The sequence below is a fragment of the Nuphar pumila genome, chromosome 5, assembly GCF_984573655.1.
Source record: "Nuphar pumila chromosome 5, dmNupPumi1.hap1.1, whole genome shotgun sequence".
Classification (NCBI taxonomy): Eukaryota; Viridiplantae; Streptophyta; class Magnoliopsida; order Nymphaeales; family Nymphaeaceae; genus Nuphar; species Nuphar pumila.
The window spans coordinates 63,481,174-63,622,166 of NC_143253.1; the positions used below are offsets into that span (position 1 = coordinate 63,481,174).

At 37.1% G+C, this 140,993-nt stretch overlaps 1 protein-coding gene and 1 non-coding gene across 3 annotated transcripts; one reads left to right on the top strand and one right to left on the bottom strand.

Annotated features, from left to right (window-relative positions):
• Window positions 1-44,796: 44,796 nt before the first annotated feature.
• Window positions 44,797-110,657, top strand: LOC149837706 (ATP synthase subunit gamma, mitochondrial-like). Of its 2 annotated transcripts, none has more exons than XM_090006186.1 (9): window positions 44,797-45,005; window positions 85,947-85,990; window positions 86,095-86,247; window positions 87,423-87,536; window positions 107,818-107,945; window positions 108,552-108,674; window positions 108,751-108,870; window positions 109,938-110,059; window positions 110,237-110,657. In XM_090006186.1, exons 1-9 carry the CDS (start codon window positions 44,911-44,913, stop codon window positions 110,304-110,306), a joined length of 969 nt encoding a protein of 322 aa, XP_089862312.1. In that variant the 5' UTR covers window positions 44,797-44,910; the 3' UTR covers window positions 110,307-110,657. The 2 variants fall into 2 exon arrangements, with proteins under 2 accessions (XP_089862312.1, XP_089862311.1); XM_090006185.1 differs by having other exon boundaries at window positions 44,817-45,005; window positions 85,938-85,990.
• Window positions 110,658-134,478: 23,821 nt separating this feature from the next.
• Window positions 134,479-134,552, bottom strand: TRNAN-GUU (transfer RNA asparagine (anticodon GUU)). The gene has a single exon. It is a non-coding gene; the product is annotated as a tRNA-Asn (tRNA).
• Between the last annotated feature and the right edge of the window lie 6,441 nt (window positions 134,553-140,993).

Genomic DNA, 140,993 nt, shown 5'->3' on the forward strand with positions numbered 1-140,993 from the left:
AAAAAATCTAAGAAATTCATTGGAAAATGACTTTTGAAATGGAAAATGAATTCTCAAGAAAACTGGAAATATGAGAAAATGAATTTCTGAAAACTTGGGATTTTGAAATTTGAGAATTTGAAAACATAGGAAAATCTTGATTTGAACTTGGGAAATGCTTTGAAATGTCATTTGAAAACTTGGAAATTCTTGAGAAAATTGAATTTTCTGAAATTGAAATTGGAAAATGAGTTTGAAAATAAAGCAATTTGAATGATATGAATGAATGAATATGAATTTGAAAAGGGAATTTCATTGAGGAATTGGGAAATCCTTTTGAAACTTTGAGAAATGCAGTGCATTTTTGAAGTTAGCCTAAGAGTGTAGGCTGAATGTGGCTGATATAAAGATCATAAATCTTGGTTTTCTTCGTATTCTGGCTATGGCCATAAATACGAATCCCACCGAGTTTATAAACTCCATAAAAGCTTGTGCATGTGCCATTCGTGTAAACCATAGTGAATTTGAAATAACTATGTATGAATCATACATCACATATTGAAATTTGCAGAAATTAAACTATATGCAATGCAGTCCTATTCTAAGCAGAAAATGTAACTCTTATTCCAAATATTACATTGATTTTTACATTGAATTGAATAAAATAAATAAATAAAATGACTAAGTCTTCTTCTTGAATATTCCTGCAAAACTGGAAAACAAGGTTAGCACAAAAATATAGGTTTTTTCTGAATTTATCCAAAAATATAGGAAATTATTAGATATTATTCAGATATAAACCCAAAGTCATACCCCTTTTGATATAAACATAATAAATAATGAATAAATTTTGAAAACAAACTTGAAAATTTGAAATTGTGGTCAAAATGACTAAAATACCCCTGATGACCTTGAAATCAGGGTTTTCTGAAAGAATCTTTGTAAATTTTGAAAATCAAATGAAATAAATCAAACATAATATGATGAAATATGATGATATGCATGAAATTTTGGAGAATTAGAAGTTAAAATTTCGTAATTTAGGTCAAAATGACCAAAATACCCCCGATAACAAGACTATGGCCTTGAGACCAGGGTTTTCGGAAATAAATTTTGCAAAATTGAAAAATATGAAATGCAAAGGAGATTGAAATTAACCCTAATATGATTCTGCATGCTTATGTACATGATAAAAACCCTAAAATGGCGAAAATATCATAAAATATCGAATTTAACCTGATTTTCGCTTGATTTTCGCTTCTAAATTTAAAGATAAACTAACACATGGAGCAAATGAACTTGGAATTAAACCAAATTTGGCATGGACACCTAAAATAACCCTTAAAACAGAATGGAGCTCGAAAATCTATTTTTTTGTATTTTTAAATATAAAATTCAAATAAAAACCCTAAATTTTATGATTTTTGCCTAAAATATTGATTCTAAAGGGGATTTAGGATATCAAATTTCCATAAAAATTTCTTAAATTTTATGGGGGGATAGAGGACAGTAGGGAAAGGATTTTTACCTTTTACACTTTCTGGTTTTGACCTATGGTCGGAGCTGTACCACTCCGGCAAGTCGGATCGGAATCCGGCGACTCTAGTAAATGAAGGAAACAGACAGGTTTTTGTAGAAAATATGAGAAAATTGGCAGACAGATGGAAAAATGGCTGAAATCGTGGGAAACTGTCCCTGACAAACATAGGAAGATTTGACATTTTGACACCATTGGAATTCAGGTTACGGTTTGGAAAAGGTCACACTGTTATCAGAGACCTAAATCTCTGAAATTTCTGGACATTGGAATCTGTTAGACAGAAAGAGAAAATTCGGGAAAAATAATGAAACAGATCCAACAATCCCAAACTTTTGGGAAATGATAGGAAAATATGTTGGGAACAACTTTTATGTTGAAAGTGTTTGCAGAAAGGTTACAGATTGGATGGATTTGGTGCATTAGGGTCTGTCTATACCCTGACGAAAGAAAATCGAGATTTTCCCAGAGGTCTGAGAAATCCGATTTTTGACAGAAGTCAAAACTACTTGAAAAAACCTCAAAATTTCCAGATCATTAGTAGATTTAACCATGAATCCACTGTGATTTTTGGAGAGCAATCCAAATCTCCCACAAGGGTGGTGTTGGAGGTTCTTTTCTGCTAAAGCAGAAATTGAAAGTTCTGGAAATGGGAAATCCCAGTTTGGGATTTGATTTATTTGCTGGGGTTCAGAAACCCAAATGAACTCAAATTTTGGGCAGAACATTAATAACATATAATAAAATTTAGCATGAATTTATCAGAATTTATTATAAAGCAAATTTACATAAAATAATAAATAGACTTCCTATGCAAATCAAAACTGGTAGACTTTCAAGCAAAAACTAAAGAAGCTAGTAAATCAGTCTACAAACTAAAAAAAAACTAATTAAACATAAGAAGAATGCTTGAAGTAAATAAATAAAAAGAAAATACAGGGGAGTATGAATCATCTTGATATTGGCTCTCACAATGATAGATCCAATCCATCGAATGGATGGATCTATCATTCTCTTAGCCCACGCATGTAATAAACATGCATCTTCTTATTTCATTCTATTTAACTTTTTTTTTTTCCAAACAACAAAAAGAAGACCAAGTGAAACGAGAAGCCTTGCCTTGGATCAGTTGCTTTGGTATGACTGAAGCAAAGAGGCGAAGGAGTTGGCAGCAATGGATAAGGAGGTGTTGTGGCTTGGAGGATGCTGCCGCTAGAATGGTGCTGCGGCTGAAGGTGAATATGAGATGTTGGATCCGGAGCCGTGGTGTGGCTGTAGCCACAAAGGGGAAGCAAGGAGGGGCGGCAGCAGCTTGCTTCTTTGTTGGAGTAATGGCGCCGGCTGGATGGATGCTGAAGCAACGATACCACCTTGGTACAGCTTGGAGTTATGCTTGAAGGAGCTTTGGAGGAGATGGCAGCAACTGTGGCTGCTGTGCTTTTGCTGGAGGAGAGAGATGAAGGCTGGTTGTGTAATGAAGTGAACCGGCTGGTAGGTTGCAGCCAAGGGGAAAGCTGTTGTGGTAGGGCTGGAGCAGCAATGGGGAGAGCTAAAGGGAGAGAGAGAGAGAGAGAGATGTTCCATGGGGAGAGATAGCAGCCGTAACTCTCTTTTTCTTTTTTTTTGGTTTTCTTAACTTAGGGAAGATTATATCTTTCCCTAAGTTCTTAGCTTTAATTAGGGAAGGAAAGGGAAACAGCCTTTACGTGAATGGCTGGGCAAGAGGGAGGAAGGAAGGGAGAAAGGGAAGAAGGAAAGAAAGGGAAGAAAGAAGAAAAAGAAAAGGAAGAAAAAGAAAAAGAAAAGGAGGGAAAAAGGAAAAGGGAAAGAAAAACATGGGGAAAAAAATGGAAAGTGGGGCTGGAGGTTTGGGTGACCACCTTGTGGGTCCCACCTCTCTAAAATAAAATAAATAAATATCAATAAAAATGAAAAAAAATAAATAAAAAGAAACATTTTTTTTCTTTTTAATAAAATAGAAAAGTAAATGAATGGGCCATCTCAGAGAGGGTCCAAATACCACTTTTGAAATTCATTTTGACGATTTGAGGGGTAAAATAGTCTTTTCAAAAAAAATTTCAAACGAAACGAGCTATTTTTGGCAGTTTTTGAAACGAGCTCGGATTTTGAAGTTCAATAGCCCGTTGCGAAGCAAATCCAATGTAGAATTTAAAAATATAATTTTGAAAGAAATCCAGATTGTTTTTCTCGAGAAAATGCTTCCAAATCTATTTTTAGACAAAACGAGCTATTTTTGGTAGTTTTTGAAATAAGCTCGAATTTTGAAGTTCAATACCCCATTGCGAAGCAAATCCAGTGTAGAATTCAAAAAATTGTGTTTGAAATAAATCCAGATTGTTTTTCTCAAAAAAATATTTTTAAAACGAAACAAGCTATTTTTGGCAGTTTTTGAAACAAGCTCAGATTTTGAAGTTCAATAGCTCATTGCAAAGCTAATCCAGTGTAAAAATTAAAAATTTGATTTTGAAATAAATCCAGATTATTTTTCTTGAGAAAATATTTCCAAATTTAGACTCTCGGGGTGAAAATGTCAATTTTGGAAACCCGAGGTTTGAAATTGATTTCTGAAAACTTTTAAAACTCAATCTGGATTGAATTTTATAAAATTGGAGTTCTGGACTTCGAAAATGAAATGAAATGTGATGAAATGTTATGAAATGATGAGAAATGATATGAAATGATGAGAAATGACATGAAATGCTATGCGAAATGCTAACCCTGAATGAAGAATTTTGGATTTTAAACCCTGATTGGCAGCTGTACCAGTTTCAAAAAGCATAAAAACTAATAAAATTTGCGAAATGGTGGAAGAAATGGTTTTCGGGACTCTACTGGGTTAGAGTGACACTGAAAATTGAGGTTCGAGCTGGATTGAACTGAGATAAACTAGATTGAGCTGGGTTCTAGAGTTTCAGAACTCAAATGAACTGACCAGACACTGACTCAATTGACCTTTCCGACTGAATTTTCAAAAAAAGCTGCCATTTTTAAAGAAATGATACGGAATGGTCACTGGAGCGAAGTGAATTACGAACCTGAACTGGCTTTGAGCTAAAACAAAGGTCAGTAATACTGAGATGAACTAAAATCAAGTCTCAAACACTAGCTCAACTGACTGAACTCGGCTCAATTTCAGCTGAAAGAGCGAAAATGGACTAAAATGGGTTCCTGAACACTTAGAAATGGGTTTGAACTGAAACAGAAGCACTCGAACTCGTGTTGAGCTCAAGTTAGACTCTGGGGAATATGACTAACTATGAATGACTGACTCAGAGACAATTGGCTTGGATTTGAGCGAGAAATGAGCTCATTTCTGAAGAAATGATCCCATTTTGGCAGGAATTGTCAGAAATGAAAATGGTCTTCTCACTGTAAGCTCAGATGTGCTTGGAATGACTGATATTCTAAATGTTTTGAATTGACCAGTGAGCTTTTTTGACTCTGACTGACTGAGGTTCGGGATGACCTAGGGGTAAAATGGTAATTTTCCTAATAAAAGTTGGTAAAATGGTGATTTTCTGAAACTAACTCGAGGTTTGACTCCTACACTGACCTAACAGGGTTGGCACTGCACGAGGAGGGTTGTTTGAGAATGGATGAGGAAAATTTGGGGTGTTTACAGCAATGCAAGGATGTATGCTCTTTTTTTTTAAAAATAATTTGGAAATCCCCAAAGTGTTTCTGAGATGAATTTGATAATAGAGTGGAAAATGGTTTCTAACTTAGAACTTTGAGATAAATCTTGGAAAAGATTTTTTGAAGTTCTAAGTCTTTGGAAAATTTAGAGTTTGGGAGAATAAATCTTTGATTTTGAAAAGGATGATTTGAAGTTGAGATAAAAGGAAAATAAAGGAAGTTTCAAAGTCAGAAATGGACTTTGAAGTTTGAATTTCGAACCTGGATTTAGGAGAGGAAATGGATATTTGAAATGGAATTGAACTCCAGATTCGAAGTTTTGAAATCAGAATGGGACTGTTATCATCGCAAAATTTTACTTTTGCAAATCAAACTGACCTTTGAAAAAGATTTTGAAAATAACTCGCCTCCGTTTTTAAAATGCGGGAAAATTCCATAGAATGAGACTCGCCTGTCGGTACGAGATTCAACCGTTCCTGCCACCTTTAACAGGGGTAATTGAACCAAGGATCAATCTTATGCTCTACTCTATTCAACTTGTCTAAATCATATTCTAATTTCTAAATGCACATAGAATCAGGCATGTGCTATGAATTTTCAGAAAAATGCACATTTGAAAACATGATGTTTGCTTTGAATGATTGAAATATAAAATGTAAATCTTGGAAAATCGTGAATTGGGATTTCAAATATACTTCTAAAAGAAATAAAATCGATTTTGAGGAATCCTTGACATTTGGTGAAAATCGATTCTGAGAAACTTGGTTTTTCTGAATTCAAACTTTGAAATTGAAATTCTAACTTAGGGAATTTGAATTTGGAATTTGGGAAATACTTGAAATATCCTTTGAAATTCAATGTCTTTGGGAAAATCAATTTTGCTATAAGACTTAGGAGATTTTGAGGAATTCAATTTTCTTGACTTGGATTTTGAATTGGAGTTGACAAATGCATGAAATGAATGAATATGGATTTGAGGAATTGAGAAATACTTTTTGTATTTTTGAGAAATGCAGTGCATTTTTTTGAAGTTAGCCTAAGAGTGTAGGCTGAATGTGGCTAATGTGAAGATCATAAATCTAAGTATCATTCATATTCTGACTATGGCCATAAATACAAATTCCACCAAGTTTATAAACTTCATAAAAGCTAGTGTATGTGTCATTCGTGTAGACCATGGTGAATTTGTAAAAATATGCATGAATCATCATCCATCACACATTAAAATTATAAAAATAAACTATATGCAATGCAACCTAAGCTAAGCAGGAAATGTAAATTCTTATTCCAAAGTTTAATTACAAATTACATCACTATTGAAATGAAAATAAAGTCTTCAATGTACCTGCAAAACTAGAAAACTTGGTTAATGAAAATATGTTGGCTTTTCTAGATTTATCCAGTAATATCTAGAAATTGCTGGATTTTGCTAGATATAAGCCTTTTTGCCATGATTCCCTTAAATCAAAATGATAAAGTATGAAGTAAAATTGAATAAATAAGGAATATAAAATATGAAATTTTGAAATTGGGGTCCAAATGACCAAAATACCCCTAATAACAAGACTATGGCCTTGAAATTAGGGTTTTTTAAAAAGATATTTTGATAAAATGCAAGTTTTGAAATTTGAATGGAATAAACTCAAACCAAATATGCTATGACATGATTAAAAATATGAAAAAATTAGGGTTAGGGATTTCGAAATTTAGGTCAAATGACCAAATTACCCCCGATAGCAAGACTATGGCCTTGAAATCAGGGTTTTTAGAAAGAGATTTTGGTAAAAACTTAGGTTTTATGCACTAAATGAAATCAAATGATTACAAAATTAAACCTAAAGCATTCTAATATGATTATGAACATAATAAAACCCTAAAAATATATGCTTATGCACGAAAATCCAATAATATTACAAAAACTGTGATTTTAGCAGTGTTTTGGATCTTTCAGGAACCCGGTTTTGCAATTTGCTTAATTCAGCCATCAAATGGATTCTAAAATCCATAAAAATCGGTACCTGCACTTGTTATAACCCTAATGACGAATTGGAATTATAAAAATAATTTTTTGACATTGCATTAATCCGAAAATTGCATTAAACCCTAAAAATATGCTATTTTTGACCTAATTCACCAACCAGTTTCAATCCAAGACCTGAATCAGGGGTAAAATCTCTATGGAAATTTATGAGATTTTACAGAGACTAACTAGGAAGAAAAACAGACATTTCCCAATTTACAGATCGGAAAAATCATCTCCGGTTAGGGAGAAACTCTTCCGGCAATCTGAGCTAACATATTTCACTTTTAACAGGGATTAAAACGGCTACTTCAGATTGAAAATACAGGAATAAATAGAAAACCTAAACAAAAATCTCTGCAATTTTAGTGGTGAATAGTAGACAGAAAAATAACAATACTCACTTCTTACAGATCTAAAATTGGATCTGTGGTTTGGGATTTATGACTAACACAAGTCTGATTAGGGTTTTGGTAAACCCTAATGAGTTTTAAATTTAAAAACAGATTCTCTGAAAGGGGAAAAATATTAAACAATGATCAAAAAATCCGAAAATTTCACAGAAGACAGATCTACTCAATGTGAATCCATATCACTTTACAGATCTAAAATCGGATATAAGATGAGAGAAATATCATCACAACAAGTTACCTTCGTGATTTTAACCACGATTTTAAAGCTTTAAAAACCCGATTTGATGTCTGATTTTTTTTTACAGGGTTCCCGAGATCCAAAACCTCTGATTTTTCTACAGTAACTCAATAACTCATGCATGCATCACATATAAAAAAATCAGAAATAAACAATGAGAACTTCAATCCGAAATAACATCATCTTTACTGTTCTAAACCTAAAACACACAGAAATTTAAGAAACTTGAAAAACCATGCATTAACTAATGTAAATAAATAAAATAAACCATAAAACAGTAAATAAAACTTATTTCTATGCTATAGAACGTAAAACAAACATGAATAAACCATGAAAATAAAATAAAAACAGGGAATCAATGGCTGGAATTTGATATCACCTTTAAAACATAGATTTAACCCATTAAAAAGGGTAAATCATATATTTTATTGGTTAATAATGCAAAGAATCATGTTAAAATCAATTCTGATGGATTAAAATCTCTGTAAATTATCCACTGAGTGGGCCCACATCGAATTTTGAACATTTTTGAAATAAACACTGAAAATGGCTTTGAAAAGGGGTTAAAATCAGTATTTGAAATTCAAGATCTTTGAAAATAGGGTCTCAAGCGAACTGGAACTCCGGGTTAGAGTCCTGAACTCTTAGGACTCTGAGATTTTAGATTTTAAAAGTCAAATGAAAGGATTTTCAAAAGATTTTATCAAGAAATGATGAAATAAGTCAGAAAACACAGTCAGGGTTAGACTCCCAACTCGACCGAACTCTAAAATAGAGTCCTGAACTAACTGGACTCTGTGAAATGACCTAAATTTCGAAAACAAACGAAAAAGATTGAGAATGGAAGTAAAACAGACTTAAAAACCAGACTTCTGACCGGATTAGGACTCTGAGACAAAGTCCTGATCGGACTGAAACTTTCAAAAATTTGAGAAATTTGATGAATAGAGGCATTCAGAAGCGACACCATCTAAATGGGTCTCATCTGTGAATTGAAATCGATTAAAGTTTGAATTTGAAAGGAATCCAGATTGTTTTCTGAGAAAATATTTCGAAATACAAAGTCCTGGGGTTGGAAAATGACAGAGTATTGAATAAAAACCCAGGTTTTGAAATTGATTTTGAAATAAAGCTTTAAAATTCAAATCTGGATTGAATGTTTTGAAATAGGAGTGCTGGATCTCGAAGATGAGCTGTAATGACATGCAATGCTATGCAGAATACATGCAATGACATGCAATGACATGCAATGATCTGTAATGACTTATGAAATGGACAAACACTGGATGAGGGTGAAAATTTGGGGTGTTTACAGGGACTTTGTGAAATCCAAATAAAATTGGGTTTAAGAGATCAAGATGGAATATGAGAAACGGAATTGGTTTTTGGAATTTTGGGAATCAAAATAAACTTGGATTTTGAAATCTGGAATGGAATTTGGATCTAAGGTCTGAGATCCAAGATGGAGTTGGATCCGAAATCTGGAATCCTAAATGGGATTTGGATCTGAAGTCTGAGATCCATAATGAAGTTGAATTCTGGACCCTAAATGGAATTGGATCCAAGATCTGGAATCCGAGATGGAATTTGGAACTGAAGTTTGAGATCCAAGATGGAATTGGATCTGAAATCTGGAATCCTAAATGGAATTTGGATCTGAAGTCTGAGATCCAAGATGGAGTTGAATTCTAGAGATCTAGAACCTTAAATGGAAATTGGATCTAAAATCTGAGATCCATGGTGAAGTCGAATTCTGGACCCTAAATGGAATTGGATCCAAGATCTGGAATCCTAAATAGGATTGGATCTGAAATCTTGATCCTAAATGGAATTGGATCCAAAGTCTGGGATCCAAGATGGAATTGGATTCTAACTTTGGATTTGGTTTTTGAAAGTCCAAATGGGACTTTTAAATATGGGTCTGGGTTTTGAAAAACCCAGATTGAATTAAAATTTAGGAAGAGTCAAATTTTGAGATTCAGAATTAATCTCAAAACCTTGATTTTGAATTGAGAAGCATTTTGAAAAGAATAATTTTGAATTTGAAGTTTGAATTTAGGAGATGAATCATAAATTTCAAAGTTAATTTGAACCTTGAATTTTGATTTGAATTTGGAAATAGAATTTTGAATATATAAAAAATGAATTTTGAAATTTCAAAGTCAAATTGGACTTTGAAATTGAAATTTGAATCTTTGAAACAAGATAGAAGAATGAATAGAAATTGAAGCTTTGATGTTCAAGATCACTTGGATTTTGAAAAAGAAATTTGAAAATATGATGTCATTCTATCCTAAATGATGAATGAATTTAAAGAATTTTGAAATTGGATTTGAAAATCATATTTTATTCTTTAAATGAATATAAATAAGATTGAGGATATAATACACTCCTGACTATGGTCATTGAATGTATTATATAATAACCATATTTGAATTCAGGTGAAGAATAAAATATATTTTGGTGCTTTTATAGAGTTTAAAATGAAATTAACTCTCAATATATCTTGACTATGGCCATTGATATATATTTTGAGTGAATTTTAAGTTAAACTCTGATAAAAGAAGAAAATATTTAAAAATATGATGATTTTGAAAAAGATCCAGTGTGGATCCAGGGTTATTCCATAAAAGATGAAAATCATAAGTTTTGTTCACATCCTGACTATGGCCATTGATGCAAATCATCAACTTAGAATTTAATCACCTTTTATTAGAATGGTGCACGTGTCATTCGTGTTTCTATTGGTGGACTTTTGAGATAAAAGAGAAAAATAGTATGAAACAGGTAATTCATGATATTTACATGCTCATGCATTCTAATCTAATACAGAAAATATAAATTTCTCATTAATCTCTAACTTATTACAGTCTTAAATTAACATAAAAATCTCTAATCTAAGAAAGTAATACAAGTTTTTTATGATTTCTCTGCAAAGAAACGAGTTAGCACAAAGTAAAATGTAAAATATAGAAGAAATACTTCATTGAAAGCAAAATTGCATGTGATTGTACCTATTCTAATGCAAGATGTTATACTCATGTTGAACGAGAAAGGTATATACAATGGATGGACTCAAGAACCACAATGGTCCAAGATAAGCCATCCTAAAAGGCAATAACCATAGTAACTCATGATGAACTACTATGGGAATGAAAGGCTACAATGCTTCATTGTGAGCTATTGTACTTATGGCTATAGTAGTTCCTTGGTGAACTACTATAGAAATGACGGACCATAGTGGTTCTTCGTGAGCCACTGTGAATGGTTACAACCATAGTAGTTCCTTGATGAACTTACTATAGGAAAGACAGATCACAGTGGTTCCTTGTGAACCACTGTGAAAAATCACAACTATAACAGTTCTTTGACGAACTACTATAGGAAAGAAAGGCCACAGTGATTCCACTGTGAAGAATCACAGCTATAGTAGTTCTTTGATGAACTACTATAGAAAGGAAAAGTCACAGTGGCTCCTTGTGAACCACTGTGCAGGATTCACTACCCTGTGATGAGATGATCAGCACTTGTTGTGATGGGGTGTTTGGTAAAGAAAGGCACGTAGTATTGCTGATAGAACAGGCAATTAAAGATAGTTTGAATCACCAGTGAACTAACGTTGCATACCATATCTAAACTAGTGTGAGATACAAGTGGCTAACATATAATACCTGTAAGTATGCAGAACAGGTATGGTAGGTAAATTGATAAATATGCAAGAAGTGAAATACAGCGGTGGATAATGTGATATGTTGTTGTAAAGGGGAGCACAACACAGATGAGGCTGCAGCAGATGGTGCCGCTGTAGGTGGGCAACGGGGAAGTATTTACAGCAATCAAAAACTTCAACAAAAGCATCCCAACAAAGTAATAAATAAATAAAAAAAAAAGAACTTGATAATACTAGTGAAGGCAACAAACTAGGCAATAAGAGTGAACAATATAATACCAAAGATGTAGAGAGCTGCTGGTTCTAGGTAATGAAAATTTTGTTTGCAATGCAGCAATATGAAGCACCACCTGCTAAAGAAAATAAAATAGAGGAGAGAGGAGTTTTAGTCAAGTGATAACCATGAAATGAGAGAGGTATCGAGCTGGACCATACCACCCATAAGTCTATTTAACCCTTACGCATTTAGGCCACCAATATCGTTTATTGGCAGTCAGATTTCCACCTGAGGCCAATGTAAGCACATTCAATCTGCTACCAGAGTTCACATTCCTAGCACCAACCATGTTTCCCTTGGAACCTATAAGCCGAGGATCAATGTTGCCTCAAAGTAGGGGAAATTACTAGTTCAGGAGAAGCATCTTGGTTGCCTGCGTGCACATATGTACAATTATGTACACGCAACCTCTCCATCCTCATTTACTTGAGGTTTTTGCTTAATAAAATGACAAACCAAACACTCATACGCATATGTAAATTGCATTGGTCCCACCTTTGAAAGCCAGATAGACTCTCCCATGTGCCCCTTTTGCTAATGAGATTATAGTGTATAGCAGTTGTGAAGGTAGAGTAGCACAAGATGGGTACATTGGTGATTGGGGAACATGAGCAATACACAGGGTGGTGCTCTGAATGTAGGTATAAATGGAGAACTAGATGAAATGATTAAGGTCGTAGCAGTGGATGTGCATACACAGTGGTGGAATAGGCTAATTCGCACCTTGCCACAACCTTGGGTATTTGTTTTGCCTTGACAGTGGTGGCTTGATTTCATATCAAATTGATCACTCGCAGCAAATCCACTCAATATCATACTCATCTTTGAGCATAGCTGCTGTTATGACAGGTGATATATGAAGCCTCAGTTTGAAATCCAAAGTCATCCCAGGGTGAAATCCCTTTAAACTTTAATGAAATTGATAAACCCGGATGATTGATTATCAGGGTATAAACACTTCTGAACCCCTGCCCATCTAAAATCTCTCGACACACCCCATTAGCCATTTTCTGCAATTGTTGTCTCGCTATCTTTCAAAACTATCATGAAACATCACCAGCGTGGCCACAGATTCTAATCAATTAGAACTTGAAGATTGTTTAGCTTACAAGAAACAAAAATTGGAAAAAGTTACAGCATGTAAATTCCCCACATTAGCCAGCTCTAGTAAACAAGACACTTCATGCAAAAATTACACAGAAATCAGGATTCCGGGGAATTTAGAAGAGGATGACATGAAGATTTATGATAACATAAAAGAATTAAATCTGCAAATGAATAAAGATAATAATTGCAGAAAAAAATAAAATAATAATAAGAAATAAAAAAAATAAAAAAAATAAAAGGAGAAAGAAAAATGATGAACAATACAGAGAATACAGAAGATAAAGTACTGATTGAAATTCTTTCTTCATGATGTAAACCTACCACCATATCGAAATATACGGCTTCAAAATAATACTATAATAGTATCAAATCAGTTCTTCACGTTGGTTTACACAGTGAAACAGGCACCCGGTGCCACAGGTGTATCGCTTGACCATATACAGCAACGCAGACCCACTTCCACCATTCAGCTGCATAAAGAAATGGCTTTTGTCTGGTATATAACAGATCAGATAGGTGGAAACGTGAACCCAAGAGGAAGCCAGATTGTCACGGGTTCCCTTTTCATAGCATATTCAAATCACATTATGGGTTTTCAACGTGAGTCTGTTCTAGAGCAACTGGCGTGAGAAGGAAGGATCGATGGAATGAAACTAAGATGGGGATTGAAAATGTAATGAGAGTGCATTGTGAATGTGAAGAAATATCTGCCATTAGCAATCAAATGTGATGTTGTGAAATGCAGTTTAAAAGGAATGAACAAAACGAAGCCAAAAGGAAAATCAAATGTAATTGAATGTAAGTTGGGAATTCAAATGCAGTTTGAAGATTGGGATGGAAATAAGAAATAGAAATATAAATGCAAGGTCAAGACTAAAAGACAATCAAGATGAGGAACAAGAAATCAAATGTAAATGGATAATTAAAATGAAAACAGGAAGTTGAAAATCAAAAGACAGTCAATATACAAAAACAAACTATGATTAAGATGGAAAGAAAAAAGACACGAACCAGAATTAGAAAAATTTGTAAAATAAGAAAGAAAATATTGGAACACGATTTGTTCCATTTGATTTTGCACGTAGGTGGTCCTACATTGCTGTGAGCAAAGCGGTACCACGAGAAGTGCTCTAAACAGGGAAAAAACAAGAAGATATCAAAAATTAGAAAGAAAAGGGGCTCACCGTGGCCAACTGGGAGAGGGAATCTTCTTCTGCTTTCCTGATGAACCTCTTCACTGGTTATGTGATTTGATGGAGGATCTGTTACAGAGGGATATGGCTGGTCTTTCGATGCCCTCGGCCGCAGAATTACTAGAGCTCTGAAGGAAGGAGGCGAGGAACGCCTTCTCTGGGTATTGCTGCTGCAAGACAAAGTTCCTCGACAGAGCTTTTGTTACAAGATCGATTTTTCTTTTGTTGATTGAGTGATGATATCTCCTTTGAAGGTTGGAAATGAGTCTGGTTCGTAGCTTAACTGTCGAGATGGCTAATGTCCTTCAGCTAATTGGGGGAAAGCCAACGAAATAAGGGGAAGAGGAAAATACAGAAGAAGAGGCGATGAAGACTCAGAATGGTGGAGAGGTGAAAACGATCGTGAGAGAAAGGGAAGAAGAAGAAGAAAATTGAGGGAAGGAAAAAGAGGCGATGAAGCAATGAAGGGGTGATAACGGATGGGTGAATCGATGGTCTACGGTTGCTTATGTAGGGAAGAGAGGAAGGGTCTAGAAGGTGAAAATGGGGATTAAGGGTGGAGAAGGAGATTGTTGGCGATGGGCTATAGAAGTATGCGAGAGGGGAATGAGGGAGAGGGGCGTTGTCCTGGTCATCCGACCTCTTGCAAAGGGTTCTCAAAGAGAAACCCTAAAAAAGTTGCAACGGGGCCCTTCATGTTTTTAAATTTTTTCAAAAGGGGCTCCTTTACAGGATTTTCTAAAAAGGATATTTTCAAGAGGAGGTTTTCAAAAATCGATTTTTGTTTCTTTTCTATCATGTATATTATTATTTTATTAATTTTTTTTCTTTTTCTTTGTATTTTCCATTTTTTGGTATTTTTGAAATAAAACTATGAAAACTAAAAAAATAAGGGATTTTAAAAACCATTTCATAATTTTTTTGAGAAATATTCATAAAAGAAGGGTTTTCTGCGAATTCAGGGTTATTTAAAAAAAATCTTTAGAAAATGGGTTAGAAATGAAAATTGGGTCTCGTTTCCAACAAATCTGAGAAATGAATGGAAATTTTATCAAAAATTGACCTGATTATTCAAAAGATGGACTCAAGGGCAAAAAGCAAAATTTTTAGAATTTTTTGGAAAATTTGGGGTGTTCACACCCTCTACATCTTCATTTTCACCATTTCGGAGCACCACCTCCTGTGGTTCCCTGCAGACTGCAACAAAGTGGCGGTAGACAGCACCACCGAGGGTTCCTTTGGCGCAAATCTGAGGCGATTTCCGCTCCCCACTACCCCTCCACTCGTCGGACGGCCTCAAGGGGTTCGTCTTCTTTCTTTTCTCCAATTCTTCTAGCTAAAACCCCATCGCATGTTGCATTGTTTTTGTTGTCTGCATTTTCTGTTTCTCTGTTTTTTTTTTCAGCCTTAGCATGATTGATGAGTGCTTAAACCAGCACTGTAGTGTAGGTTTAGGTAGTTTGATTAATCTTGTTTTCAAGTTTTACATATCGGAAAAGCTAGCCCAACGTTAGTGTTGAAACTGGCTAGATTCAATCTAGCCGGCTGAAGCATTTTGGGTTAAAAAGTAATTCGATTATTTGTTGTTAACAGCAGAGTTAGATAGTTTAAATTTGGTAGAATAATAGTGATGTGTTTAAATGTTGCTTTAATTTTCTGTAGATGTATTCAAACAACATGAATCGGGTAGACTTCCTCTACCCAATTTGGTTTTTTTGATGCATATGCGTGTTGAGATTAATAGCAGGGCGTTTTGAGTAAGCCACTGCTACAGCAAGTAGGTTAGTATGTTTTAATTAGCTAATTTGTACTGTGTTGATTAGTTGGATGTATTAAGTTAGGGTAATTTGTTAAATTGGGTTTACTTTGTAATAGATTTGAGTGTTAGTCTATAAAGAAGGTAGTTGTTTAGATTTCGGTTTTAGCAAAATTTCTATAAGTATGACTGCTGATTAGTGAACTAAGTTAGTCCCTAGTAGCATTATTCTGTTTCATAATAGTTTAGTCCAACATTTGGTATTAAGTAGGACCATTTCAATTCTAGTTAATTTTCCTATTACCTAGTAGATTGGCTTTGATTAATGACTGGCGTGTTTATGTTTTTAGTATTTAGTTAGATGCTACATAGCTAACTTCATGTATGCTGCATAGTGTTGATGCCTTAGGTTAGGATATATATTATTTGTTGTTTCTTGTCTTGTTTTAGCATTTGAGGATTTGATCAATCCAAAGGACTTGTCTATGCGGTTTAAACAGATTCCAGTTTATAGATAATTGGTCAGTTGATTGATTAATAGATTGTGCTATTTTATCTGTTAAGTCATTACTTGGTTCAGTATTAGATTAGGTCTAATTGCTGAGTTTAGGTTACATGCTATAGTAGTAGATGCGTTAGCTCTAATCAGAAGTATTATATGTTAGTCAATGTTAGTTTTGCATAGTTGATAAGAGTGTTCAATTCCTGTAGACTTGTGTTCACAGTATGTGTTAGGATTTAAGTAGTTAGTATAGAGTAGATTAATTAATTTAGATAACTTAGGTTAGTAAGTATTAGTGTATTTAGCATTTAAGGTATTCAAATCCCTCACATTGACTAGAATTACTCTAGTCGATTGAGGGTATTTTCCAAAACCTTAGCATGGTTGTTAGAATTATGTTTTCACTCTGTTTTTAATTCTAATAGTTAGAATTAGGCTGTGAATGACTGTTATTACATGTTTTCTGAGAAATAAGTGCAGAAATTGAATCATTCAAGTGAATAGTGTACTGAAGTAGAAACCTCATTTTTGCTCTGATTTACACTCATTATACCCTGTGACAATTTTCTGAGTTCTTCCGATATTATTGTTCTACACTATTCATTAGTGTGTTAACTATGTGCAAACCAAAAATCAACTCGTTCAGAGTTGATTTGGTTTGTCGTTTAAGCGTTCTGCAAAACTAGGTTTTTCGCGATTTTAGATTTCGGGTCAAATGGTTTTAGAATCTTTATCGAACTTGAAACGCTTATATCCGGAGTTCCTGGATGAGTTTTTCAATTTCGTAAAGTCTGACAGACTTTTGAGTCTGTTAGAAAGAGAACAAAAGAGAAATATTTAGAATCGGACTTAGTATGCCCCTTCATACTTCCTGTTTGTGAAAACCTCTTTGAATCTGATTTTGCACTGTTTAGGGACAAAACAGTCATTTGCTTACTTAGTTGATTTTTGGTAGTTTTTAGTATTTTCTAGAATGTAGTCAGTGAATTAACAGTAGTTAGACTAGTTAGAGTGTATTTACTTAGTTAGTTTAGTTAGAAATTATAGTTTTAGTTTTCGTTGTTTTTAATTATAGTTTAATACAGTGATTAGTTCAGAAATAGTGTAGAGGTAACTTAGAATTAATGATTGACTCCATGCTGACTCTTTATTTTCATTGTTGTAGGTTGATAAGTTAGAAACAGGTCTACAGATGTATTTACAATGCGAAGTGCAGATGCACGTATGGTGAAAAGACAAAATTACCCCTGGCAATCTGGAGAAGACTTAGCAATCTATTTCAGTTCATTTTCATTTTCATTTTTAGATTGTTATTTAATTAGGATTGTAATATTAACATAGTTGCAAACAGTTGTGATATTAATAAATTGAAGTTTTAGATTTTAATATGAATGTATCTTGTTCCCTGTGGATTCGACCCGTACTCGCCACATTCATGGAAAGTCGGTTTATTATTACTTGATGGGTGATTTTCCAAAATGTTTTCAACGATAAAATAATGTTTTAAAATAAGCACTTACAAATACACATCACCCGCCAACCCGACCCATCAACCCGCCAACCTGACCCGTCAACCTGCGAACCCATTTACCCGACCCAACCCATTTATTAAATGGGTTGGCGGGTCGTGTCGGGTTACCCGTTTATTAAATGGGTCGGGTTCATGTTTGCCACAGCCGACCCGTTTAATAAACGAGTTGAATTCGGGTTGAGGTATGTTGACCCGCCAACCCGTCGGGTCGACCCGCCAACCCGACACGATTGCCACCCATAGTTAGTACGAGGTTCAACCGTTCCTGGCACTTTTACCAGGGGTAATTGAACCAAGGATCAATCTAGTGCTTTGGTTTGCTCAACTTGTCTAAATCATGTTCTATTCCTAAATGCATAAAGAATCAAGCATGTGCTATGAATTGCAGATTTGAAAACATGATGTATGCTTCAGAGATTTGGATTACTTGGAAAATTCTTTTAAAGGATGTCACTTGGAAAATCATGAGCCTTGTTGAAAGAATGTTTCTGAAGAAAAAGAATACTGATTTCTGAAGAAATCTTAAAGTTTTGAGGAAAATTGATTTCTGATAAATCTTAAATAAAGTTGAAAAAAAAACTTGATTTCTCTGAATTAGAACTTGGAAATTGAGAATATAATTTGGAAAATCGTGAATTGAAATTGGGAAATACTTGAAACATCCTTTAAAGACCAAAGGATTTTAAGAAAACCAATTTTGAGGAAGTCGGGGCAAATTTGAGAAAATCGATTTTGTGAGGTGGGATTTGGAAAATACATCAAAAGGAGGGGTGTGTGGCCCTATGAAATATGTTCATGATGCATTCTAAACCTAGATGATGCATAAATAAGGTTTTGAAAAAGATTTTTGAAGATTTTTTAGAAAAACTGTTTGGAAAAGAGATTTTATGTGCCTTATAGAACTTCAATTAAATAAATTTGCCTCATATCCTTGACTATGGCCATAGATATGGATTAAATGTATCTCATTTGATTCTATAAAGAGAAAATATTTAGAAAACTTTGAAATATGCAATGGTTTTTGAAGATAGCCTAAGACTGTAGGTTGATTCTGGCTTGAAAGAAGATGGTAAATCTGGATTTTGTTCGTATTCTGACTATGGCCATAAATACAAACTCGATCAAGTTTACCAACTTTCTAGAAGTTAGTGCACGTACCATTCGTGTAGACCATGGTGGAATTGAAATGTGTACATGAATGACAAGCATCACCGTTATATATCAAAGTTTAAACTATATGCAATGCAAATCCTAATCTAAGCAGAAATTGAAATTCTTATTCCAAATTTAATTACAATTTGCATCACTAATTGAATTTAAATAAATGAAAATACAGGAAAATACAGCCTTCAATAACCCTGCAAAACTAAAAAACTTGTTAGTGAAGATATGTTGGTTTTTCTAGATTTATCTAGTAATATCTAGAAATTACTAGAACTTGCTAGATATAAGCCTTTTTCCATGATTTTATTGATATAAACATAAATAAGAATAATGAAAAATTAAAGAAATAATAAAGATAAATAACTTTGAAATTCAGAATTTTAGGAGAAATAACAAAAATACCCCTGAAAACAAGACTATGACCTTGAAATTAGGGTTTTCAGAAAATATTTTTTTAAAACTTTGGATTTTGAATTCAAATAACCATAAAATCAAGTGTGAAGCACTCCTATATGATTAAAAACATGCACAAACCCTAAAAACATGAACTTCTATAAAAAAAAATAGAATTATCATAAAAATTATGATTTTGTCAGTGTTTCAGGATCCAGCGGGCATCCTGTTTTGCAATATAATCACTTCGAGCATTAAATGAATTCTAAAATTAATAAAATCAACATATAAACTTCTGATAACCCTAAAATTAAACTAGAATCAATTTTGACATTATTTTAATCCAAATTTTTGCACAAAAACCCTAAAATATGTTGTTTTTACCCACGGGCATGTACCTATTCAAGTGTCAGACCCAAATCAGGGGTCAAACCACCATGGAAATTCATAAAATTTTACAGAGAAAAAATAAACATAAAAATAAAGATTCTTCATTTTACAGATTGGAAAAATCATCTCCGGTTAGAAAGATATCATTCCGGCAACCTGTACTTAAATTTAACGATATTAAAATTTATAAAAACAGATACTTCTGGTTATAAATACAGAGAAAAATAGTAAACCATATCATAAAATTCAAAAATGTTAGTAGTGAATAGAAAACATGAAGATGAGGAACTTCCCTTTTTACAAATCATTGATCAGATCTCCGGTTAGGAAGATAATCACAACACAAGTTAGATTAGAGTTTTAATAAAGCATAACGAGTTCTGAAAAGTTGATTTAACTTTCTAACAGAGGAAAAATAGTAGACGGTGACAGAAAAATATAATAAAATTACAGTGAATAATAGACATTAATACAAAGCTACTGCAATTTACATATCTCAAATCGAATCTTGAATGACAGAAATATCACACCTGCAATTTATACCTGAATATTAATCATGATTTTAAGTAACAGAAATCACGATCCGACTTTGTATTTTTCTAACAGGGTTCCCGAACCCAAAAACCTCTGATTTTTTTATAGAGACTTACTAAAAAATTTGTGGACTAATCATAAAAAAAATAAGAATTTTTTAAAAGAGATTTAAACACAAAACAACATGATTTCTACATACCTAGAATCAAAACACACAAAAATCTAATAAAATATTAAAAACTATGATTTAAACATGGGAAATAACAAAAATACACAAACAACATAACAAAATTTAATTTAATGCTGCAATATATGAAATAAACATTAATATGACAAGAAAATAAAAAAATACAGGGAATCCATGGCTGAAATTGATTTACCCTTTAAAAATATGGATTTAGCCTATTTAACGAATAAATCACATATTTTATTAGTTAAAAACATAAAATAATGTATTTATAATGATTCTAACGGATTAAAATCTTGAAAAAACTCAACAAAATGAGTTAGATCATCTTCTTGGGTTGAGCTTGGGGTTCTTGGATGGAATCCATGGTTAAAAACTATGAAAAAAGGGCGCCCATGGTGGAATCCATGGTAAAACACATAAATAAACAATAAAATTTATGAAAAACTATTAAGGCATCTTACCTTGGGGCTGCAGCTGCAATGAGGAAGAAGAGGTGCTGGAGAGAGGAGAGAGAAGATCCAACAATCTAAAAAGATAAGAATAGGGGTCGACCCTTCTGTGGCTACTATTTATAAAAAAAATTAGGTTTAAAAAGAGTTCAACAAAAATCCAATTCTTCTTCTTAATTGGGCTTGCTAGGGGGGCGATTTTTCCTAATTGGATTTGACTTTTTGACTTTCCTAATTAGGCCCCTAACTAACCTAAGACTCCTAATCCTATTAAAATAACTCCAAATGTGGTGCTACCCCTTGTGGGCCTCATTTGGGTTTTTTGAAAATCCTAATTTTTAAAGTTTTAAAATCAAAGTTAAAAACAAAAAGTAAAAATAGAAGTTTTTTTAAAACAAACTTTGACTCACCTAGACATCTAACCTAAGTAGGACATTGACTAACCCTAGTCTAACCCTGACTTCTTCAAATGTGGTGCCACCTCGAGTGGGCCCCACTTGAATTTTCAGAAAGAAATTTAAAACTTGAAAATAGGAGATTTTTCAAAAGATTTTTCAAAAGATATTCAAAAGTAGACTTGGAATTAAAGGTTTTAAAATGGCACAGAGTTCTGACTGGGTCAGAACTCCTCTATATATGGCACCAACTGAGTGGGCCCCATATCAGGGTTTTGAAAATTTTGAAATAAAGACTGAAAATAGAGTTAAAATCAACAAATAAAATTCAAAGGTTTTGAAAAGAGAGTTCCGAGCGAACTGAGACTCTGGATCTGAGTATTGAACCAATTAGGACTCTGAGATTTTAGGATTTTTGAAAGCCAAATAAAGAAGTTTTTTGAAAGATTTTATCAGAACTGATAAAATAAGTCAGAAAATACAGTCAGGGTTAGAGTCCTAAGTCAATCAGAACTCTGAAATAGAGTCCTGAATCAACTGGAACTCTGCAAAATGGACTAATTTTAGAAAAATAAGTGGAAAAAATAAAGATGAAAGTAAAAACAAACTTCAAAATAGACTCCTAGCTGGATTAGGACTCTGGGACAGAGTCCTGATCGGACTGAAACTCTAGATTTTTTTTGGTATTTTTTGGAAAACTGATGAAAGAATTTTTGAAAAACCAGTGAAAATGGCAACAAACAGTGGAATCATAACATAGTTCTGCTCCAACTGGGACTCTGGGAGTAGAGTCCTAATTTGATTAAGACTTAAAATTTTGGATTTTCTGAGAAAACCAACAAGAAGATTTTGAAAAACAGGTGAAAACAAGCTAAAATTGAAGTTCGATTCAGAGTCTTGATCTGACTAAGACTCTGAGGAAGAGTCCTAATTTGACTAGAACTCTAAGAATTTTTTATTTCCTAAAAAGCAAATGATGAGATTTTAAAAAGAATTTTTGAAAACCAGTGAAAATGAAGTGAGGAAATGATCTCAGGATAGAGTCCTGATTCGATCAGAACTCCGGGACAAAATCTCAGAATTTTGAAATTTTGTGATAAAGGTATAACAATTTTGGTTTTTGAAGAGGTAAATGAAGAGATTTTTGAAAGATTCTCTCAAAACTGAAATTAAGGTCAGAGTCCTGATCCAACTGGGACTCTTTGAATAGAGTCCTAGTTCAACTAAAACTCTAAGTTTTTTACTTCTTTTGAAATATTTTAAAAGAATTAGGTTGGAAACTGTAAACACCCCAAATTTTCACTCACCTTCTTGACATTGCCTTTAATCGGCACATTTCAGTTCTCCAGAAGCAGTGAAGGGCAAAATAGTCATTTTTAAATATTGAACCTGGCAGAAAGTCCTAAATTTCACTCTTGAGCCTCAAAATTTCTATATTTAGGTTCAAAGACATCTTCAAATTGCAAAATTTCAAAATCCTCTTTCTGGACAAAAAGTTAGAATTTCCAAGTCCGAGCTCAGAGTGACATTTCACTGAAACATGTCTTTGCATCGCATTGCATGAACACTTTGCATCATTTCATTGCATAGCATGTCAGTTTAAGATCCAGAACTCCTGATTTGCAAAATTGTCCATCCAGATTTGATGTTTAAACTTTTTCAAATTGATTTTTAAAACCCTGGGTATTCAAAATTACCAAATTTTCCCATTTTACCCCCAGGACTTTGAATTACAAAATTTTTCTCAAGAAAAACAATCTGGATATTTGGATATTGATTTTAAAGAGTTTATCACAAAACTTTTTTTGCAAAAGATTTTAAATCTCTTTACAAAATTTTTTACTTTTATCCATATTTTGCCTTGAAAACCCAATTTTTCCAAATTTTTGAAAAACAAATAATGTTTTATCTCGTATTTTCAAATAAATGGAGCAGGACCCGCCTTTGAACTAGCATCATACTCAGATTCCCAGGTAAGTTTCTTACTTTCAAGTGGGACCCACCCGAAGTCCATACCAATTTGCAAATTTTCCTTTTTATTTTTCTCAATATTATTCATTTTTAGTTAGTGGGCCCACACACATGTGGCACCCCAATTGAAAATAAAAGAAGTTGCCAACACAAAATAAAGCTTTATTTTCAAAAGAATTTTAAAGATGGCTGAGGTGGCATCTCCCATTTATTATTATCATTAATTTTTTTTTTATGATATCACTATTCATTTTTTTTAGAAACAGTTTTTAAAAAAAATGCTTAGTTATCTAAGACTTAGGTCAACAAACCCAAAATGATTTTAAAAACCTAAGATTTTGTCCAGCCTCTAAAACGGCGAGTTTTTAAAATTCAGTTACAAAAACTTTGAAAAGTTTTCAAAAAAAAAAATTGTAACGGGAGGGCTACGTTTTTTTTTTTGAAAAGAGGGGAAAGTTTTTAAAAAGGGGGGGCAGGGCATTCACAAGGGAGGATTTTGAATTGGAGATTTTGGTTTTTGCAGGAGGCTCTCAAGGTGGAAAGGAGGTGTTTTCACCTTCTTCAGCCCCAGCCATTTTGCTAAGGAGATCCCTTTTCAACCATCTTCAGCCCTAGCCGGAGGTCTTCCACCATCAACATCCAATTTTTCTTCAGCTCCAGCCGCAGGAGAGCCACCTCCAACGTCTGCAGTTCACCATCTTCAGTCCCAGCAACGAAGGACCTTCCGCTTCATCCATTTCAGCCCATTTGACGATCCAATACATTCCCCCGTTCACTCAGCCCCTTCAACCCAGCGTGCTCCCTACCTTGCTTCAGTACAGCCATAGGGGATCCAACGGACCTCTCTTTTTCTTTATTTCCACCAGCAGAAGCTGTTGCAAACTGCTGTCTATTCCTTTTAGCCCGGCTGCAAAAAGTTGATCCCCAATTCGTTTCCTGCAGAGTGTTTGAAACAGGGAATTACAGGTCCAGCAGAAGAAGATCGCCCTTTTCATTGTTGGTGATAGCTTCATCAAGTGCAGGAGATCCACAAGTTGGATCAACGTATTGATGCAAAATTGCTGTCAAAGAATATTGATCAGCTGGAACGATCACTGCAAATCTGGTGCGTATTATGTAATTGGGTTTTATCAAAAAAAAAATCTCTTTTTATTATTGCAGGTTCTGTTTTGTTTGATATTCCAGATGCTTGTTTGTTCATTCCTGTATGTTTTTTTTTTTGTAATTGGGTTCTTAATGTTAATTATTCTATACATGATAGCCTATGGTCTTTATTTTGAATATTTAATAGGCTTCAAAATTGCAGAAATCTGATCTGCATGTATCTGAATAGTCTTACTAATAATTATTTCAGCATCCTTAGTTAATGGCTTTGATTAGTTATGTAAATTTGATTTTGCAGAAACTAAAATAAGAGTAAACAGCATATAGTTTTAACTTCCTCAGCAACTGCTATTGCAGATTTTACTGTATTATAGCTTGTTGTTATTCTAGCATTTACTTGTTTCTAGACTCAACTTCATTGGCATTTGTACCCATTACTTATTCCATTTTTCTGCACTAATTCCTTGTGGTTTGTCACTTGTCACAACATCACTCCATGGCATTAGCCATTCCAGCACTACACCCCTTTCACCATATCCTTGAAACAGCTCATTATCCCATAGTGCATTTTCTGCACCTTACGTAGGTGTTGTATTTACTATCTTCTGCAAGTATGCAGTCTTGAAAATTGACTATGTTCATGAACGGATATATTCATATCCGTTCATGATCTTTATGCCAACTTTTGCATGCTTCTTTATTGATATATAGAGAAGCTCTATACCCGAATTTGTTGAAAAATATGTTGTAATTTGGGAAATATGACTGTGTAAAATCCCTTACAGAAACTGTATATACATATATTTTCTGGTTTTACCCATTATGTGGAATTTCCATTAAACATATATGTCTTCTCATTATATGTATATATGTATATATATATATATGTATATCTACCTATATGTATACGTATATATGTATATATGGATATATATATGTATATATACATGTATATATATACTTATATATATATATATATATATATATATATCCCTTCATGAATATTTGCTATTACATGTATTTTCTTTTCTCTTACTCTTGTAAATACATCATCATTTAATTTATGAGCTTGATGTTCTAAATTCTTGTTTTATGAAGTTATGGCTGGAATTTCATCATTTGATGCTACAATTTCTGTTTTATGAAGCTATGGGCTGGAATATCATCATTTGATTTATGAGCTTGATATTCAAAATTTTGTTTTATGAAGTTATGACTGGAACTTCATCATTTGATTTATGAGCTTGATATGCAAATTCCTGTTTTATGAAGTTATGTTGGAACACCATCATTGGATTTATGAGATTTTGTCTAGCTTGCTGTTAAAATCTCTGTTTTATGAAGCTATGGCTGGAACATCACCCTTGGTTTTATGAAATTTTGCTTAGTTTAGTGCTAAATTCTTGTTTGCTATATTGTTATAATATCATCCCATTTGCAGCACCAATTATACATATTGTTTCATCATTTTCCACGATATTTTCACCTTTTCACCAAGCTTTTCATATCCTTTTCATGATATCCTTGAAATAGTCCATGATGCTTCCACAACCCATTTCCTGCACATATTCATTTTCTGCTGCAGATGTGCAGTCTTGATATGTGGCCATATTCATGAACGGATATCTCTATATCCAATCGTAATCTCCCAACCATCTTTGGCGTGCTTCATTATGGATATATAGGGAAGCTCCATACCCATTTTTACTGGAAATTGCATTATAATTTGAGAAGTATGGTTGTGTGAAATCACCTACAGAAACTGTATATACCTGTAATTTCTGGTTTTACCTATTATACGTAATTTCCATTAGTATGTACATATTTTCTCATTATATGTATATATATATATATCTATATATATATGTATATCTATATATATTTACCTATATGTATACGTATATATGTATATATATATGTATACGTATATATGTATATATATATATACATAGATATATACTTATATATATATATATATCTTCATGTGCTCTTATTTCCATGTATGAACATCCATATATTTTTTCATATAGTTACACCTCCATTGTTACATGACATTTAGTACCTATTTTAGCATTTTGATATATGTATATGTCTCTTTGTTGTATATATTATATATGTATGTTCATTCCCTTGGTTATCTTGTACTAACTCTCATTTTGCAGGAAAATCTAAAAGATGTTGATTCCTTGGCTCCATTTTAATTTTCTTTTACTTTATGTTATGCAATATAACAACTCAATGTAAACCTTGGAATAAGATTTACTTTTACTGCTTAGATTAGGTCGCATCTCATATAGTTTGATTTCAGTAATATCCTGATTCTATGATGCATAAATCTCAAATTTTCAAAATTCACCATGAATGAACATGAATGGCACGTGCACCAACTCTTAGAGAGTTGATGAACTCGGTGGAGTCCATATTTACGGCCCTAGTCGGAATATGGACGAGACCCAGATCCATCATCTCTCTACCAGTCACATTGAGCCTACACTTTTAGGCTATCTTGAAAATGCACCTCATATTTCCAATGTTTTCAAAATGTTGTGAATTAACTCAAATAAACCCTGAATATATTCATGCCCACAGTCAGAATATATGAAGGATTTACTTTGGCTTAATCCACATTTTTCCAATAAAATTTTCAGAAATCTTTTCAAAAGTGCATTCATTCATTCAAATCATCTGCATCATTTGTTTTTCTCATGATTTTCTCAAAAGATTTTCACTTCATGGAATCGATTTTCTCAAGAAACTATGATGATATTCGAAGTTGGATTTTCCCAAAATCAAAGTTTTCCCATGATTTTCCCTGAAAATGTTATTTTTCTTGAGATTCTTTTCAAAAGGAAATTTTCATCTTTCTCCAGAATCAAAGCTGATTTTCAAATATTTCAAAGATAAGATTTCCAGGATTTCAATTTTCTAAGTTCTGAATTTCCTTCTCCAATGATTTTTCCTATAGATTTTCCCTCATTTTCCTAAGAAAATTCTCAAAGTCTAAGTTTTCTCGATAAGTATTTTCCGTTTCAAAAAGTTCATCATTTCTCAAGAATTCTTCCCATTTTCCCGAAATTATCATTTCTTCATAGTTTTCCAAGTTTTTGTAACTTTCTCAAAATTTTCCCGAGATTATCATTTCTTCGTAGTTTTCCAAGTTTTATAACTTTCTCAAAATTTTCCTGAGATTCCCATTTCTTCATGATTTTCAAATCTGATAAACTTTCTCAAGATTTTTTCGAGAGTCTCACTTCTTCATAATTTTCCAAGTCTTTATAAACTTTCTCAAGACTCTCACTTCTTCAAGATTTTCCAACTCTTTATAAACTTTCTCGAGATTTCAAACCTTCTTCGTCTGAGTTTTCTTGAGAGACTGATTTCCATCTTTTCCCGAGAAATGCTTTTCAACTCTAAATGTTTTCTAAGCATACATCATATTTTCCAATTTACATTTTCCAAAATCTCATAGCACATGCCTGAATTCTCTGTGCATTTAGGACAGAATACAATTTCGATAATTTCGCTAAGTCAAGCATAATTTTGGTCCTTGGTTCGATTACCCCTGTTAAAGGCGGCAGGAACGGTCGAACCTTGTACCGACAGGTCGAGCCCCATCCCATGGATTTTCCCGCAATTTTCAAAACGGAGGTGAGTATTTCAAAACAATTTCCAAAATCCGGTCAAGTTTGAATCGCGAAAGCATTTCCCTCTCTCTTCCGCAAGGAAGGGAAGATGGGGAAAAATTTTGCGACGATAACAAGTTTGGCGACCGTGATGGGACCTGTCCTTGTCTGACCTAAATTATGCTTGACTTAGTTCAATTATCGAAATTATGTTCACAACATGTCAGCTCTTCACTTTTTATATCATGTGAGCCTAGGAGCCTAGATTCTGACCTAGTTGACATTGACTGCATATAGACTAGGCATGGTTTGGTAGGACCAGATTGAGGAGATGTTTTCATGCTCACATAGACTTAGGTCTAAATACAACTCTCCTCAATTTAGGATCTGAATGCAAACAATGTATGCTTCTTCAAAGATTTTCAAAAGTCTATCTCTCTAGGATTTAGAGCCCTCTATTTCTTGCATGTGATCATTTTTTAAAATCTCCATTACCTATCATTACCCGGTCTTCACGTTGCTGGGCTCTATTCCAGAACCCTAGTTCGGGACAGAGCCTCACAACTGGGCCAATTATTTGGGTTAACACCCCCCTACCACGTACCGCGGGCCACAGTCCGAAGTATATCGGTAGGCGCTCAAGGATGTTGGAAAACCTTACCTTAGAACCGGAGTTGAGATTATATGCCACGTACCTCGGATTTCGATTCGGGTATATCGGCATAACTGGATTGGACAAAGATGATCTGAACTTAGAGTTAGGATTAGGGTCCTACAGCTGTTTTCAAAATAATGCATCTAGAGTCAGCCTTTAGGGAGTGTTGTATGTGCATGAATGTTTGTGCAGGATGTGATTGTTTGTATGTTATATCTATTTCCTTACATGTTCCCAAAAATATTCTCAAATACCCATATTTCTCATCTTTTCCTTTATTTTCTCAAACCCTGGACAATTTTCTCAAATATCCCATTTCTTTCAAAAATTCCAGAAGATTTTCCATTCTACCTTTCTACTGGATCTCGAATTTTCAGCTGCATTTTATATCCTGCCTGCAAAATTTTTCAAAAATTTCCCACATTTCCCTAAGTCTCATTCTGAGTCTTTCTCTGTTTTCAGTTCGATGGCATCCAGTCAAGTCGATCCTATCTTTCCTGAAGGTCACATCTCCTTCGAGGTGCGACAAGGTCGTCCTGAACATCGAGCCCTTAGCACCGGAACTTTCATTCCCCGATGGTATTATTCCTGGTTAAAAAGCTTTTCTCGAATGTTCCCGGACCATTTGAGCGAGTGCGGATTAGAATTGGCGTCAGCAGTTGGGAAGCAGACCATCAACGGCAACTTGATCCATGCAATGGCGGAGCGATGGAATCCTCGGACATGTACATTTTGGTTCCCGTGGGGAGAAATGACCGTTTTAATGGATGAATTTTCAGAGATCATGGGATTGCCAGAACCAGCCGGTCAGCCAAGCGATCCATTAGAACATCAATTCCTGATCAATGTCAAGGGTTTGGACCCCCGAGACTCCTTAGCTCGTATGACAGGCCGCCGATCTTGGCCTCTGATCCAGTTGGAAGGAAATGAATATGTTGACCTACTTGAGTTGTACCGCCAGTACGGGACCTTCGTCGAAGTCAGCTCGCTATCAAGAACAGCCAAAGAAAGGATTCAGAATGCAATGGTTTTATGCACTGTAGGATTATCCCTCTTCCCAGATGGACAAAACTACATGGACATCAGAATAATTCAGCTTATGAGAAGATGGGGAAGTCGGCAAACCAATCGCCTCTCCATAGCCATGGCAGCACTCGCCTTCCTATATCGAGGTCTGACTCGATTCTCACTTGGAGAATCCATTTTAGTTGAAGGATGCATCTACGCACTTCAGTCCTGGTTTTTCCAACATGTTCCGGCCCGAGCAAGCTCTTTCAGATACAATGGTCAAGAACTCCTTCCAGTAGCGCAGTACCAGTCTATGATCAATAACATTCAAGAAGATGACGTAGTCTGAGACTATTTTGATCGGCAATTATCTCCTCCCAGATACACCTATGCTTATGGCAAGAGATTCAAGTTACTGGGCCCATTCTTCTGCACTTATTACCAACTAGAGAGATGTGTCAGGCAGTTCTTCCAGAGACAGCAGTACGTCGAAGCTCGATTGTTATCAGGAGTTATGGCAGAGTTTGATCTCACTTCCGCGCAATGGTCTGGGGCATATCATTATGCCCGCTATGGCTGGGATTCCTTTGTCTCTCTTAAAATCTTTCCTGGTCCTAGAGTGTCTGCTGATTATCGTGAATGGTGGCAAATTGTTTGTCCTCCACCTCTTTGTCAAGATCAATAAAATCATGTTTTCTCATTTTAATAAAATTCTCTCTTTTTCTATTATGGTTTGACGACCTCGCCTAGGTAACAAGGCATATTTTTGTTGTTTGTTTCTCATGCTAAGAATTGACAACACAATTGTTGTGATTCTCGCGATGACTCAGTCCCTAGTAATGGGATATCTTCTTCAAATTGTCTACCATATTTTTCAATAAACATTTCTTCCAAAAGCCAATTCCTTCATAATATAATCAGGTCTTTGCCCTGCAGAGAGCATCCGCAGCAAAATCTGAGAGCATCCGCAGCAAATCTGAGAGCATCCGCAGCAAAATCTTGAAATCCATCGTTAACCCAGTATGGTAGTCCATCTTGAAATCCAATGGAGTATGGCAATCGACGTACGATACTCTGTTGATCGAAACAGTGATAATAGTAATGCTAAAACACGAAGCAACAAGAGTAAATCAAAAAACAAAATAAACATAAAATAGAACCGATATACCATGAAACAAGGGTTGGCGATGTGTCTAGTATTGGTTGTTGCATTGCTTTGAATATACTTGACAAAATCGGATATAGTTTGTTTGCAACAAATATGAACTTGTTAACATACATGCCATGTCATACGTGAATATATTACTGATAGTAGTTTCATACGTATAAAATTATTGCTAGTGTTCTCTTCTATATATTCATTTTGCATCTGTTTGATGTTATCTTGGAGCTCTTTGTTGAGTTTTCGGGCACCGCCTTTTGTGGATGTTCCACTGACATTAGCAGAATATTCAAGAAACGATATTAAAATTTTGTTATACAGTATACAACATAAATCACATAAATGCCATAAAAGAGATAAATTTTAAAGAAAATCGACACGATGTTTAAACAGTATATGCTTGAATCGTCATCGCTGGTCGTGTAGTTGTCATCTTCTCCTTTCTTGTCTCCTTCATCGATATCGATACCCCATTTACGATGAAGCAGGTTATATGTTCAATTCATGAACACGTCGTTTATAAAGGAACTGTCAGTTTGTTTGTTCCTTGTTCACGAAGCAAAGTGAAACCATACCATCCAGAACTTGTGTGATGTGTCATTCATATATAAAGGAACGTCGTTTCACAGACCGCCAATTTTTAAAAAATAATGCTAGTTTTCAAAAAGTGCAAGCAAATAAATTGCATTACGCATTAATTAAATTAAAAAATGTTATTTCATCTACCTTTTATAAAACTAATCAATGCAATAGGACATAGTAGTCAAATCACGATAGCACATCTCATGTGGATTTGTTTTTCAACCTCTTTTTGGTCTTTTATATGTCATTGTGTAAATCATGACAGGAAAATCGTTAACTTAGACAAAGCTCATCAAAACAAATCGCGATAAGACAAATCGTTGCAGCGATATTGATTTTCAACTATGACTTAAATCGGCATGAAGTTGTAAATTGTGATAGGCTATATCATTCACATAGACAAAGCTCGTCACCCTAAACACTAAACTCCAATACTTAAACCCAAAACCTAAAACACAAAGCTCATCAAATCGCGATATTATATATCGCTATCGTTCGCAAAGACAATAATTGATATATTGTTGTCGTGATCGCTTCTTAAAACCTAAAACCCTATACCTAAATACTAAACCCTGAATTCTAATCATAAACCCTAATCCCAAAAGCCTAGACACTAAACCCTATACCCTAAATACTAAACCCTACACCCAAAACCCTAAACTCTAAACACTAAACCCTACTACCTAAACCCTAAATCTGCACTATCTAAACCCAAAACCCTAAATCTTAAATCCTAAATCATAAACCTAAACCCTACTATCTAAACCCTAAACACTAAACCCTACTACCTAAACCCTAAATTTCTAAACCCTAAACCCTACTACCTAAACCCTAAACCATAAACCCTACTACCTAAACCCTAAACCACAGACCATAAACCCTAATACCTAAACCCTAAAAAATAAACCATAAACCATGCTACCTAAACCCTAAACCCAAAACCTAAACCCTATTATCCAAACCCTAATTCCTAAAACCTAAGCCATAAACACTAAACGCTAATCCCTTTTGTGATTTACATTCATGGAGGGTAAAACAATTTCTAAACAATACACAAGTCTAATCTTTTGTAGGATGTTCATTTACAAAAGGCTAACATTACAAGCATTTGTTCATCGCATACATCGCTAACCCTTTTGCGATTTTCATTCACGGAGGGTGAAAATTACAACGATTTCTGAACAGTACACATCTCTAATCGCTTATAGGATTTTCATTTACGAAGGGCGAATATTACAAGCCTTTATTCACTGTATACATCACTAATCCTTTTTGTGATTTTCATTCACAGAGGATGAAAATTAAAATGATTTATTAACAGTACATATCTCTAATCGCTTATAGGATTTTTATTTACGAAGGGCAAATATTACAAGCCTTTGTTCATCACATACATCGCTAATCCCTTTTGAGATTTTCATTCACGGAGGGTAAAAATAACAAGGATTTCTTAACAGTACACATCTCTAATCATTTATAGGATGTTCATTTACGAAGGGCAAACATTACAAGCCTTTGTTCACCACATACATCACTAATCCCTTTTGCGATTTTATTCACGGAAGGTGAGCATTACAACGATTTCTGAACAGTATACATCTCTAATCTTTTATAAGATGTCCATTTACGAATGGAGAACATTACAAGCCTTTGTTCACTGCATACATCGCTAATCCTTTTTGCGATTTTCATTCATGGAGGGTGAGCATTATAACGATTTCTGAACAGTACACATCTCTAATCGCTTATACGATTTTCATTTATAAAGGGCGAACATTACAAGCATTTGTTCACCGCATACATCGCTAATCCCTTTTACAATTTTCATTCATGGAGGGTGAGTATTACAACGATTTCTGAACATTACACATCTCTAATCGCTTATAGGATTTTTATTTACGAAGGGCGAATATTACAAGCCTTTGTTCATCACATACATCGCTAATCCCTTTTGAGATTTTCATTCACGGAGGGTGAAAATAACAAGGATTTCTTAACAGTACACATCTATAATCATTTATAGGATGTTCATTTACGAAGGGCAAACATTACAAGCCTTTGTTCACCGCATACATTGCTAATCCTTGCAATTTTTATTCACGGAGGGTGAGCATTACAACGATTTCTGAACAATATACATCTCTAATCTTTTATAGGATGTTCATTTACGAATAGAGAACATTACAAGCCTTTGTTCACTGCATACATCGCTAATCCCTTTTGCGATTTTCATTCACGAAGGATGAGCATTATAACGATTTCTGAACAGTAGACATCTCTAATCGCTTATACGATTTTCATTTATGAAGGGCGAACATTACAAGCATTTGTTCACCGCATACATCGCTAATCCCTTTTACGATTTTCATTCATGGAGGGTGAGTATTACAACGATTTCTGAACATTACACATCTCTAATCTTTTATAGGATGTTCATTTATGAAGGGTGAACATTACAAGTCTTTGTTCACCGCATACATCACTAATCCCTTTTGCAATTTTCATTCACGGCGGGTGAAAATAACAACGATTTTTTAACAGTACACATCTCTAATCGCTTATAGGATGTTCATTTATGAAGGGCGAACATTACAAACCTTTATTCACCGCATACATCGCTAATCCCTTTTGCGATTTTTATTCACGGAGGGTGAGCATTACAACAATTTCTGAACAATACACATCTCTAATCTTTTATAGGATGTTCATTTATGAAGGGCGAACATTACAAGCCTTTGTTCACTACATACATCGTTAATCCCTTTTGCGATTTTCATTCACGGAGGATGAGCATTACAACGATTTCTAAACAATACACATCTCTAATCGCTTATACGATTTTCATTTATGAAGGGCGAACATTACAAGCATTTGTTCACCGCATACATCGCTAATCCCTTTTACGATTTTCATTCATGGAGGGTGAGTATTACAACGATTTCTGAACATTACACATCTCTAATCTTTTATAGGATATTCATTTATGAAGGACAAACATTACAAGCCTTTGATTACCTTATACATCGCTAATCCCTTTTGCAATTTTCATTCACAGAGGGTGAATATTACAACAATTTATGAATAGTACACATCTCTAATCTTTTATAGGATGTTTATTTACGAAGGGCAAACATTACAAACTTTTGTTCACCGCATACATCGCTAATCCCTTTTGTGATTTTCATTCATAGATGGTGAAATTTACAATGATTTCTGAACAATACACATCTTTAATCGCTTATAGAATGTTTATTTACGAAGGGCAGACATTTACGAGAGAGAACATTACAATGATTTGTTCACATAGACAAACTTCTCAAACATTACAATGAACATTCTCAAATTGTAAGTAGAGATACATGTACAGTGAGTAGTCGTCTATAGAGGTGACAAATAATAGTTCAACTTATTCGTGTATTTAATAAAATTAAAATTTTAAGATTTACATAATTTGTATACAGTCTTACAAAATTTGGTATACACTGTCTATAAAATTTGTTAGTAATCTATGTACATCATATTAATCCTGGGGGGGTCGCGTCATTCATTGCCTTGTAAGTACTCTTGCCGACTGATTCTTTTTCTTTTTCGTATTTAGAAACTCAGTCAATTTTTGGCATAGTTCGGTGCAAAATCTCGGTATATCATCCTGTAACAAAAATGTAATGTGAAACCAATATATAAATTGAGTCCCCAATAACAGAGGATAATAAAGAGTATACAGTGTTGAAACCAGGTTCTTGTCTATTGTATACTTCTTCAATATATTTCATTACGAATACACCATAATCGATGCCATTACTTTATAAAGGAGCATGGTCAGCACAGAGCAAGCTCCACTCGCCAATGTCAACACCCAAAATGTCTTTTAGGAATCCCTCTTGTGGTTAATGCAGAATATAGCATAATCTGGGCCACCGTAAAAGATACGATAAACTTATAGACAGAAACTTACCAAATGCATAATGTCGCGTTCTACACCAGTGTAAAAGTCCAATGAGTTGTAGCACCATAGTTGTTTTTCTCGTAAATCCATTACGTATAAGACCCAATGCTCAGCAGTTTGCCAGAGTGTAGGAATCAATATCTGTGAATCAATACAATATATTAGAAATCGATAGACAAATCATGTTAGGAATGTTAGGACTAAACCTTGGACAAGAGGTTTATTCACTTACCTTTTCACTTGACCAAAAGTCTCTGCAGTGATCATCATTACTCCAGCATGGTAGTGAATCTTGAAATCTAATGATGTATGGATTTCGCCGAACATACATCTTTTGAACGAAAGAGTGATAATAGTTAGGTTAAAACACGAAGCAACAACAATAAATCATAAAATAAAATATACAAATAAGAGTACCGATGTACCATAAAATAAGGGGTGATGATGCGTCTAGTATTGCTTGTTGTGTTGCTTTTAATATACATGACAAAATCAGATATTGTCTGTTTGCAACAAATATAAAGTTGTTAATATACATACCCATGACATACGTAAATATATAACTGATAGTGGTTTCATACATATAAAATTACTGATAGTGTTCCCTTCTGCAAATTCATTTTGCATCCGATTGATGTTCTCTTGGAGCTCTTTGCAGCGTTTTTGCATAACTTTTTTTATGAATGTTCCACTGACATGAGCATAATATTCAGTATTTGACATTAAAATTGCTTTCTACAGTACACAACACAAATTGAATATATGCCATATAAGAGACAAATATTGCAGAAACTAATCACGGGATTTAGAAAATATATGCCTGAATCACCATCGTTGGACATGTAGTTATAGTCGTCTCTGTCACCATCGATAGTCGTCTAGTTGTCATCGTCTTTTTTGTCGACATTGTTGGCCTTATAGTTGTCACTGTCTCCTTCCTCGATATCGATACCCCCTTCGCAACAAAGCAGGTTATATGTTCGTTTCACGAACACGTCGTTCTAAAAGAATCATCGGTTCGTCTGTTCCTTAATCATGAAGCAAAGCGAATTGACACCCTCCTGAACTTATGTGACGTGTCATTCATATATATTGGAAACATCATTTCACCTACCGCCCATTTTAAAAAAATGTGCACAAATTAATTACATTGCACATTAATTAAATAAAAAAATGTCGTTTCAACTGCCTTTTACAAAACTAGTCAACATGATATGACGTATCAGTCTAAACATCATGTCGATATGTTTATTGTTTTCTTTTCTGCCATTTATGAATCAATCATTGTGTAAATTGTGATAGGACATATCATTCACATTAATAAAGCTCGTAACAGCAAATCGTGATAAGACAAATATTGTTAAATTATGAAACTTAAAGTATTATGGTTGTAAGTCGATTTATATTTATTAAGTTACCTAGATTTGTATTTATTAAGTTACCTAGATTATTAGTCTAAACAATGTCTTGATTTGTGTGATGGGTTTAGGTGGGAGAGTGACCCAACCCGACTTGTTATTTAGGTCTAAAACCCTAATCTATTTAACCTCTCTTCCTCTTTCTTTTTTGCGACAAAGCAACTTCTTCTTCTTCTTTTTTCTCTTACGACTTCATCTTTTTCTTCTTCTTCCTTGTATTTTTCTTTCTTCTTTGTTCTTCTGTGTTCCTTCTACCTTTGCTTGATGGATGGTGTTTGATGCTGATAACCTAGTTATTTCACGCCGTAAGAAAAGATCTGTATAATCTTTGATGATGATTATAGTGGTTATCTTCTCTGGATACATCGATATATTCATGATACATACGATTGTATCGTATTTGTCGTGAAGTATATCGAAGCCTACGCAGTATATAATGAACATAAGCATCCTTAATCTTTGCCGCCATACTGGAGTAAGCACAAATATTCTACATGATTGACAGGTGGGTGCTGATGACCATCTATTTGATCTATTCCTACTGTCAGACTCTCAATCATTCGTAAACCATACTTTTCAGTTGAAAAAATATCTGCCTAATCTTTGATATACTTCATGACAAATATGCTAATCGTGTGGGCTGCATCTTCTCTGTCTGTTGGGATCCATACCTTTATCTGTTGCCAATATACATCATGAAAAAAAGCTTGCAAACAAATAAGGACCTCCATTGGTAGATAGATTTGCTTTCATTCGTTCTCAGTGACTAGCGAAGGTCACTGAGTAAACTGAAAGTGTTGCTGTTGATGATGATGATGTTGATAATGTCAATTTTGAAGCACATCACTATTTGGACGTGGGTTGATGTTGATGATGATGTCTATTTTCTTCGATGATGATGATGGTCATGTATTGTATCTAAGCCAAACCATTGTTCATGATGTATTGTAACTAAATACTCATGTAAATGAATGTGGTTGTAATGTATCGTTCAAATTATTTATAATAATGAGTGCTAAATATCTTACAACTCTTACTAAGAATGCTAACGATTACAACGACTTATACTAATAAAAGTTAAATGCTAAAGCGATAACGATATGTACTAAGGAATACAAAATCCTATAACGATCATTACTTATGGATGCAAACGATTACAACGATTTACAGTACTGAAAGTTAAATGCTAAAGGCATAACAATATGTACTAAAGAATACAAAATCCTGCAAAGAACATTACTTAAGAATGCAAGCAATTACTATAATTTACAGTATTAAAAGTTAAATTATTAAGCGATAATGATTTGTACTAAGGTATACAAAATCCTGCAACGATCATTACTTATGAATGCAAACAATTACAACGATTTACAGTACTAAAAGTTAAATGCTAAAGGCATAACGATATATACTAAGGAATACAAAATCCTACAAAGATCATTAATTAAGAATGGAAATGACTACTACATTTTACAGTACTGAAAGTTATATGCGTAAGCGATAATGCTTTGTACTAAGAAATACAAAATCCTGCAATGATCATTACTTAAGAACGAAAATGATTACAACGATTTATAGTACTAAAAGATAAATGCTAAAGCGATAACGATTTGTACGAACGAAGACAAAATCCTGCAGCAATGATTACTTAAGAATGCTAGACATTTCAACAATTTATACTACTGTATGATAAATGCTTAAGCGATTGTAAATGATTTTAAACCATTTACCTCATTTAATTGTAGACCATCAAAATTGACCTTAGCATTATCTTGCTTTACATTAATTCTAGACTACCAGGCAATCTTTGGAAAACCATAAATCGCAGGGCCACACTTATGCCGTAACGCCACAATATGCTCCCACGCCCAGGTCTACAAAATCAATATATAAGTAAGACTATAACCTTCAATAATTTTTTCTTTACTATGCTCCCATGCCCAGAGCGATATACACAATGACATTTGTATCAGTCAAGTTAACTTGATTTGTTCTTTACTAAGTCTAAACATCATGGCAATTTGTTTATTTTTTCTTTTCCACCATTTTCGAATGTTATTGTGTAAATCGCAATGGAAGGTATTGTTCCCTAGGATAAAGCTCGTGAAGGAAAATCACAATAGGATATTCAAACAGTTTTGGCTCGATTATTTGATGGGTTTAGGTGGGATGACTGTACAGATCGTGATAGAACACCTTCTATAAAAAAACAAATTGTGATCTCTTATATAGAACTGATTGCAAGCCAATCGTGACCTCTTATAAAAAACAAATGCGATCACTTTTATTTATGAAGGTCGAACATTACAACGATTTGTTCAGTGACACTTGTGTGTTACAATTATTAAAAAAAAATTAAACAATTAAAAAATGTCATGTTATAAAAAATAATTATAGAATTATAACAAAGAATTATAGAATTATAACAAATAATTATCGGGATAAAAAGAATCGCTATCGTTTATTCAATGGCACTTGACGACTCATATAGACTATGACATATAAATCATCTCTTTTTTTTTCTTGGTGGATTTTCTATTCTCGGTGGCCTCTTGGTTCCCTCAATCTTATTATAAACCCTGGTCATCATCTCTACCAGTGACTGCATTTGTCTCCTCAAATTGCTCACCTCCTTCTGTAAGCCCTTATTCTCCCTCTCCAACATCTGGAACCTTGTGTCAGAGACTACATTCTCTTTTGTAAGCTCTGTTCACTCTTCATCATGTATTGTTACTGAGGTAATTGTTGTTGTAGCCAGAGGGAGACGATGAACAAGTTTTCTATATTGGGATGCGACATGATGGGGGACAGAAGGGAGGCATGGGTTCCCAAAATTCTCAATCTCGAGATTTCAATGCATGGGTTCCCAATATTTTTGAAAATAGTTGAAATCATATTGTCATTCTTTATAATCATACACTGTGGCACGAACACCTCCTTTGTTTCAGCTATCCAATTGTTCTCGTTAGCGTTCGTGCCAATTCACGTTCCTGGCCCCACCACTATTCATCTTCCTTCTCACTTCCACAGGCTTCTTTGGGATAGACTGTCCCAAGCCAAATTGTAGGAGAACTCGACTACCATGCTACAACTCAGCTTCATAATTGCTAAACAGCCAAATATTGTGGTCAGACAGACTCGCACCCTTAGCAACAAGCTCTTGATCCTCATCCTCTCCATCTCCATACGGTCTCCACACAACCTGTATATTGAAGATTATGGTTTAGGTACATACAATTATTCATGCTAATGAATGCTAAATATTAAAATTATTTATAATAACAAGTGCTAAATATATTACAATGACTATTACTAAGAATGCAAGCAATTACTACGATATACAGTACTAAAATATAAATGCTAAAGCAATAACGATTTGTACTAACGAAGACAAAATCCTGCAACGATGATTACTTAAGAATGCTAAACATTTCAACGATTTATACTACTGAATGATAAATGTTGAACCGATTGTAAATGATTTTAAACCATTTACCTCATTTAGTTGCAGCCCATCTAAAATGAACTTAGCATTATCCTCCTTGACATTTAGTCTAGCCCACCGACCGATCTTTGAAAAATCATAAATCGCAGGGCCACACTAAGGACGCAAAGCGACAATATGCTCCCACGCATATGACTACAAAAATAATATATTAGTAATACTACAACCTTCAACGAGCTTAGTCTACAAGTATAAAATATGTAATAAACAAATACTTGAACAAATGGACAAACCCCAGACAGTTTTTGTACCCTTACTCACACGGTAAAGTTGACTGTATAAGTGTGCGAGCATAGCAGTACCCCATGCATAGTTGTCGACTTTGTCTAAGTCTTTCAGGTACTGCAGCCACAAGTAACTTATTCTCAAACCAAAACAATCAGAAAATAAAGTAAGACAAAAAAAATAAAGAAGGAAGCCATGTAACTCTTGGTCAACTCTTTTAGATGCACATATAGCGGACCGACCTTCCCATTTATTACAGAAAGAAGAAACTTTCATCGATGTGGAATTGCTTCCACCAGAAATACATTTACTTCAGTCGTCCATCAACATTCCTAGAAGAGCCATGCACTTTTTCCTTGCATTATAATTTGAATCACGTAATAGGACAACACTATCATGGCACTTAAGGCCAGTAATCCGTGTCACATCTTCTAGGGTCATGGTGATCTCAAAAGAATCAAACTGAAATATGTTCATCTGATGATTTCACTTATTTACCAGATGGGTCATGGTGTTCCAACACGTTTCAAAATAATGTTGGTCCATAAGGCCACCAAAGTGCATATTTCATAATCGATCTTTCTGATATGCACTCAGCTAATCATACCACGACAGAACTATAGGCCACTAACACCGCCCTCCAAGCTTTTCACCTGGTGCTCTACTTCTCTTATGACATCCCTGTAACACAAAATAACATATTATTCGTATTAATTATAAATTAGTCTCATTTATATTTATACACCTAGTTGTAGACAGTAATCGCTATAAATAATAATCGTTGCACACACACTATCATAGTAATCGCTAACACAGTAATCACTATACATAGTAATACCGATCACAGTAAATCATTCACAGTAATTGCTATCACAGTAATCGCTATACATGAATCACTATCACAATAATCACTATACATAGTATCACTATTACAGTAATACCTATCACTATTACTGTAAATCGTGACAAATAAGATCAATTTACGTACCATGGTCACAATTTTCTCCTCTTTATCCCCTCCCTCCATCCTCTGCCTTTCTTTTTGCTCTGCCATATCCCACTATTTTTCTACTTCTTCTGTCTTTCTCTCCATCGCCTCCCTCCTTTGCTTTTCAATTTCTTTCTTTCTTTCTCTTTCTTTCTCTTTCCTTTTCATTCTCCTCCTGTTTTTTCTTTTCCCTTACCTTCTCTTCCTCCTACTTCTTCCTTTCTCTTTCTTTATCTTTCTCGTCCTCCTTCTCCTTCTTTTTCCTTTCCTTCTCTTCTTTACCCTCCTTCTCATTCCTTTGCCTTTCCTTCTTTTCTTCATCATGATGATTCTTCCTTTGCCTTTCATCTTCAGCATTTGCCTTTCCTTCTCTTCTTCCTCCTTCATCAATTACCTTTCTCTCTCCTCCTCATTTTTTTTTGCCTTTCCCTTTCCTCCGCCTCCTTCTTCATTTGCCTTATCCTCATTTGCTTTTTAAAATATTCATGCTTCATCAGTTGCCTTTCCTTCTCTTCCTCCTCCTTCTTCTTTAATTGCCTTTCCCTCTCCTCCGCCTTTGCTTTTCGTTCTCCTCCTCCTTATTTCTTTGCTTTTCTTTCTTTTCGTCATCCTTTTTCTTCTTCATCTTTAGTTATTCCTCGTTATTCCGTTGGTCATTAGCCTCAATATCTGATGGATAATCCTCCGCATAATACAATTCCAATGCTTTCTCCCTGTCTTTATCATTCTCAATCTTTATTGTATTTTGGTACCTTTCATAATGCTCATATAGATATGACTGACGAATAACTTCTCTAATATTCATCCCATAGAACGAAAGGTTATTTCTTGTCTGACGAGCTATAGACATTGCTAACCTGCACAACACATAAATTTAACCTCATCATTATACGTTACAACTGCCTCCCCAAGTATATAATAATACAAATTATTCAATTCGTTAAACAATCACCAACATTACAAATCGTCGCAATATTTGGCTTCATAAGTAAACATCGTTGTAAGATTTAACAAACTTAAGTACAAATTGAGGTAACTTCATAAATACTTTAAATGTATAAATAGTTACTGCTTCAAACTTACAAATCATTGTATAAATCGTAACCTTCGTACATATCGTTGTAACGTTTGGCTTCATACGTATATATTGTTGTACGATTTATCAAAATTAAGTACAAATCATGGTACTTTCATAAAATCATTACTGCTTCAAACGTATAAATCGTTCATGCTTCAAACATACAAATCGTTGTAAAAAATTAGCCTTCATAAGTACATATCGTTGAAATGTTTGGCCTTTATAAGAATAAATCGTGCGAACTATTTTTCGATGCCCAGAAGGTGGATAGGTACAAATCGATTTGTTTCAGTATAAAAATACGTGTTATTTAGCATAAAGATGACCACCCAGTTATAATATTTAGCATTCAAATTTACAAATCAATTTGTTTGCATAACAAAACCTTACACGAAACTCACCGAAATGATATGAGTTTTGGTAATCTGACAGTGGAGGAGAAACACCCAGAAAGGAGATGCAGTCGATGGCGGCAACGATGCTGCAACTACGCAGACAACGACAAAGGATGCTCTGATGGTAGCAGACGACGTCAAAGGGTGCTCCGGTGATAGCAGACGAAGGCAAAGGTTGCTCCGGCGGCAGCAAACGACGGCAAAGGGTGCTCCGGTGGAAGCAGATGATGACAAAGGAGGGTCTGATGGCAACAGATGACGATAAAGAGTGCGTCATCAAAGGGAGCTCCTGTTACAGCAGAAGTTGCAAAAGTTTACTATTTCGGGCGAAAACAAAACGTTTGGACTATTTTTAAGAGTTGAGATCATCCTCCCTTTTCTTGATCGAGGACAATTTGGTCCTTTTCTTGAACCGACATTTCACTTTTCTAGATGGAGGGCATTTTTGCCCTTTTCTCAAATCGATGCTTCACTTTTCTAGATGGAGGGCATTTTTGTCCTTTTTTCAAACCATCGTTTCATGGCAAGCATAGCAGGAAAGGGTACTTAAGTCTTTACAACCGCACCAGATTCTGGTGCTAAGTGATGCCGACACACATGGGGATACAAGCCCCACGTGCTTATATACGTGGCACTCATTCGGACCCCCGAACACAAGATGTAGCTAACAACCATCTTCGGGGAGGGGGGGGGGGAGAGACATATAACCTGCTTCGCAAAGTTGGTCTCAGTCAATTTCAAACTTGGAGTTGTTGTCTGGCCTACAATTCTGTTCAGGCAGATCCATGTTGACACTTGACACCATGTCCAATATTATGACTAAACGAGCCAGAGTTGGTTAGATCACAGTGACAAAAGTATAAAACGGCAAAATATCGGCAGTAAAAAACTTGGGAGTTTTTTAAAATTTTCATAAATCTTGCATTTTTTGGCAAAATCTTGGCAATAAAAAACAAAAAAAAATAAAAAAACTATTTTTTATAAAAATATAAATAAAACACATTTAAAAATAAAAATCTCAAAGGTTTTTACTATAAATATTTGTTAAAAATGTAAATATCATGATATTTGTCATGGTTTGAAAATCTCACGAAATTGCCAGGCAATTTTTCATGATATTATCGCAAGATTTTTATAAATCTCAGGATATTTGTCAATAAGGGTTAGATCACCATATTTTCAGGTTACAAAGGCGTGACTAGCCCCAAGGGGGTTGGCTTAGTGGGGTGGGGCCTTAGCTGCTAAACGGACAATCAAGGTTCCATTCCCATGGACTTAGCTTCTCTACCCAAGCCAATGCACAGCATAGGCCCGAGGGCAGGGTCCTAGTTCTAGATTGGACTGAATCCAACTCTTTCGTGTATTTAACTGTTTCAGATCCCTTCCAACCATAGTTTCAGTTACCCATTTGGTTCAAACCAATAGTATACAGACGACGGGAGCAATCCAAATCTAAAATAGATGCAACAATATTTATTTCCATCGAAAAATATATATATTTTACATATAGATTTGGTTCAATCCAGATCCATATCACAGATCTAACAAAATTTTTTATCGATTCGGATCCGAGTCCGAAATTAAAAAAGGTCCGTCCTTTTAAGCCCGAATCCGTCTAGAAAACACATTCGGATTCTATCTAAGATCCATATCCGTAAAAAATTATCTGATTCGGATCCGGTGTTTCACCGAAACCGATCCATTTCGTACCTACCTGTTTGCCTATTCGCTTTCTTCGTTCCCGAACGATCTGGAAATCCCATTCAGCGAGGGGTAGGAAAAACCAGAGAGCGCTCTAGGGTTTCTTTCTTTGGTGCATCACTCCTCTCAGCGCTCGGCGTTCTCTCTGAAGAAGATGGCAATGGCTACTCTGAGAAGGGAAGGCAGGCGCTTCCTTCCCTCGGTGTCCCAATCCGCTATCGGCATTGCTCGATCGGGCCTCGTGGTGGAGTGAGTTTCTCACTTTTTTTCTGTCTTCCGATTCTCTTCCTTTTTTTTTTCCTATTCCGATCGGTTCACACATGATCCGTAGGTTCGATGATCAGATTCTTTCCTGTTTTTTTTGGCATGACGATCGAACGCAAAAATCTCGTTTCGATCGTGGAATATTGAGTATATATGTTAATCTCGGTCATTCGGTCGTCTGATTTGCGATTTGTTTATTTTCGTTCGTTTGTTTGATATAGATTTTGTAAAGTGTTTGGGATGGATTTGTTCAAAGAGTTATGGGGATGCTGTAATCGTGTTATCGGTGTTTTGGGCGAGGAGATCATGATTTTAGGTTTCATGAGTTGAAAAGAAAAATACTGATCGTGATTTGGTTGTTTTTGTTCAAAATTGTGGGAATCATGTCCGTTAGTAGTGAATAATCGAAATGTTCATGGTATGGTGGAAGAGCTATATATGAGGGATTTTACTGCCTCTAATAGAAAAGGAGGTTTTGGTTCAGGAAGGTGTGGTTTTGGACTTTAAGGATTGATATTGATGGAGAAACTGCAAATTCTGCGTTAATGTTGGAAATAAACAGGTAGTTTTTTATGGCTTGATAAATGCCGAGTATCTGGGCCTGCTTGGGTGCACAAATATGCAAACGAGAGAAATTGGAAGAAAGAGACAGAACTTAATAGTAATGGTTGTAAAAAAAGTAACTGTTTCTGTTTCATCATGGAAAAATGCTTCCTTGGGTATTATTTTGTGTAAGAAATCTGCATATTTTTGAAATGCTAAAATGCACTTTTATCACTTGTTAAAGGCCAAGAATCTGGGTGCGTGGGGGTGAACAAGTATGCGAGCGAGGGAAATTGGAAGAAGAGGGCAAACTTCAAAGTAATAGTTGTAACAAAAGCAACTGTTTCTGTTGCATCATTGAAAAATGCTCCCTTGGTTATTAGTTTGTGGAATAAGCCTACATATGTTTGAAATGTTAAAATGTGCTTTTGTGCTTTTAACTGTAAGAAGATGAGTTCTTGGATCACCACCAATCGAAACTTCAAATAGTTCCAACCAAAGTGTCGAGAAAGATCACTCACAAGAACCACAAAGGTTCATACAAAATACCCAAAAAAGGGTATGCGACAAAAAAAATATATTATTGATTGGGAATCACCCTAAAGAAAAGCATACATTGTAAGGGGGCAAAGCCCCATATTTATATACATTGAGAGAGGGTAAAAGAGAGAGTAGTTGGGCTCCCATTGACTCTAAATAGAGCCATTGCGAGTCCAATGACTCTTTTGCTTTTTGACTAAGTCAAATGTTGACTAGTCAAAAAGGCTAAAAAGGTAAAAAAGAAAAAAAGAAAAAAAGAAAAAAAGAAAAAAAGAAAAAAAGAAAAAATCCTATTCTAACTAAACTAGGCATATGCTAACTAAGCTAAAAAGAAAAGAACAATTCCTAGTTAGCGTAGGTTATTAAATATTATTTAACACTCCCCCTCAAACTTACAGTTGAATAACCAAAAGTTTGTCCAAGATAAAGTGAAATCGAGGAGCAGCCAGAGGTTTGGTAAAGAAATCTACCAGTTGATATTCTGAAGAAATATAGGGAAGATCAATGGTGTTGTGTAGAAATTTCTCTCGCTGCTCCTCGATTTCACTTTCTCTTGGACAAACTTTCGGTTATCCAACTGTAAGTTTGAGGGAGAGTGTTAAATAATATGTAATAACCTAGGCTAACTAGAAATTGTTCTTTTTTTTAGCCTTTTTTACTAGATTATGAAATATTTGAAAGTGTGAGAAAACTTCGAATTTATGTTTAAAAAAATAGATCCAAGTATGTCTTGTAAAATCATCTACGAAAATTACATAATACATAAAACTGCCTTCTGATATAATAGGTGTGGGTCCCCACACATTCGAATGTATTAACTCAAGTGGTCGAGAAGTGACAAAGGTTCTTTTTTGAAAAGGTAATCTCTTTATTTTACCAAGAACACATTTTTCACATGTAACGGTTTTAAAATTACAAAAAAAATTCATCTTTGAAAAAAACTGGATCTTGGATATACTAGGATGGCCAAGTCTCTTGTGTCATAGATCCAAATCCATTTTCTGAACATTACAACGTAATGTATTCTTGGGTATTTCAAAAAAATTCATTTAGTATAAGCCTCATTCTCTATAGCATTCCCCAATCAGTTTTTCTAAGTGGTGATCCTGCACTCGACAACCACGAGAGAAAAAGAAAACATTACATCTATGGTCAGATAATTGAGAGATAGATAAAATATTTAAGTTAAGTTTAGGAATATATCTAATTTGTGGAATACAAAATCTTTTTGAGTTTTAAAAAATATTTTCAAAATTTGCTATTCCTTTGATTTCAAGAGATGTTCATTTGACCCACTTGAGTTATGACATTCGGATAACATATCAATGTTTGGTGTCATATGAAAAGAGGCACCTGAGTCAAGGAGCCAAAGAGATTTACCAGGATTAGAAATGTCGACGGAAGAGGCTCCAGTGGATGAAGATGCTCCTTTGAGTAGAGGTTGAAGTGACTATACTAATTGTGTTAAGGACATGCTTCCAATTGATGATTCACTTTATTCTTGTTGAGGTCCGACAGAGGCAACCTTCTTCTCATAGGGTTTCTTCAATTTCGGATAATGAGTTTTCACATGTCCCGGTTCTCGGCAATAGTAACAAATGACTTTCCTTTTTTCAAATTCATTTCCTTGTTTTTCTTCATTTGTCCTCCCATAGTGTGGAGGTTTGTATATACGAACATAGTTTTTCGATCTAGATACGGCTAGAACCGAGTCATCATCACACTTGGAGATACTCTTCTTAAACTTATTATCTTCCATGCTTAATTCTTCTATTGTGTCTTCTATTGAAGGAACCTTTTCTCGATGAAAAAGAACAAATTTGGTTGATTCAAATTTCGATCTTAATCCACTAATAAATTGAAAAAAATACTCCACATTTATTTGGTTTTGACGGAGCTCTATGTCTTTTGGATAATGCCACTTTGGTTTAAGAAGAGCCAACTTTTCCCATAATTCAGACAAGCTATTATAGTACTTTCTGATGATCTTGTCCCCTTGAACCATATTTCGTACTTTGTCTTGTAAAGTGCACACATGTGCAATGTCTTTAAGAGAATACATTATCTTAAGATAGTCCAATGCATCGTTTGCATGTTCAAATTTTGCAAGACTTACATTTTTTGATAACGACACTACTAATGAGCAAAGACATAATCTTGGCATGTCCCATTCTCCATTCCTTCCATTTTTTTTCATAAGTGGTAATGACTTTGTTTTTCTTAACCTTCGTAAGGATTAGCTTAGGTTCCAAATCGGTCTTATCAACTAATCCCCACAACCCCTTTCCCTATATAAGGTGCTTCATAATTGAAGCCCATGTAATATAGTTAGAATCATTGAGCTTAATGGGTTTAATGGTGACATTATCATTGTCATCTATTTTATAAGGTTTGAGAAGAAAAATAAAGAAGAATAGAGAAGAAGAAGAGAAGAGATGAAAGAGAGGATAATGAGTACACCACCGATAACAAGTACGAGTGCTCCTCCAAGCTTTTACACGATCACGATTTCACATACACTTGAAAAGAACTTCACTTTTTTTTCAAACTTTGAATGGCACGTTTCCTGATGTACCAAAAATAAACTTAGCTTGATCACCAGGCTTTGATACCATGTAAGAAGATGAGTTTTTGGATCACCACCAATCGAAACTTCAAATAGCTCCAACCAAAGTGTCGAGAAAGATCACTCACAAGAACCACAAAGGTTCATACAAAATACCCAAAAAAGGGCATGCAACAACAAGAAGAAAAAATATATATTATTGATTGGGAATCACCCTAAAGAAGAGCATACATTGGAAGGGGGCAAAGCCCCATATTTATATACATTGAGAGAGGGTAGAAGAGAGAGTCCTTGGCTCCTAACGACTCTTTTGCTTTTTGACAAAGTCAAATGTTGACTAGTCAAAAAGGCTAAAAAAGAAAAAAAGAGAAAAAAAAAGAAAAAATCCTATTCTAACTAAACTAGGCCTATGCTAACTAAGCTAAAAAGAAAAGAACAATTCCTAGTTAGCGTAGGTTATTACATATTATTTAACATTAACTAAGACAAAATTCATTACCATTAGTAAAAGCTTTGCGTGCATTGACCACACCGAATCGTGGTATGTTCTTTAAGATGGAAGATGTTCCGGTCAAGGGCAATATTCAAGAGTTCTATACAATGATTTTATGCCCAAATTTGAAGACTTGGTATTGGCAAGCAATGTTGTGAAAAGTGTTGAGGTGTAGCGAGGCGCTCCACCAAAAACTGAGGCGAGGCGTAAGCCTCGAGGCATAAAGCGTAAGCCTAATTTTTTTTGAGAACTTAAAAAAAACTATAAAAAATGTCTAAAATTATAAATAAATAAAAAATGCTTTATTGATGAAGCAACAACCAATAAGAAATAAAAAATGTTAAATAAATACCGAAAAATATGAGATTGACATGTAAAAGTAACATTAATGCAACAACTTGATCTACATAAGTATCTAAGAAATAAAATATGAGCATTCATTCAATAAAAAATTAACATTAATAACCAAATGCATATTAACAATAACAACATCATGTAACGACCCCAACTCGTACCCCTTGAAAATGTGGATTTTTTAAACCATTGGAGGAGAAGGATTCATGTGGAAGACCCAGAATGATTTTCTTTGTTGGTTCATATCGCCGACCCCAATTGTTTTGGGATGAAGGCGTAGTTGTTGTTGTATTGCAGAAATCTTCTCAGAAACCTGGGGCCTTTACAGTTTCACTCCCAATTGAATAAAAACAACCAACCACAATAGAGCTTACAATTATCATCAATACCAAACCAAACATTTATTGAATAATAAGTGATAAGTCTCAAGACAATTGCAATAATGAAGGATTCAGAGTGCAATAACAACTAAATAAAACGAAAAGGAAATAAAAGAAGGGTCATGCTATCCATCTGTAATCTGTCTAGCAAGTGCGTGACACCCGTAACTCCCTAGAAGTCAGTCGCTTCACTGATCACCTGCGACTGCGAAAAACCATAAAAGTAGGGTGTTAGAACCGAAATCCTGAGCAAAGGTACTTCTAATGAAACAAGTGAGCTAAAAAACACAGATACGATTTCATGCAATAGTTCAGAGGAATACAATTATGACATTTACATAATTTAATTAAGCATGAAGGAACATTAATCAATAACATGAATAATAATTTAAGTAAGCAAGACATTTAACATGCTTTAAGGAACAAATTATACATTCACTAACATTTAACAGTTAAGGAAACAGGTAAAATGTACATGGTCTAATGCATAACAGGAATATGTATGATTTATGTGCAATGCATGAACACTTTATTATCTTTCTTTAAGATTTTTCTTTCCATGTCCCTATTAAATGCACACAATTTAAGCTCATTTTTTTAATTACCATTGCCCGTAGATATATCAAACAGGTAAAATTTCTTTAGGTCAAGTAGAGTTCTCAGGGTAACTTAGCACACAAGTTGTATTTTATTACTGAGTTTCAAACTTATCCCTCAACCGAATCACATTTGAAATATTGGACCTCCACATCTAATATCGGGATACGAGGGGCCCTCCACGCCCACTAGTGTCACTTTCTTGGTATACCAAAACAACAGCTGTGTCGAACATACCACCTGCAAGTAAAGTGACGAACTCTCTCTAAAACCGTGACCAGGAGAAATAACCTCAATATCAGGTTTAGGGGTAAAAGTAAAGCACACAGAGTTTTTGTATTCTCGTGGTCTCCCAAAACCGAATATCTAAGATGCCAATTTTTTCGATCGGATGTTTCAGATCAAATATTACACTGTTATTATTCATTATCTTTTTATTAAAAACCATTTATTAAGTTCTACAATTTAGTATGCAAAAGCAAGGCAAAAGCTCACATCTAACTCTGCGAGCGTCGTCACGGGACTCCCGCCCGTGGAAACACACAGAACAATGTGAACATAATGCAATAAAAATAAATATGATTTTTGCGATGCAATTTGAGACGATTAAAGAAAGAGCCACCCAAAGCTCAGGGCCTACCAAGCCCACGACGACTCATTACGATCATCGATGCACTCTAAGCAAAAACTATAACAACATGCCACAATTCACATGCTTTCTAAATGCAGATTCATAAATGCAGTTTTCAGCTATGTGTATGACACAGAGATGTTTAGAAGCATGTTCACATTCAACTTATGTAATAGTAACAAGTGCATGCATGTTTTGATTAAATTCTGTATGGAATCAGTAAGAAGACATTATATATTTTTGTATATGTGCCTGTCAATGCACTGTTCCACCTTAGCATAACCATAACATACCTCAAAACACATTCACTGTCAATGAGCTGTCTCACTGAAATGAATATTAGTGCACACACAACACAATGCAAGAGAAAAATTTCTGTAACAGAATACTTAATCACCTATAGACTCTTTTTTTTTATACTCTGCCCCTGGCTCATGCTCAGACAACTGACAGTCGGCTGGGTTTATAATTCAGCCTGCACCCAGCCAACTGTCAGTTGGCTGTTTTTTTTGCTTTCCTACAGGACTCACAGTACCCAGCCGATCCAGTTGGCTGGGGAGAAATTCAGTCCAGGCCCAGCTGAACCTAATCAGCTGGGTCTGAGCTGATGCAGACATGGCATGGACTGGCAGGGAGCTGCCAGGCCTGCACTTAGTCCAGCCGCAGGCTGGACCGGGCCCGGCATGGCTGGGCATGCCCAGCCGAGCCACTCGGTTGGGCTGTCAGTTGCCCAGCCAGCATCGGGCTGGGTCTGGTTCAGCCCGACTGGACCCCAGCCACACCTGGCAGGGCCTGATTTGTCAGGCCAGATTTGGCTGGCCTGACAGCCTGCCCACCAGGGCACCCATCATGACTACATATATTGTACATGTACAAGAGTTCACAAATTTTTCTTTTGAAACAAAAAAATAAACAGGGTAATACATGCATGTAGCATGCAAAAACACAAATACTTCGGTTCAAAGAGGCACACCTATGCACATGCAGCTTATGCTGCATGTATATGGGATTCCCTCACTCATGTGTGCATAAACACATATTTCCACTGGTTCGTAGGTCAAATATGCACGGGTATACCTACCTGAAATTAGTTATGCATGATTCACAATCCATCAAACACGATTTTACAGATTTTTCAGGATAGACATGCATCCAACAACGAACCAAGTTACAAGAACACATGTAATAATAACCTATTCTTGCATCTTCTACAACAAGAATACATGCACCAAATCTGGACCATATTTGCGCATGTTATAAGCATGACAAATCTGTTCCGATTTTGGGATTCACAAATATAAGTGCATAGATATAGATTTTTTTTATAAACAAATTTCGAAAAAGAGTAGAAATCACACTCCCATTGGAGTAAATACCCAGATTTACTCTTTTCTCACATATTTTACCAAATCATTGCATGAAATACATATCCGTGCTCTTTTTCTCATTCAAAACAAGAGAAGAACCCGTACCTTTGATAAAAATCGAAAAATAGAGAAGGATGATGGTAGAACAAGTGTTGTTGGAGAAGAGGAACCCTCTTCCTCTTCTTCATCCTCTCTCTCTCTATCTCTTTTCTCTTTCTCTTTTTTTTTTAAGTAATGGGTGGGAGAGGGGGGTGACGCCCCTCCTTTTGCTCCCGCTCTCTCTCTCTAAGAGTTCCCAAAAAAGTGGAACTCTCTCCCTCTTTGGTTTCCTAATTTTTTTAAACTCTACCAAATGTTGACTTTTCCTCGTTTGGTAGTTTTTCTAACTTTATAAAACTTTTAAAACCGTTTCTTAACCACTCATAAGCAAGAGTAAGGACTCTTTTAAGAAGTCCTACTCAGCCCAAAATAGAAACTCGGAATTAATATTAATTAATTATTTAATTAATTTTGAATAAAAATTAATAAAAATTATCTAAAAACTTTCAAAAATAACCAAATCAACCCAGAAGGTTTCTCAACCTTATTAAACTCCAAATTAAGGCTTTATATTGAATTTAAAGCTGAAAAAACGTGGGGCTTGGATTTGGATCCGGATCCGGATTCAAGATCCAAACCCATACCCAAAACAAAAATTGGGGCAAGACCTGAATCAAATACAGATTTAAGTAGGACCTAAATAGAACCCAAATCCATAAAAATTTGCATCCTAGGTCTTGAATCCAATCCGATCCAACTCCGTATCCATTTCGACAAACTGCTTAATTTTCAAAAAAACATGATTTTTGGGCCAACCGGGACTTGAATTTAGGAAAGTAAAATATTGTCGCGCTCAGAATTCCGAGACGCATCCAACGATATATTACATTAATACCAAATTTCGATTTTTGCCCAAAAATATCCTGAATTTCGCTTGAATTTAAAGGTCGAATTTACAACTCTTTCTCACGCTTCGATTGGTTTGCCTTGACCTTGTCGATGAGACCTGGGTTAAGCCCAGACTCAAAGCCATCGGTCTAAAAATCAAGCCTCAAACGATTTTTCTCCCAGACTTAGCTAAATTTTTGTCAAAATTCTAAAATGACTAAGTACTAAAATATGTGATATTACATCCCTACCCTCTTAAAAGAATTTTCTCCTCGAAATTAGAACGTACCAAATAAGTGTGGGTAGTGTTGACGCATATCCGCCTCAGGTTCCCAAGTGCACTCATTCAGCCCGTGATGCTGCCAACGTACCTTCACAAACGAAATTGTCCTATTACGCAATGTCTTCTCTTGACGATTCACAATCTCCATTGGCCTTTCCTCCGTAGTCAAGTCAGGCTGTACCTCGATCACCTCGTAGTGAATCACATGTGAGGGGTCATGCACATACTTCCTCAACATTAAGACGTGGAACACATTATGGATCTGCGAAAACTGAAGAGGAAGTGCTACTCGATATGCAGTCTCCCCTACTCGACCAAGAACCTCAAAGTGTCCGACATACCGAGGACTCAACTTCCCCTTCTTCCCAAACCTGAAGACACTCTTCGTAGGCGAGATCCGAACAAACACATGATCGCCTACCTCAAAACTGCGCTCTCTGCGCCACTGATCGGCATAGCTCTTCTGCTTGCTTTGCGCTGCAATCAATCTCTGCTGGATCAAACGCACCTGGTCCACATAATGTTGAATGATTTCTGGAGACTCCACTGCTTTCACTCCAACCTCATCCCATCACACAGGGGATCTATATGGTCGGCCATACAACGCTTCATATGGGGCCATACCAATATTGACATGAAAGCTGTTATTGTACGAAAACTCTGCAAGTTTCACATGCTTGTCCCAATCACCTGCCCAATCCAATGCACATGCTCTCAACATGTCCTCGAGCGTCTGGATCGTATGCTCCGACTGTCCGTCCGTCTGTGGATGGAAAGCAGTACTAAACTTTAATGTAGTGCCTAAAGCCTTCTGAAGCTGGCGCCAGAATCGAGATGTGAAACGCGGATCTCGATCTGACACTATCGAATGCGGCACCCCGTAAAGTCTAACAATCTCGTCCACATAGAGATCAGCCAAGCTCTTCACATTTTGACTGATTCTGATTAAGAGAAAATGGGCACTTTTCGTCAAACGATCCACTATCACCCAAATGGCATCTCGCTGTCGTCAGGTCTTAGGCAACCCTACGATGAAATCCATCGAGATATCGTCCCATTTCTACTCTGGGATCTCAAGTGGCTGCAAAAGTCCACCAGGTCTCTGGTGTTCAATCTTCACCTGTTGACAGGTGAGACACCGGGACACGAATTCCGTGAGGTCCTGCTTCATCCCATTCCACCAGTAAGTCTTCTGAAGATCTTTAAACATCTTGGTGGAACCAGGGTGGACGAAATATCTAGACCTGTGAGCTTCACTCATCAGCTCCTCTCACAACGCTTCGGAACCCACCATCTGTCTCCGAACATGATGGTTCCATCCTCCTCTCGGCAAAACTGCGCCTCTGGCTTTTGGGCACTCTCGCATAGCTTCTCAAAATCCGGATTGGCTGACTGAAGTTCCTCGATCCGATCTATGATCTCTGGTCGTGTCTGCATCCCAGCACAAAAGATGCGTCCAGAGTCGTCAACAAAAGGTTGCCATCTGACAAACTCCTCGACAAGATCTCAACTGCGCCCAATCATGCTAGCTGTCGTGACCGACATCTTTCTACTAAGCGCATCTGCCACCACATTCGCCTTACCAGGATGGTAAGCGATAGAGAAATCGTAGTCCTTCAGGAACTCTAACCACCTACGCTGCCTCAAATTTAAATCACGCTGCGTGAATATGTACTTGAGGCTCTTGTGATCAGACATGACCTCAAACTGCTCTCCATAAAGGTAGTGGCGCCAAATTTTTAGTGCGAAAATCACTGCTGCCAACTCCAAGTCATGCGTGGGGTAATTCTTCTTGTGCACCTTCAGTTGTCGAGAAGCATATGCTATGACCTTTCCGTGTTGCATAAGGACACATCCCAGGCCAATCCCCAAAGCATCATTGTACACAACGAAACCACCCGTACCAGACGACAACGTCAAAACGGGTGCCATGGTCAACCTTTTCTTCAGCTCCTGAAAACTGTTCTCGCATCGAGGTGACCACTCAAACTTCACTTCTTTCTGCAACAGTCGAGTCATAGGGGCAGTTATACGCGAAAAGTCTTGAATGAATCAAGGGTAGTAGCCCGCCAATCCCAAGAAACTCCTGATGTCAGTCACCGTCTTCCGCTGCCCCATGACAAAACGGCCTCCACCTTGGCTGGATCAACTTTTATGCCCCTCGCGGATATCACGTGACCGAGAAACATCACCCGAGTAGATAAAGCTCATGTTCTCTTAGTGTTTGTAATACGATCCGTAGATGCTCTCGGTGCTCTTCCACACTCTCTGAGTAGATAAGAATGTCATCGATGAATACGATGACGAACGAATCCAGCCATAAATTGAAAACCCGATTCATCAGGTCCATAAATGCTGTAGGGGCATTGGTGAGTCCAAAGAACATCACCAGAAACTCATAATGCCCATATTTGGACCTGAATGTTGTCTTCGGAATGTCCTCCGTCTTGATTCTTAATTGATGGTACCCATAACGAAGGTCGATCTTCGAGAACACCTTTGCCTTCTTCCTCAGCTTATCGAACAAGTCATCGATCCTAGGCAACAGGTACTTGTTCTTCACCGTCACTTGGTTTAACATGCGGTAATCAATACACAACCGCATCGAACCATCATTCTTGACAAAGAGGACCGGTGCACCCCAGGGAGACACACTCGACCTGATAAAACCTTTGTCAAGAAGCTCCTGCAATTGCTTCTTCATTTCCACTAACTCTACAAATGTCATACGATACGGAGCTCGAGAGACGGATGTCGTACCCGACACTAGCTCGATCGAGAACTCAATCTCTCGATGCGGTGGCAAACCTGACAAGTCTTCGGGAAATACATCCGGGAACTCACGGACAACATCTAGCTGTTCTAAGGGTGTCACTTAACTGTCATGAACAAACACACTGGCTAAGAACACCATACAACCCTGCTTTTGATACTTGGAGATCTTAAATGCCGGAACAATCTTTACCTCGCTTGCCGTTCTGGTCGAATGAAAAGACAACATTGACAAATCAGGATGGTCCAAGAGAACTTTCTTGCCCCGACATTGGAGGGTAGCATTATGACTGGACAACCAGTCCATGCCCAAAATGACATCGTAGAACGTCATATCTAGTATGACCAAGTCAGCAAACTCATATCCCTCGATGACAATGCAAATTGCCGAAAAATACTTCCCACACGAAGATGATGCATCCATAGGCGACATCACATCAAGATCCTTTTCAAGGCTGGAAGGAGCCAATTCGAGCAATTTTGCAAACGAAGCAGAAATAAAACTATGGGTCGCGCTCGAATCAAACATCACACGTGCAAAGTGATCAACGACTAAGAAGATACCTTCGATCAGGTCAGGCTGATCCATGGTTGCCAGTTGAGGAAGCGGGAGCGGGAAGCGAGGCACTTTCAAAATTTTAGGAAGCGGGAAGCGTGGGACCACTTAGGAGAGATTCGGGAAGTGTCTCGGAAGCGAGGGAGAAGCGAAAAAAATAAAAATAAAAATACAAAAAAATTGAAAAAACAGGGGAAGCGTGAGGGGAAGCGCGAGGGAAGCGTGATGGTTAGCGTGCTTCCCATTAAAGGGAAGCGCACTTCCCAAAAAGGGGACGCTTCCCCGCACGCTTCGGAAGCATGACATTTCGCACTTCCGAAGCGCGCTTCCCCTTTTAGCTAGGCGCTTCCGGTAACCCTGGGTTGATCACCCTGAGTAGCTGTTGTAGCCGCGTAGACTCGTCCGTTGGTCTTGCGCTGACCTTGCTGTTGCTGCTGTGGTGGCTGCTGCTGCTACTGTCCTCCCTGAGCCGCTGGCTTGTTCAGACAAAATGGAGTGATGTGCCCTGGTTACTGGCATTGATAGCAGACCTCCTTGAACATCGGACAAAAGCCCAGTTGATGGCTCTTGTCGCACTTGCGACACACTGGCTGGGCCTTTCCCTTCTGCCTTTGTTGTTGGGGTCGACCTTGATGCGCGCCCTGCTGTCGCCCATCACGGGTCCGCTGCATCTTGCCACCTTGCACCTTTCCGCCTGCAGTTGGGTTCTTCCTCCTTTCGCCTGAAGAACCGCCTCCGTTGCCACCTCCTTTCTGAAACGCAGTCCTGGACCTCTCCCAGTCCTCTGTCAGGACGATAGCTGACTCGATCGCATCAGCCAAGGTAGTAGGCTGACTCATCAGCACACGAGTCTGCAATCCGTCCTTCAACCCGCGTACATACTTCATCGCCCTCGCCTTCTCATTCTTGAAAAGGTTCGGGCAGTACCTTTCGAGACTCCAGAATCTAGTGGTGTAGTCCACCAGACTCATGTTTCCCTGAGTCAAGTCGAGAAACTTCTGCTGCATCTGCTCCTCGGCGTAAGAGGGAAAGTATGCATCCAGAAAATCCTCTCTGAACACCTCTCAGGAAATCTCGTCCATGTCGGCGAACTTCACCCTTTGCAGGGTGTCCCACCATTTCTTGGCATCGCCCTTCAGGCGGTATGTGGCAAATGGTGTCTTCCTGTCCCCAGGGACAGGTAGGACGTCGAACGCCCGTTCCATCTCCTTGACCCAACTCTCTGATGCCTCTGGGTAGGGGTGGAAATTTCTGACACGACCCGCCAACCCGCCTCTTAGGCGGGTTCGGGTTGGGCTTAAGCCAACCCGTTTAATAAACGGGTCGACCCGTGTAACCCGTTTATTAAACAGGTCGGGTTTGGGTTGGGGGTATGCCAACCCGCCAACCCGGCTGACCCGTTTAATAAATGGGTTAGGCAGGTGGGTCAACCCGACCCGCCAACCTGCCTACCCGATCCGTCAACCCGCCAACCCGACCCGCCAACCTGAAAACCCGTTTACCCGACCCAACCCATTTATTAAATGGGTTGGCAGGTCGTGTTGGGTTACCTGTTTATTAAACGGGTCGGGTTCGTGTTTGCCACAGCCGACCCGTTTAATAAACGGGTCGGGTTCGGGTTGAGGTATGCTGACACGCCAACCCGCCAACCCGACCCGATTGACACCCCTACCTCTGGGTTGGCCTTGCCCACAAAAGTCAGCGGGTCTAATTTCAGGAACCTCTCGAAGGAAACGCCGCCTGCATTCAGAACAACCTCAACAGGAGGGTCACACAGAGCTGCTTATGCTGCCTGCGCAGCTTGTGCCGCCTGCATGGTCTGTGCTGCCTGCATCGTCATGGTCTTGGTCATGGTATGGATGGCCTCCATCATGAAATCTCTCTGCTTTTGCCAGTTCGCGGGAGCACCAGTGGAAGATGAAGCCCTTCGGCGTGAATATGACATTTACAACACACATATTTTTCGCACAAAATTAGACCCTTACCGATCCTACCCCCTTGGAGTTGATCCCGAACAAATCCTTTCATACAATTACATCAAGACTCGTAATATACACAGAAAGACAGTTAACCATGAATGCATATAAGCATAAAAGATTCAATACTTAAATAAAAGTATTAAATAGCCTTACTAGTGAAGGAGACTGCTTTGGAGTACGATGCACGACTTGCTGACACTTCAGGACAGGGCTCAATTACCATGATTTAAAAACTTAATGCAAAAAGGATGATAAAAGTGTAAGATATTATGATTGCTCTGATACCAAACCTGTAACGACCTCAACTCATACCCCTTGAAAATGCAGATTTTTTTTAAACCATTGCAAAAATCTTCTCAGAAATAGGGTCTTTACAGTTCCACCAACCACAATAGAGCTTATAATTATTATCCATACCAAACCAAACCTTTATTGAATAATAAGTGATAAGTCTCAAGACAATTGCAATAATGAAGGATTCAGAGTGCAGTAACAACTAAATAAAATGAAAAGGAAATAAAAGAAGAGCCACGCTGTCCATCTGTGATCTGTTTAGCAAGTGCATGACACCCGTAACTCTCCCAGAAGTCAGTCGTTTCACTGATCACCTGCGACTGCGAAAAATCATAGAAGTAGGGTGTCAGAACCGAAATCCTGACCACATGTATTTCTAATGAAACAAGTGAGCTAAAGAACATAAATACGATTTCATGCAATAGTTCAGAGGAATACAATTATGACATTTATATAATTCAATTAAGCATTCATGCAACAAGTATCATTTATTAAGCATGCAAGAACATTAATCAATAACATGAATCACAATTTAAGTAAGCAAGACATTTAATATGCTTTAGGAAACAAATTATACATTCACTAACATTTAACAATTAAAGAAACAGGTAAAATGTGCATGGTCTAATGTATAGCAGGAATATGCATGATTTATGTGCAATGCATAAACACTTTATTATTTTTTCTTAAGGTTTTCCTTTCATATGCATGTCCTTATTAAATGCACACAATTTAAGTTTATCTTTTTAATTAACATTGTCCGCGGATACACCAAACGGGTAAAATTTCTCGAGGTCAAGTAGAGTTCCTAAGGTAACTTAGCACACAAGTTGTATTTTATTACTGGGTTTCGAACTTAGCCCTCGACCGAATCGCATTTGAAATATTAGACCTCCACATCTAATATCGGGATACGAGGGACCCTCCACGCCCACTAGTGCCACTTTCTTGGTATACCAAAACAACAGTTGTGTCGAATACATCACCTGCAAGTAAAGTGACAAACTCTCTCTAAAACCGTGACCAGGAGAAATAACCTTAATATCGGGTTTAAGGGTAAAAGTAAAACACACAAAGTTTTTGTATTCTCGTGGTCTCCCAAAACCGAATCTCTAAGATGCCAATTTTTTCGATGGGAGGTCTTAGATCAAATATTACATTGTTATTATTCATTATCTTTTTATTAAAAACCATTTATTAAGTTCTGCAATTTAGTATGCAAAAGCAAGGCAAAAACTCGAGCGTCGCCACGGGACTCCCGCCCATGGAAACACACAGAACAATGTGAACATAATGCAATAAAAATAAATATGATTTTTGCGATGCAATTTGAGACGATTAAAGAAAGAGCCACTCAAAGCTTAGGGCCTACCAAGCCCACGACGACTCATTACGATCATCGATGCACTCTAAGCAAAAACTATAACAACATGCCACAATTCACATGCTTTCTAAATGCACATCCATAAATGCAGTTTTCAGCTATGTGTATGACACAGAGATGTTTAGAAGCATGTTTGTAATATACATATTAAATTCAATGGCATGCTTTCATTTGTTATGCATAATATGTCAAATACATATTCTCATTTAATAGAAATGCATGTTTTGATTAAATTCTTTAAGTAATCAGTAAGAAGGCATCTATATATATATATTTTTGTATATGTGCCTGTCAATGCACTGTTCCACCTTAGCATAACCACAACATACCTCAAAACACATTCACTGTCAATGAGCTGTCTCACTGAAATGAATATTAGTGCACACACAGCACAATGCAAGAGAAAAATTTCTGTAACAGAATACTTAATCACCTGTAGACTCTTTTTCTTTTTTATACTCTACCCCTGGCCCATGCTCAGCCAACTGACAGTTGGCTGGGTTTATAATTCAGCCTGCACCCAGCCAACTGTCAGTTGGCTGTTTTTTTTTTCTACAGGACTCACAGTACCCAGCCGACCCAGTTGGCTGGGGAGAAATTCAGTCCAGGCCCAGCTGAACCTAATCAGCTGGGTCTGAGCTGATGCAGACATGGCATGGACTGGCAGGGAGCTGCCAGGCCTGCACTTAGTCCAGCCGTAGGCTGGACCGGGGCTGGGCATGCCCAGCCGAGCCACTCGGTTGGGCTGTCAGTTGCCCAGCCAGCATCGGGCTGGGTCTGGTTCAGCCCGACTGGACCCCAGCGGCCTGATTTGTCAGGCCAGATTCGGCTGGCCTGACAGCCTGCCCACCAGGGAACCCATTATGACTACATATATTGTACATGTACAATAGTTCACAAATTTTTCTTTTGAAACAAAAAAATAAACAGGGTAATACATGCATGTAGCATGCAAAAACACAAATACTTCGGTTCAAAGAGGCACACCTATGCACATGCAGCTTAGGCTGCATGTATATGGGATTCCCTCACTCATATAAACACATAGTGCCACTGGTTCGTAGGTCAAATATGCATGGGTATACCTACCTGAAATCACTTATGCATGATTCACAATCCATCAAACACGATTTTACAGATTTTTCAGGATAGACATGCATCCAACAACGAACCAAGTTACAAGAACACATGTAATAACCTATTCTTGCATCTTCTACAACAAGAATACATGCACCAAATCTGGACCTGATTTGCGCATGTTATAAGCATGGCAAATCTGTTTCGATTTGGAGATTCACAAATATATGTGCATAGATATATATATTTTTTTCACAAACAAACTTCGAAAAATAGTAGAAATCACACTCTCATTGGAGTAAATACCCAGATTTACTCTCTTCTCACGTATTTTACCAAATCATTGCACGAAATACATATCCATGCTCTTTTTCTCATTCAAAACAAGAGAGGAACCCGTACCTTTGATAAAAATAAAAAAATAGAGAAGGATGATGATAGAACAAGTTCTGTTGGAGAAGCGGAACCCTCTTCCTCTCTCTCTCTCTCTCTTTCTCTCTCTTTTTTTTTTTAAAGTAATGGGTGGGAGAGGGGTGCCCCCCCACCCCCCTTTTGCTCCAGCTCTCTCTCTAAGAGTTCTCCCAAAAGTGAAACTCTCTCCCTCTTTGGTTTTCTAATTTTTTTAAACTCTATCAAATGTTGACTTTTCCACATTTGATAGTTTTTCTAACTTTATAAAGCTTTTAAAACCCTTTCTTAACCACTCCTAAGCAAAAGTAAGGACTCTTTTAAGAAGTCCTACTCAACCCAAAAACTCAGAATTAATATTATATAATTCTTTAATTAATTAAATTTTGAATATTAATTAATAAAAATTATCTAAAAACTTTAAAAAATAACCAAATCAACCCAGAAGGTTTCTCAACCTTATTAAACTCCAAATTAAGGCTTTATATTGAATTTAAAGCTGAAAAAACGTAGGGCTTTGATTTGGATCCAGATTCGGATTCAAGATTCAAACCCATACCCAAAACAAAATTTGGGGCAAGACCTAGATCAAATCCAGATTTAAGTAGGACCTAAATAGAACCCAAATCCATAAAAAATTGGATCCTAGGCCTTGGATCCAATCCAACTCCGAATCCATTTCGACAAACTGCTTAATTTTCAGAAAAACGCGATTTTCGGGCCAATCGGGACTCAAATTCAGGAAAGTAAAATATCGTCACGCTCAGAATTCAGAGACGCATCCAACGATATATTACATGAATACCAAATTCTGAATTTTGCCTAAATTTCGCTCGAATTTCGCTTGAATTTAAAGGTCGAATTTACAACTCTTTCTCACGCTTCGATTGGTTTGCCTCGACCTTGTCGATGAGACCTTGGTTAAGCCCAGACTCAAAGGCATCAGTCTAAAAATCGAGCCTCAAGCGCTTCAAAATGAGAGTGTTAACATTCACAAGTGCAAATGAAAGACCCCAAAAAACATATAAATCTCCATAGCCCTATGATATGAATTAGGGCCTAGGTTCTTCTTGCTTTTCGTCATCTTCAAGATCTAATTCTTAAATGTCTTCATCTGAGGAATCCATATAAATAGGTTCTCCTTTATTCTCATTCTCTGACTCTTCAGTACTTTTTTACTCCATATCATCGGTCACTTCTTTTGCTTTTCTTTTTTTTTAAAATAAAAAATCATGTATTAAATATTTATTTTATCTAATTAAAAAAATACATTTATATTCATAGCAAGGTAAAAGGAATATAGCTTTACTTGGATCTCTTGAAAACCTGTCTTGCCTAGAACCACTTTGTGAATAATGAGGTGAAGTGAGTTTTTCAATAGGCACGTGCTCAATGACATTTATCTCGAAGTTCGGGTCCAACCATGAATCCTCCAACCAATTGGGATCGTTAGGCAACACTGCATCTTCCTTCTCCACAATCCACTCATCATCTGAGTCTACATGATCTAGACATATAGGGTCTTTGGTAGCTTTCATCCTCATATTTCTCTCTTAATTTCATATTGTACATGACAAAAACAATACATTCATCTTCTCTTGTTCAAGTCTATTCCTCCATTTTGTATGTACCTATAATTCCAACTAATTGCTAATCAATTATAAAATAATTAAACTTATATAAATGTATTTCAAAAATAAAATACAAAGTCACAGACCAATGAGAAAGTACTTCAATTCATCTCACAACCCGATGCACTACACATCAAACTTAGAATTCGAATTGCAAAATTCATCAATTCAAGATTTTCATGCCCAAATGAACTCCACCAATCATTTGCATTCAAATAAAACAATAAAAAAATGATAAAAACATTAAGAATCTCATAATTAATAAAAAACAATAAAATATAAACAAAATATTAACAAATAACAACATAATTACAAACTTACCAGGAACTTTTAATTTTCTTGTAACGGTTGCCTCTCTACTAAACAACTTCTTTGCCTTTTTAAATGCATCGATTTGTGTTATAATTTTTAACCGAGCATTTGCATTATAAACCAATTTTTCAACACAATCATAAAAGTCACTCGTAACTTCTCCATCTGGGTTGAAGTTGTCAGCATAATGAAAATGATGATTTAAATAATAAACAACTTGCATGCAAAAACTTATGAAGTTGCAAGTCCTATCGTCTATCAATGATGACCCACATAGGTATATATTTTTTTCAACATTGTCAAGGTTTGAATCCATTTTCTCCTTTGCTCTATCCATTACCTCGTACAAAAATCCCATAGTAGGCTCATCCGCATCCACTAGTCGCAATACTTTCACGAGTAACTTTAATTGCATAAGATATGATATTCCAAAACTTATGATCATTAAGAACAATATAAGAACTGTTCTTAGCATCAGATTTCTTATAGTACTTAGATGATCTAAAATTTGAAGACAAGAACATCGACTTCAACATTTTTTTATAAATCAAATACTATGAAGTGTGCGATATGTTGTGGCAAAACGAGTGATAACTGGACCTAGAAGTTTTTTTTTTCTTTATGAACTTTTTCATCAAATTTAATATTCATGCATGACTATAGATATATCTTATAATTTTTTTTGCCTTTTTCACTGTATCTTTAAAAATTGATATCTTTTAACATCAGATTCAAGCAATGCGTCACACATGGTCTCCAAAAACATGTTTTTTATGCTGTACACATATTCTCAGCTGCCACATAATTTGGTGCATTATTTGCAGTGAATTGCACCACATTTTCTTCACCATCTTCTTTAACAACTTCTTCAAACAACTTACACAAATTTACAACAGTTTTTTCCATGTCACTGATTGGTGTAAGTTTTTTTGAAAGTTGTTTTTTGATAAAAATAATTTTTGTAAACCAGACACCAAATAATAAAAATCGGCTCACACTAGGGTGAGATCTGGGTCGAACACAAAAAACATGTTTAAAAGACTTTTGTACCCCACACAAATGCAGTCTTTATGGCCTTAAAAAAAATTAATTAAATAAATGAAATGTGGCTACCCTAGGTGGAGGGCTAAAAAATAAAGACCTTATTACATTTGTGTGGGGTAATCAGACCCAACTTAAAATAAATGGCCCTATGACCGTAAAAAAAATAAAATAAATAAAATAAAAATCTGCAGGACTTTTTTTTCTTGCGATCTAGCCTTCTTCTCGTAAAACATGCACGACCTTTTGCTACCGTGCTTTTATCCTCCAAAGGGAACCTACCTACTGATCACAAAAGAACCCAAAAACACAAAACAAAGAAAATGCAAGGAACGCTTTCCAAAACTAATGTTAGTTATGTAGAAACAAGACTCAACAACTACACTAACTGAATGTAACGATTTAACTAACTTGTAACCAACTAATGTAACAAACTAGTATTCTAACAAACTTTGAAACAAACTTGAAACAGACTAACTACTTGAATTCAAGAAAAAGGTTGAATTAAGACTCACTAACTTTAACAAGCTAACTACTACAAGATATTTATTTATTAGACTAACTATCAAACAAAACGTTATAACAGACTAATCATGGAACGGAACAAAAGGATCTCAACTAAAATGCAATGGTGTACTAAACTAATCCAACTAACAAGAATTAAAACGACCTATCATGCAATGCAATGCTAAAAAACTTAGTCATATGAATTAACACAAAAAGGGTGCAGGTTACATGCAGCCTATGAGGTAGCACTTTTACTGATGGAATCTAGTCACACCAATGCTGATCGGCTTGGCTAATTGCGTTCAGACAGAGGTCCGAACAATGTACCTTCAGCAAGCTCAAAAGAATCAGTTTCAGCTGCGTATTTCTGCTGCCGCCACTCGATCATATAGATCTGCGTGATTGCTGGATCACGTAGGTCTATATGTTATGAGTAATCAGACCCAGCCTGGTTACTCAGGCCAAATCAAATCACGTTGATTCCAAGCAACCGAGCAAGTGACGATAGACATAAAAAACGTGCAGCTTGCCTTAATGGGTTAGATCCCTGGTCAGATAAGATCTAATTCAATCCAATGTTGGATCCACGCAAATCGGCAGATACACACCCAACAATGCAGATAAACACCAATCTTTCCAATGCACACAGAAATCAAAGAAATATATCAGCACCCAGCAACGCTGACTGAGCTGATTCTTTGTGGTTTGGATCTGTGTGCAATGCTTGCTGATCGGATTGGACCTGAATCGGTCTCAATCTGCATCAAGCTTAATCGGCAGCACACGACAAAAAAAAAATTCCTTTTTAACGCAGATCAGTCTGCACCGTGTCTGAGCGGATCGGCCTGTTGGCTGGGCCTGGTATTGCGTACAGAAACCCAACCAGATCTGTCAATAGTGACAGATCTGGTATATAATTAGTACAGACTGCATTACAGCCTGCCTGCCCTAAAAAAAAAGAAATATAAATAAAACTAAAAAGAAATAAACACAACTAACTATATGCTGCCTAAAAGTGAGTTTTATTCTAAACTATATGCAACCTAGATGCAGATATATGCACTTGATGAAATAAACTAAATCTAACTAGATGCAAAACACTAAAGAAATTGGGGAGAGGAAATGTACCTCGCGGTCGCTTCTGACGGAGGGATTGAGAAGAAGAGCGGTCTTCCAATGAGATCGCATGTGTACCACCACCCTTTGATGATGAGGAGAAGAAATAGCCGACAAGGAGCAAGGGAGGAAGAAGAGAGAGAGAGAGAGAGAGAGAGAGAGAGAGAGAGAGAGAGAGAGAGAGAGAGAGAGAGAGGGCCGTGAATCCCAATGTGGAAGACGCCCCCTCTCTAATTCTCTATTATTTAAAGCCTAAATTAGGGTTAGAGGGATTTTAATCAACATTTTCTAAACAACTCTCTAATTTTTTCATAAATTCAAAAAGACTATTTTCAAAAAAACTATTTTCAAAAAAACTATTTTCAAAAAGACTGTTAAGAAAAAATAATTTTACAAAAACACTAAAATGGGTTCACTTTAAACATTTTTGTCTCTTTTTGGAAAATAAGAAGTGTCATGCCAAAACTCGATTAAACACGGGTATTTAGTCTTGTTTCACGTATAATCATGCACATGAAATATATATAATATGCATACAAATTATGCATGATCAAATTCCCTCATGCTTATCGTTTGCTAGTCCTCAAGCAAACTAGCCCCTAACAAAAACAAAACATGCGAATAAAAACTTAACTCACTTTTGTAGGAATTACGGTTGCATTTAGCATATGCAACAAGCCCTTTAAACCCCTGGTTTTCTTCAGTGGACGAGTAAGGTCTTGTGAGGGTTTGCAGTGATGCTACTCACAAACATCTCTGTTATGTATACATAAAGATTGAAATCCAAGAAGCATTAGGCAGTTAATGTGTTTGTTTAAACAAATATTTTATGCCATTATACTTTTAAAACATATTTTGAGTCTTTACAAGCCACTACAAAATAAAAGCTTTTTCTTTTACTTTTCTAAATATCGTAATCATTTATGCTTTATTCTTAGAAAATCAAATATACACATGTCATTGTTTATTTATCCTCATTTATATGTTTTCTGCACAGGTTTCCCAAAATTATTCGTAAGCAGTGAACTTTGCCGTTATGCTCTTGATTCTTTCTTCTTCTTTTTTTCACACTATTTTTTTCAATTGAGCACTATATCAAGTTTTTAGGTTTTTGTGACCCATGTAACGAGATTTGGGTGACTCCTAAGCCAGATGACCTTAGGGCACTAGATACAAAGTATCCCTCAGATTTAATTGCTCGAGTCACTGAACCTTTTATTTTTATAGTTTTACGTATAGCTTTCTTCTTGTCATGTGCAATGTCAACATCTCTTAGGCTCTCTATAAAGTTCATGTAATGGGCTTTTGGGCCGGTGACTTCCAAACCAGATGGCTTTAGGGCACCAGGTGTAAACACCTCTCAGGTTCTACTTAATCGAACCAAATAGGCCACAGACATTGACTTAGACAAAGAAGTGATTTTCTTCATTATCCTTTTCGACATAAGAATCAAACACTTCAACTTGTGTTTGAGCCCAACTACTAGGAAATACGAAGAGATCAAACAACTAAACGTTTGCTCTTTTTCACTTTTGAGCTCTTATTTCTAATATTGTTCATTTGCTTAGTTTTTCAAAAAAAAAAACAACTGTGCATATTCATACTTGTGATTCAAAATAAAACTCTAACCTGCATCTACCATCATTTCTTTGGAATCCACATAAATGACCACGTTTTTTCATATTAGTGCCAGAAAAAAAAATCGTGAGGCTTAAAAATTTTCTAAAACTTTAAATTATGTAAAGCATTCATATAAGATTAACTCATCTCTTAAAAGCCTAATTTTTATGAGTTTTCATCGGTGCAGATACATGGACAGAAAGAAAAAAAATTGGTTGTGTAAACTACACCCTCCCCCATGCTTGAATGACACTGTCCTTAGTGTCACTCCCCCATGCTTAGATACAATTAAATGAATGCACATTAAGAAATAAAAGATATACAAGGGACGAGATAGATGTCACCTGCTCCGCGCTATGGAATCTCACCTGCTGCTGCACTGTACTGGCTCCTGAAGAGATTCCAACCAGTATCACTACCTGCAAATTATAATGCTTTCACAAAAATAAAGATGTAATGCATACATGATCTGTCTTCCATACACATGAATCGAAAAGAAAGAAATATGCAAACGAATACAAAGAAAAACTACGAAATAACCAAAGCCAAATGCTAATGGTACAACATACATATACTGTGCACTGCCTCACACATCCACAAGGTCAATGACCTCGATGTCTTGACTAGTAACAACATGTGAAATGCAAGGCTTCAGCCGTTACCCATTGACCTTGAAGTTCTTGCCCGTCCGTGGGTCTAAAATATCAATAACACTATGTGAAAATACCTCATGGACTATGAACGGGTCATCCCATCTCGACTTCAGCTTCCTTGGAAATAATTGGAGTCGCGAATTGAAAAGCCAAACCTTCTGACCAGGCTCAAACTGTTTTCTCAAAATATGCTTATCATGAAAATGCTTGGTTCGAGCCTTTTAGATTTTGGTGCTCTCATACGCATCGTTTCGCAACTCCTCGAGTTCACTCAACTGCAACTTCCGCTTTGTACTAGCTTGGGACATGTCAAAATTAAATTTATTAATTGCCCAATAAGCTCTATGTTCTAATTCAAAAGGGAGATGACATGGCTTCTTAAAAACCTATCGGTATAGGGACATGTCAATAAGAGTCTTGAAAGCAGTCTTGTATGCCCACAATGCATCGTTCAAGTGCTGAGACCAGTCCTTTCGGTCTGGCTTGACTGTCTTTTCAAGAATCTGTTTGATCTCCCTGTTGGAGACCTCAACCTAACCACTAGTCTGTGGATGGTATGACGTAGCAATCCGTTCTAAGTAAGAAAGCAACATGCACATTCTTGAAGTGCTTGCCTCCTTCACTAATAATGACTCTCGGGATGCCAAACCTGTTAAAGATATTGTGCTTGATGAATCTAAGCACCTCTTTGTGATCATTGGTTCGGGTGGCCATGGCCTCAACCAGGGTTACCGGAAGCGCCTAGCTAAAAGGGGAAGCGCGCTTCGGAAGCGCGAAACGTCGCGCTTCCGAAGCGTGGGGGAAGCGTCCCCCTTTTTTGGGAAGCGCACTTCCCTTTAATGGGGGACGTGTTTCCCTTTAATGGGGGACGCGCTTCCCTTTAATGGGAAGCGCGCTTCCCATCACGCTTCCCCCTCGCTTCCCCCACGCTTCCCCTGTTTTTTCAATTTTTTTGTATTTTTTATTTTTTATTTTTATTTTTTTCGCTTCCCCCTCGCTTTCGAGACGCTTCCTAGGTCGCTTCCGAGACGCTTCCTAGGTCGCTTCCGAGACGCTTCCCGAATCGGTCCTAAGTGGTCCCACGCTTCCCCGCTTCCTAAAATTTTGAAAGTGCCTCGCTTCCCGCTCCCGCTTCCCGTATCGCTTCCCGCTTCCTCAACTGGCAACCATGGCCTCAACCCACTGGGACACATAGTCTACCGCCACCAAGATATAAACATTGCCAAACGAAGTCAGAAAGTGACCCATAAAATTGATGCCCCAAACATAAAAAATCTCAACTACAAGAATTGATGCCCCATCATATTATGCTTAGCAATATTTCCCGTTTGCTGACAGGGTAAGATCTCCTACAAAACTCATGTGAATCTCGATGTAGTGTCAGCCACCAGAATCCAGATTGGAGGACCTTTGCAGCGGTCTTCCTATTAGAAAAGTGGCCTCCAAAGGTCAAGGAAAGACACAAAGCTAGGACAGACTCGACCTCCTCCTCGAGAATACACCTTTAATCATCTGGTTCGGACATAGCTTGAACAACTCAAGATCCTCTCCGAAGTAACGTTTCACCTGTGCCATAAAACAATCTCTCTCATTCTTGTTCCAATGCACAGGGAACCTTCTAGTCACCAGGTAATTGATGATATCCGCGAACCAGGGCAGACGCTTAACATGGAGAAGCTGCTCATCCGAGAATGAATCATCAATCTGTCCCTGATAAGTGGATGACTTCACAATCAGTCTGGACAGATGATCTGCTACAAGATTCTCACATCCACTCTTATCTTGAATCTCGAGATCAAATTCTTGTAGTAGAAGGATCCAGTGGATGAGACGCGGTTTGTTATCCTTTTTACTCATCAAATACTGCAGGGTGTATGATTTGAGTAAACGATAACCTTGGAGCCCAACAAATAAGAACATAATTTTTCTAATACAAACACTACAGCTAGCAGTTCCTTCTTTGTAGTAGTGTAATTCATTTGAGCCTCGGAAAGGGTCCTACTAGCGTAATAAGTAACATGAGATCTTTGTTCGATCTTTTGGCAAAGAATGACTCCAATCGCGTACTCAGACGCGTCACACGTGATTTCGAAGGGCACTGACCTATCGGGAGATCTGAGAATAGGAGTTGTGGTCATGGCCTCCTTCAGAGATAAAAATGCCTTTAGACAGGTATCGTCAAAACAAAACGGCTGATCTTTAGATAGCAGGTTACGTAACGGTCTCGAGATTTTGCTAAAGTCCTTGATGAACCACCGATAGAAACCTGTGTGCCCTAAGAATGAACACACTTACCGCAATGAGGTCGGTGGAGAAAGTTTAGCTATGGATTCCACTTTGGCTTTGTCGACTTCGATCCCTTTCTCAGACACAATGTGTCCTAGAACAATCCCCTGTTGAACCATAAAATGACTTTTTTTTTCCAGCTAAACACCAGATTTGTCTCCATGCATCGTTTAAGCACTCTCGCTAACTTCTGGAGACTGATTAAATGAAGGGTCATAAACTGAAAAATCGTCCATGAAGATCTCAAGGACGTTATCCACCATGTGGAAGAATATAACCATCATGCACCTCTGAAATGTTGTCGGGGCATTACAGACCCCGAACGACATTCTCCCAAACGCAAAGGTGCCATATGAACAGGTGAATGTCGTCTTCTCCTCGTCCTCAGGGTAAACAGTCACTTAATTATATCCTGAATAACCATTTAGGAAACAAAAATAGTGCTAGCCTGCGAGTCGCTCTAATATCTGGTCAATGAATGACAATGAGAAATGATCTTTTCGCATTGCGTTGTTCAGTTTTCGATAATTGATGCAAACTCGCCACCCCGTGGTAGTTCTCGTGGGGACGCTCTCTCATTTATCATTGATGGTGACAGTGAGCCCAGATTTCTTGGGGACAACCTGGGTTGGGCTCACCCACTGACTGTCGGCTATGTCACACAGACTCGGCTCCAAGGTCGACGCACCCGTGTCGACACGCACAGACACGAGTGCAGCTCGGACTCGGTCAACCTGACCCTGGGTGCAGTCAACGCACCACACCCAAGGCCATTTTGGTCCATTTTTTGATTTTTTTTTTAAATTTTTTGGGCTACATAATTTAAGGAAAAAAACCCTGAATCAGGCTTCACAACTCATCACCTGTCCCCTAATGGGCACAACTTTGATCGAGTCATATATATATATATATATATATATATATATATATATATATATATATATATATATATATATATATATATATATATATATATATATAGCCGAGTCCCTATGTCCAAAATTTTTGAAATTGTGCCGCCCCCGTGTCGCACCCACACCCATGTGACATAAACTGTCGGAGATGGGATAAATGATCCCTGAGTCCAACCACTTGACTACCTCCTTCATGTGGGGATTCAACCTCTCCTTTTCATTTCTCTAGAGGGTTTGGTGCCCTCTTCCGTGATGATCTGATGCATGTAAAATGAGGGGTCTATCCCTTTGAGATCCGCCACAGACCAACCGATCGCCTATTTATGCTCATGCAAAACTTGCAGAAGCTCACACTCTTGAGTGCCAGTCAGGTCTGCTGAAATAATAACCGGTAGAGTCTGGTCCTTTCCTAAGAAAGCGTATTTGAGTGAAGCTGGCAGAGGCATTAGCTCAAGTTCAGGCGGGCTCTCAATCGAAGGTTTGACAGGCTCATCTGCCAAACCCGAGAGGGGCTCAAAATGCCGGGTCCAATTCAGTTCACCTGATCGTCTATCAATCAATCCAAGACTATCTCCCTCGAGTGATTCATCCTCCTCCTCCTGAGGTGGATCCCTCAACGTCCATATCGACTCCTTACCTGTAGGGCCCATCGTAGCATTGAAGATGTTTAACCTCATCTTTCTGTTGCCAAACGAAACATCCATCACACTTGTGCGACAATTAATGCACGCATTGACAATAGTTAAGAAAGGTCGACCTAATATGATGGGCTTCTGCCTCACTTCATCTATTCCCTCCATATCTAAGATGATGAAGTCAACAAGGAAGTAGAAGTTCTCCACCTTGACCAGAACGTCTTCAAGAATTCCTTGTGGGACCTTGATCGATCTGTCTGCTAGCTGCAGGGTCATCGGTGTCAGCTTCATCTCTTTTAACCCAAACGCGTCATAGAAAAAACCCAGCAAGATGTTCACACTTGCCCCAAGGTCGAGCAAGACACGCTTGACAGTGATGTCTCCTATGACGCATGAGATAATCGGAGCCCTTGGGTCTTTGAGCTTAGGAGGAGTTTGGTGTTGTAACACCGCACTCACCTGCTTAGTTAGATAAATCTTCTTCGGCACATTGGACCTTAACTTCATTTTCTGCGTATAAAGCTCTTTAAAAGACTTTGCATATGCAGGGACTTGCTATATGGCATCCGATAAGAGGAGGTTAATATGAACGTGCTTGAAAATCTCAAACATCTCCTACATCTTCACCCCTTGTTTGCCGAACGACTTCGGTTTCTCTAATACCTCATGAAAGTGGCCCTTAGGTATGTATGATCTGGAAGGCTCAGGTGGGGGAGCCTGAAAGTTTTTCACCTGTATAGAGAAAAGAGAGAGAGAGGGAGAGAGAGAGACGAAGAGGAAACCCAAGGCTTTCGGCTGATACAATTTCCTTTTTCTTTTTTTCATACATAGAATCGTGACCTAAACAATGTTTTATAATTACAACACAGAGGTATGGATCCGGGTCTGGTGTATCCAGACCTGACAGTCTAAGTGTTTTACAATGCATAAGTATGGATACACAATCCATGGATCGACATGGAAACGGATCGGATCCAGATCCTTTTTCACCCCCCTTCAAGTTGATCAGGGGTTTGTACCATGAACAACTTGCCTTTAAGCATCCAAAAATGATCCTTTGTTAACCCTTTGGTAAATAGATCTGCAACTTGTCTTTCAGTATTGACGAACTCAGGCTCAATCTCTTTTTCTTCAACCTTCTGTCTCACAAAGTGTTGGTCGATCTCAATGTGTTTGGCACGACTGTGATGTACTGGATTGAATGACATGTTGATTGCACTTTGGTTGTCACATAGCAAAGTAGTATTTGAAATCTTTTCTCCTACTTCAGTTAGTAGATGCCTGATCCATGTGACTTCGGCAGTAGCAGTAACCATAGATCTATACTCAGCCTCAGTGCTTGATCTAGCGATGGCCTTTTGTTTTTTGCTGCTCCAAGAGACTAAATTTTTTCCAATAAAGACACAATATCCTGATGTAGATCTTCGTTCATCAGGATCTCCTGCCCAGTTTGCATCATAATATACAGTGAGTCCGTGCTCATCTTTGCCATATGACTGTGGTGAATATATCAATCCATCCCCAATAGTCCCTTTCAGATATCTAAGGATCCTCTTGACCGCTTCCATATGTCCAGTGCGTGGCGCATGCATAAATTGAGACACTTGATTGACTGAATAAACAATATCAGGTCTGGTGAACGTGAGGTACTGTAACATTCCTATTATGCTTCGATACCTGGTGGGGTCATCATACAGATCTCCATCCTGAGCGCTAAGTTTTTGATGAAGCACACTCGGAGTTTCCAGAGGTTTGCAGTCTTGCATGCCTGCCTTGCTGAGAACGTCTACGATGTACTTGTGCTGAGTGAGTGTCAAGCCATGAGCCTGGTTATCAACTTCTACACCAAGGAAATAACGTAGAACTCCAAGATCTTTCATTTTGAACATCTGTCCTAGTAAGTATTTTACTTCTTGGATGTGTGTCACAGAGTTTCCTGTGATGACAATATCATCGACATAAATTAATAACAGATTGCTCACAGTCTGACTTCTAAAAATAAATAATGAGTGGTCCAGCATGGAACGTGAAAATCCATGTTTCTGAATCTCTAGCGAGAAGCTATCAAACCATGAGCGAGATGCTTGCTTCAGACCATAGATAGCTCTTTTTAACCTGCACACATGAGTTTTACAATTTTGTTCTTGATACCCAGGGGGTTGCTCCATGTATACTTCCTCCTTTAAATCCCCATGCAAGAATGCATTTTTTACATCAAGCTGACTCAACTTCCATCCATGCTCAACAGCTAGTGAAATAATAATTCAGATTGTTCCCATTCTTACAACCGGACTGAAGGTCTCATCATAGTCTTGCCCTGCTTCTTGAGTGAATCCTTTTGCCACAAGCCTTGCCTTGTATCGTTCAATGGTTCCATCTGGCTTGCACTTTATTTTGTAGACCCATTTACATCCAACAACATTTTTGTCAGGTGGTCTGGGAACAACTTCCCAGGTTCCACATTCATGCAAGGCTTGCACTTCATCATTCATGGCTTCTACCCACCTGGTAGAAGTGGCTGCCTGGTAGTACATGATGGGCTTATCTTCCTTATTGAGAGCAGTTAAGAAGAGTTGAAGATCCAATGAGAAATTGTTATCGCTAACCCACCTGTCAATGGGATGTCGTATGCGGTTTGATTTTCTGACCTCAAGAATATGAGAAGTAGTCGGATTGCCGTCTGAGACATGATTTGAATGGCTTGATGATGTCGGTCTCTGTCTAAAGTAGACAATGCCCTTGTATCTGCCTGGTACTTCTTCTATATTCTGTGATCTCGACATCCCAGTGTCTTCAAAACTCTCTTCTTGCTGCACGCAATCTGAGGAGCATACTTCATTCGAGTTAACAAAAAGTTCTGAACTCAACCAAGGATAGTAAACTTCAGTTGGCATATTCGTTGCATCAACTTTGTCATCAAAGACAACATTTCTTGAGATTCTGATACGTTTGTTGGTGGGATCATAACACCTATATCCTTTGTAGTCATCTGCATATCCCACAAACCTACATTTCTGGGCTTTGTCCTGAAACTTGTTTCTCAGAGACTGATTAATATGCACATAGCAAACACAACAAAAAACACGCAAATCATGATAACTAGGATGGGCTCCAAAAAGGCAGTGATGAGGAGACTTATTTTCCAGAACAACCATGGGCAGTCTATTTATCACATGCACAACAGAATGAAAGGCTTCTGTCCATAGGTTGATAGGAAGATTACTGTCATGAAACATACTCATGGCACTTTCAACAATATGTCTATGTTTTCGTTCAGCAATCCCATTTTGTTGAGGAGTATGGGGGCAGAACACCCTTCTTCCTATTCCATTATTTCGAAGAAAAGAAACAAAATCACGGGATGAGAATTCCCCACCTCCATCACATTGGAAAAATTGAATGGACTCAGAAATTTGATTTTTGACCAAGGAAAGAAAATTTTGAAACAAAGAGAAGACTTCCGACTTATTCTTTATGAAATATATCCAAGTGTATCGAGAATAACTATCAACAAAGATTAGATAGTATCTGCTCCCAGATCCAGAGACAATTGGAGCGGGTCCCCATACATCAGAACAAATAATCTCAAAAGGTTTTGAAGCTCTCTTATTAATGAAATGGAAAGGCAATACATGACTCTTACATGAAAGACAACTGGAACACTTATGACTGCTCTCATTCCCATTAAGACTTTCTTTTGGAATGAGATTATTAGAGACAAGTTTCTCAATAAAATGACTCCCACAATGTCCTAACCGACTATGCCATAAGAATGACTTATTACATTCAGAAATGCTAAAAACATTAGCAGAAGTAGATGAACACGACTCTAACGAAGGCTTCGAATTCAGGTGAGCAGGGCGGACAACATGACATGGAGCTTCTTCAAAGACATACATATTGCCTCGTCTTTTTCCTTCAGCGAATGTTTCCCTCGTGTGTAGGTCCTTGACCTGCACAGAGAAGGGAGTAAATTCAACTGAAGCATTATTATCATCAATAAGCTTGGAGACAGACAATGTTTTTCTTAATGTCAGGAGCATGAAGAACGTCAGAGAGAGTAAGAGTGAAATGTGACATGGGAATGACAATTTTTCCAACATGAGAAACAAGATGGTGGGATCCATCTCCAGTAACAATCTTACTTTTTCCAAAATAAGGAATAGGATTAGAAATCTTACTTGCATCACTTGTCACATGAGTCACTGCTCCTGAGTCCATGAACCAAGTGCCTTCATCATTCTGCTTCAATTTCAACTCTGATAAGGCAGATATTAGTAGATCTTTGATCTCTCCACTATCTCTGGTATTGGTGAATTTTCTTTTCATTTCTGTCTGTGGACCCTTTCCTTTATTCTCTGGATTGTGCCAACAATTCACCTTGATATGCTCCTTTTTGTTACAAAAGAAGCAAGTGGGGATGGATCTTGATCCCTGCGCATGAGCAGACATATTTGGAGTGGGGAGTAGACCACGCCCTCCGTATCCACTTCGCCCTTGTCCTCCTCGTCCTCCTCGTCCTCGTCCTCTACCATAAGTCACTCCAGTGACAAAAACTTCTTGAGAATTTGTGTGGATGTGAGTTTTCTCAAAGAATCCCTTGAGAGTCATTTCATACTGAATCAATTTCGCTCGTAACGCATCGAAGGAAGGAAGAGTAGGAAGACACAATAGTGAAGTGACTATCATATTGCAGTCAGATCCCAATCCACTCAGAGTTTGTTGCACCATGTCATTGTCGCTTACGGCACATCCTATAACTGCAAGCTGATCTGTGATGGTCTTTATCTTGTTCAAATATCCCATGATGGTCATGGATTCTTTTCTTAACAACGGAAACTTTTAGGAAAACCATCCTTGCTTGAGAAACCTGCGAGTACGTCTAAACCAATCGCTCTCAGAGTTGTAGCGCTGTACAATTGTCGGGAATGGCAACTAGAACTTCTTGAGACAGGGTTGAGGTGATGTATGCGACAACCGATTGATCTTTCCTTTCCCAATTGAGAAATTCTACATTTTTGACATACACGACCAAACTCATCCCTTGATCATCTTTCTCTTCTTTCGGGACAAATTCCGGTGGAACGAGAGTGGTTCCATCCAGGTGACCTAAGAGACCTTGACTCCTTATAAAAGATATAATTTGTCTCTTCCAAATCAAGAAATTTGAGGTATTCAACTTTTCAGAAACAAGTTGGTTGAGAAAGCTTGAAAAAAGATTTGATTGAGAGAGGTAAGGGTCCATTTGAGAATGAAAAACAATAAGAATGTCAACCAGAGTGTTCACAAAAAGTTCAGCCCGCTTTCTTCCTTTTTTTTAGGAGAATCGCAGGCTGTCGGATTCAGGAAAATCAGTTTCTGAACCTTTTCTATACAGTCCAGAAACTGAGATTGACGTGATGAAGAATGCCTTCACACGTTAAAAGAAAACCCCCCTTTTTTTTACAAGAATAGAAATAGATACTCAAGGAACAAGTTTCACAGCATAACAATAAAGAATCATAAAAAAAAATATTCGAATATGCAAAGACAGACTTAGAGGAGATTAGGTAGAGGAAGATTAAAAAAAAAAGGGAAGATTCGTGAAACACAGTCACCCAAAGTCTGTGCTCACGTAAAAATGGTGCACGTGAATCACAGATTCACCAAATGTGAAACCCACGTGAATAGAGTTCACGTGGATCACGGTTTCACAGAGAAAAGAAACCCACGTGAGGTGTGGGTACACAGGAGATTTCAAAAAAGAAGGAACGAATGAGCAAAGAGAGGAAATGGAGAGAAACAGAAGAAAAAGGAAAGGGATACAAAAAACCTCGATTTTCCGAACTTTGTTCTTGCCGGAATCCTTAAACTCAATTTTCTGAACTTCGCTCTTGCCGGAATCCTTATCAGCCTTAGCCGGATCTATGCTCTGATACCATGAAAGTTTTTCACCTGTATAGAGAAAAGAGAGAGAGGGAGAGAGAGAGAGACGAAGAGGAAACCCAAGGCTTTCGGCTGATACAATTTCCTTTTTCTTTTTTTCATACATAGAATCGTGACCTAAACAGTGTTTTATAATTACAACACAGAGGTATGGATCCGGGTCTGGTGTATCCAGACCCGACAGTCTAAGTGTTTTACAATGCATAAGTATGGATACACAATCCATGGATCGACGTGGAAACGGATCGGATCCAGATCCTTTTTCACCTTTTTCAGAGCCCTCTCACTTTCTTGAGATGTCTTAATGGGGACTGACTGCTTATCAATCTGTCTCTCTCTTTCTTCTGCAGTCTCCCTAGTTCCATGGAACTCCTTCCCGCTCCTAAGGGTGGTAATCGCCTGAGCCTGCTCTTGGTGTGTATCTGTTATGTGCAGGCCATGCATCGATTCCTTACCCCTAGGGTTGACCAAGGGCTGGCTAGGTAATGTCTCCTCACTTCGCCTGTTTAGCACCTCGGCAAGCTGTTAATCTGAGTTTCTAACTTTGCAATGGACTGGGTATGGGAATTCAGGTTCGCCTTGATGTTTGCAAAAGCCTGAAGCATCTTGTTCTCAAAGAACTGGCTAGATGCGGGCTCTTAGGACTGGGGCTGACTAAAGGAAGGGTGGGCTTAAGGATAGCTTGGTCTCTGAAAGCTCGACTGGTAGCCACCTGGTCTAGGTTGGTTTTAGGAAGGGATGAGGGGTTGTTGTGGATTTTTCTATGAGAAGTTGGGATGGTTTCGCCAACCCGGGTTATAGGTATTTTGAAAATGGGTTGGGTGCGGGCTTGGCGAAACCTTGCGCCACCTGAACTTGCTCTTGCACAAATTCAGGGTACTGCGGCGCTGCAGGACAATCAAAGACATGTTGTGTTGGGCTAGCACACAGCGCACACACCTGCATAGTTGGTGAGGGATTCGACAACAGTTTATCCAATTCTTGGGTCAGCATGTCGACCTTGTTTTGCAATTCAAGGTGTGTCCCTATCTCGTACATGCCAGCCTTCTTCGCTCCCACAGAGGCAGGTGCTGCCCTTTCAGTTCTAGAGGCCGAAGCGTGATGCATAAAATTTTCACTAAGGGTCTCGAACAAGGCCCACGCTTCGTCTTCACTTTTCAGCATGAAAGTGCTCTATAGACTGCATCAACCATCTGGCGATTCTTCTCAGTCAGCCCATCGTAAAAGTATTGCACCAGTTGTCAACGGGGCACCTGGTGATGGGGATACTTTCGGAGAAGATCTTTCATCCTCTCCCATGTCTCATGTAATTGTTCTCCCTCCATTTGTGAAAAATTGGTTATGGCCTTACGAAATTGATTCGTCTTACCAATTGGGAAATACTTCTTCAGAAATTCTTTCTGCATCTGCTCTCAGTTGGCAATCCAAACCGTATCTAAAGACTTTAGCCAGTGCTTGGCTCCCTCCCTGAGGGAAAACGAAAACAAGGTCAACCTCAACGTAGAAACAAGGTAAACCTCAACATATCATCTCCAAAATTATTGATCCGCACCCTAGAGTAGATCTCTAAGAACTCGTCGAGATGACAGTAGAGGTCCTCATTGTTAAGGCTGTAGAAAGAGAGTAACATCTGTATGACACTGGTTTTAATTTCAAATTTGTTCGCTACATCAGGTCTCGCGATGCAGGAGGTGAAAGTATATTCATTGGGAATGAAAATACTCCCTCAGGGAACGGGTAATCTGCTGATCCTCAGCCATCGGGCCGGATCTGCGTGCTCTCCTAATGATGGAGTCGGGGTCCTCTACAGGTAAAACAAGCTCGGGGTCAAGCGAGTGTCGCTTGCATACACCTTGGGTACAGACCGGTGTAGCAACCGTTCTAAGGATTGATTTTCTACCTAATCTAGCGCGCAATCGTGATCAAACCACACCATAAAAGCAGGCAAAAAAAAAAATAACTGAGAGCAAGAAATAAACATCATTCAATACCGATATAAAGCTCAAAAGCAAACTACATGCAAAGTCACCTAAGAGGGTATCCTAATAGGTAGGCATGCAATAAAAATAAACTGGCTCTATGGGTTGCACTCAGCGTGGTTCTAACAATCCTAGTTAATTAACAAAAGCAAACTAAACACTCCTAAATATCAATAGAAAATTAAACTAGCAACCCTAAATAAAATGCGAAAGCAAAATAACAATCCTAGATAAACGCGAAAAATGCAATAAAGTGGGTACTTAGTTTTTAAATCATCGTTCCTCGACAACGGTGCCAAAAATTTGGTGTAAGTTTTTATGAAAGATATTTTGAAAGTTGTTTTTTGATAAAAATAATTTGTGTAAACAAGATACCAAATGATAAAAATCGGCTCACATTAAGGTGTGATCCGGGTCGAACACAGGGAACATGTTTAAAAGATTTTTGTACCCCATACAAATACAATTTTTATTGTCTTAAAAAAAAATTAAATAAATGAAATGTGCTACCCTCTGCGGAGGGCTAAAAAATAAAAAGACCTTATTACAACCTAACTTAAAATAAATGGCTCTGTGGCCCTAAAAAAAAACAAAAATCTGCGGGGCTTCTTTTTCTCACGATCTAGCTTTTTTCTCACGTGTATGGCCCTTCGCTATCGCGCTTTTATCCTCCAGAGGGAATCCACATGCGGAACACAAAAGAACCAAAAAACACAAAACACAAAACAAAGAAAATGCAGGGAACACTTTCTAAAACGAATGTTAGTTACGTAGAAACAAGACTCAACAACTATACTAACTGAATGTAATGATTTAACTAACTTGTAACCAACTAATGTAACAAACTAGTATTCTAACAAACTTTGAAACAGACTAACTACTTGAATTCAAGAAAAACGTTGAATTAAGACTCACTAACTTTAACAAGGTAACTACTACAAGATATTTATTTATTAGACTAACTATCAAACAAAACGTTATAACAAACTTATCATGGAATGGAACAAAAGGATCTCAACTAAAATGCAATGATGTACTAACTAACAAGAATTAAAATGACCTATCATGCAATGCAATGCTAAAAAAACTGAGCCATATGAATTAACGCAAAAGGCGTGCAGGTTACATGCAGCCTATGAGGAACATACAGGCCAGCACTTTTACTGATGGAATCTAATCACACCAACGCAGATCGACTTGGCTAATTGCGTTCAGACAGAGGTCCGAACAATGTACCTTCAGCAAGCCCAAACTTGATCATATAGATCTGTGTGATAGCTTGATCACGTAGGTCTATATGTTATGAGTAATCAGACCCAGCCAGGTTACTCAGGCCAAATCAAATCACGTTGATTCCAAGCAGCCGAGCAAGTGATGATATACAGATAAAAAACGCGCAGCTTGCCTTAATGGGTTAGATCCCTGGTCGGATCAGATCTAATTTAGTCCAATGTTGGATCCACGCAAATCGGCAGATACACACCCAACAATGCAGATAAACACCAATCTTGCCAATGCACACAGAAATCAAAGAAATATATCAGCACCCAGCAACGCTGACTGAGCTGATTCTTTGTGGTTTGGATCTGTGTGCAATGCTTGCCGATCGGATTGGACCTGATTCGGTCTCAATCTGAATCAAGCTTAATCGGCAGCACACGGCAAAAAAAAAATTCCTTTTTAATGCAAATCAGTCTGCAGACTGCACCGTGTCTGAGTGGATCAGCCTGTTGGCTGGGCCTGGTATTGCGTACAGAAACCCAACCAGATCTGTCAATAATGACAGATCTGGTATATAATTAGTACAGAGTCCAGACTGCACTACAGCCTGCCTGCCCTAAAAAAAATATATAAATAAAACAAAAAAGAAATAAACACAACTAACTATATGCTGCTTAAAATTGAGTTTTATTCTAAACTATATGCAAACTATTAATATGCTATGCAGTATGCTATATGCTGAGATGCAGTTATATGCACTTGATGAAATATACTAAATCTAACTAGATGTGAAACACTAAAGAAACAGAGGAGAGGAAACGTACCTCGCAGTCTTTTCCGATGGAGGGATTGAGAAGAAGAGCGGTCTTCCGATGAGATCGTACCACCACCCTCTGATGATGAGGAGAAGAAATAGCCGGCGAGGAGCAAGGGAAGAAGAAATGAAGAAAGAAGAAGGGTGAGAGAGAGAGAGAGAGAGAGAGAGAGAGAGAGAGAGAGAGAGAGAGAGAGAGAGAGAGAGAGAGTAGGGGGGCATGAATCCCAATGTGGAAGACACCCCCCTCTCTAATTCTCTATTATTTAAAGCCTAAATTAGGGTTAGAGGGGTTTTAATAAAAAAATTCTAAACAACTCTCTAAATTTTTCATAAATTCAAAGACTCTATTTTAAAAAAAACTATTAAGAAAATTTAATTTTATAAAAACATTGAAATGTATTCACTTTAAACATTTTTGTCTTTTTTTGAAAATAAGAAGTGTCATGCCAAAACTCGATTAAACACGGGTATTTAGTCTTGTCACATGTAATCATACACATGAAATATATATAATATGCATTAAAATTATGCATGATCACTTATGTAGACTTCAAAAATATTGTCCCTGATGAGTTGTTCACAAGAAAATTAATTTTCTTCCTTTTTCATCTTTCCAACAATCTGCCACAATGCTGTAACCAACTTTTGACCATTCATTTTTGAACTTTATTAAAATTTCATGAGTACAATCTACCTCATCTTTTAAAATCCACGTTCTGATCTCGTGGTAAGAAGGTGGTTTGAACCCTCGCCCATAATTTGCAATAACTTCTACCATTGGACTGAAATATGGACTGTTGCAAAGATTAAATAATAGGGCATTGGAATAAAAGAATCTACCGATGGCACGTCATATGCTTTTTCTCTTATCCTTTTTGAAAGCAGTGTTTATTGTGGTTTGTCGTGCTTTTTTGTTCACATAGAGGTCATCACGATGAACCGTGCTTGTTTTTGCAACACTACATGATTCACTGCTTCTTTGTTCACATGATCGCCTGTTGATGATACAAAATAAACACTTCTCCCAATTGTGAACTTGTTTTGTTTCTTCTCTTATTTATTTTGCTTCTGATCCCTTAGATGATTATGAAAAAACCTTTTTACATCAGGTGGAACTGCTTCGCACAAGATTACACCATGCTTCGTGACAGCTAAGTGATGTTTCAGCCTGTAGATGCCTCTTGTAATCTCTTTATGACAATAATTGTAAATTACATGTCCTACGAGTTTGGGATCTTTGGTGGGATTTAAAACTTTAACTTCATGATCCCATCCTACATCTCTTCCCATTGTTCAACTGCAAAAATGCATATAAGAAAATATATATTAACACAAAAATTTATAAAAACTCAAAGAGTTAAAAAAAAAACTGAGACAATGCTTTATATAATCCAATGAATTTAGATTCATATTCAATAAGAATCAACATATATTACACAGGAATTCCAATTAAACATCCACCAAGAATTGCATGTTGAAGCAAATTATATAACTGAGCAACTGATTATATAACTTAGAAACTGATTATATAATTGAGAAACTAATTATATAACTTGGAAACAAATTATATAGCTGTGAAAAAAACTACTAAATCTAATCATACGCAAATTGATCATATGTATGCGAAGCTGATCATACATAGGTAAAGCTGATCATACATAAGTAAAGCTGATCATACATAGGTAAATCTAATCATACATAGGCCAATCTGATCATACATAGGCAAATTTGATCCTACATAGGTAAATATGATCTTACGTAGACAAAACTAATCATATAGAGGTAAATCTGATCATAAGTAGGCAAACATGGTCATACATAGGCAAATCTGATCATACATATGCAAATCTGATCATGCATACACAAACCTGATCATACATAGGTAAATATGATCATACATAGGCAAATATGGACATACATATATATAAAAAATCTGATCATAAGCAAATCTGGACACATACATATGAAAATCTGATCATAAGCACATCTAGACAAACATATATATGAAAAATCTAGACACATGCATACATATTAAAATCTGAATATATGCATACATAGAAAAATATGCACACATACACCAAGAAATAAGAGTACAAGCAAATCCATGTGAACCTTATACCATAGTCACTCTCAATTAAGTGAAAAGCAATGAAACAGGAAAAATAAAGGTTTAAAAAGAAGGGAAAAATATGTTGGCAAATCAGTTCGGCCAATAAAGAACAGGAAAAGAATGAAACAGGAAAAATATGCATTTTCTTCTTCTTCTTTGGCCTTCCTTTCGAGAGAGCAGGGAGACGAGAGAGGTGAGAGAGAGACGAGAGACCAGGGAGACGAGAGAGACAAAAGAGGTAGGAGAGATGAGAGAGACGAGAGAGGTGGGAGAGACCGAGAGAGACAATAGAGGTGGAAGAGACTGAGAGAGATGAGAGAGGTGGGAGAGACCGAGTGAGAAGAAGAGGCCCTCGATCCTAATTAGGGTCGGGGACTATGTAAATTTTGCCTAAATTGTGGTCAAATGGAGGCTTTGACCCCCATTTGACCAAAACAGTAAAACGGGTGCGCCTCAAAGTGTATGAGGCGTAGGCATTTATGTTTTTTTAGTGCCTCAAGGCAAGGCGTGCTTTTTGCACCTTGAGGCATGTTTTTAACAACATTGTTGGCAAGAAAATGGTAGGGTCAGATGATCTGACAATATGTTGGCAAGTGGTTCAGTTGAGATGACACACTTTCAAACAAGGTACTTGCATGATTAAGGCTGTGTTTGGAAACACGGATTCCACCGATTTGGTGTTGCATTGTGGTTTTGAACACATGCCTTGGGTGTTTGGGAGGCACTGTGTTTCCAAAACCATGCATTGGGGCTGGTGTTGGACACACAAACCCATCCCCAATACACCATTTGGACTCCCTCCTAGAGTGGTAATCGTTGGAAACATTATATTATCCTTTGGCTAAATCATCTGGCCAGTAGTTTCTTTTGTTGCTGATGTTCATCATGTAACACATGAAAAATGTTGTCTTTCTGTAATTTTTTTTCTATGTATTCCATCTGTGCTACAGTTTTCTTAATTTATTCAGTTTCAAATTCTGAAAAACTGATGGTTGCTAGGACGTACAGGGAGCTGATCCCACTTGGAGCACGCTCTGTTTCAACCCAAGTTGGTATAAAGCTAATTTTTGCTATTTCATATGAACTTCACTAACGTGCTAAACTCTCATAACATTGATTTAGAGTGAAGTTCTCATTGACAATATTCTTGTTGCAGTTAGGAATCGGATGAAGAGTGTGAAGAACATCCAAAAAATTACAAAGGCAATGAAAATGGTTGCAGCCTCAAAACTAAGGGCAATTCAAAGCAAGGCAGAAAACTCACGTGGCTTGTGGCAACCATTTACTGCTCTTCTTGGGGATTCTGCTAGTATGCTCTATCTTTTTCTTGCTTTTCTTTAAAATTCAAATATTTGAAGAAATTAGTAAAAGAAGCTCTTTGAATGAGTAACCTATGGTTTTCATTAATTTTCATACTTTGGTTTGCATGTGTTCAGCTGTCTCAAAATGTGCAACCAATATGCTGCATAGGCTTGAAGAGCAAAGTATACATAGATGATCTGTGTTCACTTGAGAGCCAGTCTTTACAGGGAATGTGACTCTTGATTTGTGTCATTTAAGAGCCAGTACCTGCTTGACACTGATTTTCTCTGTCAGCAAGTTAACTTATTAAAAAGAAAAAGAAAACCTAGTTATGTGTTTAAATGATTTGACCTAGTTATGTGTTTAAATGATTTGAGCATGGTTGGTGTCACATCGATGTTCAAGGTGGTGGCTGAAAACCTTTAGCTAGGAAGTTTTTTTTTTTATTGGTATTGGCTTGCATTCTTACTTCAATAGCAAATGAAATATCGATGTGTTCTTAGCCTTGGTAAAATTCAAGAACTGATAAGGCATTTGCATCCAATTTTTTTTTATTACGATTATTATCTCAATACCCATGAAACGATTCAATGAAGTTTGTGTCTCAAATAGTCATGTGACCAACAGATATTGGTTATTCCACCAACATTATACATCTGTACAAATGAATTGAATGGGTTTCAACTCTCAAGTTTCAGGTTCGCCTGAGAATGTCCTTTGGTTCCCCTTAATCAGGGAAATTGGCAGGATATATAGATTAGGCCTTAAGGTTTTGTTTTGCGTTCTTGATTGCTGGTTTATACTTGAAACTGTTGCCATATCATTTATGGTTAATACAAATATCTGACATATAGCTGTGTTGAAGTGAATGGTTGGCCAGTATTGTGGAGGAAGCATTGCTTTCTCGAAAACCTAATGATTTTCCTTCATATGATTACATAGCGAGATTCATAATCAATGAGTGCCCATTAAATTGAAATGTCATGGTTGTAAATTGCGGTTTAGACTGCATATAAATAATCTACAGAAAAAAACACATTTTACAAGGGGACTGACGTGATGATCATGGTATTTGCCTGTGCTTCAACTGTCTAATGTTGACTAAATGACATGTTACTCTTATTGGCTTGGTCCATACTTGTTTTGCTCTGACCAGTTCTATCTGTTATGTTGCGATTTTAGGTGTTGATGTGAAGAAGAATGTTATTGTTACGATTTCCTCTGACAAAGGTCTTTGTGGTGGGATCAACTCTACATCTGTGAAGGTTAGCAAGGGGTTTCACAAGTTGAGTTCAGGTAATATTTCTGCTCCTGTGGGAACTCTTCTCCTATGACAGCTAAGTTGGTTTTTCTCACAAAAATAGATTTAGCTCTGTTTCATTTGGTCTTTTTTTTTTGGGTACAAAAACTTTACCTCCAATGATATGTGCGATGACCTTTTATTTTTTCTTGACATCAGATGGGGAGATTACAAAGTACATAATGCACATTATAGTGTTATGAGTGGAAGTTTCTTGGCACGATCTTTAGTGTAAACACTTAATAATGTTTTCTCAAATACTAAAACTGAGAGAACTTATATTGTGAAAATAATCTAAATTGCTTGGAATTCAACCTAAATAGTGAAATAGGTGATGTCACACGAGCACTTCACTTAGCTGTCAGCGCAACACACCACTAAATATGACACCTTCATGGACTCTGTCCAACCTGTGTTGGACACAATCAACACTGTGTCCCTAACTTCATCTATTTCTCCGTATAATGATGGTTGAATATTTTGTATTTACTTGCCTATTTTCTTTTGACTGTCATTGATTTCACTGTGTTTCAATTTTCAACCTGGGTTTATTGTTAAATGTTTTTAATCATAATGATTTATAATTGTTATTCAAGATCTCATACTTGAAATCAAATTCATGCTTTGTTTTATATCAAGAAATTTGTAATGTATATAATAGTATGCACAAACAAAAGTGTATTATACATATTTATATACGTATTTATGTGCTCATGTGTGTGTGTCTGTGTGGTACAAATGTGTATGCATTTATGCATATGTGTGGGGTGTAAAGAAATGAAAGCCTCCAACAAGATCCCCCACAATGCCAAAGTGAACACACCAAAAGCCACAAATGGACTCACTCACAAAACCCACACAAGGGGCAAGGACAAGAGGCTAAAATAAATAATATTTTATTAATGACCTTTATGCAAGAATCATACATAATGTGGGGGCTTTGCCCCATATTTATACACGAAGGAGGAGGACTCCATAGAGTCATTGGAGTCCCAACAACTCGAAATAGAGTTGTTGGGACCCAAATGACTCTTATGTTTGACTAGTCAACATGCGTTGACTAGTTCAATTACAAATAAAAGAAAAAAAATAAAAAAATAAAGAGAAAATATATTTATATGAATATATATAATATATATAAATATATAAATTTTAGCACTCCCCCTCAAACTTATGGTACAATAACTGAAAGTTTGTCTAATAGAAAGTATAAATGAGGAGCAACAAGAAGTTTGGTGAAGAAATTTGATAACTGATATTCTGATGTAACATAAGGCAGATCGATGGTCTATACTCTTCTCGAACATAGTGACAATCCATTTTGATATGTTTAGTACGTTCATGAAAAGTACGATTGCTGACAATGTACATCACACTCTTATTGTCACAACACATGTAGGAGGCTCCTGTCACTTGAACTCCTATATCAGCCAACAACCTTCTGAGCCAGACTATCTCCATCGTTGTAGTTGTCATGGCTCGATATTCAGCTTCAGTTGATGAAAGCGAAACCTTTTGCTGCTTCTTGCATGGCCACGAAATCAACGATTCACCTTAAGAAAACACAAAAACCCATGGTTGAGTGTTTGTTATTGGGATCACCTCCCTAGTCAGTATCGATATAAGCAATTAAATCTAAAGAAGATGAAGCCGACAGAAAGATGTCTCAAAAAAGAGAAGTCTTAATATATCTAATAATACGCAAAACTGCTCTCATGTGAACATAAGTGAGAGCGTGCTGAAATTGACTAGTTGTGTGTATAGCGTGTGTCTATGTCACATGGGTGCGGGTGCGGGGGTGTGGCAGGGCAAAAATGTAAGAAATTATATATATATATATATATATATAATTTTGAAGTTTTAACAGTTAACATTTGTCATAATATCATTCATCATGCATGCAATATATCAACCTAAATATTAATCAAATAGGTAAAGCAATTACATAAATCAACCTAAATATCAATCAAATAAGTAAAGCAGAAAAGAACTAAATTACATACCAAAAGTATATCCTACAATGTATATGACGATGAAGTAATGGATCTTAATAATTTTCTTCTTCATCATCAAATGCATCATTAGAACGAATACTGGGCTCAGCTAAATCCATGTTTGTCATGTTGAAATCATGCTCTTCCTCGAAGTCACACTCTTCTGGGTTTACATCTCAAAATTTAGATGTTCTTTGTCTGCGTTGCAAACCCAATTTGAAAATGTTAAATACAATACAAGTATATTTAAATGAAAAACTAAGAAATAATCAAATAACTAAGAGAGCAAATTAGTACTTATATTCATCATTGGTTCGCGAAAGTAATCAAAGATTTGAATGAACATATACTAAATCCTCTGCACGCTTGTTGGTGAGTTTGTTTCTCTTCATGTTGTGGATTTGAGAATATATGATCCAATTTCTTTCACAACAAGATGAACTAGCAGGTTGTGATAACAATCTTAATGCAATACATTGGAGAATAGGTGTTTTTGATCCAAATGTTGACCACCATGTGATAGGATCTATATTATCCTCCTCTCTCTCGAATAATGTCGGTCCATATAATCTCGAAGATGAAAAATTTTCAAACTCTTGTGTGACTTGATGTAGAAGATATGCTTCTGAAAAAAGTCTTGTCATACACATATTTCTATGTCTTGATAGCTCTGGGTCTAAATTTGGAGGGACACGACCAATACCACCTGCTCGCCACTTATTTGTATAATATTTTGAATTAAGAAAATGTGCCATGCAATGCAAATGAGTGTTGCTCTTATCCCATCTTTTGACTAAAATTGAATGAATATGGTTAAAAAAAATTGAATCATCCAATGCAAGATTTTTTTTTTCATGCTTGAAAACTATAACTTGTATTTTTTCAATCATATTATCCCACATTTCATAAACTCTGTGAATCATGGGCTCATCCTTGTCAACTTCTCTTAACATTTCCCAAATAGGTTACGTAAATTGAATAAAGTATACCACTTTGTCCCAAAACTCATCATCAAGAATAAATTTCTTAATTTATTGAGCCTTGATATCATCATCAGCACAATAGAATGCCTAATTTTCATCAATCACCATGCTAACCAAAGCATTCTTCACTTTTTTAATCCTCTTCACCATCACAATGATGGACGCAAAACGTATTTCAGCGACCTTCAACAATTTCAGGTCAGAATGCCTATTAAATATAGCATTAGCACGATGGTGGTTAACAACAAAATTCCTAATGCTTTTGACATTTCTTTCTAAATCTTCAATCCATGAACATAAAGCATATGCTTGTGAATTTTCTTCTTCTTTGGGGTTGCATATGCTCTTTAAGGTCAGATTTAAGCTGTGTGCTACACAGGGAGTCAGAAAAATATGAGGATACTGACTCTCCAAACTCAACACTGCACTTTTACAAACTGGAGTGTTGTCTATAATGATTTGTACCACTTTCTGATCACCCACTTCTTTTATGACTTATATAAACAACCCCTTTAAATACTCTTCATTTTTATATTTCCCATATGCATCAACTGCTTTCAAGAATATTGGGTCACTAAGCGAACAAGCAATGAAATTGATCAGTGGACGCCTTTGAATATCTGTCCATCCATCAGAAACAATAGAAACTCAATTTTGCTCCCATGAATATTTTTTAATCTCCAGCAACCTCTCCACATTTGCCCTCTTTTCTGCAAGAAGTGTGGATCGTATTTTTTCTGATCTTAGAGGTACATAGCCACTCAAATTACAATTTGCCAAAGATGTTACTAAATCCTTTCAATTAGGGGTGGCAATCGGGTCGGGTTGGGGGGTCAACATACCTCAACACGAACCCGACCCGTTTATTAAACGGGTCGGCTGTGGCAAACACGAACCCGACCCATTTATTAAACGGGTAACCCAACATGACCCAGTTAACCTGGTTAACCCGTTTAATAAACGGGTTGGGTCGGGTAAACAGGTTGGCGGGTTAGCGGGCGGGTCGGGTTGGCGGGAGGGTCGGGTAAACGGGTTGGCGGGCGTGTTCGGGTAAACAGGTTGACCCGCCTGCCTAACCCGTTTATTAAACAGGTCAGCCGGGTTGGCGGGTTGGCATACCCCTAACACGAACCCGACCTGTTTAATAAACGGGTTAGGCGGGTTGACCCGTTTATGACACAAACCCGTTTAAGCTAAACTCGAACCCGACTAAGAAGCGGGTTGGCGGGTCAGGTCAGGTTTTGCCACCCCTACTTCCAATAAAGATTTCTAGCCGTATTAAATGGGAGTGAACTAGAATAAAAATACCTCTCTACTTTTCTATCTATATCCTCCATTCCATATGTATTTAATGTTGCTTGTATCGTTCTTCTACCTCCTACATTGACTTTTTTTTTTCAGCATCTTCTTGGTGGCTTCTAAATGGCACACTAATTGCATAAGAATCACTCATTGCCTTTCTCTTCTCATATTCTTCTTGTATTTTCTTGTATTGTCTTCGCATTGTCTCATCAACTTTTTTGCATCCTGAAATGCCATGTCCTGATATTTTTAACAAATGAGTCTTCATTCTTGTGTAAGACCCAACAAAATCTCTTTTAAAGAGCTTGCATCGAAATCTCTTGTTTCCACCACTTCATTTTCCAATTTTTGCAAGCTTATCTACATCTATCGTTAGTAACCCTACATCATCACTCGCACTACAACTATCAACAAAATTAGCAACAGAACTCACATGTGGGGATGAAGATGATGCAAGTCTTTTCCCTTTATCCATCATTTTTGTCCTGAAAACACAAAAAAAAATATATTAAAATCAATTATGCAGACAATTAAGATTTAAAATATAGAGTCCAATGATGAGTTGTGGAGCCTGATTCAAAGTTTTTGCCCTTACTGGGCCGTCCGGGGGCTCCCCCCCGGCGCGGGTCCCACTGCTCATTCTACGAGCGGGGGGTCAGGAGGGCCGCCCCTGGCCGGGGGGGTCATAGGGGGGCAGCGCCCCCCGGAAGAATTTTTTTCTTGGGCTTATGTTTGAGACCCGATTTCTTATGGATCAGACCCGACTTGTTTAGCTTTAGGGTTGGCGCCCTTGCCTTGTATAAATTCTTTCTTTTCTTTCTCTCTTATAACTGTCGAAAAAGAGAAATAAAGTTCTTTGTTTCCTTCAGTTGTTTCTTGCTTGCGGTTTTCGTAACATCCTGCTCCCGACTCCCCTACCAAAAACAGGGAGGGGCTCGGCCCCTCCCTTGAAATCATAGGGAGCAGGGTGGGGGGCTCGACCCCTCCCCTGCCGACCCAACAAGAGAGCGAGAGGGAGCAGGGGGGTCTCGGCCCCTCCCCTACCGACCTAACAAGAGAGCGAGAGGGTACCTGCGACGAGGGAGAGGAGGAGGTGGCGTCGGGCTCCCCTGCGAGACGTCAGGAGGAGATGAGGCGAGAGAGCGGAGCTGCACGGGAGAGGAGAGGAGAGGAGAAGATTAGGGCAAACCTCTTTCGCAACCCCTTTTGATCGGGCAACACAATAAATTTTTTTGGTTTGAAAATTGGACGAAAATGACCCTGGGTGCATTGACCGCACCCATGGTCGTGTTGACCGCACCGGGTGTCACATCTGCACGTGCACCCACGCAGGTCGACGCGGGTGCGACACCTGCTTTGTCGAGTCCCTATGACTTAGGCGTGTGTTATGTCTAGTAATTGAAAGATAAGAGAGTGCTCCAATAAGTTGTCTGTAAGGAGTAGGATCTTCAAGAATTTTTTCAACGTCAATTTGTATCTTGGTGTTGGCAATCTTAGGGGTATCAATTCTCTTATCATCTGTGATTCTAGACTTGAAACATTATCAAAAGCAAATTTAGATTGAGATAATAAATATCCTCTAGGAGAGTAAGCAACTTCGATTCCTAAGAAGTATTTTAAGAAGCCTAAATCAATCATTTCAAAATATTTTTTGAGAAGTTTTTTAATATTTTCAACTCCCTGTTTATCTCCTCCAGTGATGATCATGTCGTCTACATAGAGAAGAAGAAAAAGAATACCTGCATCAGAAATCTTATCAAACCGTGCAATGTCAGTTCTAAATCCAACATCAAGCATAACTCGACTAAATCAGTCATACCAAGCCTTTGGTGCTTGTTTTAGTCCATAAAGAGCCTTTTCCAGATGAAAAGCTTTACCTTTAGGAACACTTATACCTGAAAGTGCCTCCATATAAACTTCTTCAACTAGGTTTTCATTAAGAAAAACTTTTTTAACATCCATTTGAAATATAAGCTATTCTCGAACAAACGCTAATCCTACCCACCTACAACATATAGGTGTCTAAGTATTAGCCTTTTCTAAAGCTTCTAACTCTATTCTCATGGCTTCTACCCATTCAAAATGTTCTTTAGCTTGAGTATAGGTTGAAGGTTCTACGTATGAATGAATTAATGCAATGAATGCTTTGTATTTTGGAGAAAAAGAGTCATAAGACACAAACTTTTCGAGTGTCTTAAAAATCTTAGATGACCTTCTAGTATGAACTTCAGGTTGTTCAATATATTTCTCCAGTGCACATGGTTCATTAAGATTGTAAATAGTTTTGTTCCTATGAGTTTGCTCTTTCAATAATTATATCATCATGACTATTATCAAGATCTCATTCATCTATTATATTAATACCACTATCCAGGTCACATTCATAATCACATTTTTCATGACTTAAACATAAACCAAATAAAAAGGAATACCCATCTACTTCCTTCGCCTTTTCAAAGTCAAAAAAACTTTATTTTTTTAAGGTCACATTACGTGAAACATATAATTTTTTATTTTTAGGATCAAAGCACCTGTAGCCTTTTTGGTTATCTGCATAACCCAAGAAAGCACAAGGAATAACACAAGGGGAGAGTTTGTCATTTCTATTAGTAAATACAAAACATTTGCACCCAAAAATTCTTAGTCTAGCATAGTCAGGAGATACTTTAAAGAGTTTTTCAATTGGTGTTATATTTTGCAAAGAAGAGGAAAACATTCTATTAATGAGATACATAACAGTTAGAGCTGCTTCAACCCAAAATTCTTTTGGCACTTGATTTGTTATTAGTAAAATTTTGGTTGTTTCCATAATATGTCTGTGTTTCCGTTAAGCCAGTCCATTTTGTTGTGGTGTATGAGAACAAGTTCTTTGATGTGTGATACCATGCAAATTTACATAATCTTTAAATTCTTTTGATAAAAATTCTCCTCTTGAATCTGTGCGGAAAATAGAAATATCTTTTTCAAACTTATTTTTAACGGAGTTAGTGAAATATTTGAAAATGTGAGAACACTTTTGATTTATGTTTGATGAAGTATATCCAAGTATACTTAGAAAAATCATCAACAAAAATCACATGTACATATCTACCCTTTGATATAAATGGTGTTGCCCCCCAAACATCTGAATGTATTAGCTCAAGCGGTTTAGAAGAAAAGAAAGTTCTTTCATGGAATTATAATTTCATTTTACCAAGAATACTGTCTTTACACGTAAAATTTTCAGAGTTACAATTTTTTTTCAAATTTGGAAAGTGTTGGATTTTAGATACATTAGGATGACCAAGTCGTTTGTGTCATAAATCCAACTCTAATTTCTTAACACTATAACAAAAGATATCCTTGGGTATTTTCAAAAAATTCATGTAACAGAGACTTCCTTCTCTATTGCCTTCCTCAATCAGCTTCTCTGACTAACGATCCTTTACCCAACAACCATTAGAAATGAGACATATTTATAGTCAAATATTTGTGAAACTGATAAGAGATTTAAATTCAACTTAGGAATATATTGAACTTTTGGAATGGTAAATTTTTTGGAGTTTTGTAAAATATTTTCGAAATTCCCTATTCCTTCTATTTGAAGAGATGTACCATCGACTGTAAAAACATTTGACATGCTTGAGTTGGTATGACATTCAGATAAAATTTTACTATTAGGGGGGGTCATATGAAAGGAAGCACCAAAATCAAGAAGCCAAAGGAGTTTTACTGGGATCGGAGAAAGATGAAACTGTTGCTCCAGTTGAGGCATCATTTGAAGAAGATACCCCTTTGAGAAGTGGTTGGAGAATTTTCGTAAGTTGACATTGATACAGGTGCATCATGAGGTTTGTTTTCATTAGTCTCTTGTGAAGAGCCAATTGAAGCCACCTTCTTTTCCTCCTGTAATGAAATGGTAGGCTCCACGAATGCACTTGAATCTAATCAAAAGGAAGTATCTAAAAGATACTTTAGACAAGACCCATAAAAGGGTATAAATGGAAAAACATAAAAATAAATAACACTTTATTTATGAGAGCAAAATGCTTAAAAAGCATTTAGAGGAATAATTTACACAAGGGGATGCACCCCTATTTATACAAGAGTATTAAGGAGAGCTCATAAGGATCTCTCCCTTTCTAGCTGTTGGAACTTCCAAGAGCTAGAATTCTAGCCGTTGGACTAGTTCCAACAGCTAGAAAGTTGATCAAGTTCCAGCTAGAAAACTGGAACTTGACCAAACTAGACGTATCTAGTTCTAATATAGAACTAGATACCAAAAACAAAAAGAAAAATTACAAAAAATTTAAAAGTATAGATACAAAAATATATAATAATAATATTATAATAATAATATTATTATATATGTACTGTTTATATTTTAACTCCCCCTTAAACTTACGATACAATGAGCGAAAGTTTGTCTAAGAGGAAGTGAAATCTGGGAGCCGCGAGAGGCTTGGTGAAGAAGTTTGTTAATTGGTATTCTGACGTCACATATGGCAGGTCAATGGTTCCATGCAAGTACTTCTCTCTGACATAGTGATAATCCATCTCAATGTGTTTGGTGCGCTCATGGAAAGTCCGGTTGCTTGCGATGTAGATTGACTCTTGTTGTCACAACACATTCGTGAGGCTTGTGTTGCTTCAACTCCCATATCAGTGAGCAGTCAGTCGCCTGAGCCAAACAACTTTCATTGTAGTGGTTGTCATGGCTCTATATTCAACTTCAGTGGAGGAAAGAGAAACCTTCTGCTGCTTCTTGCACCTCCATGATATTAGAGATTCACTTAAAAATACACTGAAATCAGTGGTTGAGTGCCTATTATTAGGATTATCTCTCCAATCAGCATCAGTATAAGCAATTAAATCTAATGATGACGATGCAGACAAGAAGAGTCCTCGTGAGAGAGAACTCTTTAAATATCTAATAATACGTAAAACCGCTGCCATGTGAACAGAAGTGGGAGCATGTTGAAACTGGCTAGCTGTGTGTACAAGATGTGCTATGTCTGGCCGAGTGATGGAGAGATAGGAAAATGCTCCAACAAGTTGTCTGAACGGAGTGAGATCATCAAGACGCTCTCCATCATCAATTTTCATTTTAACATTGACCACTTCTGGAGTGTCCACCTTATCATCTGTAATGTCAGACCTGAAAACAATATCAAAAGCAAATTTAGATTGAGATATCAAATACCCACGAGGAGAATAAGCAACTTCTATTCCTAAAAAGTATCTTAATAATCCTAAATCAGACATTTCAAAATGAGTTTTAAGAAGAGTTTTGATATTGGTAACTCCCTGTTTGTCGTCTCCAGTGATGATCATATCATCCACGTAAAGAATAAGGATGATGATACCTGCATCAGATTGCTTAATAAACAAGGCAGTGTCAGTCAAACAAGAATGAAATTCAATATCAGTCATAACATGACTAAATCTATCATACCAGGCTTTTGGTGCCTGTTTGAGGTCATAAAGGGCCTTCTCAAGACGAAGTGTTTTACCCTTAGGAATACTAATACCAAGCGAAGCTTCCATGTAGACTTTTTCAACAAGACTCTCATTTAAGAAAGCATTTTTGACATCCATTTGAAATATTGGTCATTTTTTAATAGAAGCCAAAGCAATTAAAGTTATAATAGTAGTCATATGGGCCACAGGGGCAAGGGTTTCTTCGTAGTCAATGCCATACTCTTGAGCATAACCTTTGGCTACGAGTCGTGCCTTATATCTTTCTAGGGTCCCATCATTTTTGGTTTTGACTTTATAGGCCCATCTACAACCTATAGGTTTCTTTCCGAGAGGAATGTCTTGAATGGACCAAGTGTTGGCCTTCTCTAATGCATCCAATTTTGTTTTCATAGCTTTAACCCATTGTTCATGGTTTTTGGCTTCAGAATAGGAGGAAGGTTCAACATAGGATTGGATTAATGCAAGGGCTGCCCTATACGAGGGTGAAAAAGATTCGTAAGAGACAAATTTTTTGAGAGGTCGAGAAATTCTAGAAGTCCTACGAGGGAGAACTTTAGAAAACCTTTCTAATGCACATGGTGGGTGTTGCTCTCCAATTCTTCGTCTTGAATATTGCAGACCAACATCCCTACTGGTTTGGTCTTCGCTATCATTTTAAAAAATAATAGGACTTTGATCATTGTCAAAGTTATATTCAAAATCCTCTTCATTGAATTTTGAAGTTAAGTCGATTAAAAAGGAATATTCAAAATATCTTTGGATTTTTCACTTTCAAAAGAACTTTCTTTTTTTAGAAAAGACACATTTCTTGATACATATAATTTGTCATTTTGAAGATCATAGCACCTATAGCCTTTTTTATTTTCAGCATATCCCAAAAAGGCACATGGGATTGTACGAGAGGAGAAATTATCATTTTTGTTTGTAAATACAAAACATTTGCAACAAAAAACTCTTAATCTAGAGTAGTCTAGAGCTAAATCATAAAGTTTTTCAATTAGAGATATATTTTTTAATGAAGAAGATGACATTCTATTGATGAGATAGGTGGCAGTTAGAGTGACTTCAGCCCAAAAACCTTTTGGAACTTGACTTGCAATTAGCAAAGTCCGAGTGGTTTCCATAATGTGGCGATGCTTGCGTTCCGCAAGACCATTTTGTTGAGGGGTGTGTGGGCATGATCGTTGATGAGTAATACCATATAGATTAAGATAGTTTTTAAATTCTCCTGACATAAATTCTTCCCCTGAATCAATGCAAAAAATAGAAATATTACTTTGAAATTTGTTTGTGACCATTTTATGAAATATTTGAAAGTGAGCAAAAACTTTAGATTTATGTTTAAGAAAATAAATCCAAGTGTGTCTAGAAAAGTCATCAACAAAGATGACATAATACGCATAACCACCTTTAGAGATAACTAGTGTGGGTCCCCAAACGTCCGAATGTATTTACTCAAGAGGTTTTGTAGAGACAATGGTTCTATTAGAAAAAAATAATCTTTTCATTTTACCAATAATGCAGTCTTTAAAAGCAAAAAATCCAGATTTACAAAATTTTCCCAAACTTGGGAAGTATTGGATTTTTGACATGTGAGGATGACCAAGTCTTTTGTGCCATAATTCTGTTTCTAATTCCTGAACATTTAAACAAAATACATTCTTTGGTAGTTCCAAAAAGTCCATGTAATATAGTTCTCCTTCTCTATGGCCTTCTCCAATCAGCTTCCTTGACTGACGATCCTGTATCCAGCAACCATCAGAAGAGAAGGATATATTACATCCATAATCAGAAATTTGTGAAACAGATAAAAGGTTCAAATTTAATTTTAGGATATATTTAACTTTTGGAATACAAAAAGTTTTGGATTTTTGAAAACTTTCAAAACATCCTATTTCTTTTATTTCAAGAGATATTCCATCTGCTCTAAAGACTTTTGATATACTTGAGTTATTTTTATGACATTCGGATAAACATTTAGCATTTGGGGTCATATGAAATGAAGCACCAGAATCTAAGAGCCAAGGGAAGTTACCTGGACCGGATACCGATGCAACTGCCGCTCCAGTTGAGGCTTCAGTCGAAGAGGATACCCCTTTGAGAAGAGGTTGAAGAATCTCCATCAGTTGAGCCATAGAAACAGGTGCATCTTGATCTTTTGGCTCGGTTTCAACAGATGCAACTCTTTTTTCGTCTCTCCTTTTTAGCTTTGGACATTGAGGCCTATAGTGCCCCAGTTCATGACAGTGGTGACAAATAACTTTTCTTTTGTCAAACTCACCACTCTGTCTCCCAAAATGAGGCGGTCTATAAGTGCGAGTATGATTCCCTGGTCTAGACACAACTAGAACTGAATCATCATCAACTTTTGGAGTGCTCTTTCTAAGACGATTTTCCTCCATAGTTAGTTCTTCAATAGTATCCACAATAGTAGGGATTTTACCACGATGAAGTAGAGCCGATTTGGTGGATTCAAATTCTGACCTTAATTCATTCACAAATTGGTAAAAGTGTTCCATATCGAGTTGTTTTTGAGGAAGCTCGATATCTTCGGCACAATGTCATTTTGGCTCTAGAATATCTAAGTCTTCTCAAAGTTCGGACAACTCATAATATTTACGAATAGTTTTGTCATTTTGAGTTAATGTCCGAACTTTTTCTTGAAGATTGCACACATGGGCAATATCTTTAAGGGAGTACATATTTTTGAGGTATTCCCATGCCTTATCAGCATGTTCAAATTTAGCGAGGCTAGAACATTTTTTAATGTCTATGCTATTAATAAGCCATGACATTATCTTTGCATGCCCTATCCTCCACTCTTTTCATTTCTTTTCATAAGAGGTTAGAGCCTTAGTCTTCTCCTCTTTCGTTAGAGGGACTTCCTTCTCACCCTCTTTTTTTATGAGAGATAGTTTAGGTTTCGAATTAGAACCATCCACTATTCCCCATAAGCCTTTTTCCCATATGTGGTACTTCATAATTGAAGCCCACATCACATAATTAGTATCATTCAACTTCATGGGTATGATGGTGACCTTATCATAGTCATCCATCATTTACAAGGGTGTGAAGAAGATAGTAAGGAGAAGAAGGAAGAAAAATGAAAATAGAGAAAAAGGGAGAAGGGGATACAATACAATGTTGTTGCTCAAGTCCTTTTCTCCAAATGGATCCTCTTGTAGTCGATAGAAGAGTGATAAAATACTCTTTTGGCAAGTGATGAAACACTCCTTTGCAAGTGACGAAACACTTTTTGTAAGAACAAGGTAATAACACACCTTTACACAAGAGGCACGAAAATCGAGGTGAAAGTTTTTCAAGATCTAAGAGTTCCGTAGCTTTGATACCATGTAATGAAATGGTAGGCTCCACGAATGCACTTGAATCTAATCAAAAGGAAGTATCTAAAAGATACTTTAGACAAGACCCATAAAAGGGTATAAATGGAAAAGCATAAAAATAAATAACACTTTATTTATGAGAGCAAAATGCTTAAAAAACATTTAGAGGAATAATTTAGACAAGGGGATGCACCCCTATTTATACAAGATTATTAAGGAAAGATCATAAGGAGCTCTCCCTTTCTAGCTGTTGACAACTAGAATTCTAGCCGTTGGACTAGTTCCAACAGCTAGAAAGTTGGTCAAGTTCCAACTGGAACTTGACCAAACTAGATGTATCTAGTTCTAATAGAACTAGATACCAAAAACAAAAAGAAAAATTACAAAAAATTAAAAAGTATAAATATAAAAATATATAATGATAATATTATAATAATATTATTATATATGTACTGTTTACATTTTAACACCTCCCTTCTTCTAGACTTTGGGTATTGAGGTTTAGTGTGCTCTGGTTCATGACAGTTATAACAAATAAATTTTTTTCTGTCATAATCATTGCCTTATTTTCAATAAGGATTGTTATCATTGCTCATTTCCTTGTTTCCAATGAGGTGACTTATAGGGGCGCATGTAGTTTCCCGGTCTAGAGACGGCAAAAAAAAGAGTTGTCTTCATCTTTTAAAAAGTGCCCTTTTATCCTATTCTCTTTCATACTCAATTTTTCGATTGTGTCAACAATAGAGGGTACTTTTCCTCTATGAAGAAGAACCGATTTGGGGCTTTCAAACTCCGGTCTCAAGTTATTTATAAATTAATAGAAATGTTCTGCATCAAGTTGCTTTTGCTAGAGCTCTATATCTTTCGGGCAATGCCACTTAGGCTCAAGAATAAATAATTCTTCTCAAAGTTCGGACAATTCATTGTAGTATTCCCTAATACTTTTGTCTTTTTGAGTCATTATCCAATCTTTATTTTTGTAAATTGCATACGTGTGCTATATCCTTAAGAGAATAAATATTCTTAAGGTATTCCCAAGACTAGAGCACTTTTTAATATCCACGCTATTGATTAACCAAGACATGATCTTGACATGCCCCATTCTTCATTCTTTTCACTTTTTCTCATAAGTGACTAGTGCCTTAGTCTTCTCACCATCCGCAAGAGGCACCTCTTTTTCGTTCTCTGCCTTTGTGAGGACTAGTTTAGGCTCTGGATCAAAACCATCAATTAATCTCCATAATCCTTTTCTCCATATGGAGTGCTTCATTATTGAAGACCACGTTACAAAATTAATATCATTGAGTTTCATGGGTACGATGGTGACTTTCTCAATGTCATCCATCCTTACAAAGTAGACAGAAAGAAAAATAATAATAAATGAAAAGTGAGAGAGTAGTAGCACGAGCACACCACCACGGCTACACGAGCCAACGAACCACGCTTGCATAATTACACAAGCACTTGAATCACCAAGAAATTCTTTCTTTCTCCCTTGAACATGGAAAACGGGGCAATACGCAATCCTCAAGAGTCAAGAGCGAACACGGCTCTGATACCATTTTAAGAAATGGAAGCCTCCAACAAGATCCGCCACAATGCCAAAGTGAACACACCAAAAGCCACAAATGGGCTTACTCACAAAACCCACACAAAGAGCAAGGACAAGAATTTAAAATAAATAATATTTTATTAATGACCTTTATGCGAGAAGCATACATAATGTGGAGGCTTTGCCTCATTTATACACAAAGGAGGACTCATAGAGAGTCGTTGGAGCCCCAACGGTTCAAAATAGTCCCGTTGGGACCCCAACGACTCTCATGTTTGACTAGTCAACATGTATTGACTAGTTCAATTACAAATAAAAGAAAATAAAAATAAAAAAAGAGAAAATATATATATTTATATGAATATATATATATATATATATTGTTAAATTATGTATAATCTATGTCACACGAACTCGGCTAAGGAGGTGCTGCACCCGAGTCGACACGCCCTGACACGGGTGCGGACTCGGGTGCGGCTTCGGACTCGGCCCAGACTCGGTCAACGCCGATTCAGACTCGGTCAACGAGTCGAGGCCGAGTCCGTCCACATTTTGGACTCGGTCAACTTTGACTGAGTTCAAAAATGTCCATTTCGATTTTTAAATTACATTTTGGATCCGAGACGGGTCGGGTCCGGACCCGACCCAGATCCAAATTTCTTTTGCAGCCGAACCCTAAAAGGGGTTTATCGACAGGGGGAGGGGCTTACCCTCTCGATTTTGCCTCTCCCCCTCAGCCCCTGCAGCTTTCTCCTACACCCACGTCGACGATCCAGACTCCGGTGACGGTACGCATAGGCAACCACCGTCTCCCCCTCCGTCAACACTCAACAGGTATGTCGATCGACCCTCCTGCACCCTCTCCTCGCAGCCTCCCTCCTTGCACCCTCTGCTCGCAGAAGAGGGGCTCGGCCCCTCTCTATGCCTCCTATTCACAAAGGAGGGGATTGGCCCCTCCTCGTTTCGTTTATGTCAGGCAGGCCCCTCCCCCCCGTACCCTCTGCTCGCAGAAGAGGGGCTCGGCCCCTCCCTGTGCCTCCGATTCATAGAGGAGGGGCTCAGCCCCTCCTCGTTTCCCTTTTATCGCAGGGGTAAGAAGTAGGAGTGGGGGAAGGAGGGGGCTCGACTGACAGGCCGATCCTTGCCCCGCCGAACAGCAGGGGAAGCGAGGAGGGGCTCAGCCCCTCCTCGTTTTCCCTGCTGCCTTTGGCTTTTTGGCAAGGGCGAAGCCCCTGACACGGATAAGGTTCAGCAGGGGCTTGCCCTGCCCCTCCTTTTTGCGTTAGAATAGGGGGTAGCCCCCCTATCTCGAACCTGGTTTGCAGTGGAGGGCCTGGTTTGAACCTCATTTGCACAGGAGGAACGAACCTGAAGCTCCTATTACTATTATTTTGAAGTGTTTATTATCTTTATTTTATTTACTTATTTTCTTTTCAGTTTTCACTTTTCAGATATAATGGCGAGTTCTAGCAATAGTGTTAATACATTTGGTTCAAGTTCTAACCCTGAATTAGAAGTTTCTCAACCACTTTGGAGGCTTGTGATAAAAGGGGTAAAACCTAGTAGTGGTGGTGGTGGGAATGTACAGTTTCATTGTAATCTATGTAAGACTGTTTTCACAGGTTCTTATACGCGTGTGAAAGCACATCTTTTGCATATTCGTGGTCAAGGAATTAGGGCATGTTCTGGGGTTGACAAAGACATGTTAAAACAATTAAAAAAAGAACAAGAGGAAGCTGAAAAGAAGAAAATTGCAAAGATGAGAAGCGATTCGATTAATTTGTCTTTTCCTACTGCTAGTGATATACAAGAAGAGCTTTTAAAGAAAAGAAAGAGGGAAAGCAATAAAACAATACAAGTGTCATTCAAAAACAAGGCAAGAGCAGAAATTGATAAAAAGATTGGTCGATTCTTTTACTCAAGCTCAATTCCTTTTAATGTAGCTAGAAGTCCATATTGGAAAGATATGATTACATCTTTGGCTAATTGCAATTTGAGTGGTTATGTGCCTCCTAGTTCAGAAAAACTAAGAACAGTCATTCTTGCAGATGAAAAAAATAGAATTGAAAACTTGTTAGAGACCCAAAAATTTGCATGGAAACGACATGGAGTGTCGATTGTTTCTGATGGGTGGACTGATATACAAAGACGACCATGATAAACTTCATTGCTTACTCACTTAATGGGCCAATCTTTTTGAAGACTGTTGATGCATCTGGAGAGTATAAAGATGCTAAATATTTAAAGAGATTATTTGTCGAACTGATAAAAGAAGTGGGTGAAGAAAGTGTGGTGCAAATCATTACTGAAAATGCTCCAGTTTGCAGTCGTGCAAGAATGAATTTGGCAAGTGAAGATACATATTCATATATTTTTTGGACTTCTTATGCAGCACACAGTTTAAATTTGGCACTTAAGAGTATATGAAATCCATCAGAAGATGATGCACATGCACATGAAATGTGCTTATGGATTGAGGAAATAGAGCATGATATTCGAAATATTAAAAATTTTGTTGTAAACTATCATAATGCCCTTTCTATATTTAATAGGCATTCTGATCTCAAGTTACTGAAAGTTGTTGAAACTCGTTTTGCTTCTCTCATTGTTATGATAAAAAGAATTAAGCAACTCAAGAATGCATTGATGATGATGGTGGCTGATCAAGATTGGGATTTTTATCATACTGAGGATGATGTCAAGGCTCAAACTATAAAAAAATGCATCTATGATGATTTTTGGTGGGATAAAATTACATATTTTGTTGAATTTACAAAGCCTATTTGGGAAATGTTGAGAGAAGTTGACAGAGATGTACCCATGCTTCATAGAATTTATGAAATGTGGGACAATATGATTGAAAAAAGTTCAAAGTATCATTTTTAAACATGAGAAGAAAGACATTGCACGTGATGATGATTCAGAATTTTACAATCATGTACATACAGTTTTAGTGAGAAGATGGGATAAAAGCAATACACCTTTGTATTGCATGACACACTCTCTCAATCCAAAATACTATGCAAAAAAATGGTTGACAGCAGGTGTTGGTTGTATTTCTCCAAATGAAGATCCTGAGATATCAAGAAATAAAATGATATGTTTGGGAAGACTTTTTAATGATCCTCACATGTTTAAGGTTGTAAATAGTGAGTTTGACAAGTTTTCTATTGGGAGATTTGATTCTTTAGCAGCACTTGTGGCAAGGGACGAGGAAGATCCCCTTAATTGGTGGGCAACATATGGATCAGAGACACCAAATCTGCAATGTCTTGCAATGAAGTTGTTATCCCAACCTGCTACATTTTGATGCAGTTGTGGACCATCCAAGAATTGGGATGTAAATCCAGAAGATTTTGACTTGGAGGGAGAACATAATTTACATATTCTCAACATGGACTACCTCGATCCTGTTCTTCCCTCTAATTCAGACGATGAGGCAGATTTATGATAAGTTTTGTTGTTTATCACACTCACAAGCTTCTTTATGTGTTATATTTTGGTAAGTTTGTGTTGTTAAGAATTGCTTTTTTATTTTTGCTTTAAAATTTACAATCTTTGTGTTAATTTATTGTTATATATATAATTATATATATTTAAAATATATATATTTATAATATATATTTTTTAATGTATATATATATATATATATATATATATATATATATATAGCCGAGTCCCCGTGTCCAAATTTTTTGGAATTGCGCTGCACCCGTGTCGCACCCGCACCCATGTGACATAGTGTATAATCAACCATGTAATCTAATATATATATTATATATATAACTATATAAGGTAATACATATACATATACTATATATATGAATATGTATCTACTCATTATATTGTATAAAATATATATATTTTCCTATTGTTAGTCGTAGGGGTAGTTTAGTCATTTTATGCATATTCTTTTTGTATTTTCTTTTCCTTTCTTAAATTCTTTTTTTCTTTTTTCATTTAATGGTTTACTTACCTTGGGAGGGGCCAACACACTAGTCGTTGGACCCCTCCAACGGTCACATTTGTGACCCTTGGAGGGGCTCCAACGACTATGTGTGGAGCCCCTTCCAAGGCCCACTAAGCCCTATAAATATGGGCATTCTCTCATGTATTTTCCATGGCTTTGGGTCAAAGCCCAAGCATTCAATAAAGTTTTTTGTTCTTTTAGTGCATTTGTTAGATTGATTTGTGCTTTTGTGCACAAGTGTTCTAAGTGTTCTTATTGTGCATGTGTGCACGTATTTGTTATCAAGAATATTAAGGTCTTGATCATAGTATCTTGTTGAAGATACTTTCACATATATATGTACAATTTTAACATGGGGTACAACTGAGTCCCATTTTTCTAGTTTTACAAAGCTCTCGTCATACTAAGTGTGTCCATGTCACACCCTGTACTTATTTGTGTGTCTATGAGGTACAGGAAATAGGAAAAGTTACGGCCTGACCTAGCCTAACACAACTAGAAATTAACTGACTGACTTAAACATAGCTCCCTTCATGTTCATGGTGTCCTCCTGTCGCATCCATATACAAATTATTATAACTGTTTAGGTTTCGGCCATTGAGTGGAAAATGAAAATAAAAATATAATGAAAAAATAACTTGATCAAACAACTTGAAGAAATAATGGATAAGTATATTTGTGGGTAACTCGGTTAAAAGACCCTCATTCTTTAAGTCAGTATTCTCATCCAGTGAATTAATATTTCAGTAACTTGTCATCATCATCAGGCCTTGCCATCTACCCACAGTGGAATCTTATTCGTGTTCTTCTCTGGAGTTAGAACATATTATTTTCCAGAATATGAAAATAACGTGCTTTACATCAAATGGAATTTCATGAATTAATTGTGCTCTTAAGATGTAAGCATGCTTTTTTTTCTCTTCACTTGCTTTTCTTTTTTCGCCTTTTGTCGGTTAACGCAAATGTAAAGTATCATGGGTTGATTCTCACTGAAGATATAAGCATCTTATTATCTTGAGTTTATTATCCTATGAAGAAATAAGCATGTAATTTTCTTTCTTCTTTGTCACCTGTTTTTTGGTTTCTATCTTTAGTGTACATTTTTTTCATCCCTTTTGTTATTCTAACTAGCTTGTTGTTCACAATCATTTTCTTCTCCTTTTTGAGCTAATGATATCTTTGAAGCTCCCTCTATTTGATGGGAATCCTGAATACTAGTATCTCTTCAATGTGATGAGGGGTGACAATGGGTTGGGTTTGGTTCGAACCCAGGTAGAACCAGACTTGGACCAGATTTTCGGGTATGGTATCAAGTCCTAATCGGGTCCACTATAAGAAAAACCATACCCGGACCCGATAAGAACTACATGAACCAAATCCGAACCATACCCGGTAAAAACCATATTTTTATCATTTTTACATTGAAAATTTGTGGGTCTTAATCGGAACTCGGGTCGGGTTTGGGTCTGGTATAAAATTTCACAAACTGTACCCCGGTCCATGTATTAATCGAACCTTCAGGTCTGAACCCAGATCTTAATCAGGTCTTCTTATTTATCACCATACCCGGACCCTATAGGGTTTGGTTCGAGTCGGGTCTGGGTAAACCAGGCCGGTTGACACCCCTATATGTGATGCTGCTAGCTTTGTTGAGGCTGTTTTATGCCACCAGGTCCTGATAAGGAGACAAAATATGTCATTCTGGGAGAGAAGGCAAAAGTGCAACTTCTGCGTGATTCCAAGAAGGATATTGAAATCTCCATAGCAGATTTGCAGAGGAATCCCTTAAACTACACCCAGGTTTGTTCACTAGCATTTATTTGGTGTCATGGATTCATTGTTTTTTTGCTGTTTTTTTTCTATTCTTCGGTGATCATAGAGATAAATTAGAAGGAAAGAGGTTCTATATTGGTGAGTTGTATTAGACCGCATATCTTATCAAACGAGAATCTGTGAAAGTTCCATCTTTTGAAGTTATTAGGAAAGAGGTTCTTCATTTGTAAACTGTGTTCATATCCTCTACATCTTTGCAAACAACAATCTTCGAGTAATCCAACTCAAGTTAGTATGGAGTAGAGTTTTCACTCTACACAAGTTGTTCGAGTAATCCAACTCAAGTTATTATGGAGTAGAGTTTTCACTCTACACAAGTTGAATGTTCTTTACTATATTCCAAATTTTAGATAGGACTTAACATAATGATCGGATGACTTTGCTGCAACTAAATTTAGGGGGTATGCAGTCATGCATAAGGCTTTGTTTTATGCACCCGTGCCTTGCTCATGTACGAGTTGCTAGGCTGAAAGCATTTTATGCATCTCGTATGGTGGTAACTGATCATCTTTTTCTTCTTTTGTCTTGTTAAAATGATTGATGCTTTCTGATAACTGTTTATGTTACTTTCAGGTTGCTGTTCTTGCAGACGACATTCTAAAGAATGTTGAATATGATGCACTGAGGATTATTTTTAACAAATTTCATTCAGTTGTCTCTTTTATCCCCACAGTGTCAACTGTCTTATCGCCTGAGGTGAATTTCTTGTGGGTTTTTTAGTGATATACTGCTACGTACTTGACCTGAATTGTTTTGGGTCTTGATGATTTAGGTTGTTGAAAGAGAGTCTGAAGGAGGAGGAAAGCTTGGTGATTTGGACTCTTATGAAATAGAAGGGGGTGAAACCAAAGCAGAAGTGCTTCAGAATCTAACTGAATTTCAGTTTTCTTGTGTAAGCTTCATATCTAGGTCTTGTTGTGCCCAATTGTTCATCTTCTGGTTATTTTTGTTTTGAGCTAAATGATAGCTGTCTATTTCATGGATTGAACCTTGCAGTACAAGCAATCTTATATATAGATCTTTTATTCACCGTGGGTTTATTCAATGTTTTTCACCCTAAGCATCTAAGGGTTGCTGGATTTTGTCAAAAGGGATCAACCATTGTTGGCATCGTAAAATGCATGTTAGTTCATGATGCATGGGATTAAGATGATTTGGATATCTGCATGCATGACTCCATGCCGCACTCTTGTAAGACACACTATCTCCTGAATTGTCAGGCATATTTTTAAGTGCTTCTACTATCCATGAAGTATTTCAGAGGTTATGATAGTTAAGTGTATTGCATCATTTTGATTTACTTGTGGGAATAAGAGCTCTAGAAAACACTTGGCAACTGGATTCTGCATATAATATTTCTTTTTCTTTTCTTATCATGTTTAAACTTTTAGTTTATGTGGACTCTGTAATTACAGATTCCATTTTATTTGGGAGGAACCTAGGATCTCTAACCAATGCCTTGATAGGGTTCCATGAATAGTTTCATCTGCAGATGAAGCTGCGTTTCATAAGGTTGCTTCACCAATATCAAGCTTGACCCATCTAGGCAGGGTCCAGTTAAAGCTTATGTAGTTTTTTTGAAAACTCAGCTTAAGTTATCAGCACGGGTCATGTCTCCAATTTATGCATCGTTCGGACACAATGTCACATAAATCGTATCCTTTTATAGTTTGCATCAGACTTGTCCTGATCCAGCCTAACATTTTTTTCAATGTAAGCATCGTTAGGTCACAGTGTCTCATAGATCATATCTATTTTATAGTTTGCATCAGACCCGTCCTGATCCAGGCTATGATGTTTTCTTCAACTTGGAGAACTAGAACGAACATACAATACCTGCACAATGAGGCCTACTCTGGCATGTTCCTTTCGGTGCATTCAGAACTGCTTCTGTTGTTTCATTCTATTCTAATTCTTTCTGTTGTTTAGGTATAAATTTTTGGGTGTTTCTGATGTTAGGTCCTATTCAATGCTTGTCTGGAGAATGCATGTAGTGAGCAAGGAGCAAGGATGTCTGCTATGGACAGTTCAAGCCGAAATGCTGGGGAAATGCTTGACCGCCTTACTCTTACTTATAACAGGTAACTTTACTAGGGGCTTGGAAGCCAAATTGAGGACTCACATGGTACCAAGCTATGTGGGTGACTTAATTCCTTCTTGAGGGTCCGAAGTTTGGATTGTCTTTTTTTGGTGAGGTTTCTTTATCCAGTCATGGAACACTTGCTTTGCGGTGGAACTTATATGTTTTTTTTTTGCAGAACCCGTCAAGCTTCTATCACAACCGAACTGATTGAGATTATATCTGGTGCATCTGCACTGACCGGTTAAATCACTGGATTGCTGCCGCAAAGGTAGCAACCCTGATCAATTGTTTATGGTGCTTTCTGCAGACGGGTTTCCTTTGAGCTTCATAATAAAGAAAGATTTCCCTTTGGTCTAAAACATTGTGCAAATCTCATGGCCAGATTTTGGCATCTATGATTCAGAGTCTGTCCTCTGTTTAAATTTCAGTTTTGGAATTCATGTTTGTGATAATCTAGGCTGAGAGAAAGCAGCAACTTGTTTTCCTTTCTGGCATGACAATGCTGTAGAAATGGCTTTCTGAATATAAATTGTCATTCTCATTATTTGATGTTCAACTGTTACCATCTGGTATAAACTTATCATTTGCTATTGTGACACTAGTGCCACCATAATTTTTGAACTTGACCATGTCTGACCAGTCGTATTTTAAAGGTGCTGACCTCAGCTTTCAACATATTGTACTTTCTGGAATCATAATAGATTTAATCATCCCATGTCAGGTCCAGTGTATTCATCAACTTTACAAGGGAGTTAAATGATCACATTACTGATCTCTGCCAACCTAAGTGGTAGGGCTTGTGCCTATATATGGTATAATATATTCATGAAATCATCAAACATTCCCAATCTACACCCTGCAGTTTAGAATTGATGCTCTGTGGTGTCTATGATGCTTAATGGCATCATATACGACCCTTGGTGGTGAAAGTGGAGTTGGGAAGGGTGCAAGTTTTGTTTTCCATAACGGAGCTGGGTGAATTAAGCCCCCCTCCTTAACAAAGGGTTGGATCAATCTAACCAATCTGGAGGACATTGTTACCACAGCACACGGCCCCCCGGATAGGAACATAATTGAGTAGTTTACAAGCCTGCAAAGTGGGATTACAACCAGTAACAAAACAAAGATGGTAAAGCTGAGTTAAGGCTGGGAATCCATTTGCTCATAGTTCTTGTGCTCTCACGGAGACGGTGGTGCCATGCCCTGAAGCAGCAGTTATTATTAGACATATATATGGAGCCATAGAATGGCGCAATAAAACTCGGCACTTCTTCAAGAACCTGAATCAGGCAAGAGCATATTGGAAGTGTAACGTTGAGCACTGGTTGCGATGAAATCTGGATTGCTCTTCTGAACTACAAAATTTAGGATAACCTCCGACATAGACCTATATGACACTAGCTGAATGTCAATATCTTTAACACCTGTTGGAGGCTATGGGTGTGGTATTACGCCAAAACACAACCTAATTGACAGGGAGGGTGTTGCGTGTTCTCCCCCGAAGACACACTGTTTGCTACAGTGCATGTTTGGGGGTCTGAATGAGTGCCATGTATATAAGCACGTGGGGCTTGTATCCCTGTGTGTGTCGGCATCACTCAACATCGGAATTTGGGTGTGGTTGTAAAGACTTAAGTACCCTTTTCTGCTATTCTCGTCATGAAACGATGGTTCGATTAAAAGACAAAAATGTCCTTCATCCAAAAAAGGGAAACGACGGTTCGAGAAAAAGACATCTAGAAAAGTGAAATGCCGGTTTGAGAATAATGTTAACTCTTCAAAGTTCAAACGTTTCATTTTCGCCCTAAGCAGTAAACTTTTGAACCATATGTTGTAACAAGAGCTCCCTTTGACGACGCACCCTTTGTCGTTGTCTGCTGCCACCGGACCCTCCTTTGTTATAGTCTGTTGTCGCCGAAGCAACCTTTGCTTTCGTCTGCTGCAGCTGAAGCACCCTTTGCCGTCGTCTGCTGCCACCAGAGTACCTTTTGCCGTTGTCTCGAGTCCAGATCCCTGCCTTGGTTTTTAGCTTGTGTTACAACACATTGTCGCCTTCTCATTGTTGCCTTGTGTTATAAAATATTCTCGGGTTCGTTCCTACCTCATAGAGATAACTATAAATCGATCGACTGGTTCGATCATTGATGGGCGTCATAGGGGCATTTGTCGGCCATCTCTTTTTACAGTCTTCTCTTCTTTTTCGTTCTCGTTAGGCAGTATGAAAAAAAGCAATGACGCACAAACATTCCAACAAGTGTCATTAAGGCGTCGTGAGTACCTTTCCATGTCATCATACTATTATTGAAGAATGTATGTCGTCGTGAGTGCCATTAAGGAGTTGTTTTCTTATTGCAGGTCAATCTTGTCTTTTCAACGGTTGGAAAATTAAAGATATTTGTGCGCTGAAACCTATTGACAAGAATGCTTGTTTATAGATGCGAGGAAGGGCCTCTACCCTATCCGGTATCATCCATTCACTCAGTATATGCAATGTATCGCAAATCGCGATTGTAGTAACATACTACCGATTTGTGAGATATTGTTTTGTAGTGTCGATTTGTAAGTTATAATGTTGAATTCTGTATCGATTTATAATATATTTTGTGAAATGTATATCGATTTGTAAGCTATTATGCTGAATTTCTGTATCGATTTATAATATATTAGTATGTGATATATATATCGATTTGTAAGATATTATGTGTTTTCTAATAATGATTTGTAAGATATTTGTAGAAAGACTTAAAACGTGTGCGTGCAGAAATATATTGTTGCGTGCTTGGGATGGCGATTTTCGTATTCAAATCACTGCTCATTTAGCGATTTCTATTGAAATCGCTTCACAACGTCACAGATATAATGAAATTGCTATCACATGAATTGCTATCGTCAACACATATATGACAAATCATTTCTTTTATTGGTATGATAAGTAACAACTCGATGCATAGTAAAAATAAATAACAAATCGTTGTTGCTTTTATATTGTGATTCATTTGATTGTTTCTTTGACTTGCTTAACCTTATCAATATTCATTGTTATATGCATCTTGAATAAATCGTAGTAAACATATGTGTTGGCTAACACAAAATGATATCTTGCTTATGACATTGGTGAGCTTATCATTTGGTTGCAATGAAGATGGTCTATCTCAATCATTTGAAATTTATGAAGAAGTGAACATCTGTACTAATGACGCACTTGAAGAAGTGAACATGTGCACTAATTATGCACATGATAAGAAGGGTGCATGCATTGGATTCACTCTTGACTTAGAATGTTCCAGCAGAAGAAATGCAATTCGATAATGAGGTAGATGATCATGACAATACACTTGATAAAGGTGCAAGCACTAGGAATGTACATGATAGTACACTTGACTTTTTTCTTATAGAAGGAATGCAGTTTAATAATGAGGAAGCTGCATATAAATTTTACAATGATTATGCCTTAAAACTTGGCTTCAGTGTTAGAAGGTCTTCTTGGTCAAAAAATGCACAAGGTGTCGTGGTGAGAAAGACATATGTTTGTTCTAAGGAAGGTTGGAAGAAGTCAAGTGAAAATCCAACAAGGAGCAAGCCAGATTCAAGATGTGGATGTCCAGCGAGAACGGTGTTAAGAAGACTTTCGAATGAAAAATATGTAGTTCGTATTTTAATCAGTGATCATAACCATGATTTAGCAGCTTCATTTATGACTCCTATGTTAAAGTCACATCATAAAGTAACTGAAGCGCATGCTGCAATTGCTGAAATAGCTGATAGTGTCAGCATTGCACCAATGAAGACATACAATTTGTGCACACACATAGATGGTGGTCGCGAGAATGTGTCATTCACACCTATGGATCTAAGAAACCACTTGAGAAGGAAGATGACATATAACATGAAGAATGGAGAAATATGTTCTTTGGTTGATTACTTACAGAAGAAATCAAGCATTGACCCTGGTTTCTTTAGTGCAATGCAACTGGATGAAGATGGATATGTTGTGAATATGTTTTGGGCAGATTCAAAGTCTAGAGTAGATTATGAATGCTTCAATGATGTGCTTGTTTTTTATACGATAATGAAGATTAATACTGAACAATGGTCATTTGCGCAGTTTGTCGGAGTGAACCATCACTCACAGAGTTGTATATTAGGCGGCACTTTTTTGTATGATCAGACCAAGGAAAACTTTGAGTGGTTGTTCAGAGTATTTACACAGGCAATGAATAAGAAGCAACCTGAAGTTGTACCTACATATGTTGATCACACAATTATGGTTGCAGTGTCTCATGTATGGCCAGATGCACATCAATGCCTCTGTTTGTGGCATATCTTTCAAAAATGCAGCAAAGAATATAGGACACATATTTAATCAGAAAATAGGGTTTAACAAAATGTTTATAAGATGTGTACTTGAGAGCGTAAACAAGGTCACCTTTATGTTTGATTGGGAGGCAATGATTTAGATGTACGACCTTGAAGACTGTGTGTGGTTACAAAATTTATATGTAGAAAAAGAGAAGTGGGCATTGGCATATAGAAGACAATACTCTTGTGTATGTATGATAAGCACACAAAGAGTTGAATCTATGCATGCTACACTTAAGAAAATCTTGTATTCATGTTTAACAATGTTTTGATTCATAGAACAATATGAATTATTTATAGACGGTCTTAGACAGAATGAGTTTGAACAATATGTGAAATGCTTCAATACACACCCTATAACTTTTGGCATAAAAATATTGATGCGACCTACAAATCTGTATACACTAACTATATTTGAATAGATTAAGAAGGAGGTTATACAGGTCATTAATTGCAACATAGAAAGACTCATGCAAATAAAAAATATGCACAAATATTATATTGTATGGGAGGACGAAGAGCATCCGAAAAGGCAAGAAGCACATGTTACGTATAATGTTGACAACGAAACAGTTGAATGTACGTGCAAAATATATGAATTCAAAGATATTTTATGTTGTCATGCATTAAAGACACTTAATCAAGAGAAGATATAAAAAATACTCGAGTCATATATAATGTGAAGATGGACAAGACAAGCAAAGATTGAACTGCTGGATACAGATAATGTATGTTAATCTGGTGTTGTTGAGAAGTGCCGCATAGCCTCCCGTTACCAACAACTATGTAGGTTACTTATGCATGTTGCAGATTTGGCATCGAAAATTGAAGAAGCCTATGTATTCATGAGAAAAGTGTCAAGGGACTCACTTGAAAACGTGTAGTTAATTCACCATCAGTCTATTGTAGCTCATGAAGACCAGTCCAAGAAAATGGGAGCGAACAACATAGGTGAAAGTCATGCTTTCCTTGACACTAATGATAATTTGCGTCGAAGCATAAACACCATCTTCAACAATTCAGGAGTGAACGTTATAGATTGTGATGAAAAAAATTCATGTAGCGAAGGGTATCAAAAGAAAACCTACGTCTGATCGCAGTCGTCGAAGGACAAAGGGTGCACTAGAATTGGTTGGCAAGAAAAGGTCTAAGAAATAACCAAGCTCTAAGCAAAAGCAACCAAGCCCTTTGCATGAACATGTATGTAATACATTATACTGCTTTTCATATAAATTGCATTATGTGCAGCTTATCAATATATAACTTGTGTAATTTTCAACATGCAACAATACCCTACAGACGACATGCACTACAATGTTTTAACCTTCAATCCTCTCGACAAGTTTTTCCGAAATGATAGCTTCAGTTTTCCAAGTCTTTTGGTATGTAATCAATGTTGGAAGGATGTTTGTATTTCTTGTGAAACTTAATGTAGTGTCTTATATTATTCTATTTTATGATAGACTCATATCAATTCGAAAGCGAGCTATGGAACACAAGAATCATGTGTGAATTCTGTTTAAGTTGCCCCATAAAGTTAGTTGTTATGCCTCTTTGCATGACCCAATTTTCACATTGTCGGATTTGTTAAGAGTTTAACAAAACATGAGGTGAATATGCTTATACACTGGATGGTCTTATTAAGAAAAAGTTTTTGGATGAAGCCATTTTCATGATTCGTCAGCCACAAAAATAGAATTGTTAATATTTTGGCTTCATCTAAAAAGCTATGAAACACAGGAATGGCATGTGATAAATCGTTCACTCACATGTATAAATCGTATCATTCACATGTATAAATTGTCCAAGAAGCTTAATAATGTATCATTCAATGTATAAATTGTTGTAATATGTATCATTCACATGTATAAATCATTGTAATATGTATCATTCACATGTATAAATCATTGTAATATGTATCATTCACATGTATAAATCGTTGTCTAATCTAGCCTACAGAGCTATAATTTTGTTACTGTAGGTAAATCGCCGTTGTTCAGTGCTTATACAATTAGTGAAAATCGTTGTCTCATCTAGCCTTCACATATACAAATCGTTATACATATACTGTAGTTGAATGACAAATATGCTACAATCGATATCGTCATTCACTTAGCATATGCAATGTATCACAAATCACGATTATAGTAACATTCTACCGATTTGTGAGATATTATTTTCTTTGTTAACATCGATTTGTAAGCTATTATGCTAAATTTTCGTATCGATTTGTAATATATTTTGCCATATGTACATCGATTTGTAAGATTTTATGTGTTTTATAGTATCGATTTTGTTCACAATGACAAACAAAGATATATCATTATCACGGTAGCTTCTTAAATACAAATCGACATTATTTACAACCACGTTCATTTACCAAAAATATGAGTATCTAGTTACAATACATCATAAATACAATTCAATTTCGTTCACAAAGACTAACAAAGATATATCGTAGTCGCAGTAACTTCATAAATACAAATTGATTTCGTTCATAAAGACTAACAAAGACATATCATAGTTGTGCCAACTTCATAAATACAAATCGATTTTGTTCACAAAGACTAACAAAGACATATCGTTGTCGCAGTAACTTCATAAATACAAAGACATCATTGTCGTGGTAACTTCATAAATACAAATCAATTTCGTTCACAAAGACTTATCGTTGTTGCGGTAATTACTTTAAAACTACAAATCGATGTGATTTATAACCGCAATCAATTACGAAAAAAACAAATTTTTTACCTAACCACAATGGTTTGGCTTAGATAAAATACATGACCATCATCATAAAAAAAACCGATATCATCACCAGTAGGTAATTATCAGGATGTGCATAAAACCCTGTAAAATATAAAACCCTAATATAGATATATACAAAACCCTACTCGACCCGACCTGTTGTCCAGGTATAAAACCCTAGTCTATTTAACCTCTCTTCCTCATTTCTGCGGCAACGCAGCTTTTTCTTCTTCTTTTTTCTCCCCCGCCTTCGTCTTCTTCTTCTTCTCCTTCTTCAACATTTTCGTCAAACACATATCTATCTTTTAGAGACTCATTTTTACAGAAGAGGTCACCAAAACATCCACAACGTTCATCATCGAGTTCATTTTCTATTGCAAAGTGATTCTATGTGCACCTGCGGATACATCCTCTCCAAGAAAATGAGCTCATTAGTAATGGCAACCCACTGCACCATTTTCCTCGGACTGAGGCTGATAGAGACTCTAGCATTGGTGCACTCTTGACAATATGTTTCACAAACTTCAGCTCAGGCATTGTCCCCTTGAAGGAGCTGATGGGCTCATCATAAATCACTTTTACGTATTTGTCTTTGATATATTTCATGACAAATACGTAAAAGCGATTTATGATGTAGCCCATCGGCTCTTCAAGGGGACAGTGCCTAAGCTGAAGTTTGTGAAGCATATTGTCAAGGTGCACCATTGCTAGAGTCTCTATCAGCCTTAGTTCGAGGAAAATGGTGTAGTGGGCTGCCATTACTAATGAGCTCATTTTCTTGGAGAGGATGTATCCGCAGCTGCACATAGAATCGTTTTGCAGCAGGAAATGAACTCAACGATGAACGCTATGGATGTTTTGGTGGTCTCTTCTGTAAAATAGGAGTCTCTAAAAGATAGATATGCATTTGACGAAAATGTCCTCCCATAAATAGCTTTCCACATTCCTGCACCAGGATTGCATTAGAAGCCCATCACTATTTTGGACGTGGGTTTCATACTGGTGATGATATCTGTTTTCTTTCTTGATGATAGTCATGTATTGTATCTAAGCCAAACCATTGGTCATGATGTATTGTAACTAAATACTAATATTTTTTGTATATGAATGTGATTGTAAATCATGATGTATAGTTATGAAGTTATGGCGAGAACAATATGTCTTTGTGAACGAAATTAATTTGTATTTAAGAAGTTAACTCGATTTGTATCGTTGAAGTAAAACCCAAAATCCTTAAACCTAAAACCTAAACCCTAAACCCCAATCGCCCGTAAAAGCGATTAGAAAATATCATTGACATAGACATAGCCCGTAAAAGCAAATCACGGTAAAAGTTCACGGTCAATGTTTGTGTAAATCGTTTCAGTTGTTAATCAATGTTTATGCAAACTGTTTCATCCGTTTATCAATGTTTATGCAAATCATTTCATATATTTATCAATCATTGTGTAAATCGCGATAGGAACACAACTCGTAAAAGCAAATCAGTGGCATTTTCACTGTACACAACACTAAATGCTTGTTTCATTTTTATTTATGAACGTCGATCATTACAACGATTTGTTCAGTGGCATTTGTGTGCTACACTTATAGCATGTCATTTTGCAGAAAAGAATTATAGAATTACAATAAAGAATTATAGAATCCCTAAAATAATTATCAGGACATCGATTTGTACTTATGAAGTTACCGTGACAACGATATCAATATATTTATAAAACCCTAATATTTGTGTAAAATCTTATTCTATGTAAAATCCTACCTAACCCGACCCATTGTCCGGGTCTAAAATCCTAATCAATATGGCAGGATGACTCTAAAAGCAAATCAAAATTTTCACTATGAACGATTGTTCGATTTGCCTTTGCTACAAACAACAGTCCAACTTATTGACGGGTTTAGTAAAATTGAAATTTTATTTATTTCAACCCAAAAAGATTTACATAATTTGTATACACAGTCTTACAAAATTTGTATACAAAATTTGGTTATACCGCCTACACAATCTATTAGAAGTTGATATACATCATATTACTCCTGGGGGGTTGTGTCGTTCGTTGCCTTCTAGATATTCTTGTCGGCTGAGTTTTTTTCTCTTCCACAATTAGAAACTTCATTAATTTTTTATATAGTTCTATGCGGAATCCAGATATATCATCCTGCAACAAAAAGCTAATGTGACACCAATATATAAATTGTGTCCCCAATAATAGAGGATAATAAAGAGCATACAACGTCAAAATTAGGTTCTCGTCCATTGTATATTGCTTCAATATACTTCATTACAAATATGCCACAATCGACACCATTATTTTATAAAGGAATATCATATGCTTCACAAAACCTTCACTCGCCAAGGTCAACACCTAAAATGTCTCTGACGAATCCCACTTGTGGTTAATATAGAAGCAAGTAAATTCTGGGCCACCATACATGATATGATACCCTTATAGATGGAAACTTACCAAATGCAAAATGTCACAGTGTACAACAGTTGGAAAGTCCAATGAGTTGTAGCACCATATTTGTTTTTTCCGTAAATCCATCACGTATAAGACCCAATGCTTAGCAGTTTGCCAGAGTGTATGAATCAATATCTACAAATCGATACAATATCTTACACATCGATAGTCCTAAACCTTGGACAAAAGGTTTCTTCACTTATATTTTTACTTGACCAAAAGTCTCTGCAGTGATCATCGTTACCCCAGTATGGTAGTCCATCTTGAAATCCAATGGAGTATGGAAATCGGCGGACGCAACTCTGTTGAATGAAACAGTGATAATAGTAAGGTTAAAACATGAAGCAACAAGAGTAAATCAATGAAGAAAATAAACATAAGAGAATCGATATACCATGAAATAAGGGGTGACAACGCGTCTAGTATTGGTTGTTGTGTTGCTTTGAATATACGTGACAAAATCGAATATAGTTTGTTTACAACAAATATACACATGTTAACATACATACCCATGACATACATAAATATAAAACTGATAGTGTTTCCTTCTGCAAATTCATATTTCATCCAATTGATGTTCTCTTGGAGCTCTTTGCAGAGTTTTCAGGCACCTTATTTTGTGGACGTTCCACTGATATTAGCAGAATATTCAATAAACGACATTGGAATTTATTTCTATAGTACACAAAACAAAACAAATATACGCCATAAAAGAGGCAAATATTAAAGAAACTCGTCATGAGGTTTAGATAATATATGCCTGAATCGCCACCGTTGGTCGTGTAGCTGTCGTCGTCTCTTTCATCACCTTCGTTGGTCGTGTAGTTGTCATCATCTCCTTCCTCGACATTGATACCCCCTTTGTGACAAAGTAGGTTATATATTCAACCCACGAACATGTCATTTATAAATGAAACATTAGTTCATCTGCAACTTACTAAAGAAGCAAAAGGAAGCGACACCCTCCTGACATTGTGCGACATATCATTCATATATAAAGGAAACGTCATTTCACTTACTGCCCATTTTCAAAAACTGTGCGCAAATTAATTGCATTGCACATTAATTGCCTGACCAAACGTCGTTTCGTCTGCCTTTTACAAAACTTAGCAACGCGATAGGACGTATCAATCAAATCGTGTTAGCACTTATCGTTGCAGTGAAATCGATTTGCAACTAAGTCGCCATTCGTAGTTTACTAAATCTAAATATCGCATCAGTTTGTTTATTGTTTTTCATGACATATCGTTCACATTGACAAAGCTCGTAACAACAAATCGTTATAGGAAACATATATTGTTAAAGGAAACGTCAGATCGTTTGTAACTTAATGAAGAAGCAAAGCAAAGCGATACCCTCCTAACATTGTGCGACATGTCATTCATATATAAAGGAAACATCGTTTCACCTACCGCCCGTTTTAAAAAACCGCACGCAAATTAATTGCATTGCGCATTAATTGCTTGACCAAACGTCATTTCATCTACCTTTTATAAAACTCGTCAACGCGATAGGACATATCAATCAAATCGCGTTAGCACTTATCGTTGCTGTGAAATTGATTTGCAACTATGTCTCCATTTGTAGTTTAGTAAATCTAAATATCGCATCAATTTGTTTATTGTTTTTCATGACATATCGTTCACATTGACAAAGCTCCTAAAAGCAAATTGTGATAGAAAATCCTAAACACTAAACCCTAAAACCTAAACCTGAAACTCTAAACCCCTAAACCCTAGAGCCCTAAACCCTAAACACCTAAACCCCTAATCCCTAAGTCACCATTTGTAGTTTACTAAATCTAAATATCGCATCGATTTGTTTATTATTTTTCATGACATATCGTTCACATTGACAAAGCTCGTAATAACAAATCGTGATAGGAAACATATATTGTTAAAGGAGACGTCGAATAGTTTGTAACTTAATGAAGAAGCAAAGCGAAGCGACACCCTCCTGACATTGTGCGACATGTCATTCATATATAAAGGAAACATCGTTTCACCTACCGCCCATTTTCAAAAACCACACGCAAATTAATTGCATTGCGCATTAATTGCCTAACCAAACGTCATTTCATCTACCTTTTATAAAACTCGTCAACGTGATAGGATGTATCAATCAAATCACGTTAGCACTTATCATTGCAGTGAAATCGATTTGCAACTAAGTCTCCATTTATAGTTTACTAAATCTAAATATCGCATCGATTTGTTTATTGTTTTTCATGACATATCGTTCACATTGACAAAGCTCATAAAAGCAAATTGTGATAGAAAACCCTAAACCCTAAAACCTAAAACCTAAATTCTAAACCCTAAACCCTAAACCCTAAACCCTAAAACCTAAAACCTAAAACCTAAACCCGAAACTCTAAACCCCTAAACCCTAGAGCCCTAAACCCTAAGTCTCTATTTGTAGTTTACTAAATCTAAATATCGCATCGATTTGTTTATTGTTTTTCATGACATATCTTCACATTGACAAAGCTCTTAACAACAAATCGTGATAGGAAACACATATTGTTATATTGTGAAACTTAAATATTTTGGTTTTAAGTCGATTTTTATTTATCAAGTTAACTATATTTGTAGTTTACCAATATTCATTATTAGAAGTAATTGTGTAAACCGCCATAGGAAAATAATTCAGTTTTTCAATTCTAAACATCATCTCCGAACCCTAAACCCTAAACCCTAACCCTAACCCCTAACCCCTAAACCCTAAACCCCAATCCCTACAACAAGCAAATCGTGAAAGGATATCGTTCACAAGCTCGTAAACGCAAATCGCTATGGGACAAATCATTTCTGCTTTATGTTCATTGTTGTACAGATCATGATAGAACACTTCTATAAAACAGCGATAGCGATTTGCAACTTTTACTTAAATAGTTATCAAGTTTTAAAACCCTAATGTACTTTACAAAGTCTATCGTGTCGATTTGTGTACACATGCGTAAAATCATATTCTATGTAAATCCCTAATGTAGGTATGTGTAAAACCCTATTCTATGTAAAGCCCTAATCTATTTAAACTCTTTCTCTTTTCTACGGCAGCTCAACTTCGTCTTCTTTCTTCTTTTTTCTCCTCCGCCTTTGTCTTTTTCTTCTTCTTCTTCTTCTCCTTGTATTTCTTATGGGTGTGAAGAAAGATCTGTATAATCTTTGATGATGATTATGGGTGTTATCTTTTGAGTATACATTGATATATGCATAACACATACGACTGTGGCGTATTTATCATAAAGTATATCGAAGCTTACGCGAAATATAACGACCATAATCATCTTTAATTGTTGTCGACATACCTGAGCAAGCACGGATATTCTGCATGATAGACAGGGGGTGATGCTGATGTCCATCTATTTGATCTTCGATATACTTCATGACAAATATGTAGCCCATCGACTCCTTCAAGGGGATAGTGCCTGAGCTGAAGATGGTGAAGCATACTCTCAAGAGTGCACCATTGCTAGGGTCTCTAAGAATCAGCATATTCTCAATGGTGCAGTGAGATTACATTAGGACCTTCATTGGTAGATAAATTTGCCTTCTATCATTCCCGGTGATGTCTGTTTCGAAGCACATCACTATTTCGACGTGGGGTTGATGCTGATGCTGATGTCTATTTTCTTTGATGATGATGATGGTTTAACTAAATACTCATATATTTTGTAAATGCATGTGGTTGTAATGTATCATTGAAGTTAAGTCAATTTATAGTTTACTAAGTCTAAACATCGTGTTGATTTATAGACAAATCGTTATACATATAATGTATCTGAATTGTTATACCATTTATGAATGTCATTTTGTAAATGGCGATAGAAGATATCATTCGCTTAGACAAAGCTCGTAAAGGCAAATTGTAATAGGATATTCAAACGGATTTAGTTCGATTATTTAATGGGGTTTTGTGGCATGACTGTACAGATCGTGATATAGCAAATTACGATAGTATGTAGTCTTTATATGTACAAATCGTTTCAACCTTTTATCAATGTTTGTATAAATCACGATATGAAGACAGCTCGTAAAAGAAATTCATAATTTGTGCAGTACACAACGTTGAACGCTTCTTCAAATTTTTTTTATGAAGGTCGAACATTTCAACGATTTTTTCTATGACACTTGTGTGTTATGCTTATTTAAAAAATATATACATTTATAGAATGTCACTTTACAAAAAAAAATTATAGAATTACAATAAATAAATATCGGGATAAAAAATCATATAATTTTTATTCAGTGGCACTTGATGACTCAGATGTTCTCTTTCTTTTTCTTAGTGGACTCTCTTTCCTCGGTGGCCTCTTGGTTTTCTAGATCTTATTATAAACACTGGTCATCATCTCTACCAGCGTATCATATTGTCTCCTCAAATTCCTCAACTGCTTTCGTAACTCTTGATTCTCCCTCTCCAGCATCTCAAACCTTGTGGCGGAGACTACCTTCTTTTTTGTGAGTTGTGTTAGCTCCTCATCGTGTATTGCAACTGAGACAATCGTTATTGTGGTCAGAGGGATACAGTGGACATGTTTTCTATACTGGGAGACGACATGATGGGGGACAAGAGGGACACATGGGTTCCCAACATTTCTATGTTGCTTATTCTCAATCTCTAATTTTCGACACATGGGTTCCCAATATTTTATGAAATAGTTGGGGTCATATTATTGTTCTTTATAATCATACGATATGACACAAACACCTCCTTTGTTTCAGCTATCCAATTATTCCCTAAAGTGATCATGCCAATTCATGTTTCTGGCCCCATCACTTTTCATCTTACTTCTCACTTTCACAGGCTGCTTTGGGGTAGACTGTCCTAAGTCAGCTTGTAGGAGAACTCGACTACCATGTTGCAACTTGGCTTCATAATTGCAAAGCAGCCAAATATCATAGCTAGACAGTCTCGCAGCCTGACCAACAATCTCTTGGTCCTTGTCCTCCTCATCTCCATATGATCTCCACAAAACCTGTACATTGGAGATTATGGTTTAGGTGTAGACATAATTATTAATGCTAATGAATGCTAAATATTTAAATGATTTATAATAACAAGTGCTAAATATATTACAACGACGGTTACTAATCAGAGTTTTGTATTAAAATGATTTACACTAATGAATGCCACATATTACAATGATTTATAATAATGAATACTATATGCTAAAACGACAATGCTTTATACTAACGAAGAAATAATCCTGCAACGATCCTTAAGAAAGCTAACGATTACACGTGATAACGATTTATACTAAGGAATACAAAATCCGGCAACGATCATTACTTAAGAATGCTAACGATTACAACCATGGATAAAAAAATGGTCCTAATAAGATTTGAATCAAGAAATAATTTAAATTCATTATTTCTAAATAAACAAGAATAATCGTATTTGTCTAAAATGAAAATAGAAACCAAATTCTGCTTAAAAGACAACACAATAAATGTTTCTTTCAAATTCAAATAATTTTTAGTCTTTAATAGCAACCTAAATGTTCCTACTGCCTCAACTTCAACTATTTTGCTATCGCCTACATAGATGAATCTTTCATTATCAATTGGTGGTCGACAACTTAGATAACCCTGCATAGACACACTTATGTGAGTGGTAGCACTAGAATTCATCCACCAAGTGTGTTCGGGTACAAAAGTCAAATTAACTTTAGAACAAACCAAAGTAAGGAGTGTACCTTTCTTCTCATGTCAGACATGATACTTAGTATAGTCATTCTTCATGGACCCTCCCCTTTGCAAAAGAAACAACTAGACTTTAGGTCCTGGTGTCTTTTCTGTTTCTTTTGCGATTAAGGGTCAACTGCAACTTCCTTAGTCATTTTCTTTTTCTTAAACCCATCCTTAGAGGTTACTGCCAAATGAACATTTTTTGTCTTCTCTTGCTTCATTCTATCTTCCTTTTGCACACAGTGTGAAATGAGCTCATTAAGAGCCCTTTTTTCTTCTGGCAGTTATAACTGACTTTAAACTGACTATATTGTGCAGGAAGGGATATCAAAACTAAGTGCACGAATAAATTCTCAGACAACTTTAACTTTAGTGCCTTGAGTTTTGAAGCAAGATGGGACATCTCCATAATGTATTCCTGAATGTTTCCTTTACCCTTATACCTCATTAAGATAAGACTTGAAAGAAGAGTACTTGTCTCAACCTTTTCGTTTTTCGTAAAATATTTTTCAATTTCTTCAAGAAAATGTTTGACATTTACCTCTTTAGACATGATGCCTCTGAAGGATTTGAGAATTACATGTTTCATGATCATGAGACTCATGTGATTAGATCAATCTCATTGCTTGAAGTTTTTTTTATCCTCAGTAGAACTCCTATCCGTAAGAGTAAGGGGTTGATCTTCTCGTAGTGCAAGATTCAAATCTATGCATCCGAGAACAATCATAATGTTCTCTTTTTAGTTCTTGAAATTAGAACCGCTCAAAACAGAGATGAAATTAATGTTTGCAGATATCGTAGAAGCAGAGGAGTTAACAGAATAAAGAACAAACAAGCTCACGATTAACACACACTTTCACATGCAATAACATAAAACAATATATTTTAACAATGGTGAACCCCATTACAAGATACCCATCACAACATTGAGACTTAGTCTTTAGACAAAAGTATTAACTCGTAAATGATACTCTCAATACAATAATCAAAACATAAACAATAAGTCTTGTCAAACAACGAGCCTTTCTTTGGACCGACTCGTTATTTACATGAAAAAACAAATAAATGTCCCATATTTATTACTAAAAGTATATATTTGGGTTCTACCAAACAATTATCTTCCTTTGGTCCAATCATTATTCGCGTGAACCACAAATATATAGCCATCACAATATTCTAAAATGAACTAATCTACACAACAAATGTTACTTTGACAATATATTGTTTTGACTAATTTAATTTAGAATATTGGACCCAGAATCAAGAATAATACTAACGTTCAAACATGTCAAGTATGCATATGAACATAAAGTAAGAGCAATGATGTACATGAGCCAAAAAATAACCAAAATCGGCCTATAAAATTGACCCATAACGTGCATGCCTGATAGCCGTATAAAATTCAATTTTTTTTTAAGCATAGTGCATGGGTCTGACCAGTCGGACCCAGCTGCGAGTCTCGAAGTTGGTCTGACCTGAATCAAGTCTGTGTCGTTTGGTCGGATCCAACAAAGCCCGACCCATAGAGGGTCTTTTGTCTGACTCAGTTCAGCCCCTCAAACTCATGGGGCTGAACCAGGACAACAAGCCTCTACACCCCGCACAAAGCTCAGTTCAGTCCCCACAACCAAATGGGGGCTAAACCGGGTTAGCAACCTTTCGAATCCAAAAGCACGCCGGTCCGGGTTTGGCTGAATCTCGAACCAGCCTCGGTCTAGTTGACTGAAGGTCGGCTGGATCGTGGGTCGGTCAGCTGAATACCAAGTCGGCCTAGAGCAGGGAGGCCCGAGTCAACTTGAACCATATAGCCGACTCAGTAAAAAAAAAAGAGGGCAGGACCCAAACTATGAGCTAAGCATACCCTAAACGGGCCCGACCTTCAATACAGGATCGATCAGATCTGACCTGCAGGTCAGGTTGAACCTAACCCGAGAACTGGATCGCTCTGCCTGACAAAGGTGGGCGGAATCTGAACCAATCCAGACACGATCGGATGGCAGACTGAACCAGTCTTTCCAAAGACCTGAAACAACTAGTATCTAATGGTCGAATCAGCCCGATTTAGTAAGTTGAAGGCCTGATTCAGTCCTGAAAAGTATCGCTATACTCGAATCGTCCGAGTCGAGGGATAAAACAGGCATATGCAAAAGCAAACATGGCGTCTCAACCCAGAGTGCTTGATCGGGTGTGCGCAAAGCCAAAAAACACCACAGTTGGTAGCAAAAAAAAACTACCAACAGTCTGAACAACGTCGCTGGTGGTGATAGGGGCGGATCAAACCCCTTTTTGGCACCATTGTCAGACTGAAGTCTAAGACCAAATAACGATCCGACAACTGGCAACCCCTCACAGAACGTCCAAAAACTGACATGGCACACCCAGATGGCTGTAATAGCCTTGCACCTCCCCTGGGGACCGATGGAGTCGACCACTATCTAGAACGTCGAAAAACTGGTCTGGCGCTTCTAGATGGTTGTAACAGCCTTGCGCCTCCCGTGGGGACCGATGGAGTCGACCACTACCTGGAATGCCAGAAAACCAACCTAGCGCTCCCAGATGGCTATAACAGCCTTGTGCCTCCCGTGGGGACCGATGGAGTCGACCACTACTTGGAACGCCGAAAACCGGTTTGGCACTCCCAGATGGTCATAATAGGCCTAGCACTGTCCGAGGTCCCAAACGGGTGACTCTGCTCTTATCTGTCTGCCGATGGGGAGAGAGTAAGAGTAACCCCCTTATCTCAGCGTCGATTGTCATTCAGTCAAAACCTAAGGTGAGGGCCGATCGGCCCTCCCACCCATGCAGTCTGGTGATCCAATGGGAAAAGGGTTGAACGACCCTTTCCACCCGTCCGGATGCCCACCCACCGATCACACCAGATCGGTGCAACCCAAAGAATAAAACAATATATGTAATAAAATCGAGTATTCAACTATTTATCGAGAACATAAAGGACTCTGATACCAATTGTTGGATTTAATAATCCACCGAAAAGAAAGAAGGATCAAATACATGTTCTTGTTAAACCATTGAAGTAGAATCTGAAATAAAACTTAATGCGGAAGCGTCACCTGAATCCATAGCACTCTGGTTGATCGTTGACGGGTATGATCTTCCAAAACTTGTATATTTAGCCATTTTCCTTTCTCTAAAACCTGATGAGAAATGAACTAGATTTTCTTTCTAATAATAGAGAGTCTAAAGAAGGAGAGCCTTTATATAAGGTTTGAGACCATAACCTAATGTGCATCCAATTAAGAGTATGTCTCTGATTCAACCCATTATAAAATTATAGACAGAGCAAGTCTCTTCACACAATGTTTCATACCATATGAATGACTATACTAAGTATCATGTCTGACATGAGAAGAAAGGTACGCTCCTTACTTTGGTTTGTTCTAAAGTTAATTTGACTTTTGTGCCCGAACACACTTGGTGGATGAATTCTAGTGCTACCACTCACATAAGTGTGTCTATGCAGGGTTATCTAAGTTGTCGACCACCAATTGATAATGAAAGATTCATCTATGTAGGCGATGGCAAAATAGTTGAAGTTGAGGCAGTAGGAACATTTAGGTTGCTATTAAAGACTAAACATTATTTGAATTTGAAAGAAACATTTATTGTGTTGTCTTTTAAGCAGAATTTGGTTTCTATTTTCATTTTGGACAAATACGATTATTCTTGTTTATTTAGAAATAATGAATTTAAATTATTTCTTGATTCAAATCTTATTAGGACCATTTTTTTATCCATGGTTGATAACCTTTATTTGTTTAATATTGTTGCCTCATTTAATGAAACATTGCAATTAAGTTCTTGTGTTACAAAACAAAAATTAACAAATGAGAATTTTGCTTTATTATGGCATAAGCACTTAGGTCATATTTTTAAACAAAGAATTGAGAGGCTTGTGTCGAGTGAGATTCTTGATTTTCTTGATTTCACTGACTTTTAGGTTTGTATTGAGTGTATAAAAGAGAAACGAACATACATAAGGAAATTAGGTTTCGAAAGGAGAACAAACGTCTTAGAACTAATTCATACAGATATTTATGGACCCTTCCCTACGACTTCTTGGAATGATCAACAATATTTTATTATGTTCATAGATGACTATTTTCGTTATAGGTACCTATATTTAATTCATAAAAATTCTCAGTCCCTAGATGTGTTCAAATCGTTTAAGGCCAAAGTTGAAAACCAACTTGGCAAAAGAATTAAGGTTGTCAGATCTGACCATGGTGGTGAGTACTATGACAGATATGATAGATCAAGTGAACAACGTTTGTGGCCTTTTGCTAAATTTCTAGAGAAATATGGGATTGCCCTTTAGTATACCATGTCAGGCACTACTAGCATGAATGTTGTTGTTGAAAGACGAAACATGACTCTTAAGGATATGGTAAGGAGTATGATTTCTCATTCTACCTTATCAGAGTCCCTCTGGGGAGAAGTATTAAAGACTGAAACTTATGTTTTGAATAGGGTACCCTCTAAAACAGTAACCAAGACCCCATATGAATTATAGACAGGCAAAAGGACTAGTATGAAACACTTTCATATTTGGGGATGTCCAGCTGAGACGAGGCCATATGAAAAGAAACTGGATTCTAGAACGGTTAGCTGTTATTTTGTTGGGTATTCTGAAAAGTCCTGGGGCTATAAGTTTTATGACTCTGCAAATAAGTCTTTTTTTTGAAATTAGAAATACTTGTTTATTTGAGGGTGTTAGGTTTGGGGGGAGTGATAAAGTAAAAGACATTGCTTTTGAAGAAAAGTCTATTTCTCTTCCTACAGTTATGGTTGACAATGATCAAATTTTTATTCCTGACATTGTTCTCACAAATTCGAGTCAAGGTAATGCTTTAGATCTCCATATCCAAAATCAAGCTTTACTTCTGGAGTTCAAAATCAAGAACCTCAAGAAACACCTCAAGAAACACCTCAAGAACCAGTGGCATTAAGGAAATCCACTAGAGAGAGAAGAAGGACAAGTTTAGATGATTATATTGTCTTTCTACAAGAACATGAGGGTGTTATTGGCCTAATGGAAGATGATTCAATCAGCCTCCATCAAGCCACACAAAGTTCTAAATCTCAAAATTGAAATAAAGCAATGCATGAGTTGATTAAATCCATGAAGGACAATGACATGCGTGATCTTGTCCCATTACCTAAAGGTGTAAAACCCATTGGTTGTAAATGAATATTTAAAATCAAAAGGGATTCAAAGGGTAATGTGGAAATATATAAGGTTTGTCTTGTTGCAAAAGGGTTTACTCAAAGGAAAGACATTGACTACACAGAGATTTTCTCTCTGATTTCTACGAAAGACTCTTTCAGGATTATGATGGCATTTGTGGTTCATTATGACTTAGAGCTACATCAAATGGATGTTAAGACTACATTCCTTAATGGGGACATCGATGAGACAATATATATGGTCCAACCAAAATATTTTGTCTCAGGGAATGTCAAGAAAGTGGTCTGCAGATTAAAGAAATTCATCTATGAACTTAAGCAAGCTTCTCGTCAGTGGTATCATAAATTTCATTAAGTTGTCCTCTCATTTGGTTTTGAGATGAATGTGGTTGATGAATACATATACCATAAGTTCAGTGAGAGTAAATTTATTTTCCTAGTTTTGTATATGGATGACATATTACTTGCCAGTAATGATATTATAGACACACTGCACGAAAGCAAGAGATTTCTGACAAAGAAATTTGAAATAAAAGATCTTGGGGACGCCTCTTTTGTATTAAGGATCCAAATACATCGAGACTATTCTTGAGGTATTCTTGGATTATCACAAAAGAGCTATATTGAAAGGATTCTAGAAAGATATGACATGAAGGATTGTAAACCAGGGGATACTCCTGTTGCTAAAAGAGATAAATTTAGTCTCGCTCAGTGCCCTAAACACCAGTCTGAAATTAAGGTTATGGGACAAATTCCCTATGCATCTGTTGTGGAGAGTCTTATATATGCTTAGGTGTGCATGCATCCAGATTTAGCGTACATTATTGGGATGTTAGACATATATCTTAGTAACCCAGGTATGGATCATTGGAATGCAATCAAATGGGTTATACGGTATTTGCAGAGAGTAAAAGATTACATGCCCACATACAGGAAGTCAGATCAGTTGAAGAACATTGAGTATTTTGATTCTGACTTTGCAAGATGCCAAGACAGTTGCAGATTCACGTCAGGCTATATTTTTTTGTTGGTCGGGAGAGCTATTTTCTGAAGGAGTGTGAAGCAGACACTCATTGCTTCTTCCACCATGGTAGAAGAATTTGTAGCTTGTTATGAGGCATCCAACCATGGGATATGGCTACACAATTTTGTCAAATGACTGCAGATTTTGGGTAATGTTGAAAGATCGCTGAAGTTATTTTATGAAAATAATTCAGCAGTGCTATATTCCAACAACAACATTAGCTCATCGAAGTCAAAGCACATTGACATTAAGTTCCTTGTTGTTAAAGAAAAAGTGCAGAATGGTCAAATATCAATAGAACATATTGGCACAAACTTCATAATTGCGGATCTGCTTACTAAAGGTTTGTCACCCAAGGTCTTTCACGAGCATACTGCTCGCATAGGTGTTTTAGCATTTTATAATATGTTGGTTTAGTGGGAGTTTGTATTTGGACGTTCTATGATATAATAAAGTTCTTTTTTTGCCACTTTGGTATAAAGTTAAAGTTTCAGTTTGATTCTGTACTCATTATGTTATGATTTCACTAAAGTTTTCAGTAAAGACCAGTTGAAAATAGGCATGTTTGATCACATTGCATGTAATTTTCATGCTTTACATCCATACTTGATCCATGCCATTTGGTTATGTTGATATACATGATCATTGATAGGTCCAATTATGTTATTTGTAATGAAGACCGCTTTGGTTCTATGTTGACATGATCAATTAATCAGATTGGTAAAGATATCAATTGATAAGATAGTATTTTTGAGCTCATAAGGTTACAATGTGTGATTACAAGGTTACGTATGTGGCCCAAGTGAGAGATTGTTGTAAAAATCGTGTGAGCCTACATACGTTGAACCATACATTGTAAAATTGTCTTAGGTTCATGCCCGATTCATGTGATCTAATCTGGATGGGTCTTGTGGTATCTCATATGGTATGAAACATTGTGTGTAGAGACCAGTTCTGTTTATAATTCTATAAGGGATTGAATTTGAGACAAACTTTTAATTGGATGCACATTAGGTTATGGTCCTCAAACCTTATATAAAAGTCATTCATTTTTAAACTTTTCATTATCAGAACGAGAATTCAATCCTTCTCTTATCAGGTTTTAGAGAAAGAAAAAGAGCTAAATATACAGGTTCTGAAAGATCATACCAACATGGATTCGATCTTTCTTTCTTTTTGATGGATTATTAAATCCAACAAGAAGATCTGGACAAAGGTCGTGTGAAAGAGTGCCATAAAAAAGAGGGGCGCCAAGTTAACAAATTGCCAAAGATCCCATTCTCCAACCCAACATTTCATTCAAGCGTTGGGCTTCAACATGAGACATGTGAATAGGGATGAATTGGGATTTAGATAAATTAACCTGAATCCCAGTTACATTCTCAAATTCCAAAAAGATATCATGAAGTGTCATGATCGACTTTTCGTTAGCTTTGCACACAAACAAGGCATCATCAGCAAAACATACTGGGGATTTGATAAGAGCAATGAGGAAATTTGGGTATAATCAGATCTCCATTTTCAATAACTGCAAGGATCCTCCTATACAAGAGCTCCATAACTATGTCAAACAGGCAGGGGAAAAAGGATCATTTTGTCGCAATCCACATGAAGTATGAAACGAGTCCCCAGGAGATCCATTTAATCATGACGGAAAAGGAAGCAGATACGACAAATAACATTATAAGACTAACCCAGGTTTTGCAAAACCCTAAAAAGGAGAATAGTGAAATTCCCTTTGTTGGGATTCAACAACTTAGTCCTGTTCGCAGTTTCTTTTATGCGGATTTCATCAGGTCCGTGAAATATTTATGTGTCCCTGCTATTATTGACATGTTGCGAGCTTTACATGGTGTAAGTAGGTTGGCTTGTGGGAAGAGTAAAAATTGTGGAATTTTAAAGGACAGTACGGTTATTTTTCGTTTCAATTTGTAACCGAAAGAAATAGCGCTTGACATGATGACCTGGTCACGCTGGCTCATCCTGCCATACCTACAGTAGTCATGCCAGCGGCACAAAAGTCCAGGTTAGGACCCCTCCACTCAGGACCAAAAAACTCTAAAGTTTAGACACCGAATTTTGTCAGGGCTTCATTGAAAGGCATTAAGGTCAAGGTGATCCGACCAAGTGAGGTTGGGAAGAACGAACAGGTCGTCCAGGTTCACCTAATAGGCTCGGCGAGCCTAGCCATGAGGCCTCATAAACTTTACCAAGCCGAGCAATGATATGTTTGTTTCAGCTTGGCTCGTTGAAAACTGGATATATAAATAGTTTCAGTCCAACTTATGTTGCAGTAAGAACGGTGGGTTACTACCACCGAGGTGGTATCACATGTGGTAAGCGGGGTCCTGTGTCAAGCTGGATGCCCAGGATCAATTCCCTCTGCCACATGAGGCGGCTGTTGTTCTGGTAGGGGTCCGCCTAACCCCAGCTTACCTTTCAAAAAAAAAAAAGAACCATGGGTTAACCAACCGGGGGGGGGGGGGGGGGGGGGGGCTTTCCTTGTTTGGTAGGCACTGTTAGTGCACGTCACCATGTGTTGGAACATTGCAAGTTCAAAACCCAATGGTATTTTGTGTAACTGGTGGGGGTCTGCCTAACCTGAACTTGTCTATAAAAAAAAGAACGGTGGGTTAAGCCTTTTGGCTTGCGAACAATGTTCGGGCAAATTTTGCTGTTTTCCACGTTAGAAAATGTTTTGTTCTTTAGCTTAGCTCATCTTGCTCGGGCTCATCACGCGTTCAAGCTAAGTCTCGGTTCGGTTCCTTCACCAGCCATAGACCCAGGTATGGGTCAATCTCGTGCATGGTTGCAAATTTATTTGAAGGCAGGCCAGCTATTCTTGGTCCAGTGCCTGTTTGCAAATAGGAAGCGTCTGAAAAGGGAGAAACATGAAAAAGGCCAAAAAAGAAATGAAAACTCAAAGCGCTAGAAGGAGGGTTCGAACCTCCGACCTTGTGGTTAACAGCCACACGCTCTAACCAACTGAGCTATTCCAGCTTACGCTGATCATGCAAAACAAAATTATATATTACATAAAAAAATGTTTATGGTTCACGGCGTTTAGCAAATCGGGTGATGTATATCGATGCTTGCCTGCAAAAAAGATGAGTGGATCCAGGTCTGTATCCATATATGAATTAATGTGATAAACTGGATGCATGGAGATCCACATTCCACATCCGACTCTGAAATTACAAAACTGCCAGTTAAAATAGGTCTAATTAAGTAGGGTCTCTATTGTCCCGGCCTTTTTTCAGATATGCAAGAGATCAGTTGGAATTGGATCTGGACCAGGACACAGAATCATGTAGATACAAAGCTACTGCATAAAACCAACGGGTGAAAATGAACCGGATTTGACCACACTCTACCTGAATCCAACACCTTGTTTTGGATAAGGATCTTAAAATAAAGCCCGAATGCCCATCTCGATCAGATAATGGACTTAGTTTTATCTGACTTTGTCTAGATTTAGATCAATATTTTCTATTGTATATATTCATATCCGGATCAAATTGGATCCACTTGTACTTTTTTAATATAAAATCCTTGTTTCTAACTTTTTTTCCGCTGAGTCCAATAGGACCAGTTCTACCATATAAAAATTGGACCTGGATTTAACTCTACCAACAATGGACCTAGTTTTGTTCCAGACTGTGATCCTTATCTCCTGCCCATAGTTTTCCAAGTTTCTTGTCCGACTTTTATCACACACGTTTGCACCTCTGCAGCAAATGTATTTCTTTGGAGCAGAATAATTGTTCCAAATGGATCTAATTACAAGTAGATTAAGGTCCCATCTCGGATGCAGACAGGGGCGGAGCCAGGTATTTAAATTAGGGTGGGCACAAAAAGCACAATAAAAAAGAAAAAAAGCATGCAAAAAAAAAACACAACAAACCTAAAATTATAATAAAATCCAACAAGAAATCATGATTAATGCTAATTGAAAAACAAACAAAGAAACCCTGCGATCCTAACAGAAATCAAATATAGAATGATTATTATTGCAAATTGAAAAGAAAAAATAGAGAAAAAGATCAAAACCCTAATCGGACATTTATATCATTTGAAATAATGCAAATAAAAAACCTAAATCCTAAGACAAATCATAGATCTTTCATCTATGCTAATGGATTTAAATACATTAATATTTTAACCAAAATCAAACATTCATTTTCATGCTTAATACTAATTAAAAAAATGAAAACACTTAAAAATCTTAAAACCATAATTACATTCATGCCATTTAAAAAAATCAAATCAAAACCCTAATTCCTAAAAACAACATAGATTATGCACTTATGTTATTTGATTAAAAAATCTTAATACTTAAACTAAAACAAAGCATTCATTATTAATGGATTCAGCCCTAACAGTAATTAGAAAACAACACACAAAAAACCCTAAAAGGCCAGATTCTTGGCGCAGTAGCCAGAGGGCCACTGAGGGAGCCACATATTCTTCACAGTGGGGATTGTATCCACGCAGTGAAGCGGAGAACCACCAAGATGGACGGAACCATCAGCTTTCCGGTGAGTCCTATCGAGATTGCAAAGTAACATATATACCAGATTAGATGGTGGCTACAGAGAGAGAGAGAGAGGGAGAGAGAGAGAGACCAAAGGCCGTCGGGCACTACCCACATAAAATGCGGGTCAGGGTGGGCACTGCTCACCCTGACCCTTTGGGAAACTTTTGTGGGTCAGGGTGGGCACGTGCCCACCCTCCCCACAATGTAGCTCCGCCCCTGGATGCAGAGCAGAACTAGCTCTATCCAAACAACCTGACACGAACTAGACTGTGAACTGAGATTTTGTGGTTTTTTCTTCTTTTTTTTTACTTAAATCACCATATTAATGTGATCTACACAACTGGAAATACATGACCTAGAGTGTGAACAGTGAACTGAGATTTTGTGATTTTTTTTTTACTTAAATTTCACCTTACCAATGTGATCTACACTTGGTTTTATAGGAACAGGTTCTTGGATCATCCGATCATGATTCATAAGCAAGGGCTTTTAAGGCTTGAAAATTAACGGCTCAGAATTTTCATAAATATTCAAACATCCAAAAGTTTTAAGGCTTGAAAATCAACGGCTCAGAATTTTCATAAATATTCAAACATCCAAAATTTATGTTTTTTGTTGAAAAGACAGGATCAAACAGCCGGTTCCAGTTGAAGACATCTGCAGGATTTTATTTGCAAATCGAAAATGCCAAGTTCAACTCTAGCTTGCATATTCTAGTGGCCCATATATGTATGTGTGTATCCAAAACAAGTCAAGCCATCCTGCTAAAATCTGGGTTGGGCCCAAGGTCCAAAATGCCAACAATTGCTACCCCTTGATGTCACCCAATAATATCTCAAGATTCTCAAAATCTTGGTGGTATTTTTTTACTATGATAAGAAGTATACCGAAGCAGGTTATATGTCCCCCCCCGAACAGGACATCTCATGCTCGAGGGTCCCAAAAAGCACCACGTATTTAAGTTTGTGTGTCTCGTATCCCCATGTTTGTCAACATTAATTAGCATTGGAGTTTGATGCGATTGCAAAGACTTAAGTACCCTCTCCTCCATTGGTGCCAAAAAAAATAACGATTCTAGAAAAGGAGTGATTGTAAAGACTTAAGTGCCCGAAGATGATTATTTAAGACCTAGTCTCTGCACTGCAGGATTATCCGAGAAAGAAATCTCTCCTGGAGGAGGTCATGAACATCAACCCTCTCACTCTCTCTCTCCCTTCTCTTTCTGCTTCTGTGCACATCCAGCAGAAGATCTTACATTGCTTCATCAAGCACCGACTGACCTGCACATTGACTGTTGTGGAGCCTGATTCAGAGTTTTTACCCTTACAGAAGGAGGGTTTGGGGGCTCCTCCCAGCGTGTGTAGCATCATTCAACTTGAAGAGTTGTGGAGCCTGATTAAGAGTTTTTATCCTTACAGAAGGGGGGTCTAAGGGCTCCTACCAGTGTGGGTAGCATCATTCAACTTGATGAGTTGTGGAACTTGATTCAGAGTTTTTGCCCTTATAGGAGGAGGGTTTGGGGGCTCCTCCTAGTGTGGATAGCATCGTTCAACTTGATTCGTTGTGGAGCCTGATTCAAAGTTTTTGCCCTTATAGGAGGGGGGTTTGGGGGCGCCTCCCAGCATGGGTAGCATCGTTCAACTTGATTCATTGTGGAACCTGATTTAAAGTTTTTGCCCTTATAGGAGGGGAGTCCGGGGGCTCCCCCACAACGTGAGTTTCGCTGCGCGGTCAACAGTCTAGGGGCCGCCCCTAGCGGGGGGCTCGGGGGGCAGCGCCCCCCCGGACCAATTTTTTTGGGGCCTTGTATAATTTTTTTTATTTTTTTCCCCTTTTTTAACTATCGAAAAATAGCAATAAAGCGTTTTGTTTAATCGTGGGGCTCATGTTTCCTTCGGTTGTTTCTTGCTCGAGGTTTTCGTAACAGCCCTTGCCACGATTTTTCTATTTTTCTTTTTCTGTTTCTTTCCTACGATTTTTTCAATGACTCCCCTACAGTGATTTTTAGTGTTGTCGGGTCTCCAACGAGCCCCACAGCGATTTATAGTATTGTTCGGCCTTTCAACAATGATTTGTAGTGTCTTCCGCAAATCACTATAGCGATTTATAGTGTTTTGGGGTCTCCAACGAGCCCCATAGCGATTTATAGTCTTATCCGACCTTTCAACAGCGATTTGTAGTGTCTTCCGCAAATCACTATAGCGATTTATAGTATTTTTTGGTCTCTAACGAGCCCCACAACGATTTATAGTGTTGTTGGATCTCATTATAGCGATTTGTAGTGTCTTCCGCAAATCACTATGGCGATTTGTAGTGTTATTGAGTAAGCAAATCACTGTAAATCGCTACTCGAATTAGGACAAACTTGTCAGGGTCATATCTCCCTAACCAGAGGTCATATTCCAAATTTATAAAAAGTGGTGTCTTCGTTATTGAGTCTAGTTTATTCCTGTAAATTTTCAGTGATTTATATTATCATTTCATTTCTCATTTTAACTAAAAATCATACCCATATTATTCTGTGTTATTTGAGTTGCACATCTTGATTCTTGCATGCTCCTTGTTGGATTTCCCATTGATTTCTTCCGACCTTGCTTGAAACAAACATATGTCTTTCTCACCACGACACCCTGTGCATTTTTTGACCAAGAAAACCTTCTCACACTGAAACCAACTTTTAAGGCATAATCATTATAAAATTTATATGCAGTTTCCTCATTATTAAATTGCATTCCTTCTACCGAAACATAGTAAAGTGTACTTTCATGTACATTCTCAGTGCCTACACTTTTGTAGTGTTGTGCAACTCAAATAACACAGAAAAATAGGGGTCTAGTTTTTAGTTAAAATGGAGAATAAAATGGAAATAGAAATCGCTGAAAATTTACAGGAATAAACTAGACTCAATAATGAAGACACAACTTTTTACAGATTTGGAATATGACCTCCGGTTAGGGAGATATGACTATCACAAGTTGGTCCTAATTTGGGTAGCGGTTTACAGCGATTTGCTTACTGAATAACACTACAAATCGCTATAGTGATTTGCGGAATACACTACAAATCACTATAGTGAAATCCAACAACACTATAAATCGTTGTGGGGCTCGTTGGAGACCCAAAAATACTATAAATCGCTATAGTGATTTGCGGAAGACACTACAAATCATTGTTGAAAGGCCGGATAACACTACAAATCGTTGTGGGGCTCGTTGGAGACCCGAAAATACTATAAATCACTGTAAAACCCAACAATACTATAAATCGTTGTTGAAAAGCCGGATAACACTATAAATCATTGTGGGCTCGTTGGAGACCCGAAAACACTATAAATCGTTGTAGAAAGGCCCGACAATACTACAAATCGTTGTTGGAAGACCGGACAACACTATAAATCGTTGTGGGGCTCGTTGGAGACCCGACAACACTAAAAATCACTGTAGGGGAGTCATTGAAAAAATCATGAGAAAGAAACAGAAAAAGGAAAATAGAAAAATCGTGGCAAGGGTTGTTATGAAAACCTCGAGCAAGAAACAACTGAAGGAAACATGAGCCCCACGATTAAACAAAACACTTTATTGCTCTTTTTCGATAGTTAAAAGAGGAAAAAAAAAATAAAAAAATTATACAAGGCCCCAAAAAATTTTGGTCTTGGGGGCGCTGCCCCCGAGCCCCCGCCAGGGGTGCCCCCCCCCGGACCACTGGCCGCGCAGCGGGACCCGCGCCGGGGGGAGCCCCCGGACCCCCCTCCTGTAAGGGCAAAAACTCAAAATCAGGCTCCACAACGAATCAAGTTGAACGATGCTACCCACACTGGGAGAAGCCCCCAAACCCCCCTCCTGTAAGGGCAAAAACTCTAAATCAGGCTCCACAACGAATCAAGTTGAACGATGCTACAGTCAGTGTGCAGGTCAGTTGGTGTTTGATGGAGCAATGTAGGATTGTCTGCTGGATGTGCACAGAAGTAGAAAGAGGAGGAGAGAGAGAGAGGGTTTTATAGTGTTTTACGGAGAAGGAAGAAGAAGAAGATGACGATAAAAAGTTCAAACAGAATTTTTTTATAGCTCAGGTTCGTTTCGCCGGATGACCATCGGATCGCCGACTCACCATCGTTTCACCGGATCACCATCGGATCGCCGACTAAGGTTCATTTCGCTGTGTAGACTTTAAAGAGTCAACATCATCCTCGACTTTCTAGATGAAGGACATGTTTATCCTTTTTTTGAACTGTTTGTTTTCCTTTTTTGAATGAAGGACATTTTTGTCATTTTCTCAAACCATCGTTTTATGGCAATAATAGCAAGAAAGGGTACTTAAGTCTTTGCAACCGAACCAGACTACAATGTTGAGTGATGTCAACATACACGAGAATACAAGCCACATGTGCTTATATACGTGGTGCTTTTTGGGACCCCCGAACACAGACGTGGGATTCAGTGAATCATCGGGGGTGAACATACACCGCCCTCTCGAAGTATACAGACCAACTAGGACTTAAATAACTCGATCATTCCCATCCATCATGGCAGATGGGTCTGAATCATGTTGGCATGGGCAGAAGTTTGTTCACAGATATATATGGAAACAGATGTGAATCCCTCTCAAGGAGCGTTTGCAAGTAAGGAGTTTGAAAGCACCCAGTGCGCCACCTGATTATACAATTCTAGCTAAAACAAATGCCTGGCTAATGTTGACAGAAAATGCAATGCCTGGATCAGTGTTGTGAGAGGCGTAGGCCTCAGTACTTGAAGCGTCAAGGTACTGAGGCGTTGCAGTGAGGCGTTCTCAGTTTTATCCTGTTGTTTACTTAATTTATGAAGCCGATACACAAGAAGCTTACAGCCGACAAGGGTTATCAGCACCCGAAAGCAAACCATCGCCTGTAGGGCCAGTTCCTGTCAGCC

Bases quoted from the DNA above. Each gene is read 5' to 3' on its own strand.
- LOC149837706 (XM_090006185.1), top strand. From the start codon at position 44,911: ATGGCAATGGCTACTCTGAGAAGGGAAGGCAGGCGCTTCCTTCCCTCG. The intron at 86,248-87,422 runs GTATGCTCTATC...TTGCGATTTTAG, and splicing joins TCTTCTTGGGGATTCTGCTA to GTGTTGATGTGAAGAAGAAT. The intron at 108,871-109,937 runs GTAAGCTTCATA...TTCTGATGTTAG, and splicing joins CTGAATTTCAGTTTTCTTGT to GTCCTATTCAATGCTTGTCT.